The sequence below is a fragment of the Cricetulus griseus genome, chromosome 5 (genome assembly GCF_003668045.3).
Source record: "Cricetulus griseus strain 17A/GY chromosome 5, alternate assembly CriGri-PICRH-1.0, whole genome shotgun sequence".
In the NCBI taxonomy this organism is placed as follows: domain Eukaryota; kingdom Metazoa; phylum Chordata; class Mammalia; order Rodentia; family Cricetidae; genus Cricetulus; species Cricetulus griseus.
The window spans coordinates 134,013,974-134,142,514 of record NC_048598.1 but is presented as its reverse complement, the minus strand read 5'-3'; the positions used below and the strand labels follow the sequence as shown (position 1 = coordinate 134,142,514).

Sequence of the window (128,541 nt, the reverse complement as noted above, 5' to 3'; positions counted from 1 at the left end):
CGGTGCTCTTAACCGCTGAGCCATCTCTCCAGACCCCTGTGGGCAGTCTCTTTCCCCAGCAGTTCCTGTTCTTGCCCATTGGGACCATGAACAAAGGGGCCATGGTGGCAGAGATGGGATTATGCACAGGATCAACAACATAAACTTCCCCTCACCAAGGCCGACCTGGCTACAGCTCCTTCTGGGTACTGGATTTACCAATAGCAGAGACCAATAATGTGTAGGGGACAGTAAGCCACGCCTCGTTGTGTATTACATCGATAATGAGCCTTAGATATGGCACCATTCCTGAGGGTGACCGGTCAACAACTTGGTGGCAGGTTGACTATATTGGATCACTTTCTCCAAGGAAAGGACAACCCCTTGTCCTCACTGGAGTAGATTCTTATTCTGATTATGGATTTGCCTTTCATGCACATATGCTTCTGCTAAAACTTCTAGAATGTCTTATATACCATCATGATATGCTATACAGTATTGCTTCTAACCAAGAAACACATTTCACAGCCATAGAAGTGTAACACTGGGCCCACAATCATGGGATCCACTGGGCTTACCATGTTCCCTACCATTCCTGAAGCAGCTGGTCTGATAGAAAGATGGGATTGTCTTTTGAAGACATAGTGCCAATTTGGTGGCAGCAGCGTGGAGCAGGATTCACTAAAAGGCAGTATATGCTTTGCATCAGCATCCAACATATGGTACTGTTTCTCCCATAGCTAGGATCCACGGGTCCAGGAATCAAGGAGTGGAAAGGGAAATAGTTCCACTCTCTGGCACTCCCAGTGACCCACTAGAAAAACTTTACTTCTTCCTGTTCCTGTAAACCTTAAGTTTTGCTGCCTTAAAAGTTTTGGTTCCAGAGGAGTGAGCACTCCTGCCAGGAGCCACAACAAGCATTCCATTGAAATGGAAGCTCAGACTTCCCCTTGGTAACTTTGGACTTCTGATGACATTTAACCAACAGGCTAAGAAAGGAATAACAGTGTCAGGAGGGGTGATAGATCCAGATTACCATGGGGAAATTGGATTACTTTTCACAATGGAGGTAAGAAAGATTATGTCTGGAGTGGAGGAGATCTTTTAAGGTGTCTCTTGGTGCTACTGCGCCCTGTGATCAAAGTCAATGGGAAGTTACAACAGCCTAATCCAGGCAGGATGACAAAGAGCACAGACCCATCAGGAATGAAGGTATGGGTCACTCCTCCAGGAAAAGAGCCAAGACCTACTGAGGTGTTTGTCAAGGGTAGAGGAAATACAGAAGGGTAGTGGAGGAAGGTAGTTATACATACCAGCTAAGGTCATGTGACCAGTTATAGATACAAAGATTATACTTAACATGAATGTTTCTGTTGTTTTGTTTTGTTTGGTTTGGTTTTGTTTGGTTTTTCAAAACAGGGTTTCTCTGTGTAGCTTTGGAGCCTATCCTGGCACTCCCTCTGGAGACCAGGCTGGCCTCGAACTCACAGAGATCCGCCTGCCTCTGCCTCCCGAGTGCTGGGATTAAAGGCGTGTGCCACCAACGCCCAGCTTCTGTTGTTTTTTGATAAGAATATATTTGTACAGATGTTTGTGTTTTCTTACAATTTCTTTATCATGTGATGTAACATCAATTAAGAGGATATCAATGGTTACCATATTTAAGTTTAAGATACTAAAAGAATGTCTCTCCAGGGGAGGAAAAGAGGAGGGCAAGAAAGGAGATGCCTTGATAGAGGGAGACAGTACAGGTTTGGAGACAGGCCTGGCACAGGGAAAATGTTAGGGGATCCACAGGGATGACCCCAACTAAGAATAAGCAGTGGTGGAGAGGATGCCATTGATGCCCTTCCCCTATAATGATATTGGTGTCTACCTTGGTTACCATTTCTAGAGCCTTCATCCAGTAGCTGTTTGAAGCAGAAACAGGTACCCACAGCTAAGCATTGAACCATACTCCTGGAATCCAGTTGTGGAGAGGGAGGAGGGATGAGCAAAGGAGCCAAGATGGTGCTGCAGAAACCCACAGAAACAGTTCACTTGACCTAGTGAGAGCATGGAGACCCTAGTCATAAAGCTTCGGAAACAGCATTGGACCGAACCAAGCCCTCTGAATGTGGGTGCCAGCTAGGAGGCCAAGACAGTCTATGGGACCTCTAACAGTGGAGCTAGTCTTTGACCCTAGAGCACAAATGGACTTTGGGGGCCTATTCCCTATGGAGGGATACTATTGCAGCCCAGATACAGCAAGGAGGACCAAGGCCCTCCCCCAAATGATATAAAGGACTGTGAAGATCCCTCATGGAGGGCCTCACTATCCCTAGAGAGGAGTTGGGGGGTGGGTTGGGGGGTTTGGGGGGGAACATGGGTGAGGGAATGGGGGTGGATATATAAATATGAGTGTCTCAAAAAAAAGAATGTTTCTCAAGCAACATTGCCACCTATTCTAAATTTCTAATGCATTTTTGGTTGTCCAACAGATAGCTATATATGTTAGGCATAATCATGGCCTAGTTAAATAGAAAATGTGATTGTAATTGTATGTGGGATAATTATATTATGTTTAGGTATTATGACCTGGTTATTGTTTTTATTTGGAAATTATTATGTAATATGATTGTGTGTTAGGTTGACAAGGAGTGGATTGTGATGGCTACTCTTGGTTGTCTACTGGACTACACCTGGAATTAACTAAAATCTGAAAATGGAGGACACACCTGAGGAATTTTTGCCTAATTAGAAGTTGGTAGATCCACTTTTTTTCTTTTCTTTCTTTTTTATTTAAAAGATTTTATTATGTATACAACATTCTGCTTCCATGTATATCTGCACACCAAGAGGGCACCAGATCTCATAACAGATGGTTGAGAGCCACCATGTGGTTGCTGGGAATTGAACTCAGTACCTCTGGAAGAGCACTTGGCCCTCTTAACCTCTGAGCCATCTCTCCAGCCCCCATTTTTTCTATTCTTTTTTTGAGACAGGGTTTCTTTGTGTAGCCCTGGATGTCCTGAACTCACTCTGTAGACCAGGCTGGCCTTGTACTCAGATCCACCTGCCTCTGCCTCCACAGTGCTGGGATTAAAGGTGTTTGCCACCACCACCAGGCTTGGTAGATCCACTTCTAATATGGATTTTGAGTCTGGAGAACCTTTAATTCTGGATCTTAAGGTGAGAAGACACACTTTTAATGTGAGCCACACCTCTACTGGAAGCCTGTGTATACAGATATGGAAAAAGGAAGCTTTTGCTTTTTTGTCTTTTTTTTTGCTAGCAAATCCATTCCTTCACTAGCATCAGCGCCCACTTCTTTAGAATTCCATCATATAATAAAGACCAGCTGAGACATCCAGCCTTGTGGACTGAGTATCTATTGGATTCTTGGACTTTCGTTCACAGTTAGCCATTGTTGGATTAGTCTTAAGTCATTTTAATAAATTTAATAAATCCCCTTTCTATATATATAGATTCATTCTATAATTTCTGTCACTCTAGACAGCCCTAATACAGATGGCAATTTTCTACTGTCAAAGACACCACATATCACATGCCTTGGTGGAAGGACATGGAGAAATCAATGTGGGATTGAACTGGCCCTTCCTCCCCCCTGGGAGGAATTATGCTAGATTGCATAATTCTGGAAGACACTCTGTGGGCTGCTTATGGGAAAATTGTAACCTCGGTCCCACTTGACTAGGGAATCCTGAAGTCTACAGTATCAACATGTGAGTCCTTATGTACCCACTGGTGAAACTATTATGGGTACAACCAATTATTTTCTGATTGGATTTGTAGATCTGACAATAAGTGACTGGTTTGGTTCTGTAAACTTGGTTAAACACCCATGGCTGGGGAGACCATAGACTTCAATGGAAAGCTGATGCTGCTCCTTTGCTAAGTGATATGTATCTAATTGCCTTCTAAACGTTTGTGTTTATGCTCATCCATTGGTGCAGCTGTCATCTTTGGTCAGTGAAATTTCTGTTTCAGGCAAGTTACTGCAGAGACTCAATTGGCTCAAGTGCTTTTGAATGCCCAGCCCATTCTATACAACCTATCCAAGTCTCAGGGAACACCCTGGAGGAGGGAGGCTGAAAGACGGTAAGAGGTGGAATGTTGTAGAAAGCTATCAGCACTGTCATTATGGGGTGGGGGAGGGGTTCCGGGCCATCAGTGGATTTACAGACAGTTAACAGTTGCAGGGGAAGGAAGCGTTCTCAAGCTCCCATCCCCCAGCTTTTGTAGGCAGTTAACAGTTGCTAGGCAGAGACGTTTTACTCAGTGGTATAGCCCATGCTCTCCAAACTGTAATTAAACTCATTGGTTCATCAGTCAAGACTTGAATGGAATTGTTTCTTTCGTTCCTCTCCCCAGGAAAAGTTTATACAAGTGGGAAAGGCGAGATACAGAGCTGTGCAGACAATAATGCTTCCTTCTGGTTTAAAGGGAACTGTGCCTGTATTCACACACTCAACCACACATTACCAGGAAGAAACAACAGAAATTATCACTCAGTGCCTCAGGCACCAGTGTGCAGCATCGTCGAAGCAAGTACCCAGTCACTATAAAAGCAAAAACCCTAGATATGATTTCCGACACCCCACCCCACCCCCCCAAATAAAAGCCAGGCATGGTGGTGCGCACACTCTGAAGGCTGAGGCAGGAGGATTGGCGGAGCACTGCCTGAACCACACACGCAAAAAAAAAAAAAAAAAAAAAAAAAAAAAAAAAAGCTGGAGGATACGTATGTCAATGAGCTGGCCCAGGTGCAGGAAAAGAACGCTCACTTCACAAATGAACATCACGGAGATGGTTTGAGAGGACCCAAGTATTCCCAGCACCCGCATGGAGGTTCATTCCCTAACTCCAGTTCCAAGATATACATGATGCACAGATCTACACATAATTAAAAAAAAAAAAAAAGTCACGAGAAGGAAGTGAAGGAAGCGTTTCCAGATGACTCAAGACTTAAGCAGAGGCTGCAGAGAGGAACAGAGTGTATCTAAGGAGCGCACATATTCGGAGGAGCAGCCGGGCCCCCCAAACCGGGCGGCGGCCGCGCAGACGCGCAGGTTTCTCGGTTCCGCCTCCGCCAATCTGGACCCTCCTCGCGTTCCGTTCGTGCGTGCGAGCCGGCGACGAGCTGGCTGGGCCGCGGAGGGCGGATGGCGGACTCGCAGGCGTTCTGCGTGGCCGAGGAGCGCAGCGGCCACTGCGCCGTGGTGGACGGACACTTCCTCTACGTGTGGGGGGGCTACGTGGTAAGGGGAAGGGGCGGGCACGCCGGGGCGGCGCGGGATCGGCGGCTGGGGGACGACGGCCGGCGACGCGGCTCCCCCGCAGGCTTCCAGGCGGCTCGCCTGCGCTGGCACCCCACTCGCCACGGGCCGCCCGTGGTCGCTCCGGCTCCACCCAACCGGGGTCCCAGGGTGCGTGACTTCTCCAGCCCCCGGGGCGCAGGACTGGAGAGATCCCCAGGACGCAGTGCCTTGTTATAATACTGTGTATCTATTGCCACGGCGCGACTCAATACCGAAGTCACCAAGCAGTTAAATGTAGCAGCTCTTTTTAGTGGCATTTCTTTGCTAATTAAGTCCTTCTGGAGTCTCAAAATAGATTCGTTTTCGCAACACCACACCACAGACAGAGTTTTGTGCTTGAAAATTCGTATTACCATGGCGGTTGGAATGTGTGTTTGTTTTGCTTCTATGATCGTAGGGTGATAGCAAGGATTATCGAGTTGGAAAAATAATTCAGGTATCCACGTCAACCCCGTTCGTTCACAGATTAGAAAATAAGCCCCGCGGAAGCCCTACTGTAAATAGAAGATGCATCTTCCGACTTCTCTATACCTTTATATGACAGACCTGTAACACGAGTGAATCACAACGAAATAAAGTGCATACTGTGTGTGCTAAGAATTCTCAGGTCCAAGTGGGTTTTTGTTGTTGTTTTGTGTGTTTATTCCTAATTTAGTGCAGTATCAGAAAAAAAATAAGAAATTAGTTTGTGAGTGCCCAATATATCTGCCTCTAGGAACTCTCAATCAATAGGATTATAGATTACAATCTAATCTGTAAAGTGAACCTGTATGGTAAACAAGTCTCCATTTTATTTTAATATTTTTAGATTTATTTTACTAATGTACATGAGTGTTTTGCCTGTATGTATGTCTGAGTCTTGTGTATGCTTGCAACCCATGTAGGTCAGCAGAGGCCTGCAGCCCATGTAGGTCATGATCCCTGGAACTGGCATTACAAACTGTTACAAACCACTATGTGGGTGCTGGGAATCAAATCCAGGTCCTCTGCAAGAGCTGCCGGTGCTCTTGACCACTGAGCCATCTCTTCTGCCCGAAGTCTCCATTTTATAAAGAAAGGCATTGACCCTTTGATGGCCATGTGACACCAGGGGCTGCTTCCTAGAGCTATGTTTTATTAATTAATTTAATTAATTGAGACAGGATCTCACACTGCAACTCACACAAGCTGGCCTGGAACTTCTTGTGTAGCCCAGGATGGCCACAGAGTCAAGGCTAGCTTCCTGTTTTTTGCCTCCCAGTTGTTCAAACTTACAGGCATGAGTGACCACAACTAGCTGCTCTCCCATTTGTTTTTGGAGTGTTTTTTTTGTTTTGTTTTGTTTTGTTTTGTTCTTTTTCTGTGGATTTGTCAATTTGTTTGTTTTGTTTTGAAACAGGTCTCAAGTACCACAGGTTGACCTTGAACTCCTGATCCTTCAGCTTCCACCTCCCAAGTGTTGGGGTTATTAGTGTTCTTCTCCTGGCCTGGTTTTGAATTTGTTTTTTTGTGAAAACTAGTTTATACAAAATAATGGCTGTGTGTACATAATACATATACATAATGAGGGCTGTGTGTACATAAAGTTTTTTTTTTTTAATGTTTCTAAGCTCTACCATTAGGAGATACAGACTTACTAAACTTTTTCTGCTGTGTTTATATCCGGTTGTGTTGACAATGGTTAAGTTTAAGTGGAAAAAAATCAAAATAATAATCTTGCCAGCCAGGTTTTGTAGCAGCATGTCTGTAACACCTGAAGTTGGAGGCAGAAGCAGAAGCAGGAGCTGGAGGACCTTCTCGGTTACATTGTGAGTTTAGGGATAGCCTGGACTATATGATATGAGACCTTGTCTCAATAATAATAATAATCTATTATCTTTGTTTACTCCATAAATGAAGTAAATCCGTGCAGAATTCCTTGGGAATAAGGGAAATGTCTGAATGTTTTAAATCTTATTTCACCCTTGAAAGTTGTATTCAGTGAGAGTCCAGTTCACCAGGGGGCAGCTAAAGAATATTCCAAAGGGCAAAGGCACTAAAAACACAAACCTGAAAAATACAACACAGATTTACATCCTGGGTCTATTCACTTTTAAATCGCAGGGATCAGCAGCAGTCCAGTAACATCTCAGGTATAAGTGGTATAAGGGGGAAAAAAGAATAGGAAGGAAAAAAGATAGCGTGCCTTGTCTCCACAAAATGCAAGATCCTGTAGAAGGGCCTTTTGAGCAGCAGATGGCTGAATGGTCCTGGAAGCTGGAGGGATTCTAGCAGCCGGTGCTTAGAAATGTGGTTGGTGTTGTCTATTTTATATTCCAATCCATTTCCCTCATTAATGCAAACAGTGCATGTGTGGAAGTTGCCAGACCTGTGTCCTAGAGACTGAAGTACTTGCTTGAGCCAGTTTTAAAGAGCTCTAGTTCTCTGTCCTCTGTGCCTTCCCCAGTTTATGGGCATCCATCCCGGGTGACAGTGCAGCTGGCAGGACCATGAGATGTGAGCGTTTTCCAGGTTTGGAAGGAAGAATCATTGTATGCTTGTAGATGGTACTCATTCCTCTCAGGCCCACATTCGGACAGCTCTGCTTCTCTAACAGGAATGATAAGGATGAATTTTTCTATGAACTAGAAGAAAACTTGATCTATAAATATGATAATCTAGCCTATTATGTGTGGAAGATCAGTTCAGGAAATGTTTGAAAAGGATGAAGGGAAGAGGGCTTTAGTACCAGACACAGGTGTGACGTTATCGGTGGTTCTGATCTAACATATGGCACCAAGGCTAGGAGAGAGACCGAAGAAACAGCCAAGCATGAGACTGTTTTTGTTTTTAAAAGTAGCAGTTTGAAGCCTGGTGGTGGCGGTGCATGCCTTTAATCCTAGCACTGGGGAGGCAGAGACAAGCGGATCTCTGTGAGTTCAAGGCCAGCCTGGTCTACAGAGTGAGATCCAGGATAGGCTCCAAAGCAATAACAGAGAAATGCTGTCTCAAAAAAACAAAAAAAAAAAAACCAACCAAACAAACAAAAAAAGGTAGCATTTTGAATCTGTGGACAACCAATAATACAATAAGTGCTTCTTCTAAGATAGTTGGAGGAAAATTATATCAGAGGTTTAGGACTGACAATTAAACATAGGAAAACTGAACTCTGTGGGAAAGAAAGAGGGCTATTTTAAAATCTTGGGTTGAGAAAAGAGAATCTGAGTTGGAAAACTATATAAAGAAAAAATTAGCTGATCAAACTTTTTTTTTAAATGGCTTTTTATAAAAAGCACCACAAGGTGAGAAACCTAATGACAAATGAGGAAATACTTGTAACATGTGTGATAGACCCAAGTTCTACAAAAAAACAAGAACAGCTGATAAGCAAGTTTCAAAGATTTGGAGGGCTCAGGAGGTAGTCCTTGCCTATGCACACGAATCCTTGGGTTGGATTGAACAGCTGGCCGTGGTTCACACTTATAATCCAGCCCCGAGGAGATGGCGGTGGAAGGAGCAGATATTCAGGTCACCTTTGGCTACATAAGGAGTTAAAAGCCAGTCTGGGCCAGAGACTCTGTCAAAGAAAAAAAAAATTTAAGTAGAAATAAAATAGGAGTAAAAACATAAAAATCCAGGACGTAGTATAGAGGAGCATGGCACTGGCACTACAATTTCAGAAGTTTGTGATCCTGGCATGAGAGGTGGGTGGTACAGCTGCATCTCAGTGTTTGTCAGTCTGCAGACTTTTCTGTGGTGTGGCCTCTCTGCAAGACCAGATGCTAGTCTCCAGTCTCCCTGATGACCCATGAACTACTTAGTAGTTATTTCTTCAATGTTTATGAGGTGTTTGAGACAGGGTCTCTCTATCGCCCTGGCCGTCCTAGAACTCATTATGTAGACCAGAATGGCCTCGAACTCCCTGAGATCCACCTGCCTCTGCCTTCCCAGTGTACCACTATGCCCAGCTAAGTTTTATGGATTTTATTTACACCAAGGAACAGATAAAATATTACTCAGAGATAAAAACACACTCACCTGCCAGATCAAGAAACAGGGCAAGGGAGATGGCTCAGCAGGTCAGGGTGCTTGATCTAAACTTGGTGACCTAAGTTTGCTCCCTGGAACCCACATGGTAGAAGGAGATAGTTGGCTCCCACAGGTTGTCTTCTGACCTCCACATATGTGGGAGGGTGGGTTAGGTGCATGCCCCCCCTCCCCCGCCCCAAAACCCAAATAAATATAAAGACAAATTTTTAGAATTATCATTGTCACTTTCAAAGTTTCTTGTTTATCTTTCTTTGTTGACCACACTGCTTCCCTCACCTCCACTCCCACAGATTATCACTACCTTTGTTTTTTGTGTGTGGGGTACTCTGCAGTACAGCATGCTAATATCATGGGCAGTGCCTTAAGATAAACTGCCTCTGAATGGGAGATTCTTTCCCAGCACTTTCAGTAGGACAACGTATAAAACTTAGAATGTGGCAAATGAAGACCATTCAGACTGGATGCGGGAGGGGAGAGCCTGCAGTCAGTCTTGCTTTATGTTTTGTATATGTGTGAGTGTCTGTGTGTGGGTGTGTGAGAGTGAGTGCAATTGCTCAAGGAGTCCAGAAAAGAACCTTGGATCCTCTGATGCTGGAGTTTCAGGCAGTGGGGAGCTATCCGGTGTGGTGCAGGGACCTGAACTTGGGTCCTCTACAAGAGCATTCATGCTCAATCGCTGAGTCATCCCTCCAACCCATGTGGTGTTTCTTTTTGCTTTTCCTTTTTTTTTTTTTTTTTTAAATTCCTGTGGCCTTGCTCCTCTGGTGGCTAAGGGAGTTTTCCATTTCCTTTGAACATCAATAAGCCTTGAAGCTCTTGCAGACGAATTTGATGCTATGTGAAACCTGCCACTTTGTCAGCACTGTTAGGCTTCAGAGTTCACTATTCCATTAGAAGTGTTGATGCCATTCTTTAGTTTTTGTTACAAATCTTATGGGGGATACTTCTGAGTGTTCAAGTCTTTGTTCTATTATTGTTCCTGTTATTTTTTTATTACTTAATTACTTTTTTCTTTTGAATTAGGATCTTTTTATTTTATTTTATTTTTCCAGACAGGTTTTCTCTGTGTAGCTCTAGCTGTCCTGGACCGGCTCTGTAGACCAGGCTGGCCTTGAACTCACAGTGATCTATCTATCTGAGTGTTGGGATTAAAGGCTTGTGTACCTCCAGCACATTGGTTTTTAAAGTCAGTTTTACTTGTTCTTTTTTAAAATTGATGTGAGCGTGTATGTATATGGTTGCTGTGAGTGGGGGTGCCTAGAGAGGCCAAAAGAGGACATCAGATCCTCTGAGGTGGGAGTATCAAGTAGTTGTGAGCCGCCTAAGTGCCTGACCTGCATGCTGGATTCTGAACCATAGTCCAGTGGAAGTTCTCTTAACCACTGAGCTGTCTCTGCGGCCCTTTCTTATGTATGCATTGCTAATCATCCAGAGTACACTTGTATGGCTAGTCCCCTTATTTGTTTGTTTGTTTGTTTGTTTTGGATTTTCAAGACAGGGTTTCTCTGGTCCTAGCTGACTCTCTATAGATCAGGTTGGCCTCAAACTCAGAGATCCGCCTTGGGCCTGCCTCCACTGGTATTACACTTAGAGATCAAGCTGCTTGTGGCCATCATCTTCAGTGCCTGTGCTAAAAACTTCATCAAATTTCACCAGATATTTCTCAAATACATTCAAGCCACGATCCATTCATTTGAAGTGTATCCTGTTTAGTGCTATGCTGTGAATACTCACAGTTACTAATCTATTCCTCTATTGGTGGATTTTTTTTTTTAATTGCTGTAATGAGCAATGCTGCAGTGAGCATTCTTACAACGTCTATTATACATGCACAGGGTGTATACATTTTCTAGGGTGTGCACCGAAGAATAGAATGTTGGGCCACTTGTCAGGCAAATTGAATTGGAGATTTCAGACTGTTGACAAAATATTTGTATTAATTTGCATCTCCACCAGCCTCCTCCTCCTTCCACATCATCAACAACATTTGGTACCATCTGCCCTTAATGTTTCTGCCAGCACAGTGAGGGTGACATGGTATTTCATTGTAGTTTTCCTTTTCATTGCTCAGATTAATGATGTTTGGTGTGTGTGTGTGTGTGTGTGTGTGTGTGTGTGTGTGTGTGTGTGTGTGTTATGAGTGTAGGGCCATGTGTACTGTGGTGCATGTGTGGAGGTCAAAGGGCAACTTTCTGGAATTGGTTCTCTCCTTCCACCTTGGTTTTGAGGGAGGGTCCCTTTGTTTCTGCCATGCTGCCTGCTGCTGCAGATTCCAGGCTAGCTGTGGGGCAGCTCTCCTGGCACCACCTTCATGTCTGGGGTGTTGAAGCCAGGCTGCCAGGCTTGTGTGGTAAGTGCTTTTACCCACACAACCATCTGTGTTTTCATAACTTCATGGTCCATTTGTGTTTTCCCTTTTGTGAAAATTCTGGTCTGTGTACTTCTGTTGGTTGCGATTTTGTTTTATTTTTTAAGATTTACATGCATTCTTTTAGTACATAGTTATAGGAATTGAAAATGATGGGCCAGTGAGGTGGTTTAGCAGGTAAGAGCATTGACTGCCAAACCTGATGAGCTGAGATTGATCCCTGGGACCCACATTGTGGAAAGAAAGAACCAACTCTCACATGCCTTTTGATCTCCACGTGTATGCTTGAACGTGTGCACTCACACACACACACACTAAATGTAAAAGAAAAGAAATGCCGGCTCACATTGGATAGATTGCTCAATGATTAGGAACACTGACTGCTCTCGGGGACTGGGGTTCATTTCCCAGTGCCCACAAGGTTGCTCACAATCTTCTGTAATCCCAGGCCCAAGGGATCCAACACCTCCTGATTTCCTCAGTCACGTGTTATAAAAACATACATGGGGGGGTGGGTAGGGGAGGACGGGTGGGAGAAGGGAAATGGGATTGTCATGTAAAACAATCCTGTTCCTAATTCAAATAAAAAAGTTGGAAAAAAAAAAACAAAGACAAGATATATTTACTAACCATAATTTTAGTAACAAGCAAGTATAATATTTACAAATATTTTCTATTTTGTACCAGAATCCATGTGAAAGAATAACATAAGCTATTAAAAAAGAAGGAAAAAAAGAGAGACATGCATGCAAAAAACAAAACAAAACAAAACAAAAAAACAGCACACACTTAAAAATAAATACAATTTGGGGCCAGGGAGATGGCTCAGTGGTTAAGAGCACTGGCTGTTCTTACAGAAGACCCAGGTTCAATTCCTAGCATCCATATGACAGCTTACAACTGTCTGTAACTGCAGTTCCAGGGGATCCAACACCCTCCATACAGACATATATGCAGTCAAAAACACCAATGCACATGAAATAAAAATAAATAAAAGTTAAAAAATACAATTTGGCTGGTCGTTGGTGGCGCATGCCTTTAATCCCAGCACTCGGGAGGCAGAGGCAGGTGGATTTCTGTGAGTTTGAGGCCAGCCTGGTCTCCAGAGCGAGTGCCAGGATAGTCTCCAAAGCTACACAGAGAAACCCTGTCTCAAAAAACCCCCCCAAAAAAAAATTGAAAAGAAAAAAAAAATGTCATTTCAGTTTGGAGTTTGTTTTCACCCAGTGAGGTATTAGTCAAATAGATTTTTTTAATTACTGGGCAAAAGTGAAGGTGCAGTCAATTTTTTTGGAATTAATCTGCTTAGCTATCCAGTATGAATTCCATTTGCCTTTTACATATGAGGACATTTTCCAAAGTTCTGGAAAATTAACTATAACAAGTAGATGTGACCTGCTGTTGTTGGTGGTCAGTTGTAGGCCTGTCTGACAAAGTGAAGCCTTATATCAAACAAACGAACAAAAACAAGTAATTTTTTAAGGTGTTAAAGAGATCTGAGATAACAGCTTTTCAACCTGCTGGGAAAATAATCACAAAAGTTTCCCATGTGTCTCCAGGACAGGGATCTTGAGTAAAACAGCCTCTGGAGACAGTGATGCCGAGGACACAGTAGGCACTCATAGGGTCCCCCAGCCTGTAAATAACAACATGGAGACATTATTAATTTTGAAATCTTTGTCATTAGCTTAGGCTTGTCTTTTTTTTTTTTTTTTTTTTTTTTGAGACAGGGTTTCTCTGTGGCTTTGGAGGCTGTCCTGGAACTAGCTCTTGTAGACCAGGCTGGTCTCGAACTCACAGAGATCCACCTGCCTCTGCCTCCCGAGTGCTGGGATTAAAGGCGTGCCCCACCACTGTCCGGCACTTAGGCTTGTCTTATAGCTTAAATTAACTTGTTTTTTTTTTAAATTTTTTAGTTAAATTAACTTGCTTTTATTAATGTGCCATCTACGTGGCTTGGTTATCTCTACTTTGTCCCATATATCCAACCTCTTTAGTGTCTCTCTTTGGAGTCTCTATACTGCCCATTCTGCTTCCTCTGTGTCTGGCTGATGACTCTGCCTTTCTTCTTCCCAGAGTCCTCTCTGTCCTCTGAAGCCCCACCTAACCTCTCCCTGCAGATCTGTTGGCCATTCAGCTCTTCACCAATCACAGCAATACATCTTCACACAGTCTACAAATATCCCACAGCACCCTCAAAATGTGTTCAGTGGGTTAAGGTACCTGGGGCAGTGTGCCTAGTTATACCTTCAAACAACAACAACAACAACAACAACAACAACAACAACAAAACCCTTCTTTCCCTAACTCTCTTCACCTGAAGCACTGTCTTCTATAATGTGTGACCTGCGATGCTCTGCTGTGTCTGAGTTTTTCTGTGTGTAAGTTTAGCTACCTTGAGCCTTTTTCTTGAGACTCATATATTTCTCGTTTTATTCTGAACATTATTGTTGCTGTTGTTTTTCAAAACAGACTTTCTCTGTGTAGCCTTGGCTGTCCTGTAACTCACTCTAGACCAGGCTGGCCTCGAACTCACAGAGCTTGGCCTGCCTCTGCCTCTGGAGTGCTGGGATTAAAGGCGTGCACCACCATCTCCGGGCTATTCTAAATATTTATTTTAGCCTTTCTCACCCCAAAGAACTATTTATTACTGTATAATTGAAACACATAATGAAAAATAGTAATTTTGTGCATTCTTTATTTTCAGTCTATTGAAGACAATGAGGTCTACTTGCCGAATGATGAAATTTGGACCTATGATATTGATAGTGGACTGTGGTAAGTAATTCTAAATTGCAAAATGTCGAGTCTTGTAACTCAGAGAGGCGTTTTTAGACTACAGGGAATTCAAGAGCATACTTTTGATGAGTGTCTCTGTCCTCTCCCTTTAGTTCATTCTCTGCCTGGGTCCCTACTCCCTCTCCTTCCGCATTCCTTGTCCCTCCCCATTCCTTTCAAAGCCATCACTGTCACTCAGCTGTGACCCGTGGGAAACTTTTGTGACTATCCCCCCCACCCCCAGCAGGATGAAAAGTATTATGGGTCTTTTTATACTTTTTTGTTTATTTATTCATTGTTTTCTTTGGGGGGTAGTTAGGTCTCACTTTGTAACCCAGACAGGCCCCAAACTCTCACCTTCCGGGCTCAGTCTCCCCAGCAGTGGGATTACAGGTGTGTTCGACAGCACCTGGCTACAATTACATTTTACTTATAGTTGGCCAGGGGAAAAATAACTCAGGAAGTTTACAGGGAGCCTCTGCCGTCTGGAAAGCTAAGAGATTCTCTGTGGTCCTTGTTGCAGGAAAATGCACCTGATGGAAGGAGAGCTCCCCACCTCCATGTCAGGAAGCTGTGGGGCTTGCATCAATGGCAGGCTGTATGTTTTTGGAGGATATGATGACAAAGGATACAGCAACCGAGTAATCCTCTCTTTTAATTCAAGAGTGCAGCCACATGTAATCCCTAATGTGTCATCCATGTCACACATTTGCAAATATTTTAAAAAGAAGATAACTAGAGTACATCCTAAGTTTATAGTCATTAGGCTTTAAAGAGATGGAGAATGCAGCAGCCATATTCTTCTTTCTCTGTTTCCCTACTTCAGTTAGCTGCAGTCTTGTTTGTTACCCACAGGCCAGAGAAGAGGGGGGAAAGACTGTTGCAGTATACTGTTTTACATATCCTTTGCTCCTGGAATCCTGTCTTGTTTTCATCTATTCTAGAAATTAAATTTTCTAATGGATATTTATTGGAGATAAAAGTCAGGTTAGTTTTTGGATGGCAGGCTCCTTCCCCCATGCAGATTTAGTTTTCAGATGCCTTGACTCCTAACACTACTGTCATCTTTTAAAAGCTTTACTTTGTCAATTTACGGACAAGAGATGGAACTTATATCTGGGAAAAAATCACCAAGTTTGATGGACAGCCACCCACACCACGGGACAAACTCTCCTGCTGGGTGTATAAGGACAGGTAAGGTAGCAGCTGAACTTTAATGTCCATACATTAGGAGATAGCCTTGGGCCACACTTAAGGAAGCATCATGTTTTCCAGTAATTATAGACTTGTTTTGATGTAGTGGCAACAGCAGTCCTAAAACTGATAAGAACTGTGTTATAAAAGTGAACATGGAAGAAACGATATTTGGATTTTTCACCTTGAATAATTTATTTAAGTTGTGTTTCTAGATCATTAGCACATTGACATGATTAAAAACTGAAGCTATATTGAAAAGTATGCCATGGAAGTCCAGCTTCCTCTGTCTACCTTGTCCACTTGTCTTCCCCTTTGCCCCCAACACAAAGAGTCTGGAAGTCTGTATTTCTTTTGTTCTTGGGTGTGGCTGCTACTGGAATCTTCTAAAGCTCTAAAGCCTGTTCAAGCACAGCCTCTGGTGGTTTGACTGTTTGAAACTCCTCAGATGATTCCAAGGTACAGCAACTCTGCTCAGATCCAGGGACTTCCAATGGTGAAAACTTAAATTCTCTCCAAGGGATTTGCTCACCCATCCCCTCAAATTTCAGTTCTTTCCCTTCAGTTCTTCTGATTCAAGCCAGAGTTTCACACAAGCTAGGCAAGCACTCCACTGCTAATTACCACACAAGCCCCTAGACCAGGGAGCTTGTGGTCATCAGCTTTTGATGACCAATTCTGAGCCTTCCCTAAAGACTACCAACAGTCAGGACTTATGTTCAAAACCCCTGAGGCTGGCTTTCTTCTGACTCTAATTTGCCATCCCAGTCCAAGCATGACAGTTGGCAGCTTGGTGGTTTTTCTTTATGAGTCTCCATGTATGTTGTTTCCTCTCTCTCTCCTGCCATTGCTGGAGGTGTGAGGATGCCTGTGGGTCTCTTCTCTCCTTCTATGGGTTCATCACCTGCTGGAGTTACTTCTTCTAAATCTGATTGTTCCCTCAGTTCTTTGATTTAAAAAAAAACTATAATTGTGTAGTTTATTTGGCCTTTTTAGGTGGTTAAGGTAAGAGAAAAGAATCTATTTCAAATTCCTTTTTTAAAAACTAATTTTTGGAGCTGGGTGTGCTGGCACACTTAAATCCCAGCACTTGGAAGGCAGAGGCAGACAGATATCTGTGAGTTCGAGGCTAGTCTGGTCTACAAAGGAGATCCAGGACAGCCATGGCTGTTACATGGAGAAACTGTCTCAAAAAACCAAAATAAATAAATACATAAATAAAAATGATTTATTACTTATTTTATGGTCATTGGTGTTTTGCCTGAATGAGGGTATTGAATCCCCTGGAGCAGACAGACGTGAGCTGCCATGTGGGTGGTGGGAACTGAACCCTGGTCCTCTAGAAGAGCAGCCAGTTCTCTTAACCACTGAGCCATCTCTTCAGCCCCTCAACTTCCTTTTGTGGTTGTGGTTTTTGAGGCAGGACCTCACTCTGGAGTTAGCCTGGAATTCATTATGTAGCTCAAACTCACTTGGGAACACATGAGAATCCTCCTGTCTCAGCTTCCCAAGTACTAGAATTGTAGACATGAGCAATGGTGCCCAGTCAGTTCAACTATCTCTGAACAGACTCTAAGCAAGACTTCTAAAGTGTATCCTTTTGCATTTGATTTTCAGATTAATATATTTTGGTGGTTATGGGTACAGGAGGCACAGTGAACTTCAAGACTGTTTTGATGTCCATGATGCATCTTGGGTAAGGAAGTAATCATGCTTTAATTTTTTCTCTTTAATTTAGCATCACTGTAAGTCTTAGGTATAATGAATTAAGTTGTTCTCTCTCTGTTTTTGTTTGTTGAGACAGAGTTTCTCTGTTTAGCTTTGGAGCCTATCCTGGAATTTGCTCTGTGAACCAGGCTGATTTCAAACTCACAGAGATCCGCCTGTCTCTGCTTGTTTTTTTTTTTTTGTTTGTTTTTTTTTTTTTTTTAGCAGTGTTTCTCTTTCTAGCACTGGTTATCTGGTTATCCTGGAACTCATTCTATAGACCAGATTGCCCTCAAACTCAGAGATCCCCCTGCCTCTGCCTCCTGAGTTCTGGGATTGAAGATACCACCCTGCCTGGAAAACTTCAGTCTTTTTAACCTTTATTTTTATATTGTGTGCATAGATGTTCTGTCTTCATGTAGGTCTGACACGATGTATGTGCGGTGCTGGCAGAGGCCAGAAATGGGTATTGGATCCCATGGGACTAGAGTTACAAATAGTTGTGAGCTGCCATGTCAGAACTGGGAATTGAACCTGGGTCCTCTGGAAGAGCAGTCAGTGCTCTTAAGTGTTGAACAGTTTTTCCAGCCCACCCCCCACTTCCCAATAATACCTTTTGAATACAAGAAGCAATAGCCATCTAAAGCTTATTGTAGCAGAAATAAGGTTTGAAATAGGTTCCAAAATAGAATATTCATTCTGTCTCATGCAACTGAATAAGTGGAAACTCCCTGAGTGAGGGATTGGGGAGGTAATGGAGCTGGGCCTCACTGGGCATGGGCTTGAGGGGCAGCTGTGAGGTGTGGTGTGTGCCCGTCACTTCCACAGTCACTATGTAGCCGAGCTATGCTGGTGTGTTGGCTACAAATCTCCGAACTATTTGCTTCTGTTTTAGGAAGAGCAGATATTCTGGGGGTGGCACAATGATGTCCATGTGTTTGACACAAAGACAAGGACTTGGTCTCAACCAGAAATTAAAGTAAGTGCTACTGAGTTACACAGAAACCTCTGGAGCCGAAGCTGGTCCTCTAACTCCAGCCCTTGCTCATTCTTACTGGCTTTCCCTCTCTTAATAAATGCTTTTCTGTTTTTTTTTTTGAGGGGGGGTTCTTTTACATTCATTGATGTATAAAAAAATCTCTTCTTCCCAAGTTACTTGATGTTAGTAATTGGTTTTGTAATTGCATATAAAACAATCTCCCTCTCTTCTTCCCTTCTCTGTCTTTGGTGTTTTGAAAGGGTCTCACTATGTAGACTACACTGGTCTCGAACTTGCAATCTTCTTACCACCCCCATGGTAGGATTAAAGGTGTGGCCACTACACCCAGCCAAAGAAGCTCCCTTAAAAACTACTAACAATTACTTTTTTGTTGTTGTTTTTTTCAAGACAGGGTCTCTCTGTGTAGTCCTGGCTGTTCTGGAATTCACTCTGTACACCAGGCTGGCCTCAAACTCACAGAGATCCACTTGCCTCTGCCTCCTAAGTGCTGGGATTACAGTGTTTGCCACCACTACCCAGCTGGGAATCAACTTTTTAAAATGGTTTTCTCTTAATTTAACAGTTACAGAGGTAAATGCTAATTCTTTATACCAGCTGGATTTACCCAAGTGAGCCTGGAACATCAGATGAGCTTCATTCAAGATAAAGCATAGAGAAGTGTTTTTTGTTGTTTGTTTGTTTGTTTGTTTTTTTATTCTAAGAGTTTTAGGAAGAAGAAAAATAAAAACAAAACAAAACAACTTCTAAAATCCAACATGTCTAGAAAATGATAAAGGGCTTCTTTGTTTTGACTTAAACCATCAGTGAAGCTGTTTTGTGAATTTGAGGACTTTGGGGACCACAAATAAATTCTTAGTCTCTGAGATGTAATATTAGATCTTTGGTGTGGGTTAAGGGGAGAAGAGAGGAAAGATTGTTTTTTTTTTTTTTAATTTGGTTTTTAAAATCTTTATATTTCAAGCTAAATTTCTATGAACTTTCATTTTGTTAGGGTGGTGGGCATTTAAGGGCAGAGGATGCATTTTATTCTTGAAGAAGCTATTTGTAGTTCTGACTGAGCACAGGATGTGGCTGGTACAGCTGCCTCAAGTCTGCCTCTGTTCTGATCTCTGCTTGCAGGGTGGAGTTCCGCCACAGCCACGAGCCGCGCATTCATGTGCAGTTCTGGGAAATAAGGGGTATATCTTTGGCGGACGCGTTTTGGTCAGTGTTTTCAATGGAAATGATATTTTCATGTGTGATGTTTATAAAGACTTGTCCTCTGATTTTGTGGAGCATCCAACAGTCAAATAACCTAGAGATTAAGCTGCACCTAGTACTAATTTGTATTTATCTTCTGTTTCCCAAAGATAAGAGACCCTGCACGCACTGTAGTAGGTGATTTTTAATCCTACTTTAATGAGGACCCTTCACTTGAGTGCAGGGTCAGGAATGCTTAAAGTCTTATCACCTAAGCTCTGTTAGTTTAAACCCATCTCTTCCATGTGCCTCTAGGGCATGTTATTCTGGGAGCTCCATGTTAATTTTCCTAGTGTTAAGAATTGATTCCCAATATTTTAGCTTCCAGTGCTAAGTAGAATAGAACAATTTGTGCTTAATCTGAACATGTTTGAAAACTAACATTTTATTCCATAAAAGAGTTGAAACACTGTCCAATTATCATGCTTTTATTTTAGCAAACTAGGATGAATGACTTACACTATCTAAACTTAGATACCTGGACTTGGTCTGGAAGGTAAGTCTGAAGTCTCTCTCCCTTCTTCCCTTCCTCCCTTCCTCCCTCCCTCCCTTCCCTCCTTTTGAGATAGAATTTCACCAAGTAGCCAGACTAGCCTGGAACTCTGGGTTGTCCTGCCTCAGCCTCCCAGGTAAAAGGGTAACAGGTACCACAGTCAACTAAATAGAGTTTATACAAATTATATAAACATAAAAATAGTAAGAGTTGAAAAGAATCATGTGATTCTTGGCTTTATAAGAGTTATTCTTTGGGGACTGGTCACTAGAAGAGATGGAGTGGCTGAATGAAGTCGATTCATACACCTAGACACTGAGATGGATAAAAGTCAGATTTTGTTTGTGGCAACAGAATATATTTAGGTATTAATTTGGACATTCTTGTAATACAATGAATCAAGGATACACATTATTATAAAGTATAAATACTATTAAAAATAAAACCATGGGCCAGTTGGTGGTAATGCATGCCTTTAATCCTAGCACTTGAAAGGCAGAGGCAGGTAGATCTCTGTGAGTTGGAGGCTACCCTGGTCTACAGAGTGAGTTCTAGGATAACTAGAGCCACATAGAGAGACCCTGCCTAGAAAAACCATAAATAAATAAATAAATAAATAAATAAAATCACAAGGACTAGGGAAACAGCTCAACCAGGAAGTGCTTGCCTAGCAAACACGAGGACCCAGCTCAGGTCCCCAGAACCCATATAAAAAGGCATGGTGGTGTGAGCTTCTAGTCACAGACCTAGGAAGGGAGAGAGAGGTGGATTCTTAGGAATAACTGGCCAATCAGCCTAGTTGAGCCCGCAAGTTCCAGGCAGGTGAGAGACCCTGTCTTAAACAAACAAACAAACAAACCCAAAGTAGACAGCTCCTAAGGTACAGCCCCTGTTGCTGACCTTTGCTATACATACATACATACATATATACATACATACATACATACATACATACATACATACATACATACATACACAAATAAAACCATGAATAGACAGATCTGGAGGTATACCATGTAATCTTGATTGTAAACTCAATAGGCTGAAGTAGGAAGACAGTGAGTTTGGAGTTAGCTTTGGCTACATGGCAAATTTGAGACCTGCTTGGGGTACATAGCAAGATCCTGTCTTTAAAACAACCAAAACCCCCAAATAAAAAATGAAGCTATAAAAGTGAGGGGAGAAAAAAATAGCTAGTTATTCTTAAAATGTTGGCAATAAGGATTATGTAAACTGAACTTGGTAAGTGAAAAAGACTGACTCATAAAACCAGCAAAAGATTAAACATTTCTCTACAAAAATGTATACAAAATGCTAAAAGGCATATTGGAAAATGTAAGCCAGAAGTAAACTGAAAGAAATAGTTGTATCTCTTTTTTTAAAAAGAGAAAGATGAAGTCAAATGTTCCCAATAAGTCAGAGGGGAAAAAAAAAAAGATAGTCTAAACTGGGTGGTGGTGCACTCCTTTAATCCCAGCACTCGGGAAGCAGAGGCAGGTGGATCTCTGTGAGTTCCAGGCCAGCCTGGTTTACAAAGCAACACAGAGAAACCTGGTCTTGAAAAATCAAAGAAAAAAAGAGAGAGAGAGAGAGAGACAATGTAGTAGGAAAGTGATACGAAATAGATCACAAAAGGGAGGGGTGACCAGAGGCCACCTGTGCCACGATGTGACAGCACACTTGATAGAAGTATGGCCTGCACAGTTTCTTTCCTGATAGGCAGTATGTTTAAAATAGACAAGGGAGCCAGGTGTAGTGGCACACACCTTTTCTCTCAACACTCAGGAGGCAGGGGCGGGTAGAGCTCTAGAATTTGAGGCCAGCCTGGTCTATATAGCGAGACTCTGTCACAAAGAACCAAAAAGACTGGAAGTATAATTTTCACTTTGGCTCAGGATTTCTCTAAAGACAATACAGTATATTTATGGGTTTGAATGTGTGCATATGGATTTTAAAAATGCTACTGCGACTTTTTAGTAAGAGATGGCTCAGAGGTTAGGAACATTGCCTGCTCTTTCAGAGGAGCCATGTTTGATTCCCAGCACCCACAAGGCAGCTCACAACTGTCTGTAACTCCAGATCCAGGACACCCTCACACAGACACAAAACACCAATGCACATTAAAAAAAAAGAAAGAAAGAAAGAAAGAAAGAAAGAAAGAAAGAAAGAAAGAAAGAAAGAAATGTGCCTGGTGGTGGTGGCGCCCACCTTTAATCCCAGCACTCATGAGGCAGAGGCAGGTGGATCTCTGGTTTTGAGGCTAGCCTGGTCTACAGAATGAGTTCCAGGAGAACCAGGTATATTTAGAGAAACCCTATGTCCTAAAAATAAAACAAACAACGACCAAAGGAAAAAACCCAACTAAAAACAAAAACAAAACTAGATAAAGCTTGAGCTTGGTCCTCTTATCTACCACACAGATTGTTTCAATCCCAGCACCTGTGCCTAGAGGGCTGCCAGGCTGCCAGTACCAAAAGACATCTCTTTGTGGAGGCATCGTAGAAGACTCTGAGTGACAATAGAGTAGAGCAATGGGTGTTCCCATTTCTGTGTTCTTAATAAGCACATTTACACAGAAGTCCTAAAAGATACATGCTAAATTAATGTTAGTTTCCATTGCTGGGACGAAAGGTTATAGTAGTCTCTTTTAAAAACATACTTTTGTGGTTGTTAAATGATTTATAATCAAAGTATTTATTTTCCTTTGTTTCCTCTCTATCTCTCTTTCCTTCCCTCTTTCTTCTTCCTTCCCTCCATACTTTATTTCCCTTCCCTTCTCATTTCCTCTCTTTTCTTTCCAAGCAAGATCTCTGTATATAGCTCAAGCTGACCTTGAGGGTACTGTGTGGCCCAGGCTAGCCTGGAATGCATGATTTTATTTCAGCCTGTTGGGTGCTGGGATTACAGGTGTGCCCACCACTCCCCAGCTCAGCCTTTTCTTTAAGATCTAAGATGAGTGTGGTGGTGAGTTCGTAGCTCTAATGGGCCAAGGCAGGAGCATTTTGAGCCAGACTGTCTTGGGAGAAAAAAATAAGTCCTGAAATAATTAAAAAAAAAAAACTTTTCATTTTGCCTAATTCAAAGTTGGATTTTAATTTTTCCCTTGCTACAGGATTTCTGTTAATGGAGAAAGCCCCAAACATCGGTCATGGCACACGCTGACAGCAATAGCTGACGATAAGCTTTTCCTATTTGGTGGACTAAGTGCAGATAATATTCCACTGAGTAAGTCCAAAAGCTTAGCATACAGTCATTACCTCCTTTACCCCAAGTCTTGCAGTGTGCACCACCCAGGTGGCAGGCATCTGGGGGAGGGCGTGTCCATGTCCCAGTCCCTACCCGGGGAGTGTGGGAGTCAAGTGAAGTTGTGGCCTGAGGGGTGCGGATGGTTAAAAACTATTTTACACTTCTTCCCATTATGTGTGCGAGAGCATTAATGTATATGCAAGATGTGCCACAGTCGTGTGTGTGCGTGTGTGTGTTTGCCATTACTTGAGTGTGGAAATCAGAGAACAACTTTCAGGAGTCAGTTCTCTCCAGGTGGATCCTGGGAACCACGCTTAAGTCTTGGCTGCAGGTGCATTTATTTGCTGGGCCATCTTGTGGACTCTTAACCAAAAACTTTTTCTATTAGTAGAGACAGTTTTTAAGAAACTTCATTGGCCGGGTGTTGGTGGCGCAGGCCGTTAATCCCAGCACTCGGGAGGCAGAGGCAGGCGGATCTCTGTGAGTTCGAGGCTAGCCTGGTCTCCAGAGCGATTTCCAGGAAACTTCATATACCCTTAAAAGTACTTATACTTCTTTCTGTAGAGGGCCTAGGGAACTTGTGCAAGTATTGACCCTGGGCACCCTCGGGGAGGTGCTTTTGTGATCCCAGTCTTGAATGAGATGGGGATTCCTGGAATTCCCATTCAGGCAGTCTAGCCAGTCAGTGAACTCTGAGGTCAGTGAGAGAGATCCTCAAAAGAGGATGGAGAGCCAACTGGGGACGGTGCCCGCATTGACCTTTTTCTCTAGATCTGCTGGATGGAACCTGAAAGCAGCCTCGTTTTCAAAAGAAGTATCTTGAGCATCAATAGTCTAGCCACCAACTCCACAAGTTCCATGTAGGATTGTTCATTATTCTTAAAGGTCATTATTCCTCAGTTTCTGCGTTGGGTTTTTTGTTTTTGTTTTTGTTTTTGTTTTTGTTTTTTGTTTGTTTTGAGATAGGGTTTCACTTAGCCCAGTCTGGCTTCAAACTCACTATATAGCCAAGCATGACTTAAACTTCTGATCCTCCTGCCTCTGTACCTCCTAACTGTTGAGATTAAAGACATACACCAACATGCTCTGCTGAGATTTTTCATTAAATTTGGAATATAATTTGTATATTTTACTATGGAATAATATTTCTTTAAATTTTATGTGTATGGAAGTTCTGCCTACATGTGTGTAGTGTCCACAGAAGCCAGAAGAGGGCGTTGAATCCCTTGGAAGTATAGTTACAGACGGTTGTGAGTCATCACGTGGGTGCTGGGCATGGAACCCAGGTCCTCTGAAAGAGCAGCTTGTGCTCTTAGCTGCTGAGCCTTCTCTCCAGACCCATACTTGCGAATTTTGATCATTAGTATATGGGACCCTGAATGATCTAACTCTTCCTTCTTTCCTTATAGAGTAAGATGAAGATTTGGTTGCACGGGTACCAAAACATTTAGTTTTAGTGTCCATTCAGCTTAGCAATGTGTACCGAGGGGTTCTCAGGGAGAACGATGCGAGATCTAGGATTTGATTTACCAATTCAACAAGAAGGACAATACAGAGACAAACAGCACATGTGGCAAAATTCTTTTCTTTTTTCCTCTCTCTTCCTCCTTCCTGCTCCTCCCTCCCCTTCCGTCTTTCCTTTTCCTTCTTTTGGGCTGGTGTTGAACCCAGGGCTCATATGTGCTAAGTACAGATTTTACTAAAAGCTACAAACCTTAATAGTTGTTTCTTCTAGGATGTGGGGCACTCTCACTTTGCAGGTGTTTAAAATGTTTATGAAAAATATGCAGACTCATCCAAGACATTGATACAAATGTAACATGATAAACCTGTAAAAAAAAAAAAAACATTAAAATTGTAATCCGAAAGCCTAATCATAATTTCTGAACTGTACTTATATTGCAGGTGATGGCTGGATTCATAATATTATAACAAACTGCTGGAAACAACTTAGACATTTACCTTACACCAGGCCCAGGTAAGCCCAAAGAAAACAGCTGAGAGTTTTTAAAATATGAAGATTTAGGACAGAATGCAGTGTCTATAAGGAAACCATAAGGAACAGAGTTACTTTTCAGATTAGTTTTATGTTAACTGAATAAACTAATTATTATTTTGATTACATTTATTGGAAATGATTTATATAATTTTTATTCATTGTTGTAAAATTGAAAATGTTACTTTTACTAAATATATAATCTAGTCTATAAAGTAATTTAAAACCTTGTATAAGACCAATTTTTAATGTTACTATTTTTAATAAATAGGAATAGCATTAGCTTTAATCATAGTTGTTTTTTAGAAGACATTTAAAGTAATATATTGGGCATATTTGCTTTCAAGTTACTGTAGAGAGAGAAGATTTTTTTCTTTATTAACCATCTCCATGCCTATGATCCCAGCACTTGGGGAGTATGGGCAGGAGGACCAGGCCATCATTGGCTATGTAGTAAGTTTGATGGCAGCCTGGGCTACATGAGACCTCTGAAAATAAACAGCAGTCTTATTAATGTGAATATTTTGAAAAAGAAAATGCTATTTATTCATTGTATATTATAGAAACAATATGCTATTATTAAAGAGAATCAAATAGTACCATAAAAATGTCTCAAATTTAATTGACTAGTGTGATGAAAATGTCCTCATAGGAAATTCAGATACCGCATGCCACAGGGCCATCTGCAGATAGCATGCTGTCTCATGCCGTAGTTCAGAAGTGGCCTTACTCTAGATTGTATATGTTAGCATAAAGTCAACTTACATCTTCCTGTTATTTAACAAATGACAACTGATAGCTTATTTGAGAAAAAGACCTAAATATTCATATGTATGTTGATACGTAAATCTATACTAATAGTGTTTAGAGGCCATCACAACTGCATATGCTATTCTTAATTTTTGTGTGTAAAAATTCGTTAGAATATGTTAAACCCTCTAGCTCTTCTGAAACATACTTGTTTAATTTAAAGAGTTTTTTTTTTTTTTAATTGAGGCAACATTCAAGTTCAACTACTACTTACTTAGTTTTTGGCTTTACAAAGTCACTTATGACATGCATGTCTTCAGCTGTGAGATGAGGGGATTCCTGGTTTCCTCTAGGTTTTTCTTTTTTGTTTTCTTTTGTGAATACATTGATTACGATGAAAATGTTAATAATATGTTTAATTAAAACTTTTCTGACTTATATTTCAAGCCTTAATGAGTAATTAGTGCAAAACAACTGTTATGAATAATGCGCTAGTTGGCGCTAGAGCTGTGTAACTGCTTTCTTGTGACTGCGCTGATGTGTCATGTCAACACTATGCTTTATTAGCGTGTTTAGGTGATAAGTGTAGAGCAGCTGTGAGGACACAAACTGTCAGTCTGTAGGAAACATCAGGTTGCAAGCTAGATGCCACCAAAACCAAGGCAGGAAAGGCTTTCCAGTGTTCTTCGGTGATGAAATCCAGGTCCGAGTTTCCCTCAGGCAGATAAGACAGAGGCAGATCTGCCTTCAGGTATGAGGTGAGGAGGAGAACAGGTGGGGTAGAGTTGAGTGTAAGGAGAACATATATGTGTGTGCGTGGTTTTGAATGAAGGCGACAGTGAGACCACATCTGCGTGCATTTTGTGCCTTTCCACACTGTAATGTGGAGTGACAGCTGCCCGATTCTCCTCTTAGAGTGCTAAGGCTTCCTCAGCCTCACCACTGTGGACAACTCAGAATGATTGCCCTGTGCCCTGTGAGATGCCTCAGGGCATCCTGCAGGAGACTCACTGCTATGATGAAGCACTCCTCTCCAGGCCTCACTGTATGGAAGTCTGTGCCTGGTTGTTATACAACTCTCTGTAGAGCATTGTTTTTGTTACAGGTGGCTGTCAAGAATGACTCTGTGTTGTACAGATGTCATAGAAAGTGCTGGTGTATAGAGCCCTAAATCCTGTCAGGTCCTGTCAGCACTGCCAGCATTACTCGTTACTGGTGGTTTCAATCCTGGACCTTAACCCAGTCCCTCCCATAAGTGAGGACTTCGGTGTTTTAGTCTCTTGTGCCTAACTTCTCTAATCCCATGTCCAACCCCTTGACATTATCTGGTTCCTACTGAAAATGTATGCCAATCTATACCCCAGCAGGTGATTTGGAGAATTGGGCAGCATATTTACCAAACAGCGTATCACATGCCTCATCCCAGGTCATTTGTCATTGTGTGTATGTTTGCGTGTGTGTGTGTGTGTGTGTGTGTGTGTGTGTGTGTGTGTGTGTGTGTGTAATGAGGAAAGTGTGCAGAGTCCCACTGTTTGCATTTGTGGGGTTTAAGTAAGAGGGATTAATGTATAAAAATACATTTTACAATAAAAGTGTAATATATAGTATTTTCTTGGGTGACTGTTGCTTCAGTAATTTGTTCTCTAAAGAAAAGTATCCTAAATGAGGATGCCAGAAGTTTGAGAACAGCCTGGATGCATAGTGAGCTCCAGGCCAGCCTGGTGGTATACAACTGCAGAAAAAGGCATATCTAGTTCCAGGCCAGCCTGGTCTACACAGAAAGGCCTTTAAAAAAGAAAAAAAAAAAAAGGAAAAATATAGTGCTCTCTTAAAGTCAAAACAATGACTTTGTAAAATTCCGTTTATTTTGTACAATTGAGAATTTACCTGCAGTTTTTTTCTGAGAGCTAGAGCCTGTGGAAATATTCAACTTTATAAAGCAATAAAATTGCTTTTGGTGAATAATATGAAATTTGAGATAGGCACAAACTACCTATCAGACCATTTCTCAAAGAACACTAGATGCTCTACTCCTTCATGAGATAATTTGTATATTTAATGATTTAGTTAATTAATCTTTTTATGTGTTTGCTTTTGCTAATCAAAAGTTTTGGAGTACCTACTGGGTGCAGAATACCATACTGGACATTTTTTGGAAGGGAAAATGAGAGCACTCAAGTTGCAGTGGTGTACTGGTGTTGGGAAAAATAGAGGGCTCATCAGGGGAAAGGCAGAACTTAAGCTTTGTAGGGAGAAAGTAGTTGTTGATCATAAATATTAGGCTAGAAAACCCACCTTCTAGCAGAGATACATCTCTATCAGGAAGTTCTCAAGACCACGGTGGATTTTAACAACTTACCATAAGACTGGGGGGGGGGTAGCTCTATGAGGGGAGGGATTGCCACATACACAGGCCTTGGGTTCAGCACCCAGTGCTGAAACAAAACGCACGCACGCACGCACGCACGCGCGCGCGCGCGCACACACACACACACACACACACACACACACACACACACACACACACACACGCAGTATATTCTAAAATGTTGAGAGGAGAAAGCCTTGAAGATTCCTGACACGGATGTTTGAGGGACAAAGAACCATTACCCAGATTTCACCATTGCACACTTGGCTCAGATCGATGTACTGTACACTGTGTGTATGTGCAGGTGTTAGGTACCAGTTAAAACTTTTTGAAGTGATTGAGACAGCAAAGATTATTTAAAAGGCAGCATCTAATACTGTATGTAGTTGGAGGAGATGATAGAGGGAAAGTTCAGAACACGTTATGGTATTCTGTACCCAGAGTGATGGGCTTAAAGTAGACGTGAGAAGGAGCTTCCACATGCATTTGTCAGCTGATGGGGCACAGAGTGGGACAAAGGTGACAAGAACTGACATGGAGGCCACCAAAAGAGCTGGGGCAGGTGCCTGTTGTGCCTGAGGAATTGATCCTTTTAAATTCGTTTCAGGGATAGTATATATAAGATAAAGGGCTTAGCAAGCTGGGGCCGAGACAGGGTCACTAGGAGTCATCTCTGACTGAAAAACGATGAACTTGAGAGAACCGTTGAGTAGCTCACCTTTAGAGTATGAGCTTTGGAATGAACTTCTGTGTGCTATGTGCCATCGTCCCTGACAGTGTCTCACTCTGTTTCTACATTTCCATCACAGGTTATGGCACACAGCCTGTTTGGGAAAAGAAAATGAAATAATGGTGTTTGGTGGGAGCAAAGATAACTTACTTTTCTTGGATACAGTAAGCAAATCTTGTATTTAAACATTTTCTCTGAGTAATTATGATATTCAAACAGCTACTCCACAGTGTTGTTGCTATGGTAATTGCAAAGCACATCAGGACCACAAGTATTGCCTGGAGGACCACCCTTCCAAGTCAGAGGCTTTGTGATGTATGTCAGGATATTTCAGTTTTACAGACCAAGATCAGTTTAGTAATTTCACTAGTTAAGTTACTAAAAATAGCCTTTTCTCTCCAGTGCTGGGTTTGAGCCTCGGACCTCGGATTCATACACACTGGGTTAGCACTCATTCCCCAAGCCACAGCCCTTGCTCCCCTTTCTGTCCCTCTCTGAGCCTTACCATAATATGAGCATTTATAGTTTGAATGTATTAAAATGTCTGTCTATAAAAAGAATACATAATCATAATAATAATTACTATTTAGTGATTAAATAGAGAACTAATTTTTAAATTATTTTTGTTCTTTTTTTGAGATAAGGTCTCACTATATAGCACTGGCTGTCCTGTAAGTCACTATATAGACCAGGCTAGCCTTGAACTCATAGAGATCCACCCACCCCTTCCTCCTTAGTGCTGGGATTAAAAGGTGTGTGCCACACCATTCCTGGCACCCATGGAATTTATTAATGGAAGAAACAAGACATGGCAATCCTTCTAAATCCTTCTAAATCTCATGGGCTAACTTCTCCCAAGAAGAAACTGTTCTGTTTCTTTGTGTTTTATGAGGTTTTACTATTGCTTCCCATCTGTTTTACATTTGAGTTTGAAACATTGCAGCTTCAACGTGCTATAAAGTCAAAGGAATAGAGGTCACATTTTGAGAGCCTTGTTCCTCCCCTCGTGGTCCAGAGGAAGTGGAGAGCAACTGGCCACTGGCACCTGCTGTACTTGACCGACAGGCACTGAATGCTCTAATTTCATAGGCTGCTGAAGACCATCAAGTAACAGAGATGTGGCAGGCACAGCTAGCCAGAGTCACCAACAAGGCACTGGCTCCCTTTCTTGTCCTTAGGCAGAGGTTGCTGCTACAGAGTGACAAACCTTAAAAAAAGATGGCTTCTCTGCAGTGGCTTTGGTTGATCTTGTAGTCTGTGGCCACCAGCTCAGACATGTACAGTGAAGGCTCACAACACAGTGCTCTACTAAAGCACTAGAACCAAGACTCCAACTCAGTTCAATAGAAATGACTTCCTGATACGCACAAGGCCCTGGGTTCAAGTTCTATCACCTCCCCTCCCACAGTGGAACATTTGTGTTTTGTCTTATTTTTTTTGGCAGTGGAAGTCCTTATTTAGAAGGTAGGCATGGTGGTCTATTCCTATACCCCAGCACTTGCTCAGGAAGTTCACGCAGAATTGAGGGCTCAAGGCCAACCTGGGCTACACAAAGAGACCTTGCCTCAAAATATTTAGAAAAGAACAATAAACAAACAACAACAACAAAAACCCTCTACTTAGAATACAAAACTTATCATTGCCAGTTGGTGAGGCACACACCTTTGATCCCAGCACTCATGAGGCAGATCTCCAAGTTTGAAGCTAACCTGCTCTTCAGATTAAGTTCCAGGAGAGCCAGGGCTACACAGAGAAACCTGTCTCAAAAATTCAAAAAATAAAATAAATAATATTTGAAATACAAAGGAAGATTCCACAGGGAAGCCAGGTGTGGTTTGGTTGTTCATGCATATAATCACAGACTCAGGAGGCTGAGGCAGGAGAATTATCACTAATTCAGGAGTATCCTAGGTTCCAGGATAGCCTGGGCTGTATAGCAAAACCTTGTCTCAAAAGAATAAACCAACAAACACAGGGAGGTGATGGTACTCACTGGGGAACTGCTTTCCCTGTCAGAGGGAGGCCTGAGTCCTGGTGGCCTTCAAAACCACAGAGAGAACCTCCTGGACAAGGAGTCAGAGCACAGGACTTTTCAAGATAAGAGTAATTCAGCAGAAATAAATCTGTTTTTTAAAAAAACAATTAACTAGTTCTGTTACTTACTGTTCTCAGAGAACAGTTGTAATTATATAAGGTATTGATTAGGTAAAATTTTGGTTACTGAAATTTGGTATTCATATACCTCACGGTTTTGTTTTTTGTTTTTTGTTTTTTGGGTTTTGTTTTTTTGTTTTTTTGTTTTTTTGTTTTTTTTTTTTTGGTTTTTCGAGATAGGGTTTCTCTGTGTAGCTTCGGAGCCCTGTCCTGGCACTCGCTCTGGAGACCAGGCTGACCTCAAACTCACAGAGATCCGCCTGCCTCTGCCGCCCGAGTACTGGGATTAAAGGCGTGCGCCACCAACGCACAGCTCTCATGTTTTCAAATAGGAAAAAATGTATATATGTACAGATATATGTCTGTGGATATGTACGTTTGTATGCTTGTGTGCATGTGTGTTACTAGTTCAAGAGAAATTTATTGGCTATTTTACATTCATACAATAGAAATGATCTGTAGTTGAAGTACTGTTATTTTCTTCAACTTGGTAAGACTTTTTTTTTTTTTTTGACTAGGGTCACTGTAATGATTTATTGATTTTTCAAACACAGCCCTATTCACTGCTCAGGTAAGTAATTACAGTATTTTTCATATATATGATGTCATGTATAAAAGAGTGTGTGTGTGTGTGTGTGTGTGTGTGTGTGTTCACCCAGCATTCACAAGGCCCTGGGTACAATCTGCAGGTCTGTATAAACAGTGCATGATGTCTGGCGTCTGTAATCCCAGCACTTGGGAGGAGGAAGCAGGAGAATGAGGCGTTCAGTCTTCTTCAGCTATGTAATGAATTGGCTTTAGGGGGTTATTGTTGTATTGGTTTTTTGTTTGTTTTAGAAAGACCTTAAAGCTGGGTAGGTAGGAAGGGGGAGAGGATCTAGAAGGACTTGAGATAGGGGAAGAATATTACTAAAATATATTTAAACTTAAGTAATAATAATAATAATAATAATAATAATAATAATAATAATTTCCTTGAGCGGGGCGGGTGGTGGCACACGCCTTTAATCCCAGCACTCGGGAGGCAGAGGCAGGGGATCTCTGTGAGTTTGAGACCAGCCTGGTCTACAAGAGCGAGTTCCAGGAGGACAGGCTCCAAAGCCACAGAGAAACCCTGTGTCCAAAAACCAAAAACCAAAACAAAACAGAACAGGCTGGTCTTGAACTCACAGAGATCCCCTGCCTCTGCCTCCTGAAAGCTGGGATTAAAGGCACGTGCCACCAATGCCTGGCAGGCTTGAAAATGTTTTAAATAATAAAAAGTGAAGTTTTTTTTTTTTAAAGGATGGAAATTCTGACATGAGCTATAACATGGGTTGACCTTTAAGATGTGCCTAGTGAAGTCTCTCAGTCACAAAAGAACAAATGCTGTGTGGTTCCATGTATCTGAAGTAACCAGAGTGGGTCAGACTGCACTGTGATGCTCCTTGGTGGCTCCCACTGTGCGCTCAACCTCGGACCTCAGGCCATATTTAACCCACTGACTGAAGTGTGCTTTCTGTAATAAAACTGATCTTTCATCTCCTGGGCCTTCGGGAGTGTGGCTGTCTTCTGTGTCCGTTGAGGACCTAGGTCTCAGCATGAGGGTCCCACCTGGAAAGTTCCCCTGACTTGTGCTGTTTGCTTCATCTCCGTGGAGCCCTTCAGGACTTCCATCACCTGAGACTCAGCATTCTATCAGCTAGATGTTCATTTCCTTTGCTAGCTCATGAGCTCCTTGGAGGTCAACACAGAGTTTCCTGTGTTGATTTCCTCCCCTGTGGCATGCCCGCTGAGAGTTGTCTTTCACAGGCTGGTTCCTATCTGCTTCCTCCTGGCTCCCCATGACAAGGGCACAGGAGTTGGGGTGCCAGCATAGGAGTGGAGTGGGGCATATACTTGGGTTGAAATTCAAATTTTCCTATATGTCTATACCCAGAACTTCTTAACTCTTCTTATTTGGAGTTAGTAATAGGAAGGAAAAGGCTCCATGAAAATAAGAACAAGGGCTTGTGGAGTCAAATGGAAGGTAAACGTTTTCCTACACCAGTAGGCCCTGGATTCAGACCTACATGTTCTGTTTGTGGAAGTGACAACTAAAGCAAGCCCAGGAGGCTGATGTAGACCTGTGATAGGGCAAGACTAACAGGTGCTCAGTTCTCCAGCCCTGCAAACCCTGAGAAAGAAAGAAAGAAATTTAGTCTTTTGTTTTCTTTTAGAAGATCAGAAATGTTTTATTTTATAATTATTTTTGAATTTGTCAAACACAAATTTAAGTATTTAGAAAAGAGAAAAACAAAGTTAAAGCAAAGAAGATGACAGAAAATATACAAGTTTCATTAATTTTAAAAAAGATTTATTAATTGTTATTTTCTGTGTACAAGTATTCTACTTGTATGTATGGCTGTGCACCATATACACGCCTGGTTTCCATGGAGGGTGTTGGATGTGTGTGAGCCACCATGTGTGTGTGCTGGGAATCGTACCCGGGTCCTCTGGAAGAGCAACCAGTGCTCTTAAACACTAAGCATCTCTTCAGCCCAAGTTTCATATTTTTTGTTTTGTTTTTTGTTTGTTGAGACAAGGATTTCTCTGTGTAGCCCTGGATGTTCTGAAACTTGCTCTGTAGGCCAGGCTGGCCTCAAACTCACAGAGATCTGCCTGCCTCTGCCCCGAGTACTGGGATTAAAGGATCTGCCAGCCACAGCCAGGCATCTCTTATATTTTTTAATTTTACTTTTTCTGAGAATTTCATACATGAGTATGCTGTATATTTGCATCATTCCTACCCCTCCATTCTCCTTATTTATAATTATTGACACATGCCATTTTTTATAACTTAATGGGACTCACTATCCTGTCCATCTATCCCTCTGTCTTCCCTCATTTCACCTCCAGTCTTCCTGCCTCTGAAGTCCGAATTTTGCTTTGGTTTTTTTTATTTTTTATTTTTGGGCTTCATTCTTTTCTGGCAAGTGTTCTACCATTCAGCTCTATCTCTAATCTTTTTAACTAAAAATTATTATGTGTGATGAGTTACACTTTCTATTTTCTTGAATTTGCTCAGATATGGTCTCTTTATGCTGTAAAAAACATGATTATTGTAGTGATCTTAAATATCCTCCCATATTCCAAATAATACAAAGGAAATATATACATATTCATATATACATATATGTACACACACACACACACACACACACACACACACACGCACACACGCACGCACGCACGCACGCACGCGCGCACACACACATATGTTGCCATCTAGAGTATACATAGATTTTGTGGAAAGGGAGAAGAATACTTAGCTTGTTGGACATGATAGCACACTCCTGTAACCCCAGTGCTCAGGGAGCCTGATATGGGAAAATCACCATAAGTTTGAGGCCAGTCTGGACTACAGAGTGAGTCCATGTGGTTTTGTTTTTTTTTCCTTTGGGTCTTGATGCATGCTGGCAAGTGCTCATTGTATGCAAAAATGCTCAAAAGTAAGCAAACAAGGCTTGAGGTGGCTCAGAGTTCAAGAGGACTTGTTGCTCTTCCAGATGACCCAGATTTGGTTCCCAGCATCCATGGCCGGTGACTCACAACCCTCTGTAACTCCAGCTCCAGGGGATATGATGCCCTCTTCTGGCCTCTGGGGGTTCTTGCACTCTCATGGCATACATTCACACAGATGCACACACATATAAAATACCATAGTGAGTCCTGGGTTCAGAAGATAACCATTCTCTCATGCTTTATTGGCAGGTCATGTCTTGACTGCATTGGGAAAAATGCTACCATTTTAAAAAGTCAGATATCTTTATTACCTCCTAAACTTCTGCAGCAAGTTCTCAAAAGAATAACCTTTTGGACTGCAGCCAATTACCGAAAAGAGCAACGAGTCCTAAAAGAAGGGACAGAAAACAAGCACCAGTGGGTCAGTAGCCACTGAACGACTCCAGGTGCAGTATGTCAAAGCGTCTTGATGAGACCCCACATCTGACCTTCCCCTCCTGTCACAGGCTCTATTCAAAGGATCAAAGCTGAAACAAATGACTTGCTAATGTGAATACATGATGTGGGATATATGGAAATAAGATGTAACTGAAGATTTCTCTGTGTATTTGTAAACCAATTTACTTGTAACAGACAGACTACGTGTTCTTTCTGGAAATAAGTACAGCAACAGCAGTTCTTACCTCAGTGTTTACTCTTCTGGAAGGGCAGAAATTACCCTAAAATCTTCAGAAATCCTCTAACACAACTGTAGGTGTAGATATAAAAATACTCACTAACTTCCATTACTTTGTGGTCACCCAAGTGTCTCCTTAAATAGCATCATCGGAACTTCCCCTCCCTTGTTGATCAGGGAAGCATCTTTAGGTAGTCCTGGCTCCACCACCCTCTCAGGACCACATGGGAGGAGGTCGGTTTGTCTCACAGTCTTTGAAACATTGGGGTGTGGGACATTAGTGGCTTTTGAAACATGGTAAAATACACATTGCCCTGGGGAAAAAGTGTTTCTAAAGTAATGTTTGCAGGTAATGTGGGGTGATAATCTCGTGTTTTTGACTCTCTGATTCCTCATTTGAGCTCTACAGAGTTGACGCTCTAGACACCACAAGTCCTGACAGTGACAGCTCCTTGCTGTCAGCATTGTTTATTCAGAAACGGGAGACTATGTTATGCTCCTCAAAATGGTACTGTGGCCATTTTGAGTCATTTTCCTTCATCTGCTCAGTCTTGTCCTTCCACTGACAACTTGTTATGATTGATTATTAAAGGGTTCAGTATGTGACATATTCCCCTCACTGTCACCATGTAAGTTGTCTCTAAACTTTAAAATGCTGGGGAAGTTTTGGGTTTGTTTGGTTGGTTTTTTTGTTTTGTTTTGTTTTTTCCTTTTTTTTTTCGAGACAAGGTTAAAATGCTGGGAAAGTATATTTCTGTATTGTATATAATTTATAGTGGACATTGTAGTATTTCATCAAACTGTAGATATGTTTTATATGTGCTGTATCTTGGATGTGAAAAGCTTCTATTTGTGTATTGGAATAGTTTATGTTTACATTTTATTTATTGAACACAGTGTATAGAATTATTGCTTCACAGTCAGTCAGTGTGGACCAGTCAGAGTTCATTTCAGTGTAGGGCTTGCAACATGACTCAGGATGGAAAATGGCTTGCTGCACAGGCCTGGTGTCCTGAGTTCCATCCCTGGCACCAACAAAAGGTGGGAGGAAAGAACTAACACCATGATGGTTGCTCTCTGACCTCCACACATGTGTTCAGACATATAATGCATTTACACACAATAATATCAAATAAAAATTAAAAGCTTCACTGAAATTTGATTTCTTTCTTACCATTTGTGGTCTGCATAACAGACGTGGGAACTGAATTCTACAAATAATATACTTCTTGGGGGAAATTACTATTATTAACTTAAATATCAGCATTTAACAACTAAGATGCACGTGCACACACACACAAAGGCAGAACACTATGGCACAGACAATGTGGGAGACATTTGGAGTCTCTGTACCTCACTGCAGGCAGCAAACATTGGGGACTGGGGCTCAGTGCTCCTAACAGCTAGATCCTACCTCCTGATTTCCACAGATGCCCAAAATGTCACCACCATCTGACGACCAAGTGTTACATTCAAGAGCTTGTGAGGAGCTTTCATTTTCAAACCATGTAATTCTACCCCTAGCCCCAAAGCCTCATGACCATTTGTGCGTTCAGTTTACCTCCTAGAGTCCCAGCAACGCCGAGACCCTCAGAAACCCCAGTTCCAAGTCCCCAAGACTCATCTCTCGGCCTTGGGGTTGCCTAAGCATCATCCCCATGGATCCAGCTGACAGCAGAGGAGACAAAGCCCTGGACCTGGAATCTGATCATGCCTGGCTTCAGGGTGTCCCTGCTCCATACCTTGGAATCTTCTAGCACTTGCCGTCAGGATGACAGACACTGAGGCACAACACCTGGTTGCTGTGGCCCAGGAGAGATGCCTCCTGGGAACAGGTGCTGATCTTTCAGGTGAGTGTGGTGGTTTGAGTGAGAGTGACCCCCATAGGCTCGTAGGGAGTGGCCTTGTTGGAGGAGGTGCTTCTAAATGTGGCGCTGAGCCCCAGTCCTTGATGTTTGCTGCCCTCAGTGAGGTACAGAGGCTCCGAATGTCTCCCACATCGTCTGTGCCATAGTGTTCTGCCTTTGTGTGTGTGTGTTTGTGTTTGTTTGTGTGTGTGTGTGTGTGTGTCTTAGTTATTAAATGCTGATATTTTAGTTCATAATAATAATATTCCCCAAGAAGTATATTATTTGTAAAATTCAGTTCCCATGTCTGTTATGCAGACTAAAAATGGTAAGAAAAGGCCAGGCATTGGTGGCGCAAGCCTTTAATCCAGGCACTTGGGAGGCAGAGGCAGGCGGATCTCTGTGAGTTCGAGGCCAGCCTGGTCTCCAGAGCGAGTGCCAGGATAGGCTCCAAAGCTACACAGAGAAACCCTGTCTCAAAAAAACAAAACAAACAAACAAAAAAATGGTACGAAAAAAACTTAAAATTCACACTGAAATGTCTCTAGGATGGGCTTTGAGGTTTCAGAAACTCAAGCCAGACCCAGCGTCACTCTCTCTTCCTGCTGACCCAGATGTAGAACTCTCAGCTACCTCTCCAGCACCATGTCTGCCTATATGCCGCCATGCTTCCTGTCATGTGATAATGGTCTAAACCTCTGAACTGTAAGCCTGCTCCAGTTAAATGTTTTCCTTTATAAGAGTTGCTGTGGTCATGGTCTCTTGATTGATAGCAATAGAAACCCTACCTAAGACAATAAGGAAAACCTTATTTTTTAGTTTTTTTTTTTTTTCTTTATTTGTTGAGGCAGGGGTTAGGGTGGCATACGAGGAGATCAGAGAAGAACTTGGACCTTGTGGGTTTCTGGGGCCCAACCCAGGCTATCCAGCTTGGCTGCAGGTGCTTTTAACCACTGAACCACCTCCGCCCCAAAAATCCCGTCTTAGACTGACTTGAATCTTCTCTAGATTTGATGAGGTAGAGTGATGTATAAGCAGTGGTTGAAAAGTTAGAGGTCTTCTGTTTGGGTTTATTTATGTAATATGTAAACATCAACATGGATAAATATGGAGCTGCAGGAATGAAGAGCCCTGAAACTCGAGGCTTTTGGTGCATGCCCACACACAAATGCTATAAATACAATTTTTAAAATGAAAAAAAATACCAAAGTGGACTGGGCAGCACTTGGGAGGCAGAGGTAGGTGGATTTTTGTGAGTTTGAGGCCAGCCTGGTCTACAGAGTAAGTTTCAGAACAGCCAGGGCTGTTACACAGAGAAACCCTGTCTCAAAAAAAAAAAAAAAAAAAAAAAAGGCAAAACAAAACTTAAAAAACCTAGAGTTGATTTAAACTTTTCACTTAATCCATTGAAATGTAATAGTGAACCTAGCCTGTGCATTAACATAAAACTCTTTTTTTTTTTTTTTTTTTTTTTTTTTTTTTTTTTTTTTTGAGACAGGATCTCCACATAATCCTAGCTGTCCTGGAATTCCCAATGTAGACCAAGCAGGTCACAAATTCACAGTCCCACATTGCCTCTGCCTCCAGAGTGCTGGGATTAAAGGAGTGTGTTACCACCCTGGCCAACATATATATATATATATTATATATATATATATATATATATTTATATAATTTTTAAACAAAAATAACCTTGTTTTCCAAGACAAAATTTAAAACAGCAATGGTATTGTTTTGCATTTTTTATGAATATCCTTAATAGACACCTAGGGTTCTTTAGCTTGCTCTTTATTCAATTTGTTGTCATATGTTTTTAAAGTTACATTATTACATGTATACATGTGCACACGCACATGTGTGTGTACATGCATGCACACAGAGAATATTTTTATGTGCATACATGCACGTGTGTGTGTGTGTGTGTGTGTGTGTGTGTGTGTGTGTGTGTGTTTGTGTGTGTGTGTGTATATACACACAGAGAACAACTTGTGTGCTGGAGTTAATGCTTTCCTTCTACCATATGGGTCCCAGTGATCAAACTCAGGTTATCAGGGCTGGTAGCTTTCTGTAATGGTCTCTGAATACTGCAGAGATGAGCCTCTTTAATAGGAGGTGAGAGCTGTGTTTATCTGTGGGTGTGAAGTTAAGTATTTAGAATCCTGTTAGGAATTATACTTATTTAGAAAAATGGCGATTGTAGGTTCTTCTCTAACATGCATGAGCTCACTAACCACAAGTAGTTGGTTAGGTTTCCAGTACCAGACATGATTTTCCTCCTATTAATTGGGCCTTCAGTCTAATTAAACAGCCGTTGCCTACCAATATGGTCTGAGTGTCACTATTGCACCTTTAGGGGTATCTTTGGTATGGTCTGTAGGCATCATGGCTGGGTAGGGCTACTGAGTGCTTTCCTCCCTTGCACAGCACCCTTGGTACCATGAAGGCTGGTCTTCAGGGAGGAGGCTTTCAGTCAGGTCCAGCTTGATTCCTGTGAATCCAGTTTCGGGGGCATGAAAAACATAGGCAGTGCCCTACGAGATAGAGGTGTGGGGAAGGACTTTCTGACTAGGGCTCAGGGATTTTGGCTGACAGTTGACAAGCAGGACCTCATAAAACTAAAAAGCTTCTCTACAGTTTAGACATGAAGACACACACACACACACACACACACACACAGAGAGAGAGAGAGAGAGAGAGAGAGAGAGAGAGGGAGGGAGAGAAAGAGAGAGAGAGAGAGAGAGAGAGAGAGAGAGAGAGAGAGAGAGAGAACTTTGCCAACTATATATTTGTTGCTAAAATTCCTTCTTGCAGTAGACATAAAGCAATGCTTATACCTCTCAAGGTCCCAACAACAAACTGAGGCAAAATTCTGCAAATTTTCACACTAGGGAACCAGTGAGTTTACTTGGCCTCATTACAGAGTCTCGGTAAGGGGTTACTAAGAGGAGCTGACGACTCCTCCAACCAGCCACACCTGAAAAGCCTTACCCAGCAGGGATGAGGATTTCCATCCCCCTTAGTAGGCACAGGTGAGCCCCCAAAGTCTTCTCTGCCCCCAGGTCATGGGTAGAGTTGCCAGGTGATAGGGAGGAGCTGGATACTGGTGAGAATCTCAAGCCCTTCTCAACTCTATTCAGAGGCTGTAAACCATCAATCAAACAGCCCGGCTGGGATGAGCTTTGCAAGGGAGGATGTAACTGAATTCCCCAAGATGGTGGTCCCTTGGCTCTGAGGACACTAGTGACAATATCTGACAGAGGATCAATAGATTATATAAAGAACTCAAGAAACAAAGAATAAAGAAAACAACCCAATTAAAATGGGCTATAGATCTGAGCAGAGAGTTTTCAAAAGAAGAAATAAAATGGCTAATAAATATCTTAGTAAGTGTCCATCATTCTTAGCAATTAGGGAAGTAAAAATTACAGCCACTTTGAGATTTGATTGCTAGCCTAGACAGAATGGCTAAGATCAAGAAAAGAAGTGACAATAAAAGTTGGTGAGGATGTGGGGAAAGGGGAAGCCCATTCACTGTTGGTGGGATTGCAAATTGGTGTAGCCACTATGCAAATTACGAAGAATTCTTGAGAAGCTAAAAATGAGTCGACCATATGACTCAGCTGTAGCCCTCTTTGGCATAGGCCCACAGGACTTGACACCCTACTCCCACACACTTGCTCAGCCATGCTCTCTGCTGCTCTAGTCACAATAGCTAGGAAATGGAAACAGCCTAAATGTCCTTCAGCTGATAGACAGATAGCTAGATAATGAAAATGTGGTCCGCATACTGTGCAATACTACTCAGCTGTAGCCAAAAATGAAATCATGCACTTTGTAGGGAAATGGAAGAAACTAGTTTGAAAATACTGTACTGAATAAGGGACCCCCAGACTCAGAAAGATAAACAACACATGTTCTTTCTCATCTGTGGTTCCTTGCTCCAAATCTTCAGATGTGAGTACATAGCTGGGTGTAACCCTAGAAGCCACAGAAGTAAAGGGCGCATGGGATGGTGGGGTGGGGAGCACTAGGGGGGTGATATGAAGGGAGAAGTGGGTCTAGGTAGGAAAGGACAATAGAGGAGTGGAGGGATAAGTAATGCCAAGGATGTTTTAAAATGCCGCAGTGAAACATCTTATATAATATACACCTCAAATTATATATAATAAACATAAGTTTTGTCTTCATGTATGCGTAGTTTAATGAAGTTATTAAAAGTTTTTTTTTTTTTTTGGTTTTTCGAGACAGGTTTTCTCTGTGTAGCTTTGGAGCCTATCCTGGTACTCGCTCTGGAGACCAGGCTGGCCTCAAACTCACAGAGAGATCCACCTGCCTCTGCCTCCCGAGTGCCTGGATTAAAGGCGTGCGCCACCAACGCCCGGCAAAAGTTATTTTCTCGACATCTAAAATACATTGCGTGTGTGTGTCTTAAATGAAGTTAGAGTTACATCATTTGGGTGACAATGCTCCCCACCAAGAGTTATAAACTAGAAAAACCCCAGTGCCAGGCATGAAAAATCTTTCAAGTTATTGGTCAGGAAAATTCAAAGACTTTTGTTGCCCTTGGTTGCTTCCAAGTAATCCTTATTGCAATACTCTTTTTAATTTTTTTACTTTTGTGTACCATGTGTATGGATGCCCACGGAGGCCAGAAGACATCAGACCCCCTGGAACTGGTGTTAGAGGAGATCATGAGTCACCTGATGTAGGTGCTGGGGACTGAACTCAGGTCCCCTGGTAGAGCAATAAATGCTCTTAACCTCTGAGCCATGTCTCCAGCCCCATGTTCCTTCTTTTGGCAACATTTTCTCACACTAAACAATATGTTTTATCATCTAATGACTCCGTTTATAAGTTCACAAATAGTACTTTTATCTTGGAGGAGAAAAATCCTTGTCTATAAAAGATATAATGCTCTCCAGAATGCTAACACTATATAAATAACTTGTTCTGGCAGTAACACTGAATTGAAAATCTTCAGTATTCTAATTAGTTGATTTTGATTTTGATCCCAAGAAATTCTCTGTAAGCATGTTGTTGACGAATAGGTTTGGCTCTGATGTGACTCAATCTGTCAGAATCTGAAAATGTTCTTTTTTTGTTGTTGCTTGGTTTTTCGAGACAGGGTTTCTCTGTGGCTTTGGAGGCTGTCCTGGAACTTGCTCTTGTAGACCAGGCTGGTCTCGAACTTACAGAGATCTGCCTGCCTCTGCCTCCCGAGTGCTGGGATTAAAGGCGTGCGCCACCGCCACCAGGCCTGAAAATGTTCTTGAACACTGCCTTTGAGTAGAACTAAAATGTAAATACAAAGAAAGGACATACTTTATCGTCCTGTTTCCTATGTAAGGACTAAAGAACTTGTGTGTGTGTGTGTGTGTGTGTGTGTGTGTGTGTGTGTGTGTGGTGTGTGTGTGTGTGTGTGTGTGTGTGTGTGTGTGTGTGTGTGTGTGTGTGTGTGTGTGTGTGTGTGTGATACTTATGCATGTGGGTGCGTATATGTACATGCATGTCATGTATAGGCCAGAAGTTGACATGGGCATCTTCCTTTTTTGCTCTCCAACTTATTTTTTGAGACTGGGTGAGCCTCTCGTTTGATGTTCACCAACTCAGCCAGGCTGACTAGAGTGTATGGACCTGTCTTCACCTCCCCAGTGATGGGAGCATAGAGCTCACAGCCGTGCTCCGCTCTTATGTAGGCTCTGGGGATTTGAACTCACACCCTCGTGGTTGAATCAGCATCCTGCCAACGAAACCATTCCCTCATGCCTTTGTTTGTTTTATTTTAACAAGGTCTCCTTGTAGCCCAGGTTGGCTTCAAAGTCATGGCAGTCCTCTGTTCCCAGCCTCTGGATTGCTAGGGTTGAAATAGCTATTTCTTTATTGGGAAATCTGATTGCTTTTTAGATGAAATTTCAGTGACTTAGTTATAATAATCTCTACATTTCTTCCACAACTACATTGTTACAAAAGCTTATGATAAAGATCTTTTAAATTTTCTTTTTAAACAAACTTTATTATAAAAAATCTTGCAAATAAACACATCGTACACCAAAATTGACCAGACCCAAAGTCTGTACAACTTATATAGCTAAAATTGGCACTCGGAATGGGAGCTATGAAACTAAATTTTATATTTTCATTATTGAATATATTTTAAGCATTTACCTACCACCCAAGCCAAGAAAAAAAATGCAGGATTATGGAAATACTAGAAAAATAATTCACTTTATGTCTTTTTTCACAAGTCATGCCCCTTGCCAGCTTTGAGCCCTTTCTCATCCATATGTTTCCTTTTCTCTATTCTTTGTGTTATATAGAACCCACATGTCCATTTCTTTACATGTATACATGCTGGCGAGGTTCCACATATGAGAGAACATGGGATTTCTTTCTATCTGACATTGGGTGGCCTTGTTTAATATTATACATTCTAAGTCCATCCATTTCTCTGCAAAAAAAAATTAATTTCGTTTTTCTTTAGCCCTGAGCAGTGTAAAAAAAAAAAGAAGAAGAAGAAGGCAGTTAGACAGACTCCATCTCCACAGGCCAGCTAGAGAGGCAGACCCACTAAGTCTCCACAGGCTGACACTGCTTTATTGGAACAGTGAGGGCCCCACTCTTTCTGCAGGATGAAGGTTGAGAGCACTTAGAGGGGCTGGGACACACACACACACACACACACACACACACACACACACACACACACACAAATTATAGCTATTATTTAATTTACTTGGGGTTTGACTAGTAGCAGGGTGAGTTGCTTTTGTCACCAGGCATACTGTTTGTACAGGTGATGTGGAACAGTCAGGTCCATGCAATTCTTTACAGCTTGCGACTATTGCTCAGTGCAGCCTGATTCAATTTCCCATGACCTGAGACTATAACCCAATGAGTAGTATTCCACTTGTTACATAAACCAAATTTTTATTGCTCATCCATCTGTCGATAGACAACGGGATTGATTCCAGTCTTTTGCTATAATGAATAAAGCATAAAATAAACATGGAGTGCAAATATCTATGGCAAGATACAGAGTTCTCCAGGTGTGTGCCCAGGAGGGAAATATGGTAATTCAATTTTTAATATTTTGAGAATCTCCAAATGGCTTCCACAGTGGCTGTATTAATTTGCATCTCCACCAACAGTAACTAAGGGTTGCTTTCTCTCCACATCCTCTCCAACGTTTGTTGACACATTTGTTGATGATGGCCATTCTGTCAGGGTGGGACAGTGTCTCAAAGTAGTTTTAATTTGCATCTCCCTGATGGGTAGGTAGATTGAACTTTTTAAAATAGTTATTGGCCATGTGTGTTGTTTTTTAAATATATATAACTGTCTATTCAGTTCATTTGCCTATTTGTTGACAAGCAGCTTTATTTCCTTGAAGGGCTGACAGTTTTATTTCCTTAGTGTTTAATTGCTGCACTTCTTTGTAAATTCTGGATATCAGCCCCCCTGTCTGAAGGGGAGCTGGTAAAGCTGTTCTCTCATGTCTGTGTGCCCTGCTCATTGTGTCCTTTGCTGAACAAAAAATTGATTTTCATGTAGTCCCATCTGTAGATGTTTGGGCTAGTTCCTGGGCTATTGGTCCTCTACTGAAAAGGTTTTAACTGCCCCAGTATCTCGAAGGGAATCCTTTGTGTTTTCTTCTACAATTTTTTTGGGGGGGTGGGTTAAATTAAGGCCATTGATCCATTTTGAGTTGATTTTTATACAAGGTAAAGATACTCTGTAGGGAGAAACCCAACTTTGCCAGCACCACTTGTTGAATAGGTTATCTTTCTTGCCAGTGTATATTTTTGCCAAAAGTCAAGTGAGCGCAGCTTTGCTGTTTTTTTCTCTCTGAGTCCTATTCTATCCCCTTGATCTTCCTGTCTATTTTTATGCCAGTACCAGGCTGTCTTTATCACTATAGTTCTGTAGCATCATTTGAGGTTGTATATTGTGGGACCTCTAGTGTCGATCTTGTGCTTCAGTATTGCGTTGGCTGTCTGTGGTCTTTTGTGATTCTACATGAATTCTTGTATTATTTTTTAAACTATGATACATGATATGGGGATTAAAGATCTCTTATAATTCATTTGTTTTTTCCCTACCTTACCTTTTACTGCTCTCTCAAAGCCTGTAATCCTTTGTAAGGATTAAAAAGCCTATAAATAAACACTATAACTAAAGTATAAAAGCATTTCAAAATTATTTTATATGTATAGGTGTTTGAACGTATGTCTGTGCATCACATGAATGCTTGGTGCCACTGGAGCCCAGAAAAGGGTACTGGTCCATAGCTAGAGTTACAGCCAGTTATGAGCTGCTATGTGGGTGCTGGCTATTTAAACTGGGGTCCTCTAGAAGAGCAGCCAGTGCTCTTATCTCTTGAGTCATCTCTGGAGCCTCCAGTCACTTAATGCTACTTTTGTTTTTGTAGTCACCTTTAGATAAGAAAACTTGTTAGAGGGGCTAGAGAGGTGGCTCAGCACTTGGGAACACTGACTGTTCTTCCAGACGACCCGGGTTCAATTTCCAGCACCTCCATGGCAGCTCACAACTGTCTGTAACTCCAGTTCTGGGAGACCCAAGACCCTTACACAGACATACATTCAGGCAAAACACCAATTCATATAAAATAAAAATAAATTTTAAAAACCCAGAAAACTTGTAAGAAGGGTCCAGGGGATGTAGCTTAGTTGGTATTCAGAATGTGTGGCCTGTACAAAGCCCTGAGTTTGATCCTCAGCCCTGGATAAAACAGGTGTGGTAGCACATACCTGGGATCTCAGTACTTGGGAGGTAGAGGCAGGAGGATTAGAGGCTCAAGGTCACCCTCAGTTCCATGCTGAGTTTGAAGCCAACCTGGGATTATTTTCCTTGAAGTCTTTCTTTCTTTCTTTCTTTCTTTCTTTCTTTCTTTCTTTCTTTCTTTCTTTCTTTTTGCAAACCACATGTGTCAACCTGTGTTAGTCCTGGTCCAAGCTTCATCTACTCCACCCACTCCTATCTGAGAGTGGAGGTACCCTAGGACTGTGCTGGCTAGGGCAGGCAAGACTACAAGGCATTCAGGATGTGGCCTATCTTTGTGACCAGCCTTTACACTCTCCAGAGAGGAGTTTTCATTCTTTGTACACATGCTCTTCTTGAGCTCAGTGGCCACTGCTTCCTCCCACTGACTTTAGCACCAGTCCTTGACCTGCACAGGTTAAACCCTCCATCTTCCATCTTTTGCCTGAAGTCTCACTAGTTACAGCCTTGTGCTCTGTTTCCAGGCTCTCTTTGATACTCTCAAGAGTGGAGATGGCCCAGGACTCTTTGTACCTATTGGATAGTCTCATTGAAGGGACAGTAAAATCCTAGCTTCTTTTTGGACCAGGGTCAAAAGTGGTTCTGTGATTCATCCTGGCTTCTGTGGGAGGATCCTCTGGGAACCAAGGTCCAGGCAGATCATGAGAGATAGGATGTGGTGTGTAGCCACCCCCAGGGACATGAATACCCTGCTGAGGCCCCGAATGTACTGCTCGGCCAGATTCTTCTCTTTCAATATTAGTATATCTTATTTATTTTTTATTTTTTATGTTTTTGGTTTTTGAGTCAGGGTTTCTCTGTGGCTTTGGAGGCTGTCTTGGAACTAGCTCTTGTAGACCAGGGTGGTCTTGAACTCACAGAGATATGCCTGCCTCTGCCTCCCAACTACTGGGATTAAAGGCATGAGCCACCATTGCCAGGCTCTATCTTTTTTATTTTTAAAAATTTCCATTAACTTTAGTGTGTGCATGTGGGTGTAGGTACTCAGCTCTCTCTCTCTCTCTCTCTCTCTCTCTCTCTCTCTCTCTCTCTCTGTGTGTGTGTGTGTGTGTGTGTGTGTGGGGGACAGAGGTTGATTGTCTTTCTCAATGGCTCTCTGCCTTATTATTATTACTTATTGTAATTCTTTAAATTTAGTATTGGAGAGGAGTGGGTATGCTCATGCCATGATGGCAGTCAGAGGACACATTTGTTGAACCTGTCCCCTACTTTCACTTTAAGTGGTGTGATGGCTAATTTTGGTTGACTGCAAACAGAATCAACTAAAACTCAAGTAGCTGGACACTCAAGTGAGGGTTTTCTCATCGGATCATTTGAGGTGGGAAGAAACACATGTATGTATGTATACTCATTCTATCAGTGCTGCTTCAAATAACTGACTAACACACATGGCTTCTAGGGTGCAGGTCACCAGGCTTCCACAGCACTTTCATCCCCTGAACCATCTTGCCAGTCCTCAACCTCACTTTTTTTTTCTGATACAAGGTTTCTCTGCATAGCCTTGGCTGTCCCAGAACTAGCACTGTAGACCATACTGGCCTCTAACAAAGAGAGATTTGCCTGCCTCTACCTCCCAAGTGCTGGGATTAAAAGGCATGCGCCACCACCACCCGGCTTCAACCTCGTTCTTTGAGGTAAGGTCTTTCATTGAACCTGGAGCTTACTGACTGGCTAGGACAGGCTGACCAATAAGCCCCTAGGATCCTCTTGTCTTTACAACTCAGTGCTTGGATTACAGATGTGTAACTTTTTACATGGGTTCTGGGATCTGAATTCAGATTCTTGTTTGTTTTGTCTTTTGTTTTTCGAGATAGGGTCTCTCTTTGTAATAGCCCCGACTGTCCTGGAGCTCTCACAGAGATCTGTCGGCCTCCCAAGTACTGGGATTAAAGACATGTGCCACCACTGCCCACTCTGAGTTAAGGTTCTTATGTTTTCATGTTTGAGCAGTCTTCTCTGGTGGCTACCCCTACAACACCAATGAATTTTTCTTGCAGACAACAATCATACGGCAGTAAGCTGTGTCCAAGTGCAGTTCATCTGGGCAAGGCTGACATCTAGGGAATATCCACACACACATGCTTCTGACCCCTAGGGCAGGGTGGTCTCCACTGTTGGGAGATTAGTTGCTTGAAACACACCTCAGCTTCAAACCAATCATCTAAATTACAGGCAGACTTGCAGAATGAGAGGTTGTGGCCACCGAAGTGGTATCTTCTACCTACCAGGTAGGAACTTGATCCAACACCATGTGGCTGGTAGAAACACTGCCAACCTCTTTCTGGCAGTGCACGTCCTGGGCAGCAGCACAGAGGTCATTTCACTCTCTGGCTGTAAGAAGGATGAACATTTAAGCCAGGCATAATAGGACATGCTCGGGCTGTCCTCATTCCGAGAACGATGAACATGCCTCTGTTTCTCAAGTGCTGGTGTAAGAGTCCTTCGGGAACCACTCCGGGCCCTTAACTCTGAATTTCAGCCAGCACATCTGTAGCAGCTGGGGGGAGTGTCAATGAAAAAAGCTTTTGTTTTTGTTCAGTGCATATTGCTCTTGTGGCAGTCCCAAAATGAAGAGAGGAAAGAAAAAGATGACAAGAATTGAGAGACACCCTTGAGATGAGTTTTCCAGTCCAGCCTTATTTTATAGGCGAAGAACTGAGTTTAAATAATTCGTAATTTTCATTTGGCCTCATTATTAGCCCAAATTGCAAGGCTGGGTTTTGCCTTCTTCCCCAAGGGTGGTCTATTGGTGGCTTAGGAACTGTCTAGGCCTGGAGCATCGAGAGGTGGGAGGAACCGACCGCTGGAGGACCAACTGGGGCTTGGGAGGCGATCGCGCTTCCGGAGCGCGGGGGCAGTGTCTGCAGGGCGTCTTCCGGCGGAGGCGTAAACAAGGCCCTGGCGACTGGAGGCGGGGCGGGCTGCGAGTGCGAGCCGTCTCGGCCGCTCTCCCGCTCGGAGCCCGGTCCGGGTGGCACCGCGCTCCCCGCGACACCGGCAGCCGCTGGCCGCGCGCGCCTCAGCGCTCGGCCGGGAGGTGGAGGCGCAGCTCGGGGGAGGCGGGTCGCCAGCGCTGGCTGCGCGCCGCGGTCCGCTGCTCGGCTTTCCTTTGTCTCCCGCCTGCGGGGCCGGAGCGGTCCCGGTGCACAGTCCAGCAGCCTCAAGATGGCTGATGGCAACGAGGATGCTCGAGCGGACGACCTGCCAGGCCCGGCCTTCGAGAACTACGAGGCCATGGAGCTGGCCTGCCCGGCCGAGCGCAGCGGCCACGTCGCCGTCAGCGATGGGCGCCACATGTTCGTCTGGGGCGGCTACAAGGTCAGCGGGGCGCGGCGGGGAGGGCTTCGCTTTCGGGGGGCGACAGTCGCGGCTCTTGTTCCTTCAGGAGAGCATCTTCCTTCCCTGCCTCCGTGGACTCCTCGGGGCTCCTGGGTTGTTGTCACCGCTCTCTTGACTTACGAGTCAGCCTACGCTCCCCGCCCTCGGCGTTGTTGTCTTTGGAGCGATCAGAGCCAGGCTGTGTTATGTGGGTTGAGTAGCGGGTGACTATGGCCCAAAGTTACGGAAAGGGGTGGAGGCGAGGTTGTGCGAGAATCACTCATACCTTTGGCACAGGTCACCCACGAAGGCTTAGCCATCCTGAGCTGGCTGTTAGCCGACAGATGCGATATTGTTTGCCCAAGGCCACAAGAATCGCTTACTCAACCTTCCCGAAGGTGTAGCCGTGCCATCAACACCTGTGCCGGTGCCCACCGACCTATTGTATGAACGCAGACCCATTTTCCTTAACTGGTTTCAGCTGAGAAAGGATCGCCCCTCAGAAGGCCTTACACGAAAATGAAAGGGAAAAATTCCACCAGTAACAAATGAATCCCCGGCAACATAGGTAATTGGAGTGTAGTTCTCAGGTCTTTGTCACCAGGTATCTGTTTAGAGTCATTTGCACTGCCTGTTACACCCTGAGCTGGGGAATACTGCTCTGTTGTCTTCTATTTAAAACGGTGCTAACTGGTTCTGTTGTACTGGTGGTTTTAGAACTCCCCGATACGCTCTAGTTCTTAGATTTCATTTGGTTTACATTCATCTGATCCATTTGAACCGCAAAACTATGAATACTGTTTTAATGTTAAAATGACTTCCCCCTTGGTATTGGCTTGAAATCCAGTTCTCTGCACCTGAGCTGAAACTGTTTACTTAGGGACTCTAGAAACAGTTTAGCTCACGGTACTGGCGACCTGATCACAGTTGGCCATTTTTGAGATAACTGTCTTGATAACTTCATTTGGTTTAATCATTAGTTATTTTGCCAGTCCTTATTAATTTGTCATGTTGTCCCCAGCTTCCAAGGACTAGGTTCTTAGAATTGGTGTCCAAAACTTCAGAATTAGAGAACAGATGTGTAGTGACCATTATTAAAATGTAAATTCTGGGGGTGGAAAAGTGGCTCAGTAGTTAAGAGAATTGGCCATATTTCGGGTTGGAGTCTTAACACCCACATAGCAGCTCACAACTGTTTGTAACTCCAGTCCTAGGGGATCTGACACCCTCCTTTGACCTTTTTGAGCACTGCACCAGGGGGTGCATGGACAGTTATTTAGGCAAAACTTACACACATAAAATTAATCTTTTTTTAAAAATGTAAATCCTCTTTGAGGAAGGTAGACCTGTTGATCAATCACACTTCAGTCTTAACTGTGTTATTCATAATTCTGTTTGTAAGAAAATGTTGAGCATTGAGCTATGGTGTCATTGAGTTTGGCCTCGAACTCTTGATCCTTCTGTTTCTACCACACAAGTGTTAACATGCAGATGAGACTCTTCCATAGTGTGTTGGGAAATTGTCAGAGTGGGAATTTTCTGATTTGGGGTTTATAAGGTCTCAATGCCTTGAAATCAGTCACTGTCAGTGAAGTAGGTGATACAGAAGCCGCAGTCCTCCACTTGGAACAAAGACAGGGTTTTGGTAGCTCTGGCTGGGCTGTAAGTTGCTATGTCAACCAGGCTGACCTCAAACTTCTAGAAATCCATCTGCCTCTACCAGTGTTAGGATTTAAGGTGTGTGCCATCACTCCTGGCAACCTCTACACGTCTTTGGTTGGAACCCTTGAATAGGCACAGGAAGCCTTGGAGATCTGAGGCAATCATCTGGCTTCTTCCTAGTAGTTGTAGTTGTCATCTTCCCTGTCGTGGCCCCTCCCAAACAGCCAGCAGGGTCAGCCCACTGTTTGCTTTCTAGTCCTGTGACCTTTACTTCTCTTACCACTCCAGGAGGACAAGAAGAGTTGCATGGCTGGCTGCTCCCATTACTATATAATATTCAAGTGTGTGGTCCCTGCCTCACTTTCAGTGAAGAGCGGATTTGATTGTGTTTTGTCATGATCAGGAAGTGGCCAGGGAGGATCTAGGAATGCAGTAAGGCAGTCCTCACTGGAAAGGAAGATTCCTGGTCTCACCACTGCTTGCTAAAGAACCCTGAGCAAATTATTTATACTTTAAAATCTTGTAATCACTTTTTTGTTAAGATTAAATAAAGCCATTTGAGGACATATAGTAAACTTTGTCTTTGTTAGAGTTAATACTTGAAGGGACCTAGAGTAGAACATAGAACAGAACAAGGAAATTACAGTTGTTGCCGAAGACTCAATATTTGCACAGTTGTAATTTTGCCCTCAGAATGAGAGGATGAAAGGAAAATTTGGCTAGAATACCATGTGAGCATGGCCAGAGCATTTAAGTCATCTAAAGTCAAGGAACTGAAATCAAGTGTGTGGTCTGGTCTTTCCAGGATACAGCATGACCTTAACGCAGCAGTTTTCAACCTGTGGGTTTCTACCCCTTTGGGATCGAAGACCTTCAGGGCTTGCCTAAGACCATTTTGCATATCATATATTTATGTTGTAGTTCATAACAGCACAATTACAATTATAAAGTGTTAACAAAAATAATTTTATAGTTGGGGATCAGCACATTAGGAAGTGCATTAAAGGGACTCCCCTGGGGCCCCTGTATTATTTACAAGTGTTGTGTCAAATGTTTGACTGAAGGTCTGTCTGCCTAAGCATCCCTATGAACTATCAATATCATAAATAGTATCTCAGATAAGATACAAAACCCATAAAATGGGGCTGGAGAGATGGCTCTCTTAACCAGAGCACTGACTGCTCTTCCAGAGGTCCTGAGTTCAATTCCCAGCAACCACATGGTGGCTCACAACCATCTGTTATGAGATCTGGTGCCCTCTTCTGGTGTGGAAGCAGATACATGGAAGCAGAATGTTATATGCATAACAAATAAAATCTTAAAAAAAAAAAAAAACCCATAAAATGCCTCTTTAAAATACCAGTTACTCCGGCAGGGAGATGGTGCAGTGGGTAAAAAAAAATCACTGCACAAGCCTGATGATCTGAGTTTGAGCCTCAGAAGCCATGTAAAGGTGGAGGGAGAGACCTGACTTACAAAATTGACCTCTGAGAACCGCCAAATAAGCACTATGACACTTGTGCTGACAACCCATATCACATACACACAACACACTAGTAGTAAGTTAAAAAATAAAATGGCAGTTGTGTACACTTGCAGTCTTTCTTATTCTTCATAGAGTAATCAAGTGAGAGGATTATATGACTTTTATCTGCCCAGAGAAGAGCTTTGGATCTACAACATGGAGACTGGAAGATGGTAACTGGATATTAGGGCAGGTGGGGGAAGGGGGGAATATAAACTTTAAATAATTGCAAAGTTGAAAACACATTCTGGGGGAGGGGGCTTTCTTTTCTTTTGAGACAGGGTTTCTACATAGCTCTGACTGTCCCTAGAACCTAACTATGTAGTCCAGACTGACCTTGAATTCAACAGAGATGCCCCTGCCTCTGTATCTGCCTCCAGACTTCTGGGATTAAAGGCATAATGCCCAGCAGAAAACCCATTCTAATTAATGAGAATATTGTAGTTAAGGATGCTAAGCTCTCTCTATTCTAGTTTAGATTAGTTGCTGAACTTAGTGCATAGCAGATACTGTCATGCTTTCAGAAGCCTCTAATCAAGGCTTGGTCAAATTACCCTGAGGTAGGTGACGTAGAACCTGGAATGGGAAGATGTTACAAGTGTGGTTTGGTATTTTGAAAAAGAGGTCTTTAGTTTGCCATAATTGTTAGGTTTTGCATGGTTTATAATTTATTGGCTCAAAAGAAGTTTTGAGAAAAGTCTCTTTTAGAGTACTATTTTCTAGGTTGCATTAGTAGTTGAGTAGCAAAGTACTTGCCTGTCCAACATGAGGCCCTGGGTTTGCTTTTTTCACCTGAAAAAAAGATCTGTTTAAAAATAAAAGAGCAGGGCGTTGGTGGCACACACCTTTAATCCCAAGCACTCGGGAGGCAGAGGCAGGCGGATCTCTGTGAGTTTGAGTTCAACCTGGTCTACAGAGTTCCAGGACAGCCAGGGCTACATAGGGAGACCCTATCTCAAAAAACAAAACAAAAAATTACCCAGTGATATCTGAGGGTTTCTCAGGATCTTCTGCCTGTCAATAACAGTGTGAGTCAAGGACATGTTAGTAGACTGGACAGGTTTCTCAGAGTACTGGGGTCACCTTTTGGGGGCTTCTAAAGGTGTTTCCCAGTAGTTCGTTTCATGAAAACTTTATTCTTTAAAAGACTTTTGTTGCTTACTATCTTATTGTCAATCTTGGAGCCAGAATGGTAATCCTATTTGGTTTAAGGCAGGTCACAATTATTTTTGTAAATAGTAAATGAGTTCATATGGGCTATTTGCTAATCTTTTTTTAGAGGACTGGAAAATTCCCAAAAGAAGAATTCAACATATTTCTTAAGATCAAGAATTTAAATAAGCCTACTTCAAGCTAAGCACAGATAAAGTAATTATGATGTAATCAGGAGACCTGAGGTGAACTATTAATTTTGTGAATCTCTACACCTGGGCATAGTGGCACTTTCATTTAACTCTAGCACTAAAAGAGGAAGCAGGCAGATTTTTGTAGTTCTGGGCCAGTCAGGACTACATAACTAGGAGTATTACATAGGGTTTTATTTAAATCACTAAAAGGTGACTTAATTTTAAAAAAATTGAATTACTCTGTCAGCACTAGGAATGTTGATGCTTTCCTTTTGGATCCTTAGCCTACTTAAAAGCAAACTAGGGCCATGGAGATGGCTCAGCAAGTAAAAGTGATTGCTGTCAAGTCTATGACCAGAGTCCACATGGAGGCAGACTTTTATGCATGTGCTCTGTCACAGCTTTGCCCAGACAGATACAAACCAGTCAGTTAAGACCATAGAAGTAAAAAGCCAACGGTTTGGGAAATGGTTTGAGAAACATCAGAGGTTTTCAGAGCCTTTCATTCTGCTTGTGTAAGCTCGAGTCTTCCACTATTGATTGGCCAGGTGTAAAATGGGGAAGCTGATTCCTTGGGTTATCTTGAAACTAGAAGACCCTAGATATTGTCAGCCTTCTTTTTCTTATTGTGGGATATAAGTTAATAAGCCTCGTGTATGTTACCCTCTGGAAAACTTGTCTAACCCTCTTTTAGGAAAAAAATCAACACTGAAGGCGACGTCCCCCCTTCCATGTCTGGGAGCTGTGCTGTGTGTGTAGACAGGGTGCTGTACTTGTTTGGAGGACACCATTCCAGAGGCAATACAAATAAGGTTAGTGTTTTTGAAGGATTATGGTTCTAAGCAGTTCAGAAGCTCAGGCTCCAGAAGAGACACCTAAAGGAATATGACTAAATGGCTGCAGACTAGGGTTTGTAGGATCGGAATGGAACAGTACTCACCCCATAGGCAGTGCTTCAACAGTGAGAAATCACAGTTCAAGGAAATGTCAGGTGGTTTTGTGATTTTTGAGATCCTGGGAGAGAACTGTGGTGTGTGTCACTTAAGTTCCAGACCATTCCTTCTTTGCTTATATGAACAAATGCAGATGTGGCAGAAACATAAGTGGGTACTACCTGAAAAGGCTTACAAGGGAGTGAAGCTGGTTTCCAGAGGGTGGGTAACAGAGTGGTTAATACTAACACTGGGCTGGAGAAATGGCTCAGGGTTTAAGAGCACTGACTGCTGCTCTTCCAGAGGTCCTGAGTTCAATTCCCAGCAACCACATGGTGGCTCACAACCATCTGTAAAAGTAATCTAGTGCCCTCTTCTGGCACGCACTGTATACATGATTAGTAAGTTTTTTTTTTTTTTAATTATTTATTTAACACTGCTAGAGTTCAGGGTTTTACATTTGACCAAAAGGAAATTTAGGTGTCTCCGAAAGGTGAGGTATATGTGTTCTGTCACCTGGATTTGAATCCTGAGGCAAGTATTTAATCTTTTTTTTCAAGATTTATTTTTATGCCTATGGGTGTTTTGCCTGTGTGTATGTCTTTGCATCGTGTGTGTGCCTTGGGCCCGTGGAGGCCAGAAGGGAGTATTAGATCCCTTAGAACTGGAGTTATAGACTGTTAAAAGCTGCCATGTGGGTACTGGGAATCAAACCCAGCACAGACTGCTGTTCCAGAGGTCCTGAGTTCAATTCCCAGTAATCACATGGTGGCTCACAAACATCTATAATAGGATTTGATGCCCTTTTCTGGCATGGAGCTTTACATGCAGAGCGTTTATACATAAAATATAAATAGAATTTTAAAAAAACAACCAAACTTTACATTCTGTTGTAAATTCATAATCCTGATACAGACCAGTGTGGCAGCCAGTCTGTAGTCACACTTGGCACTGAATTAGATGGTACCTTTATCACAAAACACAGTTAAAAAACAAATGCCAATATTGAGTTTTCTATGTAATGAAAACTGACTGAAATCATTGCTTCTGACAGTTCTACATGCTGGATTCAAGGTCTGCAGACAGAGTGTTACAGTGGGAAAGAATTGATTGCCAAGGAATTCCTCCATCATCAAAGGACAAACTTGGTGTCTGGGTATATAAAAACAAGTACGTTTGAAGCACTGTAGGTTTGGCCTTTTGTGCAGAATGTAGTTACCCTGTAAGTACCCTAGTCAGCATTATAAGTAAGCATGGAGCACATCACATAGTAAATTAATACATGAGTTCATCTAACTTAGCACCTAAAAGCTAGTTGTCATGTTAAGCATTAGTTGAATAACATTTTTCATATACTCAACTCATTCCAGATATCAAGATTTAAAATACCCTGTGACCTAGTTTACAGATACTTAAATTCTTTGTTTTGGTTTTATATCAAACAGGTTAATATTTTTTGGAGGGTATGGATATTTACCTGAAGATAAAGTATTGGGAACTTTTGAATTTGATGAAACATCTTTTTGGGTAAGTGAAGTTTCATATTACACATGGCCTACTTAGTATGTTGAAAATACATTCTATTTTGTATTTTCTGAATTTTTACTTTCTGAATTTCTATTACATTTTGAAATTTTAATTTGTATGTGTGAGTGCATGCCTTAGTGCAAGTGACACACTGTTTCAAAGTCAGAGGATAACTTGGGGGAATTTGTTCTCTCCCACCAAGTGGGTTCTGGGGATTGAACAACTTAGGGCATCAGGCTTGGCAGCAAGCACCTTTACCAGCTGAATCATCCTACCAGCCCAGAAATCATTTTACATTCACCAGCAGTTTTCATTTTACTTGTTAATTAACTGGGCAAGCAAGGGTTATGTAATTCTATAAACAGTATTTGTAAACTAACACAGATTGTTTTCTGTAGAATTCAAGTCATCCAAGAGGATGGAATGATCATGTACATATTTTAGACACTGAAACATTTGCCTGGAGCCAGCCCGTTACCACCGTGAGTTACTGAGGAATGAAGTGTACTTAGAGGAGGGTACACCAGAGTTGGGAGGGGCCTGAAACTGACAGTTCATTCTTGTTGTTTTCTGGAATGAGGCAATTTGTAGCTTTATTGCTCTTCAAGGAGGACAAACCTCAGAAGTTTAACAAATAAATATAAAGACTGACTGACCAGTAGTGGCCTTTAATCCCAGTGCTTGGGAAGCAGAGGCAGATGAACATCTGAGCCCCCCCGCCCCACGTCTGTGTTGTACCTTCATTTGATAGTAACTAAATCGAGCTTTAAATTAAAAGTTAAAGATTAGATTTCTGCCCTTTTAAAGATACAATACAATGTGCCAGTCTTTATTTTTTTTAAAACTTGTTTATTTTTATTTTATTTGCATTGGTATTTTGCCATGGGTGTTGGGTCCCCTGGAATTGGAAGTACTGATGGTTATGAGCTGCCATGTGGGTGCTGGGAATTGAACCTGGGTCCTCTGGAAGAGCAGTCAGTGCTCACCCCCAGTCTTTTTTTTTTTTTTTAATTTTTTTTTTAAGCAACTATTCTGACATACTAACTTATTTCTATTAAAATATTCAGTTGTAGTATCAGCTTTTAATACTATTGCTGTCAGTAAACTGTACTTTGGCCTTTAAATGTCTGAGTATCTGGCATATACTAGTTCTGTGATATTCAGAAAAGACTGATATTTTCCCTGTTTATAAAGTTCACTTATTTATGTTTTTTTTTTTAAACCTTTTTAATAGGGTAAAGCACCTTCACCTCGTGCTGCCCATGCCTGTGCAACTGTTGGAAACCTGGGCTTTGTGTTTGGTGGCAGATACAGAGTGAGTATAAAAATAGGTTTTAACGACTTGCTTTTGGATACTTCAAATGGTAACTACTTACTTAACTCTTTTTTAGGATGCTAGAATGAATGATCTCCACTGTCTTAATCTGGATACATGGGAGTGGAATGAACTGTAAGTATTCCTTAGATATTTAGAAAAGCTTTCCAAAATACATTTCAGACCCTACCCTCTTCCCCAGTAGTATGTAATAAATGTGCTTCCAGTTTCTGTAATTTGGGTTCTGAATAAACATGATTACTGGGGTCCTTAAGGAATTTTATTTTTATTTCCAGTTTCCCTAACTGTGCCTGGTACAGCATGTTTGCTGAAAAGAAAAAGTCTAAAGTTGATTCTGCCTTCAAAGAACATAGTTCAGTATAAAGTATGAAGTTAATACTGAGAGGTTTCTTTTTCTCAAGCATGCTGTATGTTTTGTGGGTGCATGTTGTGTGTGTAAGTGTATATAGGTTCAAAGCTGACCTCAGGGGTCTTCAACTTTGTCTACTATATTCATTGAGGAAGTGGTCTCTCAACTAAACCCAGAGCTTACCAATATGGCTGGCTAGCATGCCTGCTTAGAGGATCTCATTGTGGCCTGATAAAAGCCACTCAGTGCCACCACAGCACTTAGAGGTGGGCTGCCCTGTCCTCTTGTTACTTATGTAGGTCCTGGGGGTCCAAGTGGTCCTCATGCTTTTATGGCAGTTTCCCTTCGAAGCCACCTCCTGAGACCCCAGGAAGCCTTTTTTCAAGCTTTCTTTTTCTAATAATCCATATACATTTTAAAAGAAATCTTCAACATTTCTCTGTGGTATCTGGCTTAAACGTAGTTTTTTGTGTATAAGGTTGTTTATGTGAGCATGTGGAGATTTAAGTATAGTCTCTGGTATACTCAGTGGTGTTCACCTTTTTTTATTTTGGGGTGGTTTTTTGTTCTTGTGACAGGGTCTTACACTGCAGTACAGGTTAGCATGGAATTTAGTACATAGCCTAGGCCCTTCTCAAACTTGTAGAAGTCTTCTACCTCAGCTTTCCATGTGCTGGGATTCTGAGTGTGAATCTGTTTGCCCTTTTGAGACATGGTTTCTCCCTGGCTCGTAGGACAGGCCAGCATACTCTAGGGGCTTACTTCCCCAGTGGGATTGCAAGCATGCATCACGCCTGCACCCCCACCCCTTTTTAAATAATGTGTGGGTCCTGCCGATGGAACTCAGGTTCTCAAGCACTTCATTGACTTAGTTATCACCCAGACTCTAGCCACAAATGGTGTAACTCTGCTGTTATTTTTAGAATTCCACAAGGCATATGCCCTGTTGGCCGTTCCTGGCACTCACTGACACCAGTCTCTTCAGATCATCTTTTTCTCTTTGGAGGATTTACCACTGAAAAGCAGCCACTAAGTGAGTCCTTTAAATCTTATCATGTATCATAGTTATGCATTGGAAGTGTACTACTCACTGAAATTCAATCCTAGCTGTATGCTTGCAGGTGGGCTTCATGTTGACCCATAACACCTTATAATTGTACACATTGTGACCTAAATCCATTTTGCCTAGTTAAAAAACATTACTTTGAGCACCTAAAGTCCTTGCTGAAAGGTTGTACATGCAGTGGCCTTACTTCTGTAACCACAGAGAACAGGAATAGGATTTAACTTAAGGAGCACAATAAGTGTCAAACTGTCAGGATGAACATACTTCATAGCTTTTTCTTTGTTTAATCAGGTGATGCCTGGACTTACTGCATCAGTAAAAATGAATGGATTCAGTTTAACCATCCTTATACTGAAAAGCCAAGGTATGAACTACCTAAAAGGTATAATTTCTTACAATTAATTCGTAAGTCTCATAAGTATACAGGATGCTTTGGCTGGATTTTATCCAACATTCTTAGGAAAATCTGTTACTCATTAAGGTTTATTAATATCATAATATCATTAATATCATACTTCCCAAAAGAAGACCCACCAACTACCTGAGTGTCCAACGCTTGCTTTTCTACCATCTGTATGAAGAACACTGTTAATGCTTTAAACTTTTCAAGAATGTACATGGAAAAAAAATCAAACCAAGAATTGTTCATGGTTTGTAGTAGCATTATTAAAGAAAGATTAAGTAAACTTTTTGAGAGGCAGGAAAAAAAATACTGGGTGAGTAGGCACATACCTGTGATACATCCCTTAGAGGCCAAAACCAGGAGGATCAAGGGCTGTGGGTTACGTGAGACACTAAATTGTTTTCTTCTTTTTAGACTGTGATGGGATAACTTTCTTTTTAGTCTCCAAAGGAATTGCTACAGGCAGTTACATACTTAGACATTGGTATTTGAAGTGAATTTAAGTATGCCAGCCTCCATTTTTTCATCCAGGCTTCTAATCCAAGTATAGTCATTCTGCTAAGACGTTTGGCAGACATGACCCTTCCACAGAATTATGCCGGGTGGAGAGCTTTAGTAACTTACTGCAGTCACTGTGTGCGAGGCCAAATTCTCCACTACTGCTTAGTCTCCATAAGACTTATTGCTAACAAAGACCTAGATTGTTCAATTAAAATCCCACATTATGTAGCCCTGGCTGGCCTGGAACTCATGTAGACCAGATTGGCCTCAGACTTAGGAGATCCACCTGCCTCCACTTCTAGCATGCTGGGATTGAAGGTGTCTGACACAAAGGCCAGCCTTATTAAAAACTTCTTTTACTTGAAAATTGGATTTCTTGCCATATTTGATCTGAATATAGTTTAAAGTGATCAGTTTGGACTTTTGAATTACATAGAAATCAAGGTTTTGTTTTCCATGCAGGTTATGGCATACAGCTTGTGCAAGCGATGAAGGAGAAGTAATTGTTTTTGGTGGTTGTGCAAACAATCTGCTGGTCCATCATAGAGCTGTAAGTACACCTTTACTGCTATGAACATAACATTTTTGTGTGTGCAGGCGTGTACCATGGGATGAGGACAATAATTGTAAATTACGTTCTTCCATCATTTGGGAACTCAAGGTTGTCATCCATGGTGACAAGAGCCTTTATCAGGTGAAACTTGCTGGGCCTTTTTTTTTTTTTTTTAATTACTTTTTGGAGACAGGATTTTGCTGTGTAGCCCATTTCTGGAACTCTTCTCTGTAAACCAGGCTGGCCTTGAACTCAGGTATCCACCTACGTGTGCCTCCTAAGTGCATGGATAAAAGGCATGCACCACCACTGCCTGACTGCTTTTTGTTTTTATTAAAACAAAGAACAAAACTCATGTGATTGGCATGTGCATATAATTCTCATGAAAACCAAAAGAGGGCATTAGCTCCCCCTAGAGAGCAAACAGCCCCAAGTACTGGGAACTAAATTCAGGTCCTCTGAAAGAGCAGACCTCTCTCTCTATCTCCAGATCCCTTTTTCTGTGGTGCTTAGGACTGAACACAAGGCCTATGAATGCTAGGCAGAACTTCACCAAAGCATATTCCCTCCCAGCTTTGGGTCCAGCTCTTGCCCTCACTGGGGTAGGACCTGCTGCAGTCCTCCTGCCTTTCCTCCTAGAGCTAGGGTTACAGGAATGCATCACACCAGCCTGCTTTCAGCATTTGCTTTCTAACGTGGTCTTCTTTTCTGCCAGGCACACAGTAATGAAGTACTTATATTTTCAGTTCAACCAAAATCTCTTGTACGGTAAGTTATTGCCAGGTACTTGGTACCAGGTATATGACTATTTAAAGGCAATAATGAATCCTCATTTAAGCTAATATAAACTTATTTTTTTCTTTTCTTGTCCACTTTTAGGCTAAGCTTAGAAGCAGTCATTTGCTTTAAAGAAATGCTAGCCAACTCGTGGAACTGCCTTCCAAAACACCTACTTCACAGTGTTAATCAGAGGTTCGGTAGTAACAACACTTCTGGATCATAAGGCCTCATAGATAATAATTCTCATCTACTTGCATGGAAAACGATCCTGTATTTGTCACAGAGTGGCACCCTTTGTATAATGATATGCATTGTTGTAGTTTGCAGCTTTCTGGGTTTTATGTGCATGTGAATGGCCTAGAGAACTTATTTTTGTGTCTAAAGTTTACAATAAATGTATTTAACACCAGTACCTGTCCATTGTTAAAGTAAAAACCCACTACATTAGCTTTTTATACCAAGAATGTGTATAACATTTTTTTACATTTATCTTTTGATAATTTGGATGTAATGTATCTGTAGCAACTGGAAAATGCTACATTTTTAGCCTTGCACTTAATGTAGCCAAGGCTGGTCTTGAATCAGTTATACTCCAGCCCCCACCTCTCAGTGCTAGGATTAAAAGTGAGCTATCACACACACTTGGGTGTGTGTGGAGATGGTGGCGCAGTGGGAGTGAAAGAGTCGTATACATGATATAGCCCATGCTACAGTTAATTTAGTACTTCAATCCTGGAACAGGTGGTCATGTTTACCATCTAGTTAATTAAAAAGTGGCAGTATGTACCTCATGAAGGCAGAGCGAGAAAACATGACTCTATTCTCTGTTCTCATCAGAGAGAGAAGAAAACTGGACCAGAAATCTTTAGGGATAAGCCTAAAAATGCACTTCTGATAATCTGATAGATAAGATATTATTTGATAAAAAAGAAAATGGCACACAACTGAATGACATTAAAAGGGAGAAATTAGGGTAGAAGGTGATGTATATGATACACAGAAACAACTGTCATTTTCCTCTGTGTGTTGTTTTTTTGCATTTGATGTAAAATTTGACAAAATTTTCAAGACACAAACCCCCACAAAACCAAGCAAAACCCCCTTGTGATTGGTTGTAATATGTGTGTATTAGATGTTATATATAGTAAACCTCTGGGCCAGTAGTTAATGCAGTTGAGCCACTTCAGGGTCTTTATATCATTAAATGAAACCTCAAGAATTTCAATAAAATGCAGAACAATTACAGATGTGTATCATTTAACAAATATTTTAGGAAATACTATTGTAATAGTTTATATATGTATATATATATAAAACTTGAAAAAAACCTTAAGTCCTTTTGGTGATATAGCAAGGCAATGTGTTCATTTGTAAATGTGGAAGTCCTATTAACATGTCTGCATCTTTGAACTTCCAAAGGCTATAAAACTGGCTCTTCACAGTGTTTCAGGATTTCATTTCAGCTATTTTCTTTTTACATGAAGAAGATTAGGTGCGGACACTTTCACTTTGCCAGGAATGTTTCTTGATAAATCTGTGTCCTAAAAAAGAAAAGCGCTTAATGTTTTCATGTCCCATGTAGTAAGTCATGTTTAGGGTAATCATATATATTCTACTGTCAGAAGAAAGGCATTATAACTTTGCTGAGCTGATTATACTTATTTTATGGCTCCTAGTAAGACAGCACTATATCAAGACAGTAGAAAAGATCTTGATCAGACCACCAGTCACCAGAGTTCTGAAGGAAAACTTTACCTTCACACTGCGGAATAAGTCTTTTTCTCTTGCTGTTGCTTCTTTGGAATGCATGAAACTATTCAAGGCTGTTTTTGCAGCTGTAAACAGAGAGCTTAAGAATGTATTTCTGGTTCAGTCACTTAAAACTATTTTAAAATCAGAATTAAAAAAAAAATCCTAAGTTACCTTTTCCCTTTTTCTGAACTCCAGGAGTAAGTTTCACTTTGTACCTTAAAAAGAAAAATTGTATGAGTTACTACATGGAGATGGAAATGAGATTCATAAAGGCATGTGGCAGCTATTACAAGTGAAATAATGATGACTTACTTATAATTTGTCATGGTGGTATAAGGAGCACATATTGGAATAGCAAACATTAGTACATCTTCAGGATGTGGCTGCCCTGTCAAAGAATCAAACAGATTTTCCTAAAAGGGGAAAATAAAAACAATTATAAAAAGGAATTTATGCCAAACTTTTTTAGCCTTTTCTGACAATATAATCTGACAGCAATGCCCAAACTGCTTTAGAGTTACAAAGAACTGAAATGTAATGTTTGAATATATATTCCTTGCAACTTTGCCTACAATATTCAACAATGGGAACATTTTTCAAAGCACCATTTAGTGACTTTTAGAAAGAGGAAGACAAATGGGACACTGCAACTAAGCTGCAGGGAAGCTACTGTGGATTCAAAAGACAAACACTAATAACTACAAGGAGTTTAAGTCTGTTGCAAGGAAACAGACTTCAGTGTGGGCTAGATCAGTGATTTTTCTTTTTCGTGTATAGAAGCCTCTATTAACCTTCAACTTATCTAAATCTTTTACTCAGTTTACAGGTTGGGCAAGCCTAGCTGGTCAGCAGACTCTTGTTCCCACTTCTGTTGAGTAAGGGTTAAAAGTACACGCTGCTTTGCCTGGTTTTCATGTGGGTGCCGAGGATTCTGATCTCATGTGTGCGTGGCAAGCACTTTACAGACTGAGCTGTTTCATGAGACAAAATGGTCTCATTGTGTAGCTCTTGCTGTCCCAGAACTCATTATTGTACACCAGGCTGACATCAAACTCATCTACCCATAGAGATCTACCCATCTCTGTCCCGAGTGCTGGGATTAAAGGCATGAACTGGGGACTTTGTCCCCGCTACAAGAGACTCGCCAGTATTTTGGCATAGTTTTGGTTTTCAGATGGAAAGGAATGGTATCTAATGGATTAGGTCAAGGGTATCTCTCCCCCCCACCCCCCACAATGAAAGAGTATCTCTGTGTAGCTTTGTGGACCAGGCTGGCTTCAAACTCACAGAGATCCACCGGCCTCTGCTTCCCAAGTGCTCGGATTAAAAGCATGTGCTTCCACCACCTGGCGGCCAAGGATATTGTTAATCAACAAAGGATCCTACTTTCCAAAATGTGAACAGTGCCAGGCTGAGAAAGTCTAGGCTTCTCTCTCTCCCCTCTCTTCCTCTTTCGCCACCACCTCCCTTTTTTTTTTGAGACAGTGTTGGAGGCTGTCCTGGAACTCGCTCAGTGGATCAGGATGGCCTCGAACTCACAGAGATCCACCTGTCTCTGTTTTTAAAATGTGTGTGTTTATGTATCATGGAGAAAGAATGCATAGTGTGTTGTGTGTGCATTCATGGAGACCAGAAGAGGGCACCAAATCTCCTAAAGCTAAAGCTATAGCTGGTTTTCAGTGGCCCCATATAGAGGCTGGGAACTGAACTCAGGTCCTCTGGAAAGGCAGCTCTTCTTAAGGAGAAATTTCAGAACTCCTTAAACTAATTCTCATTGTAGACTATCTACAAGGGCAAAATGCTTGGTGCTGAACTTTTCAATTACTTTAAAAAGTGATTATTATCCCCATAAATAATCATACTGTGGCACAAAGGAAGGGGAAGGATAAAGATTTTCAGGCTAGGTATGGCAGTGCACACGAGGAGGCAGAGGCACGTGGATCTTTTGAGTTTGAGACATTTCAAGAATGCATAGCAAGTTCCAGGCCATCCAGGGCTGCATTCTGAGACCCTGTCGAACAACAAAAACCAAGACTGGCTGCAGAGCCTGCAGTTATCTTTACTTTTCAGTTTTGAGTAGTATTAGATGTTCTGGCAAACAGTACAGTGAGATGGAATAGAAACCCCTACACAAATCATACCTCATTTCCCTGCTGATCCAGATCGTGCTCTTCCTAGTTCCAAACAAAGATGAAAGTCAGCTATGAAACTTTGTACCAATAAGCCACAAGCAGAAAAACACTGATATAATAAAACTGTTGTATAACTCATAACAGGAATTGAAGAATACACTTTGGGTCCCCTAAGACTTTAAAGTAGATTAGTGTGTACATATTTAATATTTTAGAAAGCATTGCCATTGAAAGAGAAATTAACCAGTGTGACAAAATCTTAAAAGTATATGCTGATGTCGAGTTAAGTTGTAGAGACATCCTGAAATGAAAACTGAGTTCAGTATTTGTAGAGAAAAGTAATCTTACAAAAAGAACTTTAAAAAATGTTTGCTAACAATTTTAAAATGAACTTCAAATAGTGAGATAAACTTAGTTTTGTATATTTAAGTTATGTGGACAATACCTATTTGGAGACAAACTAGTCTCAGTCTGTTTAGGCTGCTGTATCAAGAGACTTCAGAATGCACAATTTTAAAAATAAATTTACATTTAACAGGTCTGCAGGCTAAAAGTTCAAGGTCAGGACAGCAGTAGGTTCTGCGAAGACTTGTCTCAAAATGGTACCTTAGTAGAATTTGGTAGCACACATTTGTAATTCCAGCACCTGAAGTGTTGAGACAGGACGTGCTTACTCAGCAACAGCAAATTTAAGATCAGTCCCTGCTACATGAGTCTTATTTATTTACCTCCCCTACCTGGAAGGGATTCTCTGTGTAATAGCCCTGGCTGTCCTGGAACTCACTCTGCAGACAGGCTGGCCTTACACTCACAGAGATCCTCCTGCCTCTGCCTCCTAAGTGCTGGCATTAAAGGCGTGCACCACCACCACTCAGCTACATGAGACTCTTAAAGCAGTAACAAAAAGTGGCATCTGATTGCCAGGTCTTCATTTGGCAGGGTCCCTTTAATCTCATAAAGGCATTTACTTTCCTTCCTAAATGCTCCACTTGCAATATCACCACACTGCCATTTAGGCCATAATCCATACCCATGAAAAATTAATAATACCTCTTAGGAATTTTTCCCTTTCCATGACTTAAGCTGGCCTCATACTTGCACTCCTTCTGCTTTGGCTTTTGAAGTGCTGGAATTCTAGCTATATGCCACCATATCTGGCATGGATTTTTGTCTGTCTGTCTGTCTGTCTGTCTGTCTGTCTGTCTGTCTGTCTGTCTATCCTGTCTATCTATGTAATCTATCCATCTAATCTACCTTTTTTTTTTTTTTTTTTTTTTTTGAGACAGGGTTCCTCTTTGAAAGTCCTGGCTTCCTGGAACTCACTCTGTAGTTGGCCTCGAACTCATGGAGGTCAGCCTATCTCTGCCTCTTGAGTGCTGGGATTAAAGGCATGCGCCACCACAGTCTGGCTGGCATGGATATTTCTGAGCCTAAAGCTTATAGATAAAACTATAGATATGGCAACAGTATAAAAATTTGTGAACCAAAATGAAATTTAAAACCATTATTAACACTGTTTAGTAGAGGGAAAAAGAATAGTGACAAGAAATCCCTATAAACATCTCACTAAACTGAATGTATAACTCAAACTTTAACTAAAAACAGTGCAACCCAAGTAAAAATAGCTATCTGGTTCAGGATTACTGTGATCATCACACCTGTCTGTCAAACTTCAGCCTGTACTTCATACAGATTTATTTTTAAAAGCTCAGCATTTCAAGAATATTATTTATTTATGCACGAAGATATATTTCACTGTGGCTTCTAAAGGATTTATTTGATAAATCAATTAAATAACTACCTTAACAGGAAAAAATGTTCTTTCTGCTTCTATAACTGAGACCTAACTCCAGACAACATAGTTATTTGCTTATACTCCTATAGAAAAGCTTACAGAAGTAAAAATTTATTTTCTATTCAAGCCCAATACTTCTCTTATTTTAACTGAGCTTCATTGGAATCATGTAAAACCTCTCCCACAAAACTGTTATTTTGTGTGTGCTATGTGCATGTATACTTGTGTTCATGTGCCTGTGGAGGTCAGAGGACAATCTTGGATGTCATCAGGGACACCATCTACTTTAAGCTCTTTCACTGGCCCAGAGCTTGCTGAGTGGGCTCTGCTTCCTGGCCAACAGCCTCCCCAGTGCACGATCATAAGCACATAGATTACGCCCAATTCTGGCGCTAGAACTCATGCTGTATGGCAAGCAATTTACAAAATGCCATCTTTCTCGCCTCAAACTAATTTTCCAAAGGCTTCCAATCAGTTTATCTTTGAGGCTGTTTCTAAGGTGAAGCCTGTGACTTGTCTTGGACTAACCTCGTCAGCCCCAGGCTCTGGTCACCCCACTGGGAACACTCACCTTGTCATCATGTGGATCATCTATAGCTAAGTCTTGTAAGTCATGAGTTAAAACGTGAAGGAGTGGAGCTTCCCTCTTAACAACATCTGAAATCTGTTGTCCACCTCTGGCTTTCTGTGGCTGTTTCTTCACTGGTTCATCTTTTGTTTTTCCTTTCTTTCCTTTCTTCCCCTTTTCTTCTTTGTTTGAACCTGCAGACTTTCAATTCATAAGGGGGAAAAATGTAATTATTATTAGTACTAAGGTTTTTAAATAAGTTTAATGTTTTGAATCTAAACTTCTGTTTTTCCTTATATTTGTGTGTATGTTAGGAGTATATGGGTGCCAATGCAATAATTGAGTTCAGAGGACAACATGTACAAGTTAGTTTTCTTCTTGGAATATGAGGGTTCTAGGAACTGAATTTGGGTTGCCAGGCTTGGTGAAGTGCTTTACCCACTGAGCCACCTCACTGGCCCAAATACTGTTAAGGTTTTGAATGTTTATCAAAGTCTGGATACCCACTGAAAAGCAAGAGAAATGATTTAAGATGTTACTCACTGCCAGCAATTTCATAATAAGCTGACGATCTTCTTCATCTTGGTCTTTGTATTTTTCCTTCATTTTTTTCATTTTACTCTGAAATAAAAAGATTTGAAGAAAAAAAAAAAGGCAGTAAACAGTATTTTTTAAATGCCTCTTTCTTTCATTCTATCAAACATGCTTTTGAGCAGGGCACCAACCATTATTAAGACCAATCAGTATGGAGGATGGGAAGAAGAATATGCCAAAGCTCTCATCCCTCAAGTAATCTGCCACAACAGGACAAAGACATGTATACAAGTAAGGGTAAATCAACACAAAGTATTTTAATAAAAATAAGCTTTAAAAGTCTGGCTCTCTGCCCCTCTCCTGCTGTCTGTGAGCCTTCCTTCATGGACCCCTGTGCCAGCGTGGTGCAACAGGTACAGCAGATCCCTGAGCAGGTGGAGGGCCAGTACTGAGCAGGCTCCTCTAAGTGATTCCACAGGTGACTCAGGTTGTTGGTGACACACACTGGCAGCCCTCTTGTCGGGACACGGATCCTGTTTCTGGCATCCCAATGAAGCAAATGATGCCCCTCTCAGATGGTGCTGCCACAGGAGAACATGACATCTACAACACAATGACTACCTTGTCCAACTTTCAAATCCCAGTGTGGCAACAATGAAGGAAGGTATTCCCTAGCATTTCACCCTCAGCGGTAGCACTCAGCATTTCTCAGCTACGTTTAACATCAGGAAGTTTGTATGTGTTAGTAGAAGCCATTCCCTAGTACACCTTCATCAGGAACATCTTAGCTTTCCAGCTAACTTCTAGCCTCGGAATTAAAAAAAAATTATGTACATATTCTATTTTACTTAAAAATTATTTTATGTATATGGGCATTTTGCCTGCATGTATATCTGTGCACCCACTTGCATGCCTGGTGCCCCACAGAGGCCAGAAAAGGGTGTTAGATCTCCTGAACTGGACTGACAGTTTTGAGCTGCCATGTAAGTGCTGAAGTTGAATTTGGCTCCTCTAGAAGAGCAACCAGCCCCTTCTATTTCACTTTTAAACTTAAAGCCAAGAGGAACCCCACAGCTTCACTTGGGAGCCATACTGAACTAACAGGTCATTCAGAAGCATTTTTTTTTTCCCCGAGACAGGGCTTCTCTGTGTAGCTTTGGAGCCTATCCTGGCACTCACTCTGGAGACCAGGCTGGCCCTGAACTCAGAGATCTGCCTGCCTCTGCCTCTCGAGTGCTGGGATTAAAGGCGTGCGCCACCAACGCCCACAGAAGCATATTTATTACCTTTTGTCCTCTTTTCATTGGCTGTCCAGATCCAACATTTTTGCTGGTGTTCTGGTAAGCTTCAGTGTGCACAGAATTTTCTCTTGCTTTGTCCTTTCCTTCCATTACTTCTACATCCCCTGAGTCACTTGGAAGCTTTTTCTTTTTCATTTCTCTAAACAGAAGCCAAGCAGAAATACCAAATTTCGAGAATGTCAAATGTACCCTAAAAACTTGTAAAAGGAAAGGGTAGTAGGTACAATGTATGATTGCCTATTTTTAACTTAATAATCACCAGACCACTGTATGCAAAGATGCTCAAGTTATCAGGTACAAAGAACGGAATATCTTTTAAAGATTTATCATTCTGTCATCTAGACTCAAAAATTACATTTGCATATCCCTCTACTACACATTCATTTATTCAACTAACAACCCTAATGTGCAGACACCAGAACTGGTAGTATTCTATTAGCATGGCTTTGCCAGATCCTGGATATTCAATATATTTGTTGGCTGGTAGAATAAGTGTATCCAAGCATAAACAAATTAAGGAAGAAGGGTACATTCTGTAGCTCTGGCATCTTTCTATTCCCAATGCTATTACTTTAGCTCAGGTCCTCACTGTCTCTTTAGTCTTCCTCTGTACTCCTTATAACCTTCTCTGTTTCCTTACCTGTCATAATCTCACTCAAAAATTTCCAAATATTCCCCTAATACCACTTGTAAAATAAATCTCCAAGTCCTTAGCCATTCCATGTTCTCTTACTTTTAATCTAAATTTACCTTCTCATCTAACCATCTATGCCTTTACAACATATACACCAACTTTCTTTTCCTTTTCCCTCAAGTTTTTTTTTTCTTATCATTTCCCCAAAGTATCACCACACACACATTTTACTTCCATACCTGTCTCTCCTTGTTTTAATGCTAAAATTCACCTTGTAGTCTTTCTTTATTTACATGTACCTAGTTGCTAAAATATCTAAGGTATACTTCTCATGTGTATCTGCATGTAGAGCCCAGAGGATGATGTGTTCTGCTCCACCAAACTCTGCCTTTTTCCCTTGAGGAAGGATCTCCCACTGAACCTCAAGTTTCCGTGTCTTTTTGGTTTCTCACTAGGCTGGCCAGCCAGCAAGCCCCAAGAAACCTCCTAGTGCTGAGACAACAGGTGCCCACTGCTGTGCTCTGCTTTCTGCATGAGGACTAGGAATCAGGACTCAGGTCCTTATGCCTACCTGATAAATACTTTACTTACCTGAGCTATCTCCCCAGTCCCTAATATTTTGTTTTATACAAAATTTTCCTAGTCAATTTTAAGAATTTCTATTTATTCCTATTAATATCCTAGAATTGAAGGGGGGGTGGAGGGAAGGGCAAGAAAGGGTAGGAGAGAAAAGGAGAGATGGCTTAATGGTTAAAGCACTGGCTGTTCTTACCCAAGACCTGAGTTCAATTCCTAGCACCCACGTGACACTTATAACTGTCTGTAACTCCAGTTCCAGGGGACCCAATACCTCACACAGACATAAATGCAGGCAAAACATCAGTGCACATTAAATTTAAGAAATAAATTATTAAAAAAGATCAAGCATGGTATAGAAATATCACAGTGAAATTATTAATTTGTACAACTACTATAAAGGAATTAAAAAAAAAATCAAGTGCTTTGTATCCATAATGTCCTACAATCACTGTACATGTTTACATAATAAAAGGTCTGTTTTAATATTTATTATCTCACCTACCACAGATGAGTCTTGAATACAAAAACCACATTAGAGTTGGACATAAAGAGTCTTGGTAGCTGGGCGGTGGTGGTGCACACCTTAAGTCCCAGCACTCTGGAGGCAGAGGCAGGCGGATCTCTGTGAGTTCGAGACCAGCCTGGTCTACAAGAGCTAGTTCCAGGACAGCCTCCAGGGCCACACAGAGAAACCCTGTCTCGAGGGGAAAAAAAAGTCTTTGTGATAGATGCCTTTTTTCCTTTTTAAATATTTATCTAAAAAAAAAAAAAAAAAACATTATTTATTTATGTATGTGAGTGCTCTACCTGAATGCATGTCTTTATGCCAGAAGAGGGCATCAGAGCCCATTATAGATGGGGTGGGAGCCACCATGTGGTTGCTGGAAATCGAACTCATGACCTCTGAAAGAAGAGTCAGTATTCTTAACTGCTGAGTCCCAAAGGTGGTGATGCACACCTTTAATCCTAGTACAAGGGAGGCGGGGCAGAGACAGGTAAATCTCTCAGATCCAGGCCAGCCTGGTCTATAGAAGCAAGTTCAGGACAGTCAGAGCTACACAGAAAAACCTGGTCTCGAAAAACAAACAAACAAAAAACCTAAGATAAAATAAACAAAAAAATTCTGGTGATGTTTAATCTTCAAAATCATCCAATATGTGTCAGCTAGTTACTCTAAAGTTTAACTGTCTTATCCGTTTTCCTATGTAGATGATGTGTGATGCACACACACGACACACCCTTTACGGCATACATGTGGGGGTAGGAGGACAACTTTCAGGACGGAGTCAGTGGGACCTGGGGAGTGAATTTAGGTTGTCATGCTCATACAGCCTGCATTTTTACCCTGTGACTCATCTCATCACCCAGCTGTCAATTTTTAAAACGTGACTCAGCCATGTAACTGTTACCTTCTTTCCTTGGCTGACAAATGTCTTCGGCTCTGTGATTTACTGTCACTCTAGTAAAACAAAAACAAGGAATCATGAGACCATTACTGTTATTTTTTCAAAAAGTAAATTTTAAAAGAAAATTATTCAGAAAAACATAATTTTTTAAAAACGTCACTTTAAAAATAGCTTACTGAATTAGAAGGTTCTTCTTTTGAAGCCAGTTTCTGCAGAGGCCTATGGAAACAAAGGAATTTATTAGCCTACAAAAGCCATTCACAGTTACAGTCTTAAAATTCCCCCATTTTCTTACTTATAATTCTACAAACCTTCAAATTTGACAAAATACAACCGAATCATCTTCCCATGCTTTGATACACATCCTTCCTGAGATGTGTTCAATCTTTTTCTTTTAGAGACAAACTGTCCTTGAACTCTATGTAACCGGGGGATGACCATGAACTTCTGCTCTTCCCACTTAAGGCAGGCAGCACTACACCCACTTGTAGAGCTGAAATCTCAACTCTGAGCTGTGGCTCAATGCTGTGCACTAAAATCTCCACTGAAACCCTGTGAAAGGGATACTCCATTTTTTAAGAAAGAAACCATTCTTAAACACAGGGTGGCTTGCCAAGGAGACATCTTAAAACTTCATAATGGTCTGTCTGAGTTCTAAGCCATGTTTTAAAACTCCAATAACAATGCTTAAACAAAAACAAAACAACAACAAAAAACTACCATCCTCCGTGGTGGCGCACGCCTTTACTCCCAGCACTCGGGAGGCAGAGGCAGTTGGATGTCTGTGAGTTTGAGGCCAGCCTGGTCTACAAAGTGAGATCCAAGAGAGCAAGGGCTGCACAGAGGAACCCTGTCTTGAACAGCCCCACCCCCACAGACTGATTTTTGTTAGACAAGGTTTCTCTGTGTAGCACTGAGTGTTTTGGAACTGACTGCTCAGCTTTAAGATTTATATTTAATTATGTATATGTGTCTGTATGTGGCTATGTGCAAATGAGTGGAGATAAGCCAGAAGACAGCCCTGATTCCCTGGAGTTGACACAGGCAGCTGTGAGTGGTCCAACAGGGGTGCTGAGAACCAAACTCAGGTACTCTATATAAAAGCAATATGTTTTCTTTTGAGTCATCTCCCCAGCCCTTCCTTCACTGCAGAATTTTCAAATAAACATTTTAGTAGAATCTCTTTCCCATATCTCCCGAGGTCCCCTAGTAATTCCTCACTGTAGTCTCTTTTCCTCTTTCAGGTTCTATGTGTCCTTTTGCACCACCCCCACTCCATGCTTCTTCATCTGTTTTTATCCCCTCTGTCTCCTTTTTATGTACTTTTCTCCTTTGGTCCTGGGAATTTCTAGCAAGAGACAAGTCAAATGCTAAATAAAAAGACCTGAATAATAATAATAACCCTGCGAGTGGGTGAAAGTAGTGAAGTCAATCTTAGTGTTACTGTTTTATAGGGGTTCCCGCAACATCATCTCCAGTCTATAAAAGAAACTTCAAGGGGGCTGGAGAGGTGGCTCAGAGGTTAAGAGCACTGCCTGCTCTTTCAGACGTTCTGAGTTCAATTCCCAGCAACCACATGGTGGCTCACAACCATCCGTTATGAGATCTGGTGCCCTCTTTTGGTGTGCAGATATACATGGAAGCATATACATAATAAATGTTGTATACATAATAAATAAAATCTTAAAAAAAAAAAAGAAACTTCAATTCTTTTAAGTTACCTCTGGGACTGAAGGTGGGACAAGTCAATGGTGGTGTCAGGATAATCCAGGGTGTCTTCCTCCTCACCCTTCATCTCATCAACGGGCTCTTCGTCTTTTGTAACTTCTTTGGATTCTCCATCTTCAGAGCTTTCTTCCTGTATTAATTCCTCACCTAATTCATCTCTGCCACTCTGAACAGCAGCATCCTCTTGACTGGCCTGAGTCAGGAGTTCTACTTCTACAGGAGTTCCATGTAAGTCTTCTTTGTCTTCCTCACTGCTGTCACCGGCTTCTGTAGAATTCCATAGAAAAGTTAGTATGCAAGTCCCAATGAGGCTGGATGATCCCAATGATTCCTAGGTTGCCCAAAAGGTCGCCAGAAAAATTCTTGGTCATCTCCACCATGTGTTATATGCTATTCTGACAAAAGGATAGTCCTTACATGACTTCCAACATCGTTTTACCACAGACGGACATCACTATTATTTCTGTAACAAACCTAACTGTCTGTCACAGCTACTTCCAAAAGGCAAGACAATAAAAGCAGTTGTATAAATTCTGCAGTTTTATTAATTTGTAAAAGAAAACCAACATACATTATATAACTAACTTCACACTTATGTGAAAAGAATGCTAATATTAGTAACTGGGTCCTATTGCTATCTTTCAAGGATTATTATGAAATTAAGTAATATATATTATTGTTCTTTATATCACTTTATGACAGGGAGGGACATGGTAGGCATCAATCAATAGAATCTAACAACACAGTAGTAGTTTTAAATTTAGCAATGCAATATGATTCCAACAATGAATGACCCTAGAAGAGAGAATAACTATAGAAGTAGTTCAGGGTACCCTTTCCCTAGGTTCCTTAGGGAGATAGGTCTCTCTACGTAAAGCAAATAAAAATCAACGAAAGCTGGGCATATAGGCTTATACCTGTAATATTAGCATTTGAAAACTGATTTTCAATGAGTCAGGATGACAGTCAAAAGCCTGGCCTGAACCAAAATTCCCATGTAAGAAATTATACTTAAGTCAGGCAGTGGTGGCACACACCTTTATTCACAGCATTGGGAGCAGAGGCAGGCGGAGCTCAGTGAGTTTGAGGCCAGCATGATCTACAGAGTGAGTTCCAGGACAGCCAGGATTGTTGCACAGAGAAACCCTGTCTCAAAAAACAAAAACAAAACAAAACAAAAATCATATTTGGTATAGATTCATCTTCCTATCATTTCTAACTCCTAAACCGGAACAGAAATGTTAATTCATATGTATCCAAGTTTATCAGTTAAATATATTTACAAGATATCCCATTAAATGTTCAAATTTTACCAAAAGTATTTTGATTATTTACCAACTTTTTTTTTTTTTTGGTTTTTTTGGAGACAGGGTTTCTCTGTGGCTTTGGAGGCTGTCCTGGAACTAGCTCTTGAAGACTAGGCTGGCCTCAAACTCACAGAGATTCGCCTGCCTCTGCCTCCCGAGTGCTGGAACTAAAGGCATGTGCCACCACCACCGGGCTTTTAATTAACTAGTTTTAATTCATCAGAATATTTCTTCAACCGTAGTACAAAAAAAAAAAAAAAAAAAAAAAGAGCATATTTGGAGCTGGAGAGATGGCTCAGAGGTTAAGAGTACTGGCTGCTCTTCCAGAGGTCCTGAGTTCAATTCCCAGAAACCACATGGTGGCTCACAACCATCTATAATAAGATCTAGTACCCTCTTCTGGCATGCAGGCACACATGCAGACAGAACACTGTATACATAATAAATAAATCTTTAAAAAAAAAAAGAGCATATTTAGTGTTTCCAGAAACAAAATTCAGTAAAATTGATACTACTTTGGGCTACTTTTGAAATTCTGGTTATCACAGAAGAGACACAATTTCTTCAGATTTAGAAATAAAACTAGAGAGTGAAAATCGCAAGGCTTGGCTAGATACCATGGTGAATTTTCTGTAATCCTATCACTGGGGAGACAAAGACAAAAGGACTGATGCAAGTTCAATGCCAGCCTGATCCATATGACAATTCTAGGCAAGCCAGAGCTACATAGTGCTATCTTTTCAAGATTAAAACAAAATCACAAGCTTGACTGGGAAGATGAAGATTCAGTTGGTAAAGTTCTTCCTTTCAGAAACAAGGATATAAGCTAGATTTGTAGAAACCACATGAGTGGAAGATCAGTAACAAACCAGGTATGGTGGCACGCACTTGTAATCCCAACAATGATGGTAAGGGATAGGCTCATTGGCCAGTCTTGCTAATCAGCAAGCTCCAGACCAGAAAGAAACCCTATCTCCAAAGAAAGTGGACAGTGCCTAAAAACACCCAGTGTTGTCTCTGGCTCCCCACACACGTGCACACAAACAAGCACACACAAATCACAAGTCAATTTATTATAACATGTCAATTACCTAGTTGTTCCATCTCTTCTGACATGAGTTCACTTGTGCAGCTTGTCAGTGTTTCTATGTCTTCATCCTGTGCTCTGACTTTTCGTTCACCTCGATGTCTCCAGATACAAGACTCATCTACCTGGAGAAACAGTTCTTCCTCACTGCTGAACTTTAGTAAGGGGATAAAATAAGCCCAAAGAAAGTGAAGAGTACCTTAAAAAGGAAGCTAAATCCCATCATTAGATATGAAGGAGGAAGAAAATTCTTTTTTCCTACAAAAGATAATACACATTAATACTATAAAAATCAGTTTTCTCCACATTTTGTCTGAAAATATTACATACCAATGATTAGACCCATTTTATCTTGTACCAGAACATAAGCACTTAAAATATTTACTATTATGTATAGGAATAGTTATATTATAACCCAACTATGTGAAATACATTTTCATCAGTAAATGTATGATGACAAATGCTGAATTTGCCATGCCGTGGCAAAAATTCCCTTATTTCCTAACAAAATTAGTATGTCCAATTATAGCAGTCCATTCTACTCAAGAATATCTATGATTCTTGCCTCCGTAATCCAAATTAGGGATAGTTTTCATGTTAACTGTTACCTCTTATCATGAAGCTTCCTGTTGTCAAATATTCTCCTGTTGGTGCTGTTTTAGACACCTGAGGAACACAACAATGTATTACATTCTTATCTAAAGAAATGACACAGGCTCTGTCATGGCAGGTTGGCCTTAAACTTGTAACTGAGGATGACCCTGAGTTCTAGTTCCTTCACCTCCTGAGCGCTAGGGTTACCACTGTACCTACCCTGCCTCCTATAAGTGGCACCTGGGATTAAGCCAGGGCTTTGTGCATGCTGGAAAGGCACTCTCCCAACTGAACTACATCTTCAGACTCTTAAGATGTTCTTTTAAGATGTTTTCTACCCAAGAGGAGGAAATAATCATATTCAAGCAAGCCATTTTAAGTCCTGAAAACTGCAATTTAGCAAAGATTCTCAACACTGCAGACACAGATTTAACTTTCCAATGACAGATATACTTGACAACATATATAAATGAAGAAATAACAAAAGATCTACTACTGCAATAAAATGCCATAGACTGGATTGGAACTAGCTTTTTCTTCCAGCATAGCATACAATGAGAAAGAAAAAAGCTTAGAATAAAACCTTACTGGAAGATAAAGTTACAGTCACTAAAATCCTTTTCTGGGATTCTTTTTGGTAGTAAAACAGCTATTTTTTTCCTTAAAAAATATTTTGAAAAAAAAATTTGTTGTTTCTTGAGACAGATTTTCTCTCTGTGTGTAGTCCCGGCTGTCCTGGAACTCACTCTGTAGACCAGGCTGCTGGCCTCAGACTCAAAAGAGTGCTGGGATTAAGGGATCTCCCACCATGACTGGCTTTGAAAGATTTTTAATTATGTCTGTGCCTGTGTGTGAGTATGTGCATGAGTGCAGGTGCCTGCTGAGTTCCAAAGAGAGGGTTGGATCCTCTGGAGTTTGTGTTACAGGTAGTTGTGAGCTGCTAATGTGGGTGCTAGGAATTGACCTTGGGTGCTCTGCAAAAGCAGCACACACTCTTTAACAGTCAAGCCATCTCTCCAGATCCCAAACTTTAACAATTTAATTTTGCGTGCGTGAGTGCGTGCGTGCTATAGAGATCAGAGGACAGCTTGCAACGAGTTAGTTCCCCTCCCACCATTTGGGTCCCAGAGACTGAACACAGGTCAACAGGCTTGATGACAAGGGTCTTTACTGACTGAGCCACTTCCCCAGCTGCTAAAATAGCTTTTGTAGAAGGAATTAACAGAATTTAAAAAAATGTAATTTGGGGGCTTGAGAGATGGTTCAGAGGTTAAGAGCACTGACTGTTCTTGCAGAGGTCCTGAGTTCAATTCCCAGCAACCACATGGTGGCTCACAAACACTTGAATGAGATCTGGTGCCCTCTGCTGGCATGCAGGCAGAAGACTGTATACATAATAAAATCCTTAAAAATTTTTTTTTTTTAAAATGTAATTTGGTAAAACAAAGTGAGGGAGCTTTGTTCCTAAAAATTTACACATTTGAGAATTCTCTAAACTTGAGTGTATCTTTATTAGTTATAAAGTTAGAAAACCATTATAGTTAATAGTAGAGGTATGAAGTATTTCCCTCAAGTATATTAATTTCCTAAAACCATCTTACAGAATAGCAAATAATATAAATATAAAATGAACTTCAAGGATGATATTTTTTAATCCTATCACATAATTTGTGATTCTTGTAGAATTAGTATATCATTATCAAATAGAATTCTTGAAAATGTGGATTTATTTGCAATGGGAAGTCAAATATGAAAGAATAATATCAAATAGCTGAGCTTGGTGGGAGGCCTATACTCCCAGCTACCTGGATGACGAAGGTGGGAGGCCTGAGAGTTCAAGTCTTATGTGGGATAGAAAGTGAGTTTAATGCCAGCTGGAGGAACTTAGATGTCATCACAAAATAAAAGAAATAAGGAGGGCTACGGGCACTTGCTTAGAATGCATGAATATCTAAGTTCAATTTCCCGTGCAGCAAAACAGGATCAAAAAGGCATACAACAAACAAACAAAACAGCACTGAACATAAAGAAGGCCAGTCATGGGGCTGGAGAGCTGGCTGAGTGGTTAAGAGCACTGGCTGCTCTTCAGAGGTCCTGAGTTCAATTCCCAGCAACCACAAGGTGGCTCACAACCATCTGTAATGAGATCTGGTGCCCTCTTTTCTGGCAAGCATAAATGCAGACAAAACACTGTATATACAATAAATAAATAAATCTTTAAAAAAAAAAAAAGGGAGGATACTCACTAAAACCAAGTGACTACACAAAATACAAGTTATACCTAGTTTCTGGAAAGGCAAAAGAGAATTCAGAAAATCTACTCAAGCCAGATGTGGTGCTGCACACCTTTAATCCCAGCACTTGGGAAGCAGAGGCAGGTGGATCATTGTGACCAGCCTGGTCTACATAGCAAGTTCCAGGCCAGCCAAGGCTACATAGAGAGACCCTCAAAAACCCAAATGAGAAATTTTGTTTTTTTCTTCACAGCAATTGCTACCTGGTATGCATATATTTTTCTCTACTGCTTAAACATCAACTTTATCAAGGTAGATACTTTGTCTGCCTTCTATATTCCAACCATTTGTAATGAGGTATAGCTCTTAAGAGATTAAGAAATGGACCACAGCCCTTATTACCTGATGATGGTACACCCACCAAGCACTAGTGATAACTCGTGCATCCCAAGCAGCACTGTAGCAAAGTGCCATTGTGCCTGCCTCAGTCAAAGTCCGTGGAGGGATGGGTTCTCCTATAACAGCAATGCTATGTTTTAATACCAAAGTACAGGGTTTCTACAGAGCAAGATGTCAAAGTTATAATTAGTACAACAGTTTCAATCATATAAATAAATATTTACTTCAAGATTCTACCTACCTACCTACCTGTAGTTCCAGGGTTAGGGACCAAAAGTTTTGTTTTATTTTACTTTATTTTTTTACACTTATTTGTGTGCACACACTCATGAGCACATGAAATAATGTAGTGTAACCACTATCACTATATAATTCCATAACATTTTTTAGCAACTCTCCAAATGCAACCTTCCAAAACTCAGCTACCTGCAATCACTAAGTTACTTTCTGTCCCTATTTTGTCAAGTTCAGATACATGGAATTATATGCAGCCTTTCATTTAGCCTAGAGGTCTTCCTGCCTCTGCTGAGATTATAGATCGGATCTGCCACACCTGGCTTTCTTTACTTTAAAATTTTACAGATTTTACCTATTGCCTTCTCTATCTTGGTAAGTGTATTATGGAGAAAAGCCAGGGCTTCATGCACATTAGAAAAGTACTGTACCACTGAGCCATAGCCCCTATTTCTTTCTTTCTTTTTAAAGATAGGGTCTTACATAGCCTAGGCAGGCCTCAAGCTTGCTCTGTAGCTGAGGGTCACCCTGAATTTCTGATTCTTTCCCCTCTGCTTCCTGAATGCTAGGATTATAGGCCTGTACCATTACACCTGGTCTATGTGGCACTGGAGATTAATGCATGTTAGGCAAGCACTCTACTAACTGACTACATCCTCACATCCCTTATTTTATTCTTTTTTAAATTTTATTCTGCCTGGTTTATCAGTTTATTCATTGTCAGCTGTGGTGGTTTCAGTGAGATGCCCCTCCACAAATCTCAGGCATTTGAATACATGATTCTCAGTTGGTGGCTGTTTGGGAAGGATGGGGTGGGGTGTGTGTGTCAGTGTAACCTTTTTGAAGGAGGTGTGTCACTGGGGATGAACTTAAGATTTCAAAAGCCCCCTGCCTCCCCAATGTACTTGCTGATTGCTGTTTGTGGATCTGCATGTGAGCTCTCAGCTGTTGCTCCAGTCACCTGCTACTATGCCTTTGGTGACATCTATCATCAAAAACTTTTTTTTTTTTTTTTTTTTTTTTTTTTTTGGTTTTTCAAGACAGGGTTCCTCTGTGTAACAGTCCTGGCTGTTCTGGAACTCACTCTATAGACCAGGCTGACCTCAAACTCACAGAGATCTGCCTACTTCTGCTTTCCAAGTATTGGGATTAAAGGCATGCACCACCACTGACTGGCTAGTCAAAAACTCTTAACCTGGAAATTTCAGTCTAAATTAAGCTCCTTAGTAAGTTGCTTTGGTCATGGTGTTTTAATCACAATAATAGAGAAGTAACTAAGACACCAGTATACAGAAATACAATGTATTTTCTTTTCTTTTTTTTGATACAGAGTCTCACATAGCCCAGGCTGGTTAAGAACACCTGATTCTCCTGGTCTACTTCACAACTGTTGGAATTGCAGGCCCATGCCACCATGCTTAGTTACAAATTATTTGTGTACTCATCACAGGCTGTGTGAACATTATTGCTTGCTTATTATAACTCTAAAATTCTGGTAACGTCCATATTTACATATGTATATATATAAAGACAAGGGTGGGCCTGGTGGCAAACAAGGCAGAGGCAAGTGGATATCTGAGAGTTTGAGGCTGGCCTGGTCTACATAGTAAGTCTCCACATATAGAGACCCTGTCTCCAAAAACCAAAGTAAACACACACACACACATAAGACAGTTTGGGTCAGGAGTTTTACTTCTTGTCAATTTGAAGATTCTGAATTTCATTTTATTGTGGTTTAGTTTGGATTTCTACTTCTATTGCTGTGATAAAACACCAAGACCAAAAAAAAAAAAAAAAAAGCAGCTTGGGGAGGAAAGGGTTTACTTGGCTTATATATCCAGTGTCACAGTCCACTGAGAAGTCAAAGCAGGAACTCAAACAGGGCAGGAACCTGAAGGCAAACTTGAAGGAGAAGATGCAGAGGCCATGGAGTGCTGCTCATCCTACCTTTCTCAGCCTGCTCTTTTATAGCACCAAGGAACTCCAGCCCAGGGCTACCCCACCCACAATGGGCTGGGCCCTCTCACATCAAGTGACTTATTCTAATGTCAAAATCTCACTATAGAGTCTAGTCTTGCCTGAAATTTGGAGATCCTGCTGCCTCAACCTCCAGAGAATTGAGATTTCATATGTGCATGACCACACCCAGCTTACCAAATGGTTTTTCTACATCAATTGTAGAAACCCTGGAATAAAGCACATGTTGTATAACCCTTTCAGTATGCTGCTAAATTCAGGCTGTTCACACCTTGTCAAGGATTTCTGTGTCTGTACTCTAAGTGATGCTGCTGTTTTTCTAGTGATGTACTTAACTGGTTTTATGACTAGGAAATACCGGCTAACAGAATGAATCAGGAAGTATTCCCATCTCTCTTATTAGGGAGGAATAGTTTTTAAAGCACTAGTATTTTTTTTTATAATAAAAGATTACTATAGTTAATCAATTAAGGTATCTGAGTCTGGGATTTTCTTTTATCTTTGTGTATGTTTTGTTTTTTCAACACAGGTTTCTCTGTGTAGCCTTAGCTGTCCTAGAACTTTTGTTTTAACTCACAGAGCAAAACTTTGGCCTTTAACTTACAGAGATCTGCCTGCCTCTGCCTCCTGATTGCCAGAATTAAAGGCATGCATCAATATTGCCTAGCTGGAATTTTATTTATTAAGTGTTTTAATCTCTTGTTATGAATTTCTTTCAATCTTCTATTTCTTCTATCATCTGATCTATGTAGACAAATGTTCTCTGGATAGTTGTTAGACAATGTTCTAGAGACAGGTTTAGTTATCAATCTATTCAAGTCTTCTATTTCCTTGTTAATTGACTGTTTAATTGTTCTATTCATTTTCGATGTTGACATTTCCAAATATTACTGTGTGTACCCATGTCTACCCACCCCATTACTGTATGGTTTTCCTTCTTGTATTAGAAGACACAATTGCCAGACACAGATGTTATGACTCTCACACTCACAGAATGTTCACATACCATTATAATCTTTCTTCATCTCTTTTTTGTTTGCAGTACTGGGAGCTGAATATCCTTGCTTATCAGGAACATTAAAAATGTTTTCAGGAGGCCAAAGAGATGGTTTATCAGTTAAGAATGCACACTATTCTGGCAGAGGACCCAGAGCCAGTCCCCAGAGCCCAACTGGCTATGTCTCTATGACTGTGACTCTACCCAGGGGATTCAACACTCTTCTGGACACAATGGGCACTTGCATAAATGATCACATGCACACATAAGCACACAGAGGCACGCACACACATACATAACTGAAAATAAAAAACAATGTTAAGGAAGGAAAACTCCAGATATTTGAATTAAATTACCTGTTGGATTCTTAATCACACAACTGGTAGCTCCATGAAGATCAGCATGGACATAAATGTCTCCTTGAGAAAGACAAATGGGAAATGATACTTTAGGTCCTATTTTTTTGTTTTTTGGTTGATTGGTTTTTGTTTTGCCTTCTTCTATATTTTTACTTTATTTTAAAATTTATGTTCATGATTGTTCTGCCTGCATGTGCAACTGAACTACCTGCATGTGGTGCCCACAGAAGCCTGCTTCTTTCCTGTTTTTGAAACAGGGTCTCTTTATGCTACTTAGGTTATTCTGGAACTTCTGGGGTCAAGTAGTCCCCTTGATTTAGCCTCTCTAGCAGCTGTAACTACAAGCATGCACTACACACCCAGTCTGAAAACTGGACAAATGGTCACAAACCTTAGCACCTGAACACCAAGCTTTAAATGTTTGACCTACCATCACTTGGAAAACTGGAAACTTTTTGTAAATACAGCAAAGGATGAGAAGTCCAACAGCACAGACTAGCTCATCAATAGTACCTTTGCAATACCCACTTTAACAAGAAGCAGCAAAGACTTCTTCAATAAATTGTAAGCCACAGCATTAAACCTCTAATTCTTCTGTCAAATAAGAGTACAAGATGAAAACCAGTGCCTACTAGTGAGATAACTGATAAATGTTTTAAGAAAAAATGTCACAGGTTTTAAGCTTACCTGGTGTCAAGTATCTTTTCACAATGATCTCATTCTGTTGCTGATCTCGACCACCTATAATTAGATAGTTCTCTGAGCTAATGAACCACAGAAATTTCTCAAACCTATCAAATTGAGAAAAAATAAAGTTAACATTTTTTTCTTTTTAAAATATATTTATTTTTATTTAATTGGTGTTTTGCCTGCATGTATGTCTGTGTGAGGGTGTCAGGTCCCCAGGAACTAGAGTTACATACAGTTGTTAGCTGCCATGTGTGTTCTGCGAATTGAACCTATGTTTTTATGACATTAACAAAATGTCAAACGATAAAGATATCAGGCCAGAAAATAGTAGTAATGGTGCATTGTGTGTGTGTGCATGCTTGTGTGTGTGTGGATGTATAAAACTATAAGTTATGGAAAGATTGAACTAAAGATACAAAAAAGATAGATCATGTACACACTAATGAAAAAAAGCCCAACTAGACTAAGAGTTCCACATTTGTATCAATTATAGCCTCATATAAAGCAAAAGTGGCAGAAAAGGAAAAATGGACAAATCCACAATTACATTAAGTTCTTAAGTAAAATTATTATAAACTTTCCAAGAAAAACACTGCTTACTAAAACTAGAGAATCTAAACAGTAAAATTCTTATATTTTTGGTTGTGAGCCTAGCCTTTAACAGCTGAGTTATCCCTCCAGCCCTAAACAGCAAAATTCTACAAAGAAAGTCAGGCATAGTGGGGTGATACAGGCCTATAATCTAGAGTATTCGGGAGGTCGTAGCAGGAAAATTGCAAGTTCAAGGCCAGCCTGGCTTACACAATGAGTTCCAGATCAGTCAAAGATAGACAGATTGACCTTGTCTAAAAAGAAAAAAAAAAAAAAAATCCAAATTTGTAACAGAACCCTGCCCCCCACAGGGTTTCTTTGTGTTGCCCTGGCTGTCCTAGAACTCACTCTAAAGAGCAGGCTGTCCTCAAACTCACAGATCCACTAGAGTGCTGGGATTAAAGGTGTGACCACCATACCATGATTTTGAAACACCTCCCTATAAGGAAAACTTCAGGACTACTCCATTTTACAGGTAAATTCAATCCACATTTAAAGCAACTCCAAAAAGAACATTTCTAGATTATTTTATGAGGCACCATGACCTTGATGTGATTACCTGAGAAGAACACTACAAAAAACGAAAATTATAGGTAAATCTGATCAATTTAGAGATGTAATCAAACTAAGCAGAAAGGAAAGAAAAACAAAGAAAGTAACAAAAACTTGATAAACGAGAAACAATCATACTCAAGAAGCTGAGTCCTAAAATGACACTAGAACCCAGGAAAACAACAACTTTTGCAATATAAAACTCAAAAATGTCTACATAAATCAGATGTGGTAGCACAAATTTTTAAAGGCTGAGTCAAAAGGATCACAAGTTCAAGGCTAGTCTGGGTTACACAGGGAAACCCTGTCTCAAAACAAAGAAAAGTAGCAATTTAAAGAAATAGTTTTAAATTGGGGGGACTGGAGAGATGACTCAGAGGTTAAAAACACTGACTGCTCTTCCAGAGGTCTTGAGTTTAATTCCCAGCAACCACATGGTGGCTCACAACCATCTATAATGAGATCTAGTGTCCTCTCCTTGCCTGCAGGCATACATGCAGGCAGAACATTGTATACATAATAAATAAAAAATCTTAAAAAACAAACAAACAAAAAGGATTGGTTAAAAGTCTGCTCAAATAGTTTTCTGTCTTCTTTCCAGCACTAAATATGTAGTCCCCCTTTCTCATGCCAATAGAAGGCGAGGGAACATACATAGCATACATTAAGCAGAAATAAAACAGAAACAATGAATGTCTAACATAATGGATGCTACCACTCCTGGCCATGTACTGTTCCCAATGGGCTCCTTAGATTGTGACGGCCAAGTCTTCACCTTACAAGCAGGACAGGAAAAAAAACAAAAACAAAAACAAAAACGTTTTGCAAGATGAGAACAAATAAAAGGATAAAAAACTAAAGACAACAGTTAACACAGATCATATCACAAGCCAACCAACCTGAGAATATCTCATTAGCATTTTAATATCCTACTCTGAAATGTGAGTGACAAACAGGGAGCACCAGATATGAATGGATGTCTCTACTATGAAAACTGGAGGGGGGGTGTATATAATTCTAAGGTTACGGAGTTATAGTCATTGAGGCTGAACAAATTTGTAGATCTAATGTTCAACATGAGGACTATAATTAATAATTAGAATTGTAATGTCAGGTGTGGTGGTGCACACCTTTTATCCTAGCACTGGGTGTCGGGGCAGAGGTAGGTGGCTCTCTGTGAGTTCTAGGACAGCCAAAGCTGCACAGTGATACCATGTCAAGACAGAGAGACAGAGGGAAGAGAAAAGGAAAAGAATTAACTTATTGTACCCTGGAAAATTGCTGAGAGTATTATCAACAAACAAAATTGGCACTGATGGAACATAATAGATAAGACACTTCCCTTTTATACCTCTCTTTACATTTATGCATCTAGTGTCTGTGTGTGTATGACCACATGTAAGTGAAGGTCAGAGAGCACCTTGTAGGACCATGGTATATGAGGGCTCCTTAAGCTTAGGCTCAGATTATCAGCAACAGCCTTTACACCCACGGAACCATCTCACCAGCACCTATGTTTTGAGCCAGGATCCGCTCTGAAGACTTGGCTGACCTAGTACTTGTTCTTGAGTCCAAGCTAGTTCACAAACTCATGGCAAATCTTCAGCCTCAGTTTCCAAACTGCTGGGGTTACAGGCATGTACCACCACACTAAGCATATGGTGGATATGCTTGGATGTGATAATCATTTCACTATGCATGTAATATATGAAAACTTCATGTTGTATACTTTAAAATACATACAATAAAATAAAATTTAACCCCTTAGAGAAGATATAATTGATAGGGCCAAAACCCCCCCAAAAAACAAAAAAAACACCATATAGAGTGTGGGGATCAATTCCCAGCATTTGGTCTATAGAGTCAGGAGGATTGCTCTAAGTTATAGTCCATCCTGGTCTACCTAATGAATTTCTAGGAAGCTTGTGCTACAGAATAGGACTCTATCAACAAACAACAACAAACAGTAATACATAAATCAGAGCTTCTACAGCAAGTACTTGGAGAAGCCAACCAACCAAGCAGCTCTTAAAACATGACCAGAGGTTACGGAGACTACTCAGCCAGTAAAGTACTGCACAAGAACCTTAGTTTGGAGCCCCAGTACCCATGTTAAAAGCAAGGAAAGGCAGCACACATCTGTAACACCAGTGCAGAGAGAGGGTGAGGGGAGGGGAGAGCGATCTAGAGGCTTGATGGGCAGCTGGTCAAGTCAAAATGCAGAGCTCCAGAATCAGTGAATGGTCCTGTCTCAAAAAGTAAGTTAGAGAGGCCAGGTGTGATGGCGCACACCTTTAATCCCAGTACTCAGGAGGCAGAGGCAGAGGTAGGCACATCTGTGAGTTCAAGACCAGCCTTGTCTACTTAGTGAGTTTCAGACCAACCAGAAATACAATGGAAGACCCTGTGTCACAAAAAACAAAACAAAACAAAACAAAAACCAAAAGTGGAGAGCAACAGAAGTCTCCTGACTTCTCTTGTACACAGCTGTGTGCACATACAATAGAGACAGGTCAGATAAGAAATTCTGTGGAAGAACTGAGAAATAAAGTTGAAAACATCACTCAGGATGTACAGAAAGCAGGCAGAATTGAAAATTGGAAAAATGCAAGAAAATTGGCAGACCCATTCAGAAAATTTGTATGCAAAACACAGAAAAGGAATACATGAGTAGAACTATAAAATAAAGGGGTCAGAAAGATGACCGAGTGGGTAAAGGCATTTGCCTTTGAGTTCAATCCCTACATAGACGATGAGAACAGATTCCCACAAATTGTCCTCTGACCTCAACAGGAATGCCAGCTCCCACACACAAGTGTACACACACACACACACACACACACACACACACACACACACACACACACACACACGGAGAAAAAACTATCTCAGAACTTATGTTTCCAAACTAAAAGGGCTCAAAAAGTATCCAGTATGACAGACTAAAACATTTTCACTAACTCATATCCATGAATTCTAAAGGGAAAAGCTATGAGGGGAGGGAGGTGAGAAAGAGCTCTACATATTGCAGAAGGCACAGACAAGTTGTACACAAAGCATCAACTGCTGGGATGACTGAGGAGCCAGAGCTAAAGCTCAGGCTGTAGGCAGATTGCCAAGTGCATCCAAGATCAAGGGTTGGAGACCTGGGGGTGAAAGGCAGACCACGATAAGGATGTGTGTGTGTGTGTGTGTGGGGGGGGGGGTGTTCACTAAAGCTGGAAGACTGCTTGAGCCTAGATGCTTAAGACCAACATAGGCAGTAAAATGAGACCTCACCTCAAAAACAAAAACAAGCTGGGGGGAGGGGAACACTGTGTGTGTGTGTGTGTGTGTGTGTGTGTGTGTGTGTGTGTGTGTGTGTGTGTGTGGTGGCACATGATTTAATCTCAGCACTCAGGAGGCAGAGGCAGGCGGATTTCTGTGAGTTCAAGGCCAGCTGGTCTAGAGAGTGAGTTCTAGGACAGTCAAGACTACACAGAGAGACTCTGTTTCAAAAAACCAAAACCCAAAACCAACTAACTAAACAAACAACCAAAAGCCAAAACCACCCTCTCCCCACTTCAAAAAAAACATGAAGCTATTACAAGCTACTGCAGAGAGAGACAGGAGTATACAAAAGTCTGACCTAAAAAAGCTAAATGTAGGGGCTGGAGAGATGGCTTGGGGTAAATGTACTTGTAATCCAACTTGTTCAATTCCCAGGACCCATAGGGTGGAAAGAGAGAAACAACTCCTAAAAGTTGTCCTCTGACCTCCATATGTGCTCCATGGCACATTTCCCCATTTACATACCCACACAATAAATAAATGAATAGGCAAATAAATAGAAAGAGCTATAACTAAAAAGTAGTTTCCTTGGGAGAACAGGCAATGGGATAAAAATGAAGAATAAATAATAGGACTACTGGTTTTATAGCTAGCTCTGTATAATTGCTTGACTTTCCAAATAATATACACATATAATTCAGATAAAGAGAAAAACTAAACTTTAAGAGCAGAACAGGGGGCTGGGGAGATGGCTCAGAGGTTAAGTGCACTGACTGCTCTTCCGGGGGTCTTGAGTTCAATTCCCAGCAACCACATGGTAGCTCACAACCACTTTGAATGAGATCTGGTGCCCTCTTCTGGCCTGCACATGCAGGCAGAAGACTGTATACTTAATAAATAAAATCTTTAAAAAAAGAAGAGCAGAACACTTACCAATATACTTTTCTTGCCTTCTGGATAGAAGTCACTGTTTGTACTTCTTTTAAGGTTTGCTTCGTTTTCTTTTCTGCTGATTTGAACGCCTATTTATTTTAAAAAGTTTTAGTAATTTTAGGATGTATTTACATAACATCAAAGCACACAATGGCAAAACAAATTGCTTTAGACAGCTTTCACTAGAGATCAGCCTCGGCTGGTCTCTAACTCACAAATATCCTCCCGTTTCAGCCTTGTGGGTTATAGGAATTTGCCACCACACCTGGCTTAAGAAATAGTTCTTATGGGCCCATGAGATGGTTTAGTGGGTAAAGGACCTGCTGCCAAGCCTGCTGACCTGAGTTTGATCCCATGTGCCTACAAGTTGTCCTCTAATTTCCATATGTGTACTATGTGCAAAAAAATAACAGAAAAAAATATTTTATGTCATAAAGTGACTTGATTTGTACACAAGTACACGTATAATGGAAAATAAAAGATTTACCTAAGAAATAAAATGAATCATATATTTACTTTACGAAATTTTTTTTTGGGGGGGGGGAGTTGAGAAAGGGTTTCTCTGTGGCTTTGGAGGTTGTCCTGGAACTAACTCTTGTAGACCAGGCTGGTCTAGAGCTCACAGAGATCCGCCTGCCTCTGTCTCCCGAGTGCTGGGATTAAAGGCATGTGCCACCAACGCCCAGCGCTCTACACAAATTTTTAGCACCTACAAATTAAGAACTTTCTTGTTGCTGGGAATGGTAGTGTACTCCTATAACCCCAGCACCTGAGAGACAGAGGCAAGAAGATCCAGAGTTTGAGGCTGGCCTGGATATACAAGTGTGAGGCTAGCCTGTATTATAGAGGCTAGATCAATGAAGTTACTCATTTAATAGAAATTAAAGCCTCTACTTTGTTCTAGACAATCTCTAGAGACTAGAATGCAACAACGAACAAACCAGCAATGATAATTTTTGTTGTTGTTGTTCTTGTTTTGTGCTGCTTCACAATGTAGGTCTGGATAGCCTGGACTCATCATGTAAACCTCACTATGTAGACCAGGGTGGCTTTGAATTCACAGCGTTCCACCTGCCTCTGCCTCCCATGTGCTGGTATTAAAGTCCTGTGCCACTACACCTGGCAACAATTATACTTTTATGGGCTTGCTTAGATTTTAAAGGATAAACAGACAAATATTCAAATAAAAATTTTGTTTTGATTTATAAAGACAGGGTTTCTCTGTGTAGCTTTGGAGCCTGTCTTGGAACTTGCTCTGCAGAGCAGGCTGGCCTCAAACTTACAGAGATCCACCTGCTTCTGCCTCCCAAGTGCCGGGTGGGACCAAAGGTATGTGTTATCACGCCCGGCTTCAAATAATTTTATATCACTTGAGGAGTTAAGAAAAACAGTAGATTGAGGGCTGCATTATTTTTAGCATAAATGGTCAGCAAAGGCTTCTCTGATGTCTCACTTAGTCAGCCATGTAAATGAACAAACAGAGGGATAAAACCTTGAAAATCTGAGGGCAGATCATTTCAGCTAGGAAGACTAGCAAGTGCAAAGATCCTGAGAACAGCAGTGCACTATGGTTTCAGAACAGCTAGGATTCCAGTGTAGCCAGAAAGAGCATGTGATGATGAGGTAAAAAGGAAACAGGACATACAGGGTTCATAGCCAAGAAAACAGCTCTCAACTGTATTAAGATGGGATGAAACTGGAAGCTTTTGAGTGGAGGAAAGAATGATGGAGTTAGTTTGTGGCTGCTAAGCTGAGAACAGACTGCAACGGGAGAAAAGGTTTACCCATGTGTATACAGATAACCAAGGACTAAACCAAAGGAAAATTTGTTCAAATTCTGCTTACACCGTGTGTGTGTGTGTGTGTGTGTGTGTGTGTGTGTGTGTGTGTGTGTGTGTGTGTGTGTGTATGCACGCACCATGGTCTCAAACTCACCATTCAGCTTAGGATGACCTTGAACTCATAACCATTCTGCCTCTACTTCCCAAGTCCTAAAATTACAGTCAAGTGATACAGTATCCAGTAGGTTCTGGTTATACACTAAATTGAGAAACAAAAGAATGTGGGACTGGCAAGATGGCTCAGGGGGTAGAAATACTTGATTCAGACAGGCGGTAGTGGCTCATGCCTTTCACCAGGGAGGCAGAGGCAAGCAGATCTCTGTGAGTTTGAGACCAGCCTGGTCTAGAAGAGCAAGTTCCAGGACAAGCTCCAAAGCCACAGAGAACCCGTCTCAAAAAAACAAACAAACAAAACAAAACAAAACAAAAAAGCAAAATTATAGCTGTTATAGCTGAAAGAGATTTCTAAATCAGAAAACCCCACTTAAACAGAAAAAGTCATTAAAGCTGCAGAAAACAATAATCATTCTATCAAGTTACCTTCTCAGCAGCTTCAACCGTCCTCTGTGTTTTTTTAGCAGCATATCTCTTATGATCATAATATCTAGAAAAATAAATCTATATTAAATATTAAGTAAAATCTTTCTTTAGTTTTTATTTTTAATTCTACAGTCCCAGGTCATATAGCACCAAGTTGTATAGAGCACACAATTAATTTTTACCAAAAGAAGTATATTAATGTGTTCTGTAGCAAATTCCTACAAATTGAAACATTCCCTTCCAGGAGGGGGTTGCTAAGAGACCCAAGAAGTGAACACACTTCACCTGTAGCCTGCAGTAAGGTGCATCAGGATCTCCTCCAGGTTAGAGGAGCAGTAACAACTGCTGGAGGAGGAGACTGCCAGCTGGACTTCAAGAGATCCCTTGGAACTGTTGAGGCATCTCTAACTTGAGCACAGGGCTCCAGATGACAGTTTTCCTGAGGCATCACCTTTGCTGAAGTGGGCTTTTCACTGACACAACTGCGTTATCTTTGCTCCTCTAAGTCACTCACTGCTTCCCTAAGTGAGACTGCAGTGCAACCATTACCTTAGTCTGTTGTGGATTCCTTTTCTGGGTGAAAAGATGTGTGTGTGTGTGTGTGTGTGTGTGTGTGTGTGTGTGTGTGTGTGTGTGTGTGTGTCTGTGTGTGTGTGTGTGTGTGTGTCTGTGTGTCTGTGTGTCTGTGTGTCTGTGTGTGTCTGTGTGTGTGTTAGACTTTAGTCTGTTGTGGATTCTCTTTCTGGGGTGAAGAGACATATATCAAGGAAAGTCTCTCATACAACAGGCAAAATGACACCTGTTCTTAATATCCGACTGATTTCCACAGGTAATATTTTACAAAGAATTTATAGTTAGGGGAGAAATATGAGTCATCAGTTAAGAGCACTGCTGCTCCTCCAGAGGACCCTGTTTGGTTCCTGTTACTCATACTGCTGCTCAAAACCATCTGTAAGTCCAGTTCTAGGGGACCCGATGCCCTTTTCTGGCTGGCCCCAAGCACACACTGGTGCACACACTGCATACAAGTGAAATAAAAGCTAAAGAGAATTAATAGGTCATTGGCTTACTTTTTGGCATTGGCATAGGCTGACAGGCTGAGATCCACATCGACAAGCAGTGGCTTGTTTTTCTGAGGCTTCTGCAGCTGCTTGTTCTTTTGCTTTTTCTTTTTCCCTTTTGGTGGTTCAGCATCACTGACCTCAACACTGGCATCACCATCATCATCTTCCTCCTCTGATAACAAGTATGGATTTCTATTAAAAATATTCAATAGTATTTCACTAATGTCAATGACATCACTTCTCATTTTAAATTTTCCTCAATAAAATTAGAAATGATTTAATTATATATTTCCTATTTCTAAGAATTCCCAAAGAAAAAAATTAAAAGAATACAATGAGCAATTAACAAAATAAAAGCAAGCACTAACTGGTAAGGCGCACACTTACCGTAGCAGCATTGTAACATGGTTTGTTTGCAGTTTTAGTTCTTTGATTGCACTTGCAACAGGGTCTCCTTGAGCTTGTGCTTCTTTCACAATCACGCCAATTTCTGTCCAGTCTATCTGGTTGGCTAATGCACTTCGGACTACCTGAATGGCTCTGTCGACTATCTGCAGGTTCATCTCTATTAGCTCTCCTTTCAGTTTGTCTATTTCCTTAAGAAACAAATCAAATGTATTTAGTATAATGCCAGCTGAGATTATCATAGTCAGAAAAGACTTGGAAAAGCTAGGCATAATACCTGAGCCTGCTGAAGAGCTTCTAATCTGTTCTCATGATCCTTTCGAACATTATCTAATTTCTTCAGTGCTTGTTTTTCCTTTCAGGAACAAAACGGATTTTTCAAAAGTTAGATTTCTTTCAACGCACAGCACTTCTACCTCTCATTTCCTAAAACTTATTGTCCTAATGGTTCCTCTACCTATCAATGATGTCACACAGGCAGCTTAAAGTTTCCCCACAAGCTGGGCATGGTAGCACACCTTTAATCACAGCACTTGGGAAGTAGAAGCAGGCAGATCTCTGAGTTCCAGAACAGTCAGCACTACACAGAAAAACCCTTGTCTTATTGGGCGGTGGTGGTGCATGCCTATAATCCTTGCACCTGGGAGGCAGAGGCAGGATCTCTGTGAGTTCGAGGACATCCTGGTCTACACAGCTACCCAGAGAAAGGAAACCCTGTCTCGAAAAACCAAAAAGAAAAAGAAAAAGGAAAAAAAAAAAAAAAAACAAACCCTATCTTGAAAATCCAAAAAGAAGTTTCCCCATAGTTCACTCCCTCAAGTCTTACCTCTAAAAACATCATACTGAGAGATAACCTCTCTCTACCTCCCAGTCCCTGTATAGAACGTGCACTTTGGTTACAAGAAAACTATATATAAAGCACTATCCCAATCCCCTTGGCATTATTCAAACAAGCAAAAATCTAAGATTTTTATAAGTTTTTCTTTCTTATGTAGCATTAGAGATCAAACCCAGGTCCTCATGCAAAGAAAGCACTCTACCATTGAATTAGATCAGTAGCTCCAAATGAAATTTTTTAAAAATTTATTTTAGTTGTGTGTGTGTAAATGTATACTTGATTACAGGTGCCTATGTAGGCCAAAGAGGACACTGGATCCCCTGGAAGTGGAGTCAGAGGTGATTTTGAGCAGTCCTTTGTTGGTCCCAGGAACTAAATTTGTGTCCGCTCCAAGACAGTATGTACTCTTAACAAATGAGTTCTCTCCACATCCTCATAAATTCTTTTTGTTTGTTTTTTCCAAGACAGGTTTTTCTCTGTGCAACAGCACTAGCTGTCCTGGAACTCTCTTTAGACCAGGCTGGCCTTAAACTCACAAAGATGTGCCTGCCTTTGCCTTTGGAGTGCTGGGGATTAAAGGCGTGCACCAGTGCCACCCAGCCAACCCCCTCCCCCATTATCATCCAACTAGCCAAATTCTTACATAAAATATGTATTTAAAGACTTTATTTTCATTTATGTGTGTGCATGTGTGGATTTCTGTATGTGAGTGTAGCACCTATGAAGTCCAGAAGAGGCTTCAAATTCCCTAGTATTAGAGTTAGAGGCAGTTGTGAGCCTCTCAGCATGGGTGCTGGGAAACGAAGTTGGGTACTCTGGACAGGCATTATGCATATTCTTACCCATTAAACCATCAATGTAGTCTCCCAGTAAGTTCTTTAAAAGTATAAACTGGGGGCTGGAGAGATGACTCAGTGATTAAGAATACTTGCTTTTCTTCCAGAGGACCCAGGTTTAGTTCCTTGAATTTATATGGTGACTCACAACCATCTGTAACTCCAGTTCCATGGAATCTTGATACCCTCTTTTGACCCTTCATTGGCAGCAGGCACACATGTGATACACATACACGTTGGCAAAACACTTATACACATAAAATGAATACATCTAAAATCAACTTTTTCTCTTCTTTCTTCAAGACAGGGTCTCATTATGTAGCCCTGGCTGTCCTGGAATCCACTCTATAGACCAGGCTGACCTCAAACTCAGATAGATCTGCCTGCCTCTGCCTCCCCAGTGCTGGGATTAAGGACATGTGCCACCACCACCCCATTAAAATCAACTTTATAAAGGCACAAATTAATTATTTAAATGTTGGACAAAATTGTTAAAAGATTTAATTTTTAAGAATGGTAACTATTAAAAGTGATTACCACAAAAAGTTGTTGGTATAGATTGAGAGTCCTTAAACCTGTGTTTGGTACCAGAAGTATTTCATATAATGAAGTTGTTTTGGATTTTGGAATACCTTATCCATACTACCAGATGTGCAGCCCTAATATAAATATCTGAAACCCTTTCAATATCATTGTGTTGATCTAGCTGCTTATAAATTGGTGCCCTAATGCAGTGGGGATAGGTACGCGACAAAGGTACACACATGGAGGCAAAATATTCATACCTATAAAACAAATAAATCTAAATATTAAAAATCTAAATAATAACTAAAATAGTGAGTTTTGCTGTGCATGCCTTTAATCCCAGCACTTAGAAGGCAGAGGCAGGTCAATCTCAGTGAGTTTCAGGATAGCCAGAGCTATGTATAGACCCTGTCTCAAAAAAATAAAAAAATATAATAATATTAATGAGTATTCTTGTTAAACATCTGTTCTCTAGCCAAAGTGCTGCCATCATGTGGCAATTCCATGATGCAATTTATTTAACTACATGCTTGGAAACTGTACTATTTTAAAACAGAAGGGAAGAGTATATAAGCATCCATATAACTTGAAACTTTGCACAACTAATTTTTTAAAAGATTTATTTATTTATTATGTATACAATGTTCTGCTTACATGCATGCCTATATGATAGAAGAGGGCACTAGATCTCATTACAGATGGTTGTGAGCCACTACATGGTTGCTGAGAATTGAACTCAGGTCCTCTGGAAGAGCAGCCAGTGCTCTTAACCTCTGAGCCATCTCTCTAACCCCTTAACTCTCTTTTTGATAACAACTTTTTATTTTTTGAAACTACATCATTTCCCCTTTCCCTCCAGCCCCTCCTATGCACCCCCTTTGCTCTTTTTCAAACTCACAGCCTTTCTTTCAACCATTGTTATACACACTCCACCCCCATGCCAAATACAAAAATACAACATGTTCAGTCCACATAATACCACCAGTATGTATATGACCTCAGTGCTGCCCCCTGGGATTAGACACCAATTCAGGGGTTTTTCCTGGGGGAGACCATTTCTCCCATTCTCAACATTCCATAGTTGCCATAGTTCTTTATCTGGGGTTGAGGCCCTATGGCAAATTTTTGTTGTTGTTGATTTTTGTTTTTTGATACAGGATTTCTCTGTGTAGCTTTGGAGCCTATCCTGGCACTTGCTCTGGAGACCAGGCTGGCCTCAAACTCACAGAGATCCACCTGCCTCTGCCTCCTGAGTGCTGGGATTAAAGGCGTGCGCCACCAATACCTGGCTGGCAAAAATTTTTTAAAAAATCAAATCTCTTCCAAATTAAAAGTGACTTTGGGATATATTGTATGAGAGAAGAATAAATAAAAATTAGAAAGGAAAAAGAAACATATCTATAGCACACGCTCTAAAAACATGGTCAAATATGCTGAAAAATGGTGCATATAAAATCCTCATTGAGGAGTCATCACACAGAACAGACAAGGACCTAGCTTTAAAGCAGCTTAAGAAAAGCAACACAGTTTACAATGAAGACACAGTACAGAAAATACATTTTTCCCTCTGGTCCATGTAACATGTTCCTTATAATGTAGATTCATAATGTTCAGGTTTGAGAAGCTCCGCATTGATTCAAATTTGCTGAGTCATACTAGGGTATATAATAGGCTAATGCTCCCACTAGATTCCATTGCCTTTAGAAAGATGTGAAGATGGAATAAAAGCGAGAGGATGGAGTGAGGGCATACTTCTCAATAAGACTCCTCTGGGCTTTTATCATAAACTAAGAGAGGGGAAGGTCATGGGGGCATGCATATGCCTTCAATCCCAGATCTCCAAGTTTGAGGCCAACTTGGTCTAAATATCGAGTGTCAAGACTAGCCAGGATTGCAGTGAGTCCCTATCTCAAAAACAAAACACTTGGGATGGAGAGATGTTCAGTGGTTAAGAGTTAAGAGCACTTACTGCTCTTCCAGAGGACTATTCAGTTCTCAGCATCCACATAATGGTTCATAACCATCTGTAGCTCCAGTTCCAGGGAATCTGATTTGAGAACACCCACACAATGTTCCATTCGTTTAGAAAGCAGCTTATTCTTAAGTGAAAACATATTTACCTCCAAACTACTCTGACTAGCTAGTCTAATATAAACATTTTAAATAATACTATACCTGTTGTAAAGCTTTTAAATCAATTTTCTGACCTTCTATCTTGGAATAAAATTCATCCACAGCCTTATTTAAAAAAGAAAAAAGACAAATAATTGGCTGTAAGGAAAGAGAAAAAAGCATGGTCTCTACTTCACCTCCCGCACACACACAATGTTAGCCTGTTTTATACCATGTGACCTCATTGGATCTGACCACATTTCCAATGACGAAGCTAACAATGTCAAGAATAAAACAAAGTCAAATATTTGATCTTATCTTTATAATAAAAATGGCAACAACTGTTTTTAATAGTTGTATCTGTAATTGTATTCACTTTTAATCAATCCCCAGATTCACACTGACTGTAAGGCATGAATATTTTCTGAGTTTCATTTCCTTTCTTTTCTTTCTTTCTCTTTCTTTCTTTCTTATTTATTTATTTTGCAGTGTTGAGGATTAAATTCAGGGCTTGGTGCATGCACTCACACTGAGCTACACCCCCAACCCCAAGACTTCATAACAATTCTTAAAATTCATGTCATGTTAACTAATGCAAAACAGACCTAGAAAACCCACCTTGTCAAACGATTCAAATTCTATATATGGACATTGTAAATGTTGAGAAAACAAGAAAGGATGAAATTCCTCATACCTGTAAAACATATTTATTATATCACAATTAAGAATATTAATTAGCATACAAAGAAAACTGACCCATGAATACATACTCACGTGAGTATGTCTTCAGCTGGTTTATCTGCATCTAGGCTTGGTTTTGCTTCTCTTTTCTGGATTATATAACCCTATCAAAACAAAAAGCAAAAGGTAACTAATATTAGACTCATCTACAGTCACAATTAACAAAAGAGTGACACATTGACTGTTGTTTTTTTTAATTAAAGGTACACTTTGAATACGAAAGAAAAATATTAAAGAATGAAGTAATTTTCTAATTAACTATGAGGAGACCATAAGCCGCCTTTTTTTGTTTGTTTGTTTTGTAACTGCTGGCAAAATAAAGAATGCTTCTCTAAAATCAGTTCAAGATGAAACATTTTATCCAGGTATAGTGATACCTGCCTATAAACCCAGCACTTGGGAGGCTGATGTGGAAAATCTTGAGTACTAAGGCCATCCTGGGCATCATAGCAAGACCTTGTAAAAGGAAAGAAAAACTGGCTGGAGTAAGAGTTCAACAGTTATGACTGCTTGTTGCTTTTCCAGAGGACCCAAGTTTGGTTCCCAGCACCCACAATGAGTCTCTAGTTCCAAGGGATTGACAACTTCTTTTGTCTCCAAGGGTCCCATATGTGACATGCACTCACATATGTACATATACATACACATAATTAAACCTTTTAAAAAGTCAAACTTTTTTTTTCTTTTACACAAATCCCTCAACTGATATTGGTTTTTGTGGGTTTTGCTTCTTTGGTTTTGTAAGTGAGGACTTGCTTAGCTCTGGTTGGCTTTGAACTTGCTATGCAGACAAGAATGACCTGGAACTCCTGCCTCCACCTCCCAAGTGCTGAGATTACAGGCATGTACTCATAGTGCCTAATTTATGCAGTGCTGGGGAACAAACCCAGGGCTCAGTGAACTGTAGGCAAGAGTCTTATCAATTTAATTTTACCTTGAGTCCCAATACAGTATTTTCTATAAAAGAAAAAGGATAGAAATTTTTTTTTTACAAAAAGCAATACAAAAATAGAGACTACTCCAGAATTAGGTGTATAGTCCAATGGTATAGAATGAATTTGTATGTACAAAGTCTTGGGTTCAAACCTCATATAAGAAAAACAAACAAGGCTGGGCAGTGGTGGCACATGCCTTTAGTCCCAGCACTTGGGAGGCAGAGGCAGATGGATCTCTGTGAGTTTGGGACCAGCCTGGTCTACAAGAGCTAATTCCGACAAACTCCAAAGCCACAGAGAAACCCTGTCTCGAAACCACCCCCCAAAAGACAGAAAAACAAAACAAAACTCTACGTTAGAACAATAAGTAGATAAAAGATATTTTATTTCTGAAAATCCAAATAAAATCAAAATAATACAAGGCTGGTGGGATGGATCAATGTGAAAAGGTGTCTGTCACCATGCCTGATGAGCCTGAGTTGGATTCCTAGGACACACACAGTAAAAGGAAGTAGTTAACTCTTGCAGGTTGTCAAACCTCTGGAATGCTATGTTACCTTCCCCAATAAACATATACATATAAACAACCATAGTAGTAACTATTTACATGATGCTGCTACCTTTCCATGGAAGTTGGCTGTTTCTTTCATATAGTCTTCTGCCTTCTGTACACAAACCAGTATTTTTTCAATATCTAATGGAGAAATAAAAACAAGGGGAAAAGGAATGCCAATCAAGTAGATGAATCATTATTAAATAACTATGTATGCCAGGCGTTGGTGCACATGCAGCTAATCCTAGCACTCGGGAGGCAGAGGCAGGCAGGTGATCTCTGTGAGTTTGAGGCCAGCCTGGTCTATAAAGTGAGTTCCAGGACAGGATCCAAAGCTACACAGAGAAACCCTGTCTGGAAAAACAAACAAAGAAAAAACTGTATTATTTATTTATTTATCTATGTTTTTTTGAGGCAGGGTCTCACTATGCAGCACCACTACACCTGGCTCAGTTTATTTATTAAAAAACAGTAACAGAAAGGCGGCTGAGTACATTAGTACAGGCCTCTACTACCAGCACTAAGGAGACTGAGGCAGGACAACATGAGTTCAAGGCCAGGTTGGGCTATACACAGTAAGACCCTATCAAAAAAAAACTGTGATACTGCCAGGTATCCAGAAGTGGAAGGAAGAAGACCAACTCCTAACAAGCTGTCCACTGAACACGCACACAAACATACTAGATGTAATTAATAATAAAAACAAAAAACAGGCCAATGAGATGGCTTAATAGGTAAAGGTGCTTACTGCACAAGCCTAGAGACATGAATTTATTCCCCAGAACCTAATATAAAGGTAGAAACAGAACAGACTCTACAAAGTGGTCTTAAATCTCCACATACATGCTATGTGGCATGTCCTGCTCCCTAACACTTATCAAGTGTGCAAATACATGCGTATATACACACATACACAAATTTTTAAAAACTAAAAAAAAAAAAAACAGTAAAAGTATTTAAGAAATAATGTAAGTGCTTAATAAAATGATACAGTTGTTTCACTTTGTTGTTGTTGTTTTTTTTTTTTTTTTTTTTTTTTTGGTTTTTTGAGACAAGGTTTCTCTGTGTAGCTTTGGAGCCTATCCTGGTACTCACTCTGGAAACCAGCCTGGCCTCAAACTCAGAGATCCACCTGCCTCTGCCTCCTGTGTGCTGGGATTAAAGGCGTGTGCCACCAATGCCTGTCTCAAAAAACAAACAAACAAACAAACAAAAAACACTGGCTGTTCTTCCAGAGGACACAAGTTCAATTACCGGCAGCTACCATGGAGGCTGACATGAGTTGTAATTCCAGTCCCAGGAGATATGACACCTTCTTCTGGCCTTCCAGGGCACTAGGCAAGCATGTAGCCAACAGATACATAGGAAGCAAAACACTCATACACATTAAAAAGGAAGGCAAGGCTAGGTGTGCTAGCACACACACATGATCTCAGCACACAGGAGGCTGAGGCAGGAAGACTCAGAGTTCAAGATGACACTACACTACAATGTAGGAGAAACCTATTTCCAAAAAACTCAAATCAAAAAAAGAGGATAAATGAGGTATTTATCAGCAGTACATTTTCCTAGCACTTGTGGGGCCTTAGGTTCAATTTCCAGTACCACGAAAAAGGATCAAAGGAAAAAGGAAACATGAAAATGTACAAAGTCTGGATCATGCAGACATACCTTTGCTTTCAAGTTTTTCATCCACTTTGACATTGCCAGAGAATCCATTTTCTATAAGACAGTGCTCAATAAGAGCTGGTCCATAGGCTATGAAAGTAAAGAGTTAAAGAGTATTGTTGTTACTATTTTCCTATAAAGCTTCCCATTTAAAATACAGAATAAATCTGTAGCTCAGTATGAGTAACCTACTCTATATAAATAGCCAGTGAAAATAATTTTACTTCTTCTCAAATGGTATTAGAATTAGACCTGAAGTAATGTGAGAAATTTGCAATTACAATAAGCAGAGAATCAGTGTATGGTACAGGATTTAACAGCATTAAGCAACACGTATATAAGATTAACTAGAAATGTAGTTCAGTGACAGAGCACTTGTTCAGCACATGATCCTTGATATCACAAAGAAATCATAAGGAAAATTATAAACCATGGCCAGCAGGGATTTGTTACTGTAAATCAAGGTTGATTTGTTTTCCAAAAATTGACTAAAATGTTCCAATTAACAAGTGTGCAATACTTAAGACACTTTTCAAGATACACAAATGGCCAAGTTATGAAAAACATGTTCTACACAGGTTGAAAAGATAGTTCAGCAGAAGACCCAAGTGTGATTCCCAGAACCCACATGAGGCAACTCATAACTGGACCTAATTATAGTTCCACAAGGGCCTGATTCCTGAGCTCTATAGGCAGTGGCACACAGATTCACATACCTACAAATCGACACATAATAAAATAAATTATTGTACAAGATCACTAAATATCCACGAAATGCAAAGCAAAACAACAATGAGGAGTGAGTGACACAAGACAGAGTGAGTGACACAAGACAGCCAGGACTACACAGAGAGATCCTATCTCAAATACCAAAAAAGAGGTATACACTGAAATGCTGTTGCAATTTGGCTATAAAGAAGAATGGAATTATGTGATTTTTGTCATTTGCAATAACAAGAATGGAACTGGACACTATTAACGTTAAGTGAAATAAACTAGGTATAGAAACACAAGAATTACACGATTTCACAGTATGTAAAGTTAAAAAAATTAAAACTCAGAAACTGACAGTAGCTATCAGGGGAACAGGTATGACAGGATAGAGAAAAGTTGACCAGTGGGTACTGAGTTAGATAAAGTTAGAAAGTTCTGGTATATTACTGCATAGTAGAGTGACTTGAACTCACAGAGATCCTACAGATAACACCAATGTATTGTATAATTGAAAAAGGTAGAAGAAAGTATTAGAAAGTTTCTATTCTAGAGAAATGATAACTATTTAAAGCAACAGACAAGTAAAAACACTGTACAAGTATATTAAAATCTTGTTACCCTAATAATATATAATTTTTATTGGGTACTAGATTTTAAAAAATGATGGGCATTTTAGAACATGGTTGCCATCCCAAGAGGCTGAAACATCAAGATCCCAAGTTGGAATTCGGCTGTACCACACAGCAAATGACAGGGGTGAGTGGGGGCTAAAAAGAGACTGCTCAGTGGTTAAGAGAATACTTACTGCTCTTACAGAGACCCTAGGTACAGTTCCTAGAACCCACACGATAATTTACAATCATCTGTAAATCTACTTCTAGGGATCCAGGGCTCTCTTCTAATTCCATAGACACACACACACACACACACACACACACACACACACCCCTGAGCCATAAAAAAACTAGACCTTTGCCTTTAATCACAGCAAAAGGCAGGTGGATCTCTGTGAGTTCAAGGCCAGCCTGGTCTACAGAGTGAATTCCAAGACAGCCAGAGCTACACAGTGAAACCCTGTCTCAAAAAACCGAGAACAAACAAAAACCTAAAAGACTCCAGGATATAGCTTGGTGTAAAATAGAGAATTCAATCAATATCAAACAATACAGAAAAAATAAAGGTTTAAATTAAAACAAACAAAACTGGCTAATAAGATAAACCATATTCATATATCCATAAAACAACCACACAGAGTAAGTATTTTAAAGATATAATCATTCAAAAGTATTCAGTTTAAAACAGAAAAAGCAACTTTATTCTCAGAGGAGATATGACTTTATATGCTAAGAAGTCCTAAAAGAATACATACACATGCTGGGTGGTGGTGCACGCCTTTAATCCCAGCACTCGGGAGGCAGAGGCAGGCTGATCTCTGTGAGTTCGGGACCAGCCTGATCTACAAGAGCTAGTTCCAGGACAGCCTCCAAAGCCACAGAGAAACCCTGTCTCGAAAGACCAAAAAAAAAAAAAAAACCCACATGTGTACACACACACACACACACACACACACACGTCTTCTAAACCATATGACTTTATCAGCTCTGAACAGTAATTTTTAAAAACTAACAACACACAAAAAGAAAATCCAGACATTTAAGAATAATATTTATACATAAAAACACAGAAATTTTAAAGATCCAAATGAACTTAAGACTCTGTAATTAAAATTGCTATTTTCCACACAGAACCAATGCAACCCTCATCAAAATCCTAGCAGGCTTCTGTTGTTGTAGAAAGCAATACCTTAACCCTAAACTGTAGAATGAAATGCAAAGGATAGTCAAAGGCTTCGGAAGGACAAAAAGAAAGAGCTAAGAGTAATTAAACTGCTTGATTTCAAAAGCCATAGAAACCTGCCAAAGTAAACTGCAGCAGGAAGGTCAGCTGGTTTGAGGCTGCCTGGGCTACATAACAAGTTCAAGGCAAGCTGAGCTATGCCTGTGTCAAAACCAAACAAAACTAAACAGACAAAAGGACCTAGCAAAGCTGAGAGGGACAGGAGAGAATGAATATCTGGCAGATGCTATCACCCTTGAGGTCCACAAATTTTGTAAAAAAAAAAAAAAATAAAATAAAACAAATACAAACAACTAAGCTAAGTCTAAGTGGTTATTAAACAAAAGATATTTGAAAAAAAAAGCAAATACTCTGAATTCTACAATAATGAGGTAATGATAACATTCTATACCACTTTTATTCTTTTAAAAGATGTGTTTTTATGGTATTATGTATGTGCATAGGTTTATTTGCATCTGGCCCATGGAGGCCAGAAGAGTGTCAGAAGCCCAAGAACCAGAGTTACAGGTATTTGAGAGCCACATGTGGGTGCTAGGAACTGAACTAGATCCTTAGAAGCAGTAAGCACTTTCACCACTAAGCTATCTCTTCAGCCACTGTATTCATTATGTGAGAAACAGGGTTGCTCATACATCTATTCCAAGCTGGCCTTGAGCTGATTACAAAGCCAACTGATGACCTTAAACTTCTGATCCTCCTGCCTCACAAGAGTACTGGGATTATAGGTGTGTACCACCAGGCCACTTTTATGTAATGCTGGAGATTGAGCCCAGGGCTTTGTGAATGCTATTACCTTGCTAACTAAGCTATATCCCCAGCTCCATCAGGACTGTTTTAAGATAAGATCTAACCAATATAAAATTCTCCATCTTTCAGGACGAGGCTTAGTGGTAGATAGCTGCTCATCATCACAAAGCCCGGGACTCAATGTCCAGCACCACAAAACAAACAAAAACTTCTTTCTGTGAGAATAAAACCATATTTACTCAAAAGATTCCTTTTAACTTCTTGTTCAAAAAAAAAAATAATGCTTTATTTTTGTTTATGTGTATGTTTGTGTAAATGTATGCCTCATGTGTGTGAGTAACCATGAATGTCAGAAGAGGGTGTCAGATCCCTGGAGCTGGAGTTATAGGCAGTTGTGAACCACTGGTCATGGCTCTGTGAACTGAACTTGAGTATCTTTCCAGAAAAAAATTTTTTAAATATATTTGTAAAAGTGTTGTCACACAAACATCTACTACAAAATGCAGGAATACTCACGAAGTAATGGATTAAGAACTCTCTTCAGAAGTTCACCCTTAGGAGCACTAGCTATTACTTCAGTCAATCTGTGGACAAAATTGGCACACTTTTTATTGTCTTATATTTAATAAACCTTATAGCATTATTTACATTCATAATACCTTTATCTATATCATTTATTTAATCTTTAGAAGACTCTGAAATGTAACAAATTATTATGTAGATATGAAAAACTAGTTCTAAAGGTAATTTATTCATGGAGCTAGAGATGGCTCAGAGCTTAAGAACATTTGCTCTTGCAGAGGACATGAGTTCAGTTCCCAGCATCCACAACCATCTGTAATTCCAGCTCCAGGGGACCTGATGCCCTCTTCTAGCCTCTGTGGCTCAAGCACTCGCACACATACACATAGACATAGACATAGACATAGACATACACACACACACACACACACACACACACACGCAGAGAGACTTGAAAAGAAATATATATATATATATAAATCCAGAGCAGGGTGTGTCGATACATGCTTATAAATGTGACTCAGAGGTAGGTGGAACACCCTGAGTTCAAGGCCGGACTAGGCTACACAGCAAGACTACGCATCAACACACACACGCACGCACGCACGCACGCACGCACGCACGCACGCACGCACGCACGCCAAGCTCATAATTTATCCATGATTAGAAGCTTCTTGAATGGCAACCTGAGACTTAAATCCAGGTTTTCTATAAGGAATCAGTATTTTTCAACAAAGTCATGAACTGCTTGCTGATCATCAATGTGCCATGAAAGATGCATTTCTATATAAAAGTTAGATGTTGTTTGTAAATGTACATGCCATATCTGAACACCTGCAATAGTTACACCTAATTAAAGATTTGCTAAGAACGGGTAAAGATTCTGTTGTTTGATGCAGCCCCCAAACCAGAGAACCTGTTAAAATGTCCCCCCTGGAGCTACTGAAATGGCAACAATGGAGCAGTTTACAGTTCAGCAAGGCCTCCCACTGATTCTGATGAATCCTGAGCTTCGAAGTCCACCAAGTGGACTACCAGGTAGCAGAGCCTGACAGCCAGAGAAGCTGTCATTAATCATCACCTTACCCTTTCACTTCTTCCGACATAAGCCAGAACATCTACCCCACATTGCACTCTGCCTGCCTAATGTACCTGTCTTCTCAGAACAGTGAAGTCAGCACCTTACTTTGGCAAGAAAACACAGCATTAAGTAACCCAAACTGTAGCATAAAAAGATAAACACCACTGGGCATGGTGGTGTATACCTTAATTCTAGCCATCTGGAGGTAAAGCAGGTGGATCTTTGTGAGTTCAAAGTTTACATAAAGAGTTCTAGGCCAGTCATAGCTTGCCTTAAAAAGAGAGAGAGGGAGGGAGGGAAAGGGTTGGGGAGAGAGAGGGAGACATTTGCTACCCACAAACAAAATGTAATTGTTTATATGTATGTTTATACAGTTTATACAAGTAAACATTTTAATGGAATTTTTTCTAATTCTGAAATATAACCTAGTTTATTTTTTAATACAATAAGATTGTATAAACACTGTTACCTTTCTAAAGTCAGCAAAGGTTTAGCAGCTCTGGCATGATCAACAGGATAGCGTTCACGAACAGCAAACTTAACATCATCAGCTTCGTCAGTTCGAAACCTTAGGATATTTAAAATTAGGTACTCATAATCTGTAAGAACAATGTTCCCCTGCAATAGAGTAAAATATAATTTAATGTTTTTCCAAATCGGTCTTGAAACATCTTAAAAACTGAAAAAGGGCCGGGCGTTGGTGGTGCTCGCCTTTAGTCCCAGCACTCGGGAGACAGAGGCAGGCGGATCTCTGTGAGTTCGAGGCCAGCCTGGTCTCCAGAGTGAGTGACAGGATAGACTCCAAAGCTACACAGAGAAACCCGTCTCAAAAAACAAAACAAAACAAAACAAAAAACTGAAAAAGATGTCTCAAAAGACCTACTTATAGCTACAGAAATGAAGCTGCAAAACAGAAGCACCAGGCACATCTAAGTAGGGCTCCTTGCACTGACCCAATAGGCTGTGAAATAAATTCTAAGGACTCCAAGTCAGAAGCAACCTAGAGCTAACCTACAGCAACTTTATATTCTTTGTCTGGTTCCTGCATAAGTTACCTGTCCACTATGAAAACCTAACAGTTGAGCCTTTAATAAGTGCACCAAAACCAATCATGATGTCACATGCCTATAATCCCAGCACACAGAAGGTAGTAGATTCAAGAGTTCAAGGTAATTCTTGGATACATAGCAAGCTTGAAGTCAGAATCAAGTACATGAGTCTGTCTCACAAATCAACAACAAAAGTTCCAAGTTTCAAAAAATTCAGTCAACACTCAGGAGGCAGAGGCAGGCGGATCTCTGTGAGTTCGAGGCCAGCCTGGTCTCCAGAGTAAGTGCTAGGATAGGCTCCAAAGATACACAGAGAAACCCTGTCTCGAAAAAACAAAAAAAAACAAAAACAAAATTCAGGTCAAGAGAACATGAAATGCAAATGCACAGAATTATGAAATAGCATAGTATGTATAAAAAAGGACAACAGTGTGGTGTAGCCAACTGTTGTAAGGCACAACTATAAGCTCAACATTCAGAAGGCTGAGGCAGGGAGATTCGAGATTCCAGATTCCAGGCCGGCCTAGGATACATAGGGAGCCCTGTTTTGAAGGGAGGAAGAAAATTAAAGCAGGCTGCGGAAATTGCTCCGTGGTTAAGAACTCAGGTTACATAGTACCTGAGTTCAGTATCCAGCACCCATGGCAGGCAACTCACCACTCTCTCTTACTCTATTCCCAGAGATAGCTGAGGATGCTTTTTTGGCCTCTGTGATCATTTGCATTCAAATGCATGAGTGCATGTGCACAAATACACATAATTAAAAATGAAAAAATAATTTATCTTTTTAAAAGATCCATTAAGAAATTAGGGGGCTGGAGAGAAAGTTTAGATAACTTGTTACTCTTCCAGAGGATCAGGGTTCAATTCCAGGATCTTCATGGTGGCTAACAAACATTTGTAACTGAGCTCTGAAGCAAGCAACCAGGCAGGTTTTCTCTGTGTAGCCCTGGTTATCCTGGAACTCACTCTGCAAACCAGGCTAGCCTTGAACTCACAGAGATCTGCCTGCCTTTGCCTCCCAAATGCTGGGATTAAAATCGTGTGCCACCAGTGCCTTGCTAATAAAAAATCTTTTTTATAAAATTTGAAACTAGCCAGGAGTTGGTGGTGCACGCCTTTGAGTTCGCTTTGAGTTCGAAGCTAGGCTGGTCTCTAGAGGGAGTGCCAGGATAGGCTCCAAAGCTACACAGAGAAACCCTGTCTCGAAAAACAAACAAACAAACAAACAAACAAATTGAAACTAAAACTCTAATTAAATAACCCCCCCATGCTACCCTCTGATCTTACGTTACTTTTCTCAGAGCTGCTCCTACTAAATGTGTCATAACTAAAACATCTTTAAATTTTTTTGTGTGTGTATGCATATACACAAATGTATACATATATATGCTGTATGTGTGGTGATGGAGGTGACATATGAATGTGTCACAGTGTGTGTGTGAAGGTTAGAGACAGGTTTGTGGAGTTGGTTCTCTCCTTCCACCTTTATATGGGTTCCAGGGAATGTACTCAGGTCTTCAGGCTTCATGGCATGCACTTTTAGCTGCTGGGTCATCTCACCAGTCCAAATTTATTATAAATTTGTGATGGGGGATGTCCTGTATGCTGTGAATATATGTTTCTCTTATTGGTTGAATTAATGCTGACTGGCCAGAGGCCAGGCAGGAAGTATAGGCGGGGCTACCAGACTAGGAGAATTCTTGGAAGAGGAAGGCAGAGAGGAGCCACCAGTTAGATAGGACACCGGGCATTCTCTGGTAAGAGAAGGCCATGTAGAAATACATAGTTATTAATAGTTATGGGTTAATAATTAAGAGAGAGCTAGCCAGTAAGAAGCCTGAGCCATCAGCCAAATAGTTTATAATGAATAAGCCTCAATGTGTTTATTTGAGACTAAACGGCTACGGGACCAGGAGTAACAGAAACCTCGACCTTCAAATTTGTATATGTCAGATACAAATTTGATCTTGAGTTGATCTTGAGTTTCAGTAATCCTCTTTACACTCAGTCTAATCAACCCTAGATGCACCAATCCTCAAAATTCCAGACATGAAAGCTAGGTCAAATTCTGGTTCAAAAAGGAAAAAGCAATTTTTAAAGGACATTTTTAGGTATCAACAACTACCTCTCACAGATACCACAATAACCAAACAAAATCCCAAGTGCACACTCTCATACATAAATTCTTAGTATCCACCCCAAATTCATCACTAATTGGATTTCTAGAACCTAGACAGTATGCATACCTACTTGTTCAGATTCTTCAAATGGAAACACCCTTAAAATCAATGGGATATATTGGAACAGAAAAACCATGAATGAAGATAGTCTACAATTCAATTAACATTATATACCACTGTTTAACAAATATTATATAACATTAGTAAAAACTAAGTAAGTGTACAGTATACAAGAATTTGGTGTTATCTCCAAGTTTAAAAAAAAATTTTATTTGCTGGGCAGTGGTGGTGCATGCCTCTAATCCCACATGCAGGAGGCAGAGACGGGCGGATCTCTGTGAGTTCAAGGCCAGCCAGGCCTACAGAGTGAATTCCAGGACAGCCAATGCTGTCAATACAGAGAAACCGTATCAAAAAAACAAAAGATGTAGAATTAAAATATCTTTTTTTTTTTTTTGGTTTTTTTTTTTAGACAGGGTTTCTCTGTATAGCTTTGGAGCCTATCCTGGCACTCGCTCTAAAATAACTCTTAATATCATCAATTAAAACAATAGTGTTGAGAGCTGGAGAGATGGCTCAGAGGTTAAGAGCATGGGCTGCTCTTCCAGAGGTCCTGAGTTCAGTTCAATTCCCAGCAACCACATACTGGCTCACAACCACCTAAAATGGTCTAGTGCCCTCTTCTGGCATGCAGGCATACATGCAGACAAAACATTGTGTATTAAAAAAACAAAACAAAACAAAACAAAACCAACGATAGTGTTGAACATGATGAACACCTTAAACATAACACTGAATGAAAGGAGTGAAAACCAAAGCATATTACTCTATTCCTTTACTCCTCTCAATTTAACTTACCCTATCATAGAGCTCAATGATTAAATGATAAGCAGCTTCATCACTTCCAAACTGGAAATCCACAATTCTATCCACACCAAGCTGTTTTGCACTGACTAATCTCCGACTCTTCAAATGTTTTCGACACTAGCAAGAAACAGAAGAAAAAAACATTTATGCAATAAAAGTAAATTCCTAACCACCAGGTACTTGTTTATGAAAATTATGTTTATACCATTGAGAATATTTAAATGTTAAATAAAATAGTATGGTCATAAAACAAAAGGTTACAAATGATAATCAGAGGAAAAAACTTTTTTAACATATTTATTTATTTGGGGTCTATGGGGTAGCACCAAGCTTGCCACAGTGTGCAGTGGAGGTCAGTACATAACCTGCATGAACAGGTTTTCTACACTCTCCAGGGATCAGACTCAGGTCATCAGGTTTGTAGCTTCTGTCCATAGAGCCAGCCTGCCAGGCCCCAGTGGGTGGAAAAATCCTTCAGCCTTTATTCTAATAACTTTTAACTGAAACAGTGGTTTTGTATTCTATCTTTTAGAATAATGATGAGAAGCAGGGCAGTCACTGATTTACCAAATACTGGGCATTACCCTGTTTATATCATATGCCAATAGCTATTTATATAAAATACCTTCTGCTCTATTGCAAAGAAAATAATCTTATCATTTAAGTAAACAAATAGACTTAACTCATAAGAGTACTAAGAGTTTGTTCTTTTCTGGTTTTTGAGGCAAAATGTCACTCAGTAAAGTAGCCCAGACTAACCATCCTACTCAGCCCCTGAACACTGGGGTTACAGGTAGGAACCACCAAACCCACCCAGCTCAAGAATTTTTTGAGTGGCACATGATGGCAAACTACTGTAATCCTAGCACAAGAAGAAAGATCATCGGAAATTTGAGGCCAGTCTGGTCTATACAGCAAGTTCCAAGCTGGGAATGATGCCACATGCCTTTAGTTCCAGCATTGAGGATGCCAGGGAAGTGAGGCAGGTGGATCTCTGAGTTTGAGGCTAGCCTGGTCTACATAGCCAGGGCTACAAAGAGAAACCCTGTCCCAAAAACAACAACAACAAGCAAGTTTCAGGTCAAAATGTTGTAGAATATTCCTTTACACTGTGTGAAGATGTGTCACAGTGATTGGTTTAAATCAAACCTACATGGCCAATGACTAGGCAAGAGTTTCAGGGTAGAGAGAATGCTGGGAAGAAGGATGTTGAAGCCAGACAGATGCCAAACAAGTGGTACACACAAAATGCGATAGTGGTAAAAGCCATATGGAGAACATAGATTACTAAAACTGTGGGTTAGCTTAAGTTATAGGAGCTAGTTACAAAGGAGCTAAAGCTAGCAGCTGAGCTTTCATAATAATAGTATGGTTATTTGGGAGCTGGCAGGAGGGACAGAGAAAGACTAGCTATACCAGCATGTTAAGACACATACATCAAGTCTGAGGATCTGAGTTGGATTTCCTCACTTCCTACCCCTCATCATGTAGCAGGAGAATTGACTCCCTATAAGTTGTCCTGACATTCACTTGAGAGCCCCAACTTGTGCCTGTCTGTTGTTTCCACCTACACACACACACACACACACACACACACACACACACACACACACACAGTAAATGTTTTAAAAATTAGCTTTAAACTTAAAATTTACCTTCATGGCAAAACTAGATGGCATCATGTTCTTAGGCCACTCAAATTCTGTTGTGTGAATTCGTATACCAGATTCAAGTAACAATGTAGCTTTAAAATCGGGTCTGTTCAAGAGAAAGCCAAATTTTTCTTTAGGGAATTTGCCAAAGCTTAACTCTCTGAAAAAAAACAAAACTTAAAGTGCATGTTAAAAAAAATGTCATATTTATTTACCAAAAATAAGCCTATAAAATATTCTTACTTTTGAAGACGGATAAGGTATGTCTTGTTATCCACATCATAAACGTTATTTACTCTCATTCCTAGCAAGCTGCAAAGATAAAAAGAAACATATAACAAAACCCTGCTTTTGCTTGAAGCAAAACTTTCCGTCATTTATTAAGGTTGAAGAAGGGGAACTGTTCAATAGGATATCAGGCCCGCCTATTAAGGTAAGGTTCTCCGCCCCCAAATTAACTGTAGACATTTAGGCACAAAAACGGTCTGTCGGCGTCAGCAACACCAGACAACTTCCTTCATCAGAAACCGTCCAGTGCTTTGGGAGAAACACAGTAAAATTTAATCTGATTTATTACAAGGGGTGGGAGTAGCCGAGCCCCACGAAAATACGACTAATCTCTTACAGCTGAGCAAGAGACACGCTCAGAAGACAGGTCCAAACCTGAGAACTGCCGCGGAATCAATGGCACGGCTCCCTCCCTTTGGGGCTGAAGGGTGTGTGAGTTTTGAAAAGACACCAGGCCTCCAGAACCGGGCAATCGATGACCGTCACTCGGGTACCTCCAGTTTTACCAAGCCGCCCCGGCAGAATCGCGCCGGACCAGAGCCAGGGCAAGGCAGCATGGGGTCCCGCGACCCTGGGGTCCCCCGAGGTCACCGGCCCCGAGGTCGGTCCCCAGGCCTAAGCAATCCCCGGGGCACTGGGACGACCGCGGGGATCCCGGGCCCGGCTCGCGGCCACCCGGTGCCCGGCCTCCCTCTGCTTCCTGCGCTCCTAGCGCACGGGCCTGCTGGCCCGCTCCACCGTACCTCGCATTCAGCTCTGCGAGCACAGCGCGGAGGTCAACGGTGCTGAAGCGGCTCTTCATGGCTAGGGTACGCGTCCCTACCGCAGTCCTCCGAGCTGCTGACCCGACGCACCGCCGCTAGGCTTCTGCGCACGCGCGCTCCGCTCGAATCTACGGCGGCCCAGACGACCCAATATTCCTTGAAGGGGGTGCGTCATGTAACTGAAATTTTTTTGTGTGAAATCACGGTCAGCTTTTCTTTTTTCTTTTCTTTTCTTTTTTTTTTCCCCCCCCCACTGTATTAAAACAACTCGAAATAGGGCCAATTACCTTTTCGAAACAGCGTCCCTTCCTGGAACACTGACGGGATTAGTACCTCTAATTGAAAGAGAATTTCCCCCAGGAGGGCCCTGGAGCTGGGGTGGAAGAGCAAGAACGCTTTCCGAACGCGAATTTGGCGTTCCCGCGTCCGGTCGAGCCCCAGACAGGGGTTCCTATTTTGATGGGTCGGATCCGAAGTAGGATTCCGCAGCGTACTGTAGGATTTTCATTCAACTTGAATGTGGTGGGTGCTGCACAGCCTGAGTGTCTTAAATTCTTGGCACCTCCAGTATTCGAGAAGTTCGCTAAGATGTCAGATAAAAATAAAGCGAGAGTTCCCGTGGGAGAAGAAGAATTACTCCTCGCCCACATCCCAGCGTTCTCTGAACTTGTCCTGGTTCTGCGTGCTACCGATTCATGAATTATTCCGGGTTCAAATATACGCTAATTAGTCTATTTTTTTCTTTTTAAAAGTTCTAGTATTAGTAATAAACAAATTTAAGACTAAGAACAAAAATCTATTAGTTTGTGTGTGTGTGTGTGTGTGTGTGTGTGTGTGTGTGTGTGTGTGTGTGTGTGTTGTTTTTGAGACAGGGTCATGCTATGTAGCTCATTCTGCCTTAGAACTCTCTATTCTCTTGCCTCAGGTGGAATTACCAACACCCCTAGCAAAACCGGCAAATTTTACACCGGTGATAGATAATGTACTTAGAAGTTAAAATGACCAACGGGTGAGGCCCTTTAGAAGAAAACACCAAAAGTAGAAAAAGGGTCGGATTAGTGTATATAAACACACAAGGATCATTATTTGGGATATATATATATTATATATATTCATTTTACATACCAACCACAGTTCACCCTCCCTCCCCTCCTCCCCCTTTCCCTTATTTGAGTTTGTTTGTTTGTTTTTGAGACAGAGGGTGCTGTATAGTCAAGGTTGGTCTAAACATACCATATAACCCAGGGTGGCTTCAGACTCCCTCTGTTCCCAGTCTCCTAGATGTTGGAATTACAGACAGGTACATACTGCTATGCCCAGATATAAATCTTCAATGTTGGCAAATGTCTTGATCTATTTTCTGCTGCTGTAACAAAATGCTAAAGGTTAGATGACATACAAAGTTTAATTACTTTGCAGTTTTGAAAACTGGAAGTCTGAGATTGAATAGCCTTGTCCATTTCAAATTTAACGAACACCTATTACATGTCAGAGGGAGGGGACAGTTACAAGGTGAGAAGGAAGCTTCAGGGACTGCTTTCCTTTCCTCCTCTTCCTTCTCCTCCTCTTCCTCCTCCTCCCCCTCTTCCTCCTCCTCCTCTTTTGTTTTTTGAGACAGGGTTTCTTTGTGTAGCTCTGGCTGTCCTGGAACACGCTCTGTAGACCAGGCACTGGCCTTTAACTCAGTCAGAGATTCTCCTGCCTCTGCTTCCCGAGTGCACCACCACTGTCTGGCCAGGCTTCTTCTCTTAACAGTTTTCTTTCATGGGAGTGAAACTGTTTTCTCCCGAGATGAGTATTTTGTCTGAGGCACAGGATTCCCAGTGTTCTAACCACCCACCTGGTAATATCTAAGCCCTCACCATTAAAGATTCTGTCACCTCCACACCACCGTTGGGCACCAAGATTCCAGAACTCAAACTATATTCACATCATAGCATTCTAAATACAATTAGAAGGTTAGGTATATGGCTGAAACACAAACAGAGACACAGACATGGGGGAAAGAACTGATATAAAAAGTGACTAACTTAATATGTTTAAAATAAAACACAGGCACATTTCAGAAGAGAGCAACAGACATCTTTTTCAGCTCACAGTTTTGTTGTCTACCCATGAAGCTTTACCCCTCTGCAAATGGTGTCTGTTACTGCTATAACAGCCACAAGTGTGGATATGTAAAGAATACAATGCCTGGTCCATGCACGCATCTAGGGATGGATCTGACTAGGGCATTAAGGCATGAAGAAAAAGACAGACACACAGACAGAAAGCTGGGATCAGATGGTCAGGGCTCTCTGCTGGAGAAACCATAGCCCCTGCCCTGAGCTCAGCATGTTTATTATCTAGAGTTGAACAGAGAGGTCGGGTTATTATATACAGTTGAACAAGGAGGCAGAGTTTAATGTATACAGGGAGTATACATAATGTATAATGGATCAGGGAGACAGGTTTAGCTCATCTCAGTAGGAGCAGTCTTAGTAGGGGAGCAGTCTTCAGGCTGTAAATATCCAGGGGCAGAAGGATATGGTGGACATTTTCTGCACACACTGTCAACATCCATACTTGGACCAGAGGAAGACTTTTCTGTGCCTCTGAACCTCACCCTAGGGGAAAGGCTCTGCCATTCCTCCATGGGTTCTCGGAGTTCTTGTCATGGCTGTGCCTATGTCAACAACAAATATCCACTTGGGGCTTTCTCTAATCCCTATAACACAAGTTTATTCTCTTAGCATTCTGAGGGTCAGAAGTCCCAAAGGGGTCTGCAGAGCTGCATCCCTCTACATGTGCGGGTGTGGGGGGGGGCTGTGGGAGTGGGGGAGTGTTTCAGGAAAACCCCTTGCATTTTCTCTCTCAGCTCCCAAAGTTGCCATAATCCTTGATCGGTGATCCTAAATGGATCTGTTTTCAGGCCATATCGACTTCCATAATTCTAGCACTCTCATCTTTTATAAGGACCCTTGGATTTATATTTGGCCCATCGGTTAGCCTTTCTACCTCAGAACCCCAAAGTTAATGGAATCCATGAAGCCTTTTTTAGCCCCTACAGTGTCTGTATGGCGATGTCCAGATGTTAGAATACAGACATCTTTTGAGGAGAGAGGAATCGTGCCACCTCTCATGCTTAGGCTCCACAAAGCCAGGAAGTTCTTCTATAGGTCTCAGAAAAAACTCAGGGTGTAAGAACTCCAGGGCTAAGAAGGTGGCCAGCTACTTGAGGTAGTGCTTACAGCCACAACTAGACTGCTGTGGACCAAATCCAGGGATCTGTTTAGAAGAGGAGGAAAAAAGCAAAAAGGAATGAGATAAACCAAAATTGTTTTGTCTCTATTTTTGTAGTAGGGAGAGGGTAATTTTTTTTCAAATATTTAGCATCTCTGTCATTTCCATCTAGTAAATATGTATGACTTAAATTCCTTCTGCTCTTTTGCAGTGATAGGAGTCCATACCTTATGCATTCTAAGTTAGGACTACTATGGGCTACAGCCTTAGGCATCGTGGCTTCTAAGTTTTTAAAGGTTGTTTTGTATTCATCTGCAATAAGACTTAATACAAATGGATACAGAAGCATGCATTTAAAAACAATGCTAGGAAGACGTTACAGAAATTACCGAAAAATCTCCAGCTAAGCACCGAACTCAGAAACACAGACATAGGTAAATTTATCACTCTCTAATGAACTCTGCTCTGCAAGTTGATTGAGAAAGCGCTTTTTATCGGACGGCAGTTTTTCTCCAACCGCTTTTAAACAAACTAGCAGTCCCTGCTGGTTTCTTGGGTAATAACAGCTTTTTTGGGGATATATTTCGACTATACTCCAGCAGGTGTCAGTAGTGAGGCGCTACAAGTCGCTGAATATCTTGAGCAAATCTGTTAAATTTTAACCCCAAAGAAAATACAAAACCGAAGAAGGTGGATGGGGAGGGGCAGGGGCAGTGGGAACCAGGAAGCCAGAGATTTAAATTTTTAAAAAGGCAGTATTTTTATGAATAAATTATGAAAGTCATAATTTAATCAGAATTTTCTTAATGTTAAAGGAAAAAGAAAAAAAACTTAAAAAGAGACGGGGTCTCGCTATGTTGCCCAGGCTGGAGTGCAGTGGCTATTCACAGGCGCGATCCCACTACTGATCAGCACGGGAGTTTTGACCTGCTCCGTTTCCGACCTGGGCCGGTTCACCCCTCCTTAGGCAACCTGGTGGCTCCCCGCTCCCGGGAGGTCACCATATTGATGCCGAACTTAGTGCGGACACCCGATCGGCATAGCGCACTACAGCCCAGAACTCCTGGACTCAAGCGATCCTCCTGTCTCAGCCTCCCGAGTAGCTGGGACTACAGGCGTGCGCCACCGCGCCCGGCGATGGGCAGGGCGGCCGGGGAGATACTAGAGCTTTGGGCTGGCGTGACGTCAGCAGAGGCTGGGCGAAGCCCTCGGTCACGATGCTCAGACACGCCCCGCGCCGGCGGTCTAGAGGCTGAAGTCGCGTGACGTCACCTGAGCCCGCCCTCTTCCGTTGGAGTCGGGAGCCTTCCGTTTTGTTCCAAATCGTGTGTATTCTGTAGAAAAATTGCCTGTATTTTCTTGCCGGTAGCTGTATCCGCCGCAAAAGGGGAAGGGACAGCACCAACTGAAGTCCCTGCTGCATCTTTTGGGAGATGCTGTTCACGAGCGAACCATCTAAATAATGTATAGCACGACCCCAGTGTCAGGGGCCCGGGGTCCGCAAAGGTGCCCAGACTAGCAGGGTTTTAGCAGGAAGGAAAGAAACCTAGGACATATGTCTTGTCTGCCCTCGCCTGTCCCCTGTTGTTGGAGCAAAGACAGTAAGTGGGTAGATGAGGGCGGACGTAGCTCCTTACAGTTGTACAGTGTTTTAGAACAAACTTCCGTTGAGAAGACTCGTAAAGGGAGAGAAAAATATTTCCGACCATCTATCTGCTTGCAGCAGACCTTTTCTGAGTTCTGCCTTGCGCCCTCCGTCCTTGTAGCCGGTAACTTCACTTTCTGGCCATTAGAGGGGAGAAGTCTTTCAACCCTTTCCTATTTCCCCCACATCTAAGTTTAATCTTTAGACCTTCCGTGAAGCGAAACCCTCCGTAGTCTCTTCTTAACTCAGTCAAAATTCTTCTACCAAATCTATGTTCCTCCTTCCCCCCGAACCTCCTTTCTCCCACTCCACCCTGAGCGTTCTCTGTAAAAACAATTATTCCCGTGATGCCTCTTTCCAACGTGAAACAAAAGCTGGGAGCTGAAGGCGGAGGTCGCAGTGATTTTGATAGAGAGCAACAAAGACCCAGTATAAAGAGTTTCTCTTAGGGAATTAAATAAAAACGAGTGTGGCTGAAGGTTGGTTGTACCCCAAAATCTCTTACCCCTATTATTACACTGATACATTTTGGTTTGATATTTTTACCCCAGTGGACCACATTTCATAGTTTCCTGCCATTTCGAGTTCTCCCCAATGGCACATGAATAAAAAGGGGTGTGATTTGTAATGCTTGTTTAAAAATAATCATTCCAGGGTGGCATACTGCTGGAATCCCAGCACTGAATAGGCGACTTAGAGGGTCAGATTTTAGAGGGTCAAGAGTTCAAAGCCATCTTCAGCCACACGGTGTTTGAGTCATGTCTCAAAACAAAACAAAACAAAAAACCCAAAAGTAAATGAAGACTCCTTTTTTCCTTCTGTCCATTTGTCTTTCTCCGGCACTAGAGGGCGCCAATGAAGACTAGCTGCAGTGCCCCCAGCTTTAACCTGGGGTGTATGTAAATCAGTGAGATGCCGGGATCCCATCAGGGACATGGGATGGTTTTAGGAAGAAAGAAACCAGGGTCTAAAGATGAGTAATGTTGATCCACTTGGCCAGCACGGGCTTTTAAATTACTATATTTGGGGGCCTCTTCATCATCACGGTATGCTTTAACTCTGGTTCTAAACCTCCCTAATGCTGCAACCCATTAATACAATTCCTCGTGTTTGGTGATACCCTCCCGCCCCGGTATTGAATTATTTCTTTGAATTATTTCTTTGCTTTTCATGACCGTAATTTTGCTACTGTTATGAATCGTAATGTAAATGTCTGATATGCAGGGTATCTAATATGTGACCCCCCTGTCTGATATGCAGGGTATCTAATATGTGACCCCTATTGGGTTCGCAACTCACAGGTTGAGAACTCCTGCTATAACTTGATAGAGGGATATTCACAGGAGAAAAATCCTAGGTAACTAGAACTTAGGTAGAGAAACAAAAGAACTCCAGCATCTACAGGGCTACTGATGGCAAGTGATCAGCTGTAAGAACCAATTTTCTAGTTTCTCCTATAATTTCCATTTACATGCAGTCTCATATCAACCCTATTTTGTGTGTGTGTGTGTGTGTGTGAGAGAGAGAGAGAGAGAGAGAGAGAGAGAGAGAGAGAGAGAGAGAGAGAGAGAGGAGAGTGAGAGAGAGACAGACAGACAGACACGGGGTGTCATTATGCTCCGGGAACTTCCAATGAAGGTCAAGCTAGCCTCGAACTCTCGGAGAAACCCCTGCTGCTGCCTGGGAGCAGCAGTGCTGGGTTAAAGAGCAATCTCTTGAAATGTAACCTGGATCGTGGTGAATCCTGGGCCCTGAACATCATCGTAGGTTAACACCCTAGTCGCAAATGCAATGCAAACCTGTCTACAAGGCACACCATGATGTTCTAAATTAGTCCTACGAAGACATAAAACCTAGAAGATCCAGGGGCCACCGGAAAAGCTTTCTGCAAGGTCTTGGCCGTTAGACAAAAGCAGCCACTTGGGCAGCCGCACAGGTCCAGGGGAGACGCAGAGAGGATGCTGGAGAAGGGCCGCCGTGTGGTTGGAGGCGGCGCGGAGGTTACAGACGAGCTTGCCTGTTACGGGTTCAGTTCCCAGGCCCAACTCAGATGACTCAGGGCGGAAGCTTGCAGGGCGCTAGGACTCGCAGCCGAGGGCAAGTCCCTGCGGAGGGAGGGCGGGGCCGACTACGGAAAGAGGGGCGGAGCTGGTAACGGAAGGGCGAGGCTAGGGAGGGGCGGGATAGGGCTCCAACTGAGCGCGAAGAAAACTGATTACCCAGCGCGAATTCTGTTGGCGCTTGCTGTCATAGGGGTCACTTAAGAACATCAGAAAACACAGTTACAATTCATAATGGTAGCAAAATTATAGTTATGAAGTAGCAAAAGGTTTTTTTGGTTCGGGGTCATCATAGCATGGGGAACTGTATTGAGTTGCAGCATTGGGAACCACGGGTCTAAACCTATTTACTCATCCAACAAACACACACTGAGACTCTGCTGTGTTCTGGGTGACCTGAAATGTCAATTTGGGAGGTAAATGTTAAGTACTGAAACTTAAAACTCTAAGCCAGGAATAATTTTCTCAGCATGTTACAGGCTAACCATGTACAAATTCATGTCTGTTTATCTTGAATCCCAAGGACATCATTTCTGAGTCAGGACTGAAAATGTGTACACTCTTGTCTAACTTTTGGTCTCGACTATGAGGAACACAAAAGTCCAAGGACTTTCCTTCAGTGGAGGTTTTAGGGGAGTAACATCTTCCTGGAGACCTCCTCTCCTCAAGAACTGATGTGAGAATATTGAAACTAAATAGCGGGCTCAAATGGCAACCCACTTTCACTTCTTTAATTGTGGAGGGGGAATTTTAAGCTTTTCTGTGTGTGGTTAGTCAACTTGTTAACATTTTGTTTCAGTTTTATGATGTAATTATTGAGTACACAGAGTCAAGGTTCATGCTAGAAGTTGCTTCCCAAATAGTGTATATTAACCCAGTTCCCATTGTCAATAATTAAGAATGTTGCATTACACTGTAGCTTCTGTTCCACTTTTTATGACCACAAAGTTCAGTCTTTCCTCAGGGATTGGATTTAGATCTAATGCCCTGTGCAAGTAACCCTATTTATATGTAGAACACAGAAGGTACAGGCTGCAACTGACCTCTTCCTTACTCCACTATACAATGAAAAAGCTCTGATTCATTTTGTGTCACAGTTTATTCTCTAGGAGAAGCATAGCCTGAGGTATGGCAAGAGATGAAGGAAAAACCACCACAGATAAGTTACATTCTGTTAAAAAGGGCAATATAGCCAGCCATTGTACACTTTTACTCCCAGCACTCAAGGCAGAGGCAAGTAGAGGTCTGAATTCAAGGCCATACTGGTCTATATAGTGAGCTCCAGGCCAGCCAGTGCTACCTTGCCTAAAAAAAGAGAAAGGGAGATGGACAATCTATTGTAACTACCATATACAGACAATGTTGCATATGCATGCTACAGAAGAGTACATATATAATATATACTTATATTTTTCTGAATTATAATTTATAATTTTGAAAAATAATGTTAATATTTTATTTGTCAATTTATAGGAAGTGATTTATCTGCTTTGATTAAAAGGTTTATTAACAGCTGGGAGAAGTGGCAGATGCTTGTAATCCCATTCCTTGGGAGATGGAGGCAGACTAGCTGTCAAGAATTCAAGGTCATCCTTATCTACATATGGAGTTCAAGGCCTGCCTAAGCTACATGTGTCAAAAAGCCAGGGCAAGTAGATGGCTCATCGAGTAGATGCCTCCACTGGCTGGACAAGCTGTGGCATGCACTACCTCTATGTAAATAAACAAAGCCTTTAAAAACTCTAGAAAAATAAGTCTTCTTTTTTAAAAAAGCAAAAAACAAAAGCACAATAAAATGCAACTCCAAGCCTACTATGATAACTGTGATACTCTGGGTAGCCTTGGTGTCCTAGAACTCCCTCTGTAGACCAGTCTGGCCTTCAACTCACAGAGATCCCCCTGCCTCTGCCACTTGAGTGCTGGGATCAAAAGTGTGCACCACTGCAGCCCTAGTGTTTGATCTTTGAGATAGGGTCTTACTATGTAGCCAAAGCTAAACCCAAACTTATGTAGCTTAGACTGGCCTCCAACTTCTGAGTTCTGGGACCATAGGGATGCACTTTCACAGTCAGCTTCCCATGCATGCTTATAATAATCTTTCCTATATCTTAAAAAAGACTAACCTTGCCAGGACAGCTGCATGTACTAGTGAAACTAGGAATCTGAGTCAGGAGAATCAATTTTGGGACTCACCTGGGCTACATAAGTTCTCTGTCACCCTGGGCTACATAGCAAGATAATCTAAAAAAATTCTTGCCAGCATTTTTATTTTGAGACAAAATCTCATTATGCATCCCTGGCTAGCCTGGAACTCTCTCTGTAGACCAGGCTGGTCTGGAACTCACTCACAGAGACTAGCCTGCCTCTGTTTCCCAGCTGCTAGGTTAAAAATGTGTGCCAATATATCCAGTTAGGATTTTAAGACAGTGTCTTATATGGCTGAGACTGGCCTTGAAATCACTTTGTGACTTATGAAGACCTTTAAATCCTCATCTTCCAGCCTCCACCTGTCAAGTGCATGACCATGTACGTACATCATATATCATGATGCCCACTCCACTGGTTCATTTTGTATGTCAAGTTGACACAAGCTAGACTCATCAGAGAAAGAAGCCTCAGCTGAGGAAATGCCTCCATGTGTTCCAGCTGTAAGGCATTTTCTCATTTAGTGATCAGTAGGGGAGGACACAGCCCATGATGGGTGCTTCCTGGTCCTGGATTCTATAAGAAAGTGTGTTGAGCAAGCCATGAGAAGCAAGCCTGTAAATATCTCCCCTCGATGGCCTCTGCATCAGCTCCTGCCTCCAGCTTCCTGCCTTGTTTGAGTTCCTGTCCTGACTTCCCTCAATGATAAACAGCAATGCCGATGTGTAAGCCTAATAAACCCTTTCCTCCCCAACTTGCCTTTTGGTCATGGTGTTTCTTGTGTCATGGTGTTTCTTGTAGCAGTGGAAACCCTGAGGCACTCACTTAGGTGGTAGGAGGGATTGAACTCATGAACTCATGAACACTGGGCAAACAGTCTACCAGCTGGTCTCCTGGATTAAAGGCATAGGTCACCACGCCTGACATCTATCTTCTATCTTTCTGCTGAGGCTTTTTTGGAGCCAAGATTTTATATTTTTTCATATGTTCATAATTGCTTACCATAGCATTTTTATTCTAGCTTTTGCTAAGATCTTTGTTGGAGAGTCTAACATGATTTTTTGTCTTGGTATTGGCATTTATTATCTTTTCAAACAAGTCACGTTGCCTTCTTATGATGAGTAGGTTTGGGTTGAAAGTTGAATATTTTGAGTATTGTAAGTCTCTAGATTTTACTTAGACTTCTGTTTTTAGCTGGCAGCTTCTAGTGCCTCTTCGTTGTTGGAAAGTGTAACCGGGATGACTCTGGATCACCCCCACCTCCCAGCTCCCCAGTCCTTGAGATCTCTGACAAAAGAATTCAGATGAGGAGCTGGGGATGTAGCTCAGCCTTACAGTGTTTACTTAGCATGCAAAACACCTGTATTTGACCCCCAGTCTTCTGTAAACTTGGTGTGGTGGTTTGAAAGAAAATGGCAACCAAAGGGAGCGGCACTAATGGAAGGTGTGGCCTTGTTGGAGTAGATGTGGCCTTATTGTAGGAAGTGTGCTGCTGTGGGGGTGGGATTTGAGGTCTCCTATGTTCAAGCTATACTCAACTTCCTGTTGCCTTCAAGTCAAGATGTAGGACTCTCAGCTTTTTCTCCAGCACCATGTCTGCCTGCACACAGCCATGTTGAACCATGGTGGTAAATGGACTAAACCTCTGAAAATGTAAGCCAGCCCCAACTAAATGTTTTTCCTTCATAAGAGTTGTCATGGTCATGGTGTCTCTTCACAGCAATACAAACCCTACCTAAGACTGGGTGTGGTGGTGCACACCTCATAGAGCACATGGGAGGTAGAGGCAGGAAGGTTAGACTTTCAAGGCCATCCTTAGTTGCATATCAATTGAAGGCTAGTCTGGGAGAGAGAGAGAAAAAAAGAGAGAGAGAGGGGGGGGGAGGGAGAGGAAGGAGAGGGGGAGGGATTGGAGCATTTGCTGCCAAGCTCACAGACCTGAGTTCAGTACCTGGAACCCAATGGTGGAAGGAAAGAACTCACTCCTTTAGTTGTCCTCTGACCTCTACATTCACACTGCAGGAAATTCACTGCACTACATTTACACTACATACACACACACACATACACACACACACACACACACACACACACACACACCTTTAAAAACAAGTATGTTGGCTGGGGGGTACTGGTGCATGTTTAATCCCAGAACTCAGGAAGCATAGGCAGGTGGATCTCTAATGAGTTCCAGGCCAGCCTTGTCTACAGAGTGAGTTCCAGGACAGCCAAAGCTACACAGGATACTCTGTCTCCAAACCACCCCCCTACAAACAAAACCCCAAAAAACAAAAACAAAAAAAACAAATAGGTCAGCACAATGATCTCTTGTCTGGATCTACTCTCCACTCTCACTCTCTTCTGCTGGAAACAGCCTATCCTACTATACTGTGTGTCTCCTCCAAACCGTTCTCTTAAAAAAAAAAAATTTTTTTTTACATTATGCGTGAGATACTCTCAGAGGCCAGAAGAGGGCATCAGTCCCCTGGAGCTGGAGTTGTGAGCTACCTGATTTGAGTGACTCTGGAAAAGCAGCAAGTGCTCTTAACCACTCAGCCATCTCTCCAGCCCCCACACTTTGAACTACTTTGTAGGTAGGAAATTTACTATTTCTGAAGTTGCCAGAGTTGAAACAGCTTTTCATAAAAGGGTATTTTCCTGCCCAAGTGATTGACAGACTCACTTGGATAGACTGTTAGGGGAGAGAACAATTGTATGTTCTTTTTTTTTTTTTCCATAAAGCCTCCAGATAGATAATAATCTCATAAAGCTTGGGTGGCTATCTACTAAGGACCTTCCAGGCAGTTTTGAATGTCACGCCTCCACCCAGGGTCAGAGGTATGACTCAGACCCCATTCTGTATACCAATAGTCAGAGTCCTGTGGTTTCAGTTCTTGTTTTTATGAGGGAGCTGTCAAATCCTAAAGACCTCCAAGCCTGCTAATAACTAATGAACTTCCTAACAAAAAGGGAACCTTGCTTCTGCCAGGTCAGGCAATCAATGGTTTAGGTTTTCTGCTGGCCTCTGTTGGCATGGTAAGGGGTGGGTGGATGTGGGACCCTAGGTTCCCCATTAGACTTGTATAATTAATCACCTTATCTGAAAAAGGTAGTGATACCTTCTAAATGACCCACTTGGTTTTCACTGACATTTGATCACAGGAGATGGTGATACTGGGGTGAAGGGTAAAAGAAAAACCATTTTCCTGTTCACACATAACATTTCTGGATAACCAAATCTGGAAGTTCCCCTCACATTAAGCAGTTTAGTAACTCTCTGGACCCAAATGGGTGCCCTACAATTCAATTCTGACAGAGTTAGTGCAGATCCTACTGGCTAAGGAATTAGTCTGGTGGGACATGCCTACAATCTCAGCAGCTGGGAGGTGGAGGCAGGAGAATCAAATTTTTTTTTCAAGACAGTGTTTCTCTGTAGCTTTGGAGGCTGTCCTGGAACTAGCGCTTGTAGACCAGGCTGGTCTTGAACTCATAGAGATCCGCCTGCCTCTGCCTCCTGAGTGATGGGATTAAAGGCGTGTGCCACCACTGTTCGGCAAGAATCAAAAATTTAAGGTTATCTCTGGATACACAGCAAGTTCAAAGACAGGCTAGGTAGCATAAGACCCTGAATAAGTACATACATACATACATACATACATACATACATTACACCTACATACATACAATGTTCCTGTTTTAAGTCCAAGTATGAACTGAAATTGCCAGAAAAAAAGCCAAACTTATATTCTACAAGGCTGGTTGACTATTAGAATGCCATGACTTTAGATAGTTGGGATGTTGCAGATCCAGGAACAAGTCATCTCAAGCCACCTTTAGTCCCTTTAGTAGCCATTTATTGCAGACGCCCATGTCTGACATAACATCCTTTCGACTAAAAGGTCAAATGTATTAGCTTAGACCACTAGTTTCCACTAACTCAGAAGCTGAGACTGTCATCAGTTAGCATCTGAGACCGCTAGCCAAGTTCTCTCCACTTTGCTGTAATCTGCCTACCTGATGTTCCACCAATGCATTTGGTAAATATCCCCATTTAGAACCTTTTGTTGTTGTCCTGTGAGCATATAAAAGTTCACGCAACTGCTTCCGTACTGGAACATGTTTGAGGCAACTTGGCTCTGTGTTCTTAGGCTGTAGTCACTCATCTTTGGCGCAGAGTAAACCATCTCTTGGGTCCCTTTGAGATGGGAGCTGTGTGTTGAGTTGACAGTGGTAATTTGTATTTGGGCCAACTGCCTATGAACCATGGCTTCGTCTAGGGTTTCCCAGCATGCTGAAGTAACTCACAGAGCTCAGGCAGGAACTTTACTACTTCCAGCCTGCTTTATACTGTGTAACACCAGAACAGTCAAAGGAGAGAGAAGTCTGGTCAGGGTGTGGTGGTACAGCGTGCCCAGAGGTTCTTTGCCATTCTGTGGGTACCAGCCTTTTGGGGCCCTAATATATTCACCCATCCAAAAGCTCTCTGACCATTTAAACAGCTATAGAGGTTCCATGGTGTAAGTGTGATTGACTATCATTGACTTATAGTGGCTAACTCAATCCCCACACCTTTCTCCCTTCCCCTGAGATCTCAAAATTCCAACCCTCTAGTCATCAGGCAACACCCACCTCCTCTAGAGTCACCTCATTAGAATAAACTTGGATGGGGCTGGAAGAGTTTATAATGCATATGATGTTTCCTTTACTCTGCTGGTTGTTCAGAGAATCCCAAGGGTGTTAGCTCTGTACAATAAGTTGGGGACAAAACCCAAATACAGATTACATATTGTATCACAATGTCACAACAGGATACGGTGAGAGAGGCCTGGTCTCCTTATGGGGAATGTCCTGGCTCTCCACCAGGCCTCCTTTCATAACCCCAGTGGGAAAGAGTGGCCAAGTGGCAATGGGAGTCCATCCCGCAGTGACACATAAGTTTCCCTCCTCCATCTAGTGAGGGTTCAGGGCACTTGGGTAGCTCCATAGGAGCCTGACAGGTGTAGAAGGCAAAGGGAGACTTCCCACCTGGCCCTGCTACCTTTTCTACAAGTGCCTTAGCTTGTCTCTTGCCTTATGTTTTTCTGAAGAGGGCAGGCATTTCTTCAAGTGTCTGGGTTTTTGTGTTTTTGGTTGATTGGTTTTGTTTTGGGGAATTTGCCATTTTTAGGTAGCTGGCTTCTTAAGCTCCAGATCTGGAAGATATGAGGTAAAAAGAAAACTCAGAGCACTCACCACAAGGCCACTCTACCTCTCTCCACCATCTAGTGTCTTCTTTTCCCCTTTCGTTAAAAAAAAAAAAAAGCAGAGTTGGGTTTTAATGAAGATATTTTAATATAGGCTTAAGCACAATAGTTAAGAGACAGACAGGAGCCCAGATGGAATTAAGACATATCTGAGAGCATGGGTTGTGGGTTTTTTTGTTTGTTTGTTTGTTTTTTACAAAGAGTCACATAAAGTAAGGCCTACCCAGGTGTATGGGTTCCTTAGTGGAGAATCATCCTGGTGTCTTCTTGTACATGTCTTGTATGTAGACCCTATAGTTCTCAGTTCTGCCTAGAAATGAGGATTGTAAAAATATATACCTGTCACACAAATTCTAATTGATATTAATAATTAAAAACCCAAAGTCAGATATTAGGGGGAGATCAGAGAAGCAAAGCAGTCAGCTACTAGCTCTTACCTCTCTCTACCTGAGACCAAATGGGTGACCACGAATCCTCAGGCCGAATGCTCAGACTGCCTATACTGCCATGAGCTCGTCTCCTCCTGTGTCATATTCCTCTCTCTGCCCAGCCATATCCCTTCCTGTCTCCACCTCCTTAGTGCTGGGATTAAAGGCATGCCATTTTCAGTGCTGGAATCAACTTTGAATGAGCTTTGTTTCTCTTTTAGACTGGGTCAATTTCTTGCAGCTCAGGATGGCCACGAACTAGCAGAGATCTGTCTGCCTCTGTCTCCCAAGTGCTGGGATTAAAGGCGTGTACCACCACTGCCTGGTCTCTATGGCTAACTAGTGTGGTTAACTTTGCACTCTGATCTTTAGGCAAGCCTTGTTTGTTAGATCATAAACAAAATATCACCACATATACTCATTCCATCATCCAAGAACTAGATGTATATTGCATTTGTTTTTTATGACTATTTTCTGTTTAAGCTTAATGATGTTATTTAAGAAACTGCCCCAGGGATTCTGTGATGTCCCTTTCTTATCCCATGTTAAGAAAATTGATTCTAGGCTGGGCATGGAAGTACATGCCTTTAATCTTAGCACTTAGGAGACAAAGGCAGGTGGATCTCGTGAGTTCAAGGCCAGCTTCATCTTGGTCTACATAGTGTAGTTGTTCTCAATCTTCCTAATGCCATGACCCTATAAAACAGTTCCTCATGTTGTGGTGACCCCTGGCCACAAAATCATTTCATTGCTACTTTATAACTGTAATTTTGCTACTGTTCTGAATCATAATGTAAATATCTGATATGTGATCCCTGTGAAAGGATCATTTGACCCACAAAACAGTCTCAACCCACAGGTTGAGAAACAGTGACACAGTGAGTTACAAGCTAGCTAAGGCTACATAGTGAGAGTGAGTCTGTCTGTCT

At 41.3% G+C, this 128,541-nt stretch overlaps 3 protein-coding genes across 6 annotated transcripts; 2 read left to right on the top strand and 1 right to left on the bottom strand.

Annotated features, from left to right (window-relative positions):
• The first annotated feature begins 4,898 nt into the window (after window positions 1–4,898).
• LOC100753687 (kelch domain-containing protein 1) lies at window positions 4,899–36,647 on the top strand. 2 transcript variants are annotated; one of them, XM_027418149.2, is made up of 13 exons: window positions 4,899–5,240; window positions 14,384–14,454; window positions 14,978–15,095; window positions 15,530–15,648; window positions 17,266–17,344; window positions 18,251–18,334; window positions 19,475–19,558; window positions 20,032–20,090; window positions 23,200–23,312; window positions 25,239–25,311; window positions 29,257–29,341; window positions 31,850–31,902; window positions 35,064–36,647. In XM_027418149.2, the coding sequence occupies exons 1-13, from the start codon at window positions 5,145–5,147 to the stop codon at window positions 35,248–35,250; spliced, it is 1,221 nt and encodes a 406-aa protein (XP_027273950.1). In that variant the 5' UTR covers window positions 4,899–5,144; the 3' UTR covers window positions 35,251–36,647. The 2 variants fall into 2 exon arrangements, with proteins under 2 accessions (XP_027273950.1, XP_027273951.1); XM_027418150.2 differs by lacking the exon at window positions 19,475–19,558.
• Window positions 36,648–49,034: 12,387 nt separating this feature from the next.
• Window positions 49,035–61,843, top strand: Klhdc2 (kelch domain containing 2). Its single transcript, XM_027418154.2, has 13 exons — window positions 49,035–49,454; window positions 52,735–52,814; window positions 54,682–54,799; window positions 55,974–56,089; window positions 56,365–56,446; window positions 56,845–56,928; window positions 57,681–57,761; window positions 57,838–57,896; window positions 59,055–59,164; window positions 59,489–59,561; window positions 60,564–60,651; window positions 61,370–61,422; window positions 61,534–61,843. Exons 1-13 carry the CDS (start codon window positions 49,302–49,304, stop codon window positions 61,655–61,657), a joined length of 1,221 nt encoding a protein of 406 aa, XP_027273955.1. The 5' UTR covers window positions 49,035–49,301; the 3' UTR covers window positions 61,658–61,843.
• A 699-nt stretch (window positions 61,844–62,542) lies between these two features.
• On the bottom strand, window positions 62,543–113,006 carry LOC100771080 (nuclear export mediator factor Nemf). Of its 3 annotated transcripts, XM_027418152.2 has the most exons (33): window positions 112,849–112,907; window positions 112,061–112,129; window positions 111,821–111,923; window positions 110,157–110,282; window positions 106,536–106,684; window positions 104,980–105,047; window positions 101,149–101,235; window positions 99,545–99,618; window positions 98,023–98,093; window positions 97,867–97,942; window positions 97,312–97,374; window positions 93,215–93,292; window positions 92,920–93,128; window positions 92,539–92,724; window positions 91,469–91,532; window positions 89,088–89,176; window positions 83,739–83,842; window positions 83,049–83,111; window positions 79,488–79,600; window positions 76,866–76,923; window positions 76,457–76,515; window positions 76,262–76,382; window positions 73,857–74,130; window positions 72,312–72,354; window positions 72,139–72,188; window positions 69,502–69,655; window positions 68,225–68,302; window positions 67,685–67,882; window positions 65,328–65,360; window positions 63,499–63,599; window positions 63,358–63,401; window positions 63,190–63,269; window positions 62,543–62,975 (listed from the first exon to the last, which is right to left on the bottom strand). In XM_027418152.2, exons 1-33 carry the CDS (start codon window positions 112,905–112,907, stop codon window positions 62,898–62,900), a joined length of 3,222 nt encoding a protein of 1,073 aa, XP_027273953.1. In that variant the 3' UTR covers window positions 62,543–62,897. The 3 variants fall into 3 exon arrangements, with proteins under 3 accessions (XP_027273953.1, XP_035301881.1, XP_027273954.1); XM_035445990.1 differs by lacking the exon at window positions 65,328–65,360 and having other exon boundaries at window positions 112,849–113,006; XM_027418153.2 differs by lacking the exons at window positions 111,821–111,923; window positions 112,061–112,129; window positions 112,849–112,907 and having other exon boundaries at window positions 62,898–62,975; window positions 106,536–106,634; window positions 110,157–110,284.
• Window positions 113,007–128,541: the final 15,535 nt, after the last annotated feature.

Coding starts and splice junctions, on each gene's coding strand:
- LOC100771080 (XM_027418152.2), bottom strand. CDS start 112,907: ATGAAGAGCCGCTTCAGCACCGTTGACCTCCGCGCTGTGCTCGCAGAG. Junction 92,725..92,919: donor CATGTTACAATGCTGCTACG/GTAAGTGTGCGC, acceptor TATTTTTAATAG/AAATCCATACTTGTTATCAG. Junction 76,383..76,456: donor GATTTAGCTTCCTTTTTAAG/GTACTCTTCACT, acceptor CTGTTTCTCCAG/GTAGATGAGTCTTGTATCTG.
- Klhdc2 (XM_027418154.2), top strand. CDS start 49,302: ATGGCTGATGGCAACGAGGATGCTCGAGCGGACGACCTGCCAGGCCCG. Junction 49,455..52,734: donor TCGTCTGGGGCGGCTACAAG/GTCAGCGGGGCG, acceptor TATTCTTCATAG/AGTAATCAAGTGAGAGGATT. Junction 57,897..59,054: donor ACATGGGAGTGGAATGAACT/GTAAGTATTCCT, acceptor TGTTATTTTTAG/AATTCCACAAGGCATATGCC.
- LOC100753687 (XM_027418149.2), top strand. CDS start 5,145: ATGGCGGACTCGCAGGCGTTCTGCGTGGCCGAGGAGCGCAGCGGCCAC. Junction 14,455..14,977: donor GATATTGATAGTGGACTGTG/GTAAGTAATTCT, acceptor TCCTTGTTGCAG/GAAAATGCACCTGATGGAAG. Junction 18,335..19,474: donor GGTCTCAACCAGAAATTAAA/GTAAGTGCTACT, acceptor CTCTGCTTGCAG/GGTGGAGTTCCGCCACAGCC.